This window comes from Gigantopelta aegis, chromosome 15 (assembly GCF_016097555.1).
Source record: "Gigantopelta aegis isolate Gae_Host chromosome 15, Gae_host_genome, whole genome shotgun sequence".
Taxonomy (NCBI): domain Eukaryota; kingdom Metazoa; phylum Mollusca; class Gastropoda; order Neomphalida; family Peltospiridae; genus Gigantopelta; species Gigantopelta aegis.
In genome coordinates, this window is record NC_054713.1 from 35,388,703 (window position 1) to 35,532,881 (window position 144,179).

Sequence of the window (144,179 nt, forward strand, 5' to 3'; positions counted from 1 at the left end):
CTGCCCAGACCATGACACAACCCCCACCTCCGAAACGATCTCGTTCAAGAACACCACAGTCAGTATAGCGTCATTTCTCCTACGGTAGACGCGCACCCTGCCATCACTACGTTGTAAAGAAAATCTGGATTCATCCGAAAAAAGAACGGTATTCCAGCGTCGCCGTATCCAATGAGTGTGTACACGTGCCAATTAAGACGATTTAGACGATGGCGTTGCGTTAAAACGCATCCGACGTAAGGACGTCGTGCATGTAAACCGTTCTCCCGCAGACGATTACGAACAGTTTGCCCACTGATTCGGTTATTATGAAGCCCAGTTGTGTTAGTAGCAGTAGCAGTGGCAGTTTGGATTTGATTGCGCAAATGCGTGTTCATGATATAGCCAATCTAATTAAAATTAGCTCCACTATTACATGTGGATCTAACACCAGCCAGTTGGAGCTCATGTCCACCAATCAAAACCTTACTTGCAGAATCCTGCCAGTGATTTAAAAATAATTTGAAAACATTCCGAATTATCCTGAGTGTATACGATATGTTTCATATGAATTACGAATGCCTTATTTAGACCAGTAGAACTAATTTTAATCGGATTGCTAACAACACTGCGTAGTCCCCAATGTCCAGGTAACATTTCGTCTGTAAATAATAATTTAAATATTGACCAATCACACTTCGCCTTTTATAACGTTATTTGGGAGCATACAAATTCTAAAAATATCGGGCGAGTCTATTTTAGTGGCCGCAGTACAGCGAACCATACCAATACGTACGGGGTGGGTTATCAGTCTTTAATTTTACATTAAAAATTATTTATTTATTTATTAAAAAAAAAAAAACTAAATCAGTCTTCAGTTTTACATTACAAATTATTTATTTTATAAAATAAAACATGTTTTAAGGCATTCGTAATTCACAAGAAACATGTCGTATACCCTCAGGATAATTCGGAATGTTTTCAATTATTTTAAATCACTGGCAGGATTCTGCAAGTAAGGTTTTGATTGGTGGACATGAGCTCCAACTGGCTGGTGTTAGATCCACATGTAATAGTGGAGCTAATTTTAATTAGATTGATGATATAGCGGTCTTGACCACGCGTTATAACACGCGGGCGTCCACGACGTGGCAAGTCGTTGGTGCTTCCTGTCGTTCGAAATCTTACGCGAAGATTTCGTATCGCTCGACTTGAACTCCCAACATGCCTTGCAACGTCTTCTGTCGACATGCCAGCATCAAGCATGCCAATCGCCCGTTCGCGTAAATTATTGGGTATTCTTGGCATACTAAAAATGCTACAATGTAAAAAACGTTAATTTTTTTTAACAAATTTGAAGCGTTTTCGTTCACTTGACAACAATGTCAGTAAGACAAGTAAAACAAATTGACCGAATACTAACGGGACATGTCGAACCATGCATGCATGTGCAAATTGAATTTCACGTTGTCGACGATTAACAGAGCAAAAATAATCGATAAAATTCATGAATCCTGATAATACAGCTCAAGGCTAATACTACCTATATAATTTCATTACACAATGAATTCTTTAACACAACAAATACTATATGTACAAATCGGAAGTTTCTTTTTTTTGTTCAGTATATATTACATTGTTCATTTTCGAGTTCGCTGATAACAAATAGTTGACTAGCCCAAGTACTGAAGTAGCTTACAATGACAGTAAGAGAGCTAGACGGACATTTGGACAGTTATTACACTCTTACCGTCAGAGACCAATCTGATTAAAATTAGCTCTACTGGTAATAGTGGAGATAATTTTAATTAGATTGGTCACAGACCAATGGCAATCTATACTACTCAAAAGAATTTAAGGGTCAGACGATATTTTCGACATTATTTTCTGAATGTCAATTATATTAGCTAGACCATAATGTCACGCATGGTATTGTTCCATTTTGACGAAAGTGGGTCTAAGCAACCCATAAATGAATTAAAATCCACTGTCATTGACACTGTCGACTAGTTCTAATGACGAAAACATGCTTACATTTGCACGTAAATTAGAACGAAAGCGAAAGGTCTGCTAAGTGCCCATAACTTGCTTTTTCACAAAGCGCTTCATTTGCACGCTTTGCACGTGTATTCCATGTTCCCAGTGCTGAATTTCCGTATAATTGGAGCTTGCGTTCGTGTACGGTGCACACTCCAAATTCGACAATGGTACGACTTCAACTGACTATCGAAGATCGAGGAAGGGCTATTGCTTGGCTTCAGGATGGCAATACGCAAAGAAATGTTGCTCTGAGACTTGGTGTCAGTCAGAGTGTCGTTGGCCGACTATGGCAACGGTACCAAGCAACGAATTCTGTTCGAAATCGTCCACGTTCAGGAAGACCCCGAAGCACTACAAATAGAGAGGACCGCTACATCATCAATATGGCTCTACGTCAACGCACCAATGCACGCCGATTACGTGACAATCTGCGGACTGCGACTGGAACTCGAGTGTCTGATCAAACCATACGCAATCGTCTGAGAGCCAATAATCTACGCTGCCGTCGCCAGGCTGTTCGACCACCACTCCTACCACGTCACAGAACGGCCAGACGTCACTGGTGCACGCTTCATCTGCGGTGGCAACGTGTTCAGTGGGGTCGAGTGATGTTCACTGATGAGTCCAGGTTTAGTCTCCAGTTCAACGACGGTCGGGTTCGTGTCTACAGACGTCCTGGGGAGCGCTTCGCTGACGTTAACGTTAGACAACGTCACCGGTTCGGTGGTGGCAGCGTCATGGTGTGGGGCGGCATCTCTATCCACCACAGGACCCCCCTCTATGTGGTGGATGGCAATCTGAATGGAATCCGCTACCTGAATGAGATTATCCGGCCTCCGGCCGTTGGTTCTCCCAGGCCTTCAGCAGATTGGCGGCGGGGCAGTTCTGCAGGATGACAATTTCGGACCCCACCGCACCAGGGTGGTAACGGACTTTCTCAGACACCAAGGTATCGCCAGGATGGATTGGCCAGCATATTCGCCTGACTTGGCCCCAATAGAGAACGCCTGGGACGAATTAGGCAGGAGAGTTCGGGATAACCATGCCCCTCCGGCCAACCTTCATGATCTGGGTCAACTTCTTATGGCAGAGTGGCAGGCCATTCCCCAAGAGTTCTTCAGACGTCTGATCAACAGCATGAGGCAACGATGTGTCGAGTGTATTCGCGCCAGGGGTGGATTCACACACTATTAAACGAATGTTCTAATGTGTAAAATCCATGTTTGACAACCTTCAACTTTGACAGCATGTCATGCGACTTTCTTGTATACAGTGACGTTTATTTGTGGTTTTTTGTAAATATGGAACAATAAATAAAAAATTTGGTGTAGTTTACATCATCAATCTAATACACTCTGAACTTATTTGGTTATAAATTTTTGACCCTTAAATTCTTTTGAGTAGTATATATAAATTCTGCGCATCGCTGCCTACCAAACGGTAGGCAAAATTGACATTTTTACTTTTACATCAATCATTTTCAAGCTCCCTGATAAAACAGAATCACATATTAATCGCTAATACACACACAGGAAGAAACCAGTCAGCAAATGCGTATTTAACCGGAGCATTATTAAAAGGGGGGTGGGGTGGGGGGCGGGGGTGGGGGGGGGGGGGGGGGTGTAGGCATATCGGTTTTCTTCCTGTAGTGTGTGTATTATTGGATACTGTGTGAAATATTTGTTATCGGCTAACTTGAAAATTAACAGTTAGTGGTATTTAGCGTCAAACGTAGGGTAATTGTTGTATTAGAATGGGAATCTTTGACTACCGTATGGTTGGCAGCCATTCTGTGTTTTTGCTATTGAGATATCTCTGGCTGAGAGAGCAATCATAACCGTCCAAATGTGTCTATTTTTTTGAACGGCAGAGTACTTTGGGCTAGAGTTTGTAATGGTGGGGGCTAACATTAATGTATACTCTGTCAAAAAAGAAACACATAGGCGAAATATTCATGGAATTATCTCTTTATTACAAAGTGGCATAATTTTGTTATTTATCATCATATCACAGTCAAATTTTACATGAGTATGTGACAATGTTCTTGCTATGGACTGACGGCAGTGGAGGCTTTTTCGTCACGAAACAGTGTCGCACGAGGGCGCTGAAATCAGTACCTTGTGTGGCAACCAGCAGCAGCAATCACTGCGCGACATCTCCTTGGCATAGCCTGAATGCGTCTCTGAATCCGAGCACCTGGAATCGTAGCCCATTCTTCCTGCAGTGCATGTGACAGTTGCGGAAGCGTCTGAGGCTTCGGGTCACACAGGCAGTACACGGACGTCCAGTTCGTCACATAGATGTTCAATGGGGTTGAGATCTGGCGATCTTGATGGCCATGGCAACACATTAATGTTCTCATTCTGTAGGAAATCCATTGTTACACGTGCCGTATGTGGCCTGGCATTGTCCTGCTGAAAGAGTTCTCTCTGTCGATCCAAAATGGGAAGCATGTGATGGCGAAGAATTTCATCCCAGTAGCATACGGCTGTCAGGTTGCCTTGTATGAACACAAGTTCACTTCTGCCGGTGTATGAGATGGCTCCCCACATCATAACACTCCCTCCACCGAATCTGTCAACTTGGGCGACACAGTTGTTGGCAAAACATTAATTTCAGCATCTGTAAACATGTTGTCGTCCATCACAGCGCTGTAGAAGGAAACTTGACTCGTCGCTGAACCATACTCGCTGCCAGTTTTCCAAGTTCCACCCCGGTACATTCATGCACCAGCGAACACGTAAATGTCGATGTTGACGTCACAGGATGGGGCCAACATATGGTCTCCTAGCCCGTAAACCAGCTTCTCGAAATCAGTTCTGAATGGTTTGTGCAGACACCCTTCTCAAACCAGGTATGCGTCCAGCAGTGTTCGTTGCTGTGGCAGTCCGGTGACGCAAGTGCAGAATCCGGATGTAGCGATCTTGTGCTGCAGTTGTTATGCGAGGTCTTCCACTTCTGGGCCGGTCTTCAGCTGATTGAAACTGCTGGTACCTATCCCAGAGACGTGAAATGGTGCTCTGATGGACGTTCATGTGGCGTGCGACTGCTGACTGCGTTTCACGTAACTGGAGGCGGCCTATTGAAATGTTTCGATTCGGCAGGCTTAGTCTTGGCATCTTGTAACTCATCTACGTCGAAATGGAAATAAGGCATCATTGAGGTCAGGTCATAGGGCTTTACGTGCACATTCAGAGCAAGTTGTTGTAGCGCACGCCTGTCCTGGGCACAAGAGTCGGCTCCTCTGTCCAGGACAGGAAAGGTGGGAATGGGAAGGAGAGACCGCCTGCACTGGCAAGTGCAAGGGCATCATTCCGAGCATTGCGGCTTTAAATACCCATCACTAACCCAATATCTCCGCCCCCCCCCCCCCCCCCCCCCCCCCCCCCCCCCGAGTTTCACGTGCATTCGCCAAAATTTGACCATTTCACCCCGATTTCCTGCAATTGTCGCACAACGTGCCACAACACACATTCAGTTTGTTTTAGGGTGCATTTGGGCATGCTGTCCCATTCCAAGAACATTAACAAACATGGTCATTCAGCAACATTGTACCAAAAAACCTATATTTTGTAAAATCAAACACTTTTCTTCTTTCCCTATCACCTATGCGTTTCTTTTTTGACAGAGTATAATGTAATTGGAAAGGGGGGGGGGGGGAACTAATGCTGAAATTTGTTTTGTTCAACACCACCACTAGAGCACATTGATTTATTTTTTAAAAACCCACAACCCCCCTCAAAAAAACACAAAAAAAACAAAAACAAACAAAAACACACAACCGTTCAGCAATACGTTGTCCTGTTACGTCATTGACAACACACCAAACATGGTGCAAACTGCAGTTTATGTTCAGAAGTCACGAATATTTCACCGTACTTTTAACAGATAAATAATACATGTATTGCAAACAAAAGGTTTTGATATATTTAATGATGCACAGGAATTTTTTTCCATTAGTATATATTATCCGGAGAAGACCGTCTTTTGTCAAGGAAAACCGAAGGATGTAGGAAATAAAGAAAATTATTTTCATTCATTTTATAAAAACAATTACAAAACAACAACGTCACTACAATGTATGTTGTTAATAATTTATTAACACAATTATACACCTGTAAATATACTATCCTGTATGTTGTTAATTCCCTTAATGAAAAAATTTATTAACTGGAAAGACAAAGATACAGAAAAAAATATATACGGCCAAATTTACACAGCCTGTTTATGTCTATACACCTGTAAAATACATTTACAATGAATCCTGTTTATAAAAACAGGCTTGTAAACCTACTCTTTATTAAATAAAAATATCAAATTTACACTAAAAATGATTTTTAATTCATCGGCTTACAACATGAACAATAAGAGAAAGACATCATTTTTACGACAGGCTCTTTTATTTGCGCTTCCCACAAGACAAAGATACAGAAAAAATATGGATACTGGGGTGCAATTTACAAAGCCTGTTTATGTCTTACGGACCCGTGTAATTACATACATCGATTAATGCTTGAATACCTGTTTATTAAAAACGGGCTTCGTAAATTCGGCCCATACTCTTTATTAAATGAAATGAAATGAAATTGGACGCAATTTATCCGATACTTTCACAATGGTCAATATTTTATTTGCATTTATCAGGGCCCAATTTCACAAAGCATCGTAAGCCTAGTTTTGCACGTAAATGTAAAACTACGACTAAAAATACAATTCTTATTACTAACATTGTACAACAAATATAGTTTTAAGTACACATATTTTATTTTATTTTGTCAATAAAATACTTCATCTTCCGTAATGATGTAATTTTCCATGTGAAATAGATGCCAAACATGTGCCAAAAGCATGCCCGGTATAACTGCTAGACGCAGAAGTAAACTTACGATGTTTAGTGAAATGGGTCCCAGGCCTCTAAAAATAGTTTGAATGATTGTTTCATTTACATGTTGCGGGGACGGGATGAAGCTCTGTGGTAAAGCACTCACTTGATGCGCAGTCAGTTTGGGATCGATCTCTGTCAGTGGATCCATTGGGCTATTTCTCGTTGCAGCCAGTGCACCATGACTGGTATATCAAAGGCCGTGGTATGTGCTATCCTGTCTGTGGAATGGTGCATATAAAAGATCCCTTGCTACTAATGGGAAAATGTAGCAGGTTTCCTCTCTAAGACTATATGTCAAAATGACCAAATGTTTGACATCCAATAGCCGATGATTAATAAATCAATGTGCTCTAGTGGTGTCGTTAAACAAAAACAAACTTTTATTTGCCTGTTGTTTACACAAGTCTTGTTTTGCAGGACCTATTCTTCTTTTGGGCATGAAACTCTGGTCATGAATTATGTAATCGTAATGGGTTATACAAAATCCAGTGGGTATGTTACATGAATTTTTTTTGGTATAACCCATTTATCTTTTACGCAAATTTACAATTCTTAGAGGCCTGTATCTGTATTTGGATTACCCATATATTAACCATATTAACAAGCATTCGGAGAGTACTGCTAAAGCAATACATGTCCCCTACTGTGCCCAACGTTATTTCGTAGACCACAACTTTGTGAAAAATGGGTAAATTGCCATGAAAGTCAACCGTTATTTGTAACAGTAAATGATAAAGCTCTACACAAAATTACAGCTCAATGTCTTGAGGTATTGTGGGAAAAAGTCCAACAAATAAATCTTCAGATCTCCTAAGTTCAAGGGCCATAACTCTGTAAAACAAATTAAGCCAAATCACCATGAAAGTCAAACTTGCTCTGTAACAGTACATGATAAAGCTATATACAAATATTTCAGCTCAATATCTTGAGGCATTGTGAAACAAAAGGTCCGGAAAACTATATGTGGGACAGACAGACAGACAGACAGACAGACAGATGGAGATGAAACCTATTATCCCCTTAAAAAGGTGGACTGTTTAAACTGGATACAAGGAGGATGAAATGTGTCAGTATACCAGATGAGACCGATGTAACACGCAGCTTCAGAAGCACGTCCATGAATCTTTGAAAGAGAGGGCCTTTATCGATTGCTTCTTCATAATTTGTACACTATTGTAAAATGGAATATTTTCAAAACATAAGGGGGCACGCGGCCCTTAACACCCTCTCTCTGAATCCTCACCTGGCAACTGTCACTGGACGGGACTTTAAGATCATGCCGGTTTATACAGAATCCATTGTAAATGTATAAAAGAACCAGCTGTAGCCGATAGTATCAACATGAGAACAAAAGGAACACACTGATTGGATTTCCATGAATAAATGAATAAATGAATAAATAATTAAATGAAGTGCCGAATGATTCAGGTGTGTGTGCAGGAAGTGCGTTTTGGGGTCCTGCTCAAGCAAAGTTCCAGGAAAATATATCTTGACATCACAATAAACTTCGCTCGGCTCTGTCTAGACCCCCCCCCCCCCCACACCCCTCGCTAACCTTCTGGCACACACACGCCTGGGTTTCACTGTCACATCAAAACTAAGATTCTCCACGGAATGAGAACAAGAGGTCTGAAATTTCAGGGCTAGCTCTGACCGAGCCAAAAAAAATAAAATTAAAATTTTTCTATTAAACTTCAGAAATCCACAGTTATTTTCAACAAAATATTTATCATTACATGAAATTATCCGACTAAAATGAAATAAAAATTCACCTATTGTTTCTTAAAATTTGCAATTGGTGAATGTAGCGAGTTATTTTTCATACAAAATATTAATCATTACATGAAATTATATCACAAAATAAATTAAAATTTACCAATTGTTTCTTGAAATTCGAAGTTGGTGAATTTAGTGAGTGGCAGAACTAACCATGAATTTTGTCAAATTTCTTTCAAAATGTGTCATCTTAGATGCAACAGAGAGACAGACAGCTGCTACCACTTAAGCTAGTCATACCAAGTAGCAACAGGTTTTTATATTCACTTTCCCACTTTTCAGGACGGCACATGCCAAATGATTTGATATGAAAGTTGTGTGCACTGGTTGGGATGGAAAAAAACACTGCAATAGATCCTAGTTGCCTTATGAAGAAAAGATTATAGGACACAAAACAAACATTTAATGTGATTCCTTAAACCAAAAACAAATTCGATGTACCATACCATAAAAAAAATATCCCAACAATTTTAACCAACAAAATATAACTGTTGTCAAACTGTTATTTCACCTTCAGTATTCTTTAAAAAAATATTAAAATTAATAAATAACCAATACCCAAGAAATTAAATAATTAAAACAAATTCAGTGAATCGTGAATATATCCAAAAGACTGCCACAAATTTTGTCAATATTTCCCCCTTAATTTCAGAATTGTTAAAAAAATTTAATAATAATAATAATAATAAAAAATCCACCTTATACGATTCTGAATTTAAATAATTAAAAGAACTTATTCCCCCCCCCCCCACCCCCCTAAAACTCATCGTGGAAATTGCCGACTATATCAACTACTTTACTGGACAGAAATATGTTTTTATGTTTTATGATTTCATCTCTGGAGAGTTCTCCATCTTTATCGTCGTCCATCAGAGAAACAAGATTCCGTGCCTCCATGAGGGCTTGAATTGGGTTGCGGGGATCAAGGTAAATCTGAAAACAGAAATTTAAATGAAAGTAGATTGTTTAGTTAGTAAATTATGTACATGTTATGTGACTAGTTAGCTAGCAAAAGAAAGAAATGTTTTATTTAACAATGCACTCAACACATTTTACTTACGGTTATATGGCGTCAGACATATGGTTAAGGACCACACAAATTTTGAGAGTAAACCCGCTGTCGCCACTACATGAGCTACTCTTTCCGATTAGCAGCAAGGGATCTTTTATTTGCACTTCCCACAGGCAGGATAGCACAAACCATGGCCTTTGTTGAACCAGTTATGGATCACTGGTCGGTGCTAAATTTTGCAACAGTTATATGTTAGTAGCTGATCTAAGGGTAGCCCCAGGGCACCAGCCCTCTCTAAATTTTGTAACAGTTATATGTTAGTAGCTGATCTAAAGGTGGCCCCAGGGCACCAGCCCTCTCTAAATTTTGCAACAGTTATATGTTAGTAGCTGATCTAAGGGTAGCCCCAGGGCACCAGCCCTCTCTAAATTTTGCAACAGTTATATGTTAGTAGCTGATCTAAGGGTAGCCCCAGGGCACCAGCCCTCTCTAAATTTTGTAACAGTTATATGTTAGTAGCTGATCTAAAGGTGGCCCCAGGGCACCAGCCCTCTCTAAATTTTGCAACAGTTATATGTTAGTAGCTGATCTAAGGGTAGCCCCAGGGCACCAGCCCTCTCTAAATTTTGCAACAGTTATATGTTAGTAGCTGATCTAAGGGTAGCCCCAGGGCACCAGCCCTCTCTAAGTTTTGCAACAGTTATATGTTAGTAGCTGATCTAAGGGTAGCCCCAGGGCACCAGCCCTCTCTAAGTTTTGCAACAGTTATATGTTAGTAGCTGATCTAAGGGTAGCCCCAGGGCACCAGCCCTCTCTAAATTTTGTAACAGTTATATGTCAATTTAATCTTTTCACTTCTTACGTTGGGGAATCCGAGGAATCCCTTTGGCAATGTTTGTGACCTTGGGCCACATGTCATTAGCCTCCCCCCCCCCCCCACACCCCCCAATGGATTTTTTGGATCTGCCACTGCTAACCATTAACAATTAACCACTAAGCTACTGTTCAGGATAGCGTGCTTTAACCTTAATTGGATGTAACATCATAAGCATGAAAATAAATGTAAACCCAATATTAGACACAAAACATAAAACTAAAAAGAGTGAAGGGAATCTTCAGGTAATTTTGGTGGCCATTTTGAATGCTGTGAATAAAAAAAACCTGACCTGACCTCTCAACTTTTGTGCTCCCCCCCCCCCCCCGATCAATTATGGGTTGTGCTAAAAGAAAATTCTCGTAAACTCATTTTATGTTATGATCATGTAAATTGTGTTCGAAATTTAATTTAAAAAAAAAAAAAAAAAAAGGTTATGCCAAGCTAAGACTTGTGTGAGCAAGACACAAAAGTAATGAAATAATCATTTACACAATTTTTAGAGGCCTTAGATGTCATGTTATGTGTAACGAGAATTTCACAGAATTAAATGTATTTTCCAACATAATTTGTTTCAGTGCACTCTAATGAACATAATCAGGTGCAATAATAAACCAAGTTTCATTCCTGTAGGCCTTATAGTTTGTGAGAAAACAATTTAAATGCAAAACTTAACACAAAAGTTGATGCTGTGATGGCCACTGTCATCAGAAAAGTAAAGGGGGCGGGATGTAGCACAATAGTAAAGCGCTCGGTCGATGCGCGTTCAGTCTGGGATCGATCCCCGTCGGTGGGCCCATTGGGCTATTTCTCGTTCCAGCCAGTGCACCACAACTGGTATATCAAAGGCCCTTGCTGCTAATCAAAAAGAGTAGCCCATGAAGTGGCAACAGCAGGTTTCTTCTCTCAATATCTGTGTAGTCCTTAACCACATGTCTGACGCCATATAACCGTAAATAAAATGTGTTGTCGTTAAATAAAACATTTCTTTCTTTCAGAAAAGTAATACCTGGGTTTATTTTTTTAAGTTAATCATTTGACAAAATTAATGACTCTTATCATTACTGATGATATTCTTAACCCTAACCCTAAACCTAACCCATTTTATTTCTAGGGGACAGCAGGTGCATGCAGCACACACACTGTAAATATTCAATTCTATAAAGCCATACCCAAAAAATTTTTTCTGGCAGACACACTGAACACCTACATAGATGTTGCCTTTTTCAGAGCTAGCTCTGGCACTCGCAAAATTCATCAATTTCGAATTTTAAGAACAACCGGCAAATTTATTTTATTTTGACGAAATAATGTAATAACTGACATTTTGTTTGAAAAGAACTAGGATTCTGAAATGTTTTAAGTTTAATAAATAATTTGGCAATATTTTCTGCTCACACAGACCTAACCCTGCTTTTTGCAATGTAAAGTCGAGACCATAATCATTTATGCTAGAAAACATTTACCTTTAATTCTTCGACTGTGGCGACCCCGTCTCCGTTTTTGTCGATGGCTTCAGAAAATTCCCGCTCCCGGTCTTTCTGCCACTGTTTGTCCATTTCTTGAAACTCCTGACCTTCGACCTCGCCAGGGGGTAAGGCCACAAACTCTTCTTTTGTTAAATTGTGATCTTCATTTCTATCTACAAATATTAAAGGTACACTCCTGAGTTTGCTGCAATTTTTAAAATGTTATCGACTGACAGAGACTTTTTAACGATTGTAATTACATATCAAATATATATTTTTGCATAAAATATTAGTGGCTGTATATTAAACGTGTTTCTGATCGTTCTGATATTTGTACTAGGTTAAATTGCATTTTAATTTTTAAAATATTTTTTTTCGTACTAACGAAATTATTTGAAGACAAAATCTAGTTTGGGCTTCTTACAAATATTAAAACGACCAGAAACACATTGAATATACAGACACTGATATTCTAAACAAGAAAATATATGTAATATGTAATATATTTTATGTAATATGTAATATATTTTATTAGTCGAAAACATCTTACAATGCAGCAAACTCAGGAATGTCCCTTTAAAATTCATCGTGAGGCTTCATTAGTAATTATAACCCATGGCAAATACATTAATTTTATTATAATAACAGTATTATTTATTCTGGGCATGGGACAAATCTGGAAATAGATTTTAAAATTAAGCAAGTATTCTGAGAATACTGTTAATTTTGTTTTTAAAGTAAGACATGCCCCTACTGGGTCCATCAATTTTTCATCTCTCTCAAGTTCAAGGGCCATAACTCTGAAAAAAATGGGTAAATCGCCAAGAAAGTTAAACTTTGTCTGTAACAGTATACGATAAAGCTATATACAAAATTTCATCTCAATATCTTGAAGCAGTGCAAAACAAAAAAAGGTTGGAAAACATATCAAGGGCCATAACTGTCCATAACTGTCCAAAATGAAAGTCAAACATGATCTGTATCTCAATATCTTGAGGCATTGGGGGGGGGGGAGGGGGGGGAGGAAGAGTCTGGAAAATAAATATCTCCTAAATTCAAGGGTCATAACTCTGTCACAAATGGGTATATCGTCATAAAAGTCAAACTTGATCATTAATAGTATATGATAATACTATACACAAAATTTCAGCACAATATCTTTAGGCATTATGAAAAACAAACCATCCGGACATGTGGGATAGATAAAGTAAAGTTTGTTTTATTTAACGACGCCACTAGAGCACATTGATTTTTAATCTTATCATCGGCTATTGGACGTCAAACATATGGTCATTCTGACACTGTTTTTAGAGGAAACCCGCTGTCGCCACATAGGCTACTCTTCTTTACGACAGGCAGCAAGGGATCTTTTATTTGCGCTTCCCACAGGCAGGATAGCACAAACCATGGCCTTTGTTGAACCAGTTATGGATCACTGGTCGGTGCAAGTGGTTTACACCTACCCATTGAGCCTTGCGGAGCACTCACTCAGGGTTTGGAGTCGGTATCTGGATTAAAAATCCCATGCCTCGACTGGGATCCGAACCCAGTACCTACCAGCCTGTAGACCGATGGCCTGCCACGACACCACCGAGGCCGGTTGTGGGATAGATGGGCGAAGATGAAAGAAAGAGATAAATGTTTTATTTAACGATGCACTCAACACATTTTATTTACGGTTATATGGCGTCAGACATATGGTTACGGGCTACACAGATTTTTCAGAGGAAACCTGCTGTCGCCACTACATGGGCTACTCTTTCCAATTAGCAGCAAGGGATCTTTTATTTGTGCTTCCCACAGGCAGGATAGGACAAACCATGGCCTTTGTTGAACCAGTTATGGATCACTGGTTGGTGCAAGTGATTTACACCTACCCATTGAGCCTTGCGGAGCACTCACTCAGGGTTTGGAGTCGGTACCTAGATTAAAAATCCCATGCCTCGACTGGGATCCGAACCCAGTACCTACCAGCCTGTAGACCAATGGCCTAACCACTACGCCACCGAAGCCGGTGGCCAAAATGAAGCCTATATCATAGTACATATATAGTCCCCTCCGGTTGGACCGGCACGGGATAAATAAACGGAACTAGTTTATTACACATCCAAAGAGACCATCTTACGTTTACTGTCATTATAAGATGTTTATGACTAATACTGCCTTTTTAATAACTAAACATATATACTGAACAAAAAAAGAAACTTCCGAATTGTACATATAGTATTTGTTGTGTTAAAGAATTCATGTGAAATTCAATTTACACATGCATGCATGGTTCGACATGTCCCATGTAGTATTCGGTCAATTTGTTTTACCGTACTTGTCTTACTGACATTGTTGTCAAGTGAACGAAAACGCTTCAAAATTTGTAAAATAATTAAATTTTTTTACATTGTAGCATTTTTAGTATGCCAAGAATACCCAATAATTTATGCGAACGGGCGATTGGCATGCTTGATGCTGGCATCTCGACAGAAGACGTTGCAAGGCATGCTGGGAGTTCTAGTCGAGCGATACGAAATATTCGCATAAGATTTCAAACGACAGGAAGCACCAACGACTTGCCACGTCGTGGACGTCCGCGTGTTTTTACGCGTGGTCAAGACCGCTATATCATGAACATGCATTTGCGCAATCGATTCCAAACTGCCACTGCTACTGCTGCTAACACACCTGGGCTTCATAATAACCAAATCAGTGGGCAAACTGTTCGTAATCGTCTGCGTGAGAACGGTTTACATGCACGACGTCCTTACATTGGATGCGTTTTAACGCAACGTCATCGTCTAAATCGTCTTAATTGGCACGTGTACACACTCGTTGGATACGGTGACGCTGGAATACCGTTCTTTTTTTGGATGAATTCAGATTTTCTTTACAACGTGGTGATGGCAGGGTGCACGTCTACCGTAGGAGAAATGAACGCTATGCTGACTGTTGTGTTCTTGAACGAGATCATTTCGGGGGTAGGGGTTGTGTCATGGTCTGGGCAGCCATTGCCCATGGTTATCGTTCACCACTAGTCGTCATTGATGGCAATTTAAATGCTCAACGTTACCGCGATGACATTCTCGCTCATCACGTCATTCCTCTGTTCCATAACAACGCCAACATCTCGATTTTTCAGCATGATAATGCCACCTCTCATACAGCTAGAGACACTGTAAATTTTCTTAGGACAAATAACATTGATTTAATTGATGACTGGCCCGCTAAAAGTCCTGATCGCAACCTCATCGAGCATATCTAGGATAGTCTGGACAGACGATTGAGACGTCGTCCTAACCCACCCGCTAACGTCAACGAACTTCGTCAAGCGCTCATTCAGGAATGGAATATTCCACAGGTAGAAATCAACACTTTAGTCAATTCTATGCGCCTGCGATGCACTGCAGTGGTCAATTCAAGAGGTGGTCATACCCATTATTAAGTGGTTTTTTTTTTTTTTAACCCCTACCACACTTGGTCAAAATTTCTCCCAGTTTCTGTTAACCTATGGCCACGATTTTTGCACCAAACGATGCATCATGGAACACTCTTTAAACGCATATATAACAATTATTCCCCTGGTTTGTTTTCATCAAGTTATGCTCAAGCAAAGTTAGCGGAAGCTTCTTATTTTGTTCAGTGTATATATATATATATATATATATATATATATATATATATATATATATATATATATATATATATTATACAAATTTTCTTTATTAGAATATCGGTGTTTGTATAAAATCTGGATCCATTGAAACCGAAGGATATTGTACTGTTAAAGATATTGTACCCTAACCCAGACTGTTAAGTAATATTGTACCCTAACCCAGACTGTGAAGTATATTATACACTAACCCAGACTGTTAAGTTATATTGTACCCTAACCCAGACTGTTAAGTATATTGTACCCTAACCCAGAGTGTTAAGTATACTGTACACTAACCCAGACTGTGAAGGACATTGTACCCTAACCCAGACTGTTAAGTATATTGTACCCTAACCCAGACTGTTAAGTATATTGTACACTAACCCAGACTGTTAAGTATATTGTACACTAACCCAGACTTAAGTATACTGTACACTAACCCAGACTGTTAAGTTATATTGTATACTAACCCAGACTGTTAAGGATATTGTACTCTAACCCAGACTGTTAAGGGTATTGTACCTGAACCCAGACTGTTAAGTTATATTGTACACTAACCCAGACTGTTATGGATATTGTACCTTAACCCAGACTGTTAAGGATAGTGTACCCGAAACCAGACTGTTAAGAATGGTGTACACTAACCGAGACTGGTAAGGATATTGTACACTAACCGAGACTGGTAAGGATATTGTACACTAACCCAGACTGTGAAGTATATTGTACACTAACCCAGTCTGTTAAGGATATTGTATACTAACCCAGACTGTTAAGTATATTGTACACTAACCCAGACTGTGATGGATATTGTACACTAACCCAGACTGGTAAGGATATTGTACACCAACCCAGACTGTTAAAGATATTGTACACTAACCCACACCGTTAAGGATATTGTACTGTTATGGATATGTGTACTATCCTAGACTGTTAAGGATATTGTAATGTTAAGGATATTGTGTACTAACCTAGACTATTAAGGATATTGTACTGTTACGGATATTGTGTACTAACCTAGACTGTTAAGGATATTGCACTGTTAAGGATATTGTGTACTAACCTAGACTGTTAAGGATATTGTACACTAACCTAGACTGTTAAGGATATTGTACACTAACCTAGACTGTTAAGGATATTGTACACTAACCTAGACTGTTAAGGACATTGTACTGTTACGGATATTGTGTACTAACCTAGACTGTTATGGATATTGTACTGTTAAGGATATTGTGTACTAACCTAGACTGTTAAGGATATTGTACACTAACCTAGACTGTTAAGGATATTGTAGACCATGGAATCCATTGTCTTCTTGCTGTGCTCGGGGTGTTTGAAAGTGAGGAACTCCGACTTGGACAGAGCATTATCAACAGGGTTGACATCGGCGTCCGTCCAACGGAACTTGTAATGAATCAGCTCATCCTTATCTGAAAAAAAACACCCCAAAACATATGAATAGTTCATTTCCAAAATGCAATATATGCCAATTTCCAGATTTTGGAATTAGCAGTGAAAAAGTTTGTTTCATTTAATAACACCACTAGAGCACATTGATTTATTAATCATCAGCTATTGGATGTCAAATATTTGGTAATTTTTACATAGTCTAAGAAAGGAAACGCCCTGCATTTTTCCATTATTTTTATATGCACCATCCCATAGACAGGATAGCACATACCACAGCTTTTGATATACCAGTCGTATTAACAGTGAAGGTATACTAATGTTGGTACAATTCAGTAATAAAGGCAGGGCTCGACCTTAGCAGTAGCCCGGGGTGTTTTGGCTACCGATTTCTCACTCGGACTACCAGTTGTCTAACCCCGGTAGTCCACCGGGCTACCAAAAGTTTTGGCATGTCCAGTCACTCCACAATCAACAAGACGTTTAATTCATCGGTGTCTGAAATTCCACCTTTCGTGAGCACGCTCTCTGCTGCCACGAGTCGCTGTAACTGTTAATTGCTCCCCTCATCTGTCCCACAGGTGGCGGTTGCGCAATATAATTTAGTGAAATAAAGGAGTATATTTGCCATTGGTAGGATTTTTTTAACACAGCAGACTAATACAAATAATTTGATGTAATCCAGTGGCCAGATATACAGGGTTCGTATGGGTCATGGAGTTTTCGTTGTGGTTATCTATTCGTACTCATAGTCATTTTATGACAATCAACAACACGGCCCGTTGTTTTGACGCCTACATATAATTAACGCCTTGTATGATCAAGACTATTTGCTGCTAGCTAAGTCTAAACTAAACCATAACTCTATCGCGGTTTATTTCCTTCTAGGCTACCTATGCAAATTATCAGATTATTGTTTACAAAATTAATATCTATTATTATGTTAAAGAAATGTATAAATTGACGAATGTTTTCAATGTTAAAAATATTAATCTTTCTTACAAAGTATTTTTAATTAAATCTCTCTCATCGTTTACTATTGCTTTGCGCGATATCCTCGCTCAAAATGGCATCTGCTCTTGTCACGTGATAACACAAACACACATGGCGATCCCCTGTCTGGGATTATTTGCTATTGTCATCAATAAAAAACACTATTGTTTTGGAATAATGACAAGTTTTGTTAAGATTCTTCAAAATAACACCTATTAAAAATAGTTACAGTCATTTTAAGTATTAAAATATGCAATATCGATCTTCAGAATCCTACGATTAGCAGACAGTTCTACATGTGAACACATGTTTCAATACTATTGTGTAATCCTTCATTACGAGATTAGGCCTAAACAAATTAAATGATAATAATAAAACACTATTGTGTGTTTCTGGAATCGTACCAAACAAGTTACTGTAGGTAGAATAGGTCGGGGTTTTGTTTTTTTGTGGTGGTTTCTAGATTTTTTTTTTCATACCATATTTACCCCTCCTTTGAGGCCATCCTTAAAAAATATTTGTTTTGTCCATTTCCGACCAGAAGTTTCAAATGTGGGCAGGTAGGTAGTGGTTATTATTATTATTTATTTTTTTTGCTTCATACATATAATGACACATATGAGACACTTCATTCTGTCACATATTAATGTCGTAGTTTTTAATATTTCCCCCAGATTCTGTTTAATGATTAAGAACTAAAAACTTTATTGTTCATTAAGTGCTATCATGTAGTTTTAATAAGAGTATATTTCACAGTAGGCCTAAATGCTTATGATTTATAAAAACCCACCCTAAAACAACGTTTAAATAAAAATAAATTATTTTGCTTTTCTCTCTCTTTGTTTTGTTTTTTTATATATAAGTTATGGGGCTACCAATTTTTACTAAGGACTACTAGATTTTATAACCTGGTAGCCCGGTGGGTTACCACTGAAAAAGCCTAAGGTCAAGGCCTGAAAGGTAATACAGTTTTCCTCATCTATGCCCAGATTTTCTAAGCTATCTTATAGCGCTACGATATCATAAAACAGTCATAGGCTATGGCATGCGTCATTGTGACATCATAGCTTATGACGGTTTTACATTAGTATAGAGCTAATATAGCTCTGGAAATCAGTAGCCAGGGCCCATATACATGAATATAGATATACAATTTACATGTAACTTGGTCTGAGTTTGATGTTACGAAACAAGAACGAGGATAATACATGTACATAAATCCTGACAGTTTCGTAAAATAAGTATGACATACATGCGAGTATAATAATTTCTTTAACATACATATTTTTTTTTTTTTTATGAATAACAAGGGCCATCTCAAAATGTTTTAATAGATGAATGAATTATCAACTGAATGAATGAATGAATGAACGAACATTTAACGACACCTGGGCAGGAAAAACATATTGACCACAGGATGTCAAACAAAGGTAAATATACACAAATTCCAATCTTATTAACAAAACACATATATAAAGAGTTGTTAAAATCATATCGGTTTTCAATGTGCACATACCTTTTTGACTGAGATCAATTTCATCGTAATCGACAACATGTTTCTTGGCTTGATCCAGCGTGTATCCCTTGGCGAGCAGGAAGTGTGTGTAGTAAACTTTCCACGGGACTGTACCTGTGAACATTTAATTCAGATGATTACAACATAGTGAGACTACGTCACTAATGACTCACTATTCAGGTTTTCTGCCAGAAAATAATCTGAGTGTATCTGTGAACATTAATTCAAACGATCACAGCATGGAGAGAGACCAACTTACAATTCATAAAATAATTTGTGTAGACCTATGTAAAAACAAAACAGACTATAAGTACCCCTACTATAGGAGTATACTATATGGGGTTTAAAATGTTTTGAAATTGGATACTGCAATTCAAGTGTTCTGACAAACTTTAAACAGCAGTTCTGTCACTATCATCTGTCAAAAATTTACAAAACATATATCCATTAATTTCCAAGATTATAGAATATACCATTTTACACACCGTACCCTCTGGAAGAAATCCTGCTATGGGAACAGGTGAACTGGGATGTAACTATACATATCTACTATGGTAAATAATGACAATTTGAGACTTATAAAAAGCATATTAATATTATTATCAAGTTTTAATCCCATACCAGGTCACAGAACAATTTTTATAAAACAATTTCAATGTTAATAAAAATGTTACCATCAACTGTATATATTGAATATCATTTTTAATACTGCAATGAAGGTAAAATGCTAGAACAGCTAAGTTAGGCATTTATATCTGATTGTTATTACCATACTAATCAAAATACAGTACACAGAAACTGGAGTGAGGTGCAATTGTTTTCCCTAGCTTGTTTTAGCATGGTGCGGTATCATGCCTCCATAGTCTAGCACCATCCTGCCTTAATCAGCACCATGCTATCCTGACATTAAACAAAACTTTTTCAATAATTAATTCTAAAACTGCCTTTGTAAAATACTCAGAAAAATCTGTTATTAATTAATAAACTATCCATGAGGTATATTTTGCCATTCATTTATTAAAGCAAGCACATTAATTACATTTAATTTTATTTCATTAATTTTTCGTCTTTAATTACAAAAAAAAGTGCCCTGAAAAAATCGTGAAAATGGCTCAAAAGTGTTGTCTACCATGTGGGGGGTGAGGAGGAGACTAATAAAGATGTAAAATGTATGTGCAAACCATTTGGGTCCTTGTTTAAATGTGCAAATATTTCATCATTTTCTTGAATCGATTCAGCAAAATGTTCCTCCATCTTCTGAATAATCCAGCCTTCCATCTCGGCTTCACTTAAGTGGCCATCGGAATCCGAGTCAACTCTACAAGAACAAGCATTCCGAGAGTACTGCTAAAGCAATACCTGTCCCCTACCTGACCCAACAATTTTTCTTATTTCCTAAATTCAAGGGCCAAATATCTGTGAAAAATCGGTAAATCACCATGAAATTAAACTTGATCAGTAACAGTACATGATAAAGCTATATAAAAAATTTCACCTCAATATTTTCAGGTATTGCAAAACAAAAGTCTGGAAAACATATTTTCATATCTCCTAAGTTTATGGGCCATAACTCCATCAAAGATGGGTAAATTGCCATGAAAGTTAAAATTCATCTGTAGCAGTACATGATAACGCTAATCACAAAATTTCAGGTTAATATCTCAAGGCCTTCTGGAAAAAAGGTCGGAAAACAAATTTTTATATCTCCTAAGTTCAAGGGCCATAACTCCGTCAAAAATGGGTAAATAGCCATGAAAGTCAAACTTGATCTGTAACAGTACATGTAAAGCTATACACAACATTTCAGGTTAATATCTCAAAGCATTCTGCAAAAAATATCCAGAAAACAGGTGGGACAGATGGACAGACAGACAGATGGACGGACAGACAGAGATGAAACCTATAGTCCCCTCTGATTGGACCAGTAGGGAATACAGATTGTCACACAAGAAACAAGCATTCTGAGAATACTGCAAAAGCAATACATTTCAGTACCTCTTAAGTTTAATGGCCATGATTCTGTGTAAAATGGGTAAATCGCCATAAAAGTCAAACTTGATCTGTAACAATACATAATAAAGCTATACACAAAATTTTAGTTCAATATCTTGAGGCAATGCAAAATAAATTCTGAAAACATTTCTGCCTAAATTTCCATGCAAGGGCCATAACTCCAGAGTGAAAAAAAAGAAAAGAAGGTAAACTGCCATGAAAGTCAAACTTGATCTGTAACAGTACATAATAACACTATACACAAAATTTCACCTCAGTATCTTGAAGCATTGAGAAAACAAAAGTCAGCAAAACTATAACTTGGACAGATGAACAGACAGACAGACTAACATACAGACAGAAGGACAGAGACAAAACCTATAGTCCCCTCTGGTTGGACCGGTAGGGGACTAATAAAATTTTATTTATTTATTCATTTATTTTTTGTTTAAAATTTTATTGGCCCAGAATTTGTTATGTCATGATATAACAATATTAACATTGTATTAATATTTATAGGTTACATGTGTATTAGTCTGGTTACATTACAGTACTAAACCTAAACATTATTCTTACCATGCAATGAAATGATTTACAGATTACAAGATTTGTGACTGGAATATTACGGTAATACCTCCAATGTTTCCAGTAATTTTGGTATTTGCTATAGATCAGAGAAAGCCTGGATAAAACCTTGTAGATAAACTATTTTTGTGTTTTAAATAATTGACTTACTTTTTAAATATATCTTCTCCAATGATTCAAGTAATTTTGATATTTGCTACAGCTCACAATAAGCCTTGATAAAACTCTGTAGATAAACCATTTTTTTTAATTTTAAAGGACTGACTTACTTCTTAAATATATCGATAAGTTTCTTCAAGGCAGTTTCCTCGTCGCCTTTGTCAATGGCTTCATGGTTGCCTAGAAACAGCTCCTTGTGGTATTCTTTGTTAATATGGCCATCCTGTTCCATTTTTACAGCATCTACGTGATCAACCGGTTTGAGCTGATCCAACGATAACTTTGTCCCATCTATCAGATCATTGGAGAGAAACTTTAATTTGTTGTCGTCAGTCTTTTTGTCCATTTTGGGAGATTTCTCTTTCTCTACTCCCCGATGGTCTGGATTTTCATCCTCTTCTTCGTGGTTAACAATTATCGAATCTTTTAACTTGTTTTTGGTAATTAAGTTACTTGGCTTTAAATCCGACTGTGGGTCCAGGTCTTCCTCCTCATCTTTCTCCAACTTACGCTTGTCTGCAATGGCGGGACGCCCAACCATTTCTTCAAGAGTTAACAGAAGTAATAATGTTATGAACTGCAGCTTCATGATTCTGCCAAGTTGTCAGGTGCTCTGCTCTTGGTCAAACTGTTACAGTGAGATAATTCCTTTAGGCAAGTTGTTGTTGGATATCTACCTATAATAAATCCAGTCCTGAGGTGGCTCCCTTGCTTACAATAGATGTTATGTTGTTAGGTTGATTCATAAACCCTTATGGTTAGCTGTTGAAGTCATTGGATAATCTGCCTTGCTGGGGTATTTAAGTCAGTGAATAATCTTTCTTTAGTGTGATGTTTAAATTACTAAATAATCTCCCTTGCTGCAATGTTTTTAAAAGTCACTGAATGATCGCCCTTGTGATGTTAAAATCACTGAATAATCTCCCTTGAGTGTGATGTTTAAATTACTAAATAATCTCCCTTGCTGTTATGTTTTTAAGTCACTGAATGATCTCCCTTACTGTGACTATTAAGTCACTGAATAATCTCCCTTGAGTGTGATGTTTAAATTACTAAATAATCTCCTTTGCTGCAATGTTTTTAAAAGTCAATGAATGATCTCCCTTGATGCAACGTTTAAGTTGATAAATAATCTCCCTTGCTGTGATATTTAAAATCACTTAACAATGTCCGCTGATATTTAAATTGTTACTTAATCTCTCTTGAGTTACCCTTTGGTTGGTTATTATTTTACTTAGCCACCTTTCACTGTTAACAGTTCACATGTTTTCTTGGTTCAATATTAAGAATCTAATAAAAAAAACAAAAACAAAACATTTTATTACAAAAGCAACACACTGAATTTTGACCACAACATTTATCGCCTCGTATTTGGTGCAATCTAAAGCCCTGATTCAGATCAACTAAAAATACAATGTGGGTTGGTGTTTTTTGTTGTGTTTTGTTTGCTTGTTTTGGGGGGGGGGGGGGGGGGGGTTTGGGGGGTGCTGCGAAATATGGAAGTCAGAACTATTTTGACAGGGGTGAAGGTTAGTAGCCTGGATTTTTTTTTAATATGGTGGTGCAGCATAAGAAATAAAGAGCTGTTTTTTGTTTTTTTAATTTGACTGAATTGAGAATTAAAATAACATCACTTTGCATAATTTCCTACAATAATAATAAAAATGGATGCATGGTGCTTCTCATTGGATTTGCACAAATCATGGGCGTAAACGTCTGAAATCCCAATTTTTAAAAATTAAATTTGTTCATATGATGTCAATTTCCGTGGACAGGGATAATAAACTAATATTTGTTTTCATGGGGCCTAAAACATAGTTTAAAATATTTTGGCATGAGTTGATGTTGTAAATAAAGAAATCAATGCCAACAGGTGACAAAATTTATCTATCATTTAGTTAGGGAACATTTTGTTCAGTATCGCGTTGCGATTCGCTATGCAAGTTTCAGAAATCACTACACAATTTAAAACATTAAACAGTAGTTGCTAATCAATTTTCATTGAAAACAAAATGTTCCCTGTTAGTATTTAAACTATTATTATAAGGGAAATAGTAATTTTAAGTAAAACAACATCTTGTCTGTAATCTGAACATTAAATATTTATTGTTAATGCAAATGTAAATAATAATAATAATAGAGAGAGAGAGAGAGAGAGAGAGAGAGAGAGAGAGAGAGAGAGAGAGAGAGAGAGAGAGAGAGAGAGAGAGAGAGATCGATTTCAAAATATGAAAACGCTGTATTCCATCTACTTACCAACGGTAACCCACAATTTACGACCAGTACGGTACAGAGATTATGAAAATATGTTTACTATTAATTCTAAGTGACAAAAATTAGTTCAATAAACAACAAACCAAGAGTAAAAGTTTCTAAACACGTCATTGGGGTTTTTTTTTTAACTTGTTATCTCCCCTGAATTTGTTTGTGGATTTAATCTCCTCAACAGAAAAACGAGTACCTCACCTCCTAGCCTTGACTGGGCTTGAGCCAGTTTAATTATTTTTACCTGTGTAATAATTTTAGTGTGTCGTCTTTTGATGATTTTCGTTGTTTGGAGGATGTATGGGGTTTTTTTTGTCTTAGTAATGAAGTTGTTTACATTAATAAAAAAAATTGTTAGGCCTACATTCTTGCCTCTACGTATTTAACCGAAACATTGTTAATACAAGGTAGACCTTTGTGTGTGTGTGTGTGTGTGTGTGTGTGTGTGAGAGAGAGAGAGAGAGAGAGAGAGAGAGAGAGAGAGAGAGAGAGAGAGAGAGAGAGAGAGAGAGAGAGAGAGAGAGAGAGAGAGAGAGAGAGACAGAGAGAGACAGACAGACAGACAGAGAGAGACAGAGAGAGAGGGAGAGAGAGACAGAGAGAGAGAGAGAGAGAGAGAGAGAGAGAGAGAGAGAGAGAGAGAGAGAGAGAGAGAGAGAGAGAGAGAGAGAGAGAGAGAGAGAGAGAGAGAGAGAGAGAGAGAGAGAGAGAGAGAGAGAGTGTGTGTGCGTGTGTGCGCGCGCGCGTGTGTGTGTGCGTGTGTGCGTGCGTGTGTGATGTCGGATTTCTAAGCCTATTTCTTGTTCCAACCAATGCACCACGACCTTGTCTATGGGATGGGTCATATGAAAAATACCGGCCTCATTGGTGTCGTGGTTAAGCCATCGGACATAAGGCTGGTAGGTACTGGATTCGCAGCCCGATACCGGCTCCCGCCCAGAGCGAGTTTTAACGAGTCAGTGGGTAGGTGTAAGACCACTACGACGACTTCTCTCTCATTAACCACTCATAACTAACCCACTGTCCTGAATAGACAGCCCAGATAGCTGAGGTGTGTGCCCAGGACAGCTTGCTTGAATATACGTTGAAATGACATGGGAAAATGTTTTAGGTTTCTTCTCTAAGACTATAGGTAAAAATTACAAAATGTTTGACATTCAATAGCCGATGATTAACAAATCAATGTACTCTGGCGGTGTCAAAACAAACGTTTTGTCAACGAACTGGAAAATTATCATTCAAATAATATTTAAAATTTAACGTAGGCTCATTGATGTAGCCTATTAGAACGGGAATTTTTGCCCTCTGAGCCTACTCGATGGTGGGCAAACCAATCTAATTAAAATTAGCTCCACTATTACATGTGATAGTGGAGCTAATTTTAATTAGATTGGTGGGCAAACATTCCGGGTTTTTGTTAAAAAGTTATCTCCAACAATAAAGAGCTGTTATAATCGTCCAAATGTCCATCTAACTATCGCACGGCAGAGTACTCGGGCTACCTTTAAACCCCTTCCCAACCCCTATTCTGCCGACGTTTCAAAAGCGCGAAATATTAGGTAAAGTTCCATGTCTTTTGTATTACAAAAAAAAGTTTTAAATTCTGAAAAGACAAGATATTGCCTTTAATCAAACATGTTCGAACTTTTTTGTTTTGTTTTGTGTATCACCCCTACCCAAGATTGGGGGCGGTACGTAGTCCAGTGGTAAAGCGCTCGTTTGATGCGCGGTCGGTCTAGGCTCGATCCCCGTCGGTGGGGCATTTCTCGTTCCAGCTAGTGCACCACGACTGGTATATCAAAGGCCGTGGTATGTGATATCTTGTTTGTGGGATGGTACATATAAAAGATCCCTTGCTACTAATGAAAAATTGTAGCTGGTTTCCTCTCTAAGACTATGTCAAAATTACCAAATGTTTGACATCCAACAGCCGATGAATAATAAATCAATGCGCTCTAGTGGTGTCATTAAACAAAATAAACATACTTTAACCCTGCCCCAAGGTTAGGCCAGGCACGGCCCTGTTAACTTGGAGAAGGAACACATCATGACTGGGACGAAGAACACTTAAGATAATCTTTTTCTCCATTTCCAAAATATTGCTTTGTACACAATGGGTGTCCTTTATTTTGACATCGGATGCAAGGATAATCTGAACATCAAAACCATCAACTTTGAAATTTGTATCTCTGCACAAGGCAGAGTCAAAAGGGTGTATTGACATCATGACTGCCTCTGACCTGTTAGACAACTTCAAAGACTAACCTCACTATCAAAGCTGCTTTGGATAGATAGGTATCCTGTATATACTAATAGAAGGAAAAGAAGGGAAGGAAGGAAATGTTTTATTTAATGACGTACTCAACACATTTTATCAATCTAATTAAAATTAGCTCCACTATTACATGTGGATCTAACAGCAGCCAGTTGGAGCTCATGTCCACCAATCAAAACCTTACTTGCAGAATTATGCCAGTGATTTGAAAATAATTTGAAAATATTCCGAATTATTCTGAGGGTATACGATATGTTTCATGTAAATTACGAATGCCTTATTTAGACCAGTAGAACTAATTTTAATCAGATTGCTAACAACACTGCGTAGTCTCCAATGTCCAGGTAACATTTTGTCTGTAAATAATAATTTAAATATTGACCAATCACACTTAGCCTTTTATAATGTTATTTGGGAGCATACAAATTCTAAAAATATCGGGCGTCTATTTTAGTGGCCGCAGTACAGCGAACCATACCAATACGTACGGGATGGGTTATTAGTCTTCAATTTTACATTAAAAATTATTTATTTATTTATAAAAAACCCCCCACCTAAATCAGTCTTCAGTTTTACATTACAAATTATTTATTTTATAAAATAAAACATGTTTTAAGGCATTCGTAATTCACACGAAACGTATATTCTCAGGATAATTCGGAATGTTTTCAAATTATTTTTAAATCACTGGCATAATTCTGCAAGTAAGGTTTTGATTGGTAGACATGAGCTTCAACTGGTTGGTGTTAGATTCACATGTAATAGTGGAGCTAATTTTAATTAGATTGCACATTTTATATATGGTTATATGGAGTCAGACATATGGTTAAGGACCACACAGCATGAGCGTACATAGGATTTTGAAAAGGGAGGTTCCAGACTAGATTGCAGAGATATTGGGCATACATTTCTATGTTGAGTTTTGAAAAGGGGGGTTCCAAAATAGATTGCAGAGATATTGGGCATATATTTCTATGCTGAGTAAATATAATAATGTCAGATATCAATGTCAGATATATTAAATTTAAAAAAAAGCGATTTCGGGGGGTGGGGGGGGGGGGGGGGGGGGGGTGTGTTTCGGTCGAACCCATCGACACCCCCCTATGTACACCCATGCACAGATATAGAGGAAACCCGCTGTCGCCATGTCATGGGCTACTCTTTACGATAGCAGCAAGGGATCTTTTATATGCACCATCCCACAGGCTTTGTTACACCAATTGTGGAGCACTGGCTGAACGAGAAATATCCCAATGGGACCACCAACGGAGATTGATCCTAAACCGACTGCACATCAAGCGAGTGCTTTACCACTGGGCTACATCCCACCCCTGAAAAGAAGGAACACATGGAAATGTTGACAAAATTTAATTTACTACTAGTTTAATAATCAGCCCGTAAGAACAGGGGACCTGTACCCCTCTCCCCCCTTCACTCGACAAAAATATAGGTTTTTTCATCCTATGCTTGTACCCCCACTCCCAGACATTGTTCCTATAAGCCTGATGACATTTGTATTTCATATAATGTAGCCCAGTGGTAGCCCAGTATTCGCTTGATGTGTGGTCGGTCTGGGATCGATCCCCGTCAGTGGGCCCATTAGGCCATTTCTCGCTCCTACCAGTGCATCAAGACTGGTATATCAAAGGCCATGGTATGTGTTATCCTGTCTGTGGGATAGTGCATATAATCGAAGAGTAGCCCATGAAGTGGCAACAGCAGGTTTCCTCTCTCAATATCTGTGTGGTCCTTAACCATATAAACATAAATAAAATGTGTTGAGTGGGTCATTAAAATAATATTTCCTTCCTTGTATTTCATACAAAATTGTAATATGGGATTGAACATCAGTAGTGTCAAATTAACTGCCAGTAACACAACCAACTGCTGATGGTATGGATCAAGGGTTTTGGCTGCAGAAACTATTTTTATAGTCCCTTAATTTCTTTTTATCAGTATATTAATTTTAAACACCATTTTATTAAAGCAACTGTTCTATATTTTCTTTCACATCTGTTGGAGAGAACACCAAATGAGATTTTTGTAATCATACAGCCCTTTTTTTAAAGGCAGGATCCAGTTCAAGGAAAACATTTAAAAAAATGTTTAGGACTTTGGTACATCAATTTTACAAACATTATGGATATAAATTGTGAAACACATCAATTCCTATATTATTCCAATACCAGGCTACAGATTTTCAAAGCAATCTTAGTGCTTTAATATTGAAAAACTGCCGTAAGCTATGACATCACTGCAACACTCGTTAAGATGGCTTCAAAAAATATGGGCCCACTATAACAAAGGCTATGGTGTGTACTGTCCTGTTTGAGTGATAGTTTGTATAAGAAATTCCTTGCAGCAAGGGGTGGGATATAGCCCAGTGGTAAAGTGTTCGCTTGATGTGTGGTCGGTCTAGGATCGATCCCCGTCGGTTGACCCATTGGGCTATTTCTCGTTCCAGCTGGTGTAACAAAGGCCGTGGTATGTACTATCCTGTCTGTGGGATGGTGAGTGTAAAAGATCCCTTGCTGCTAATCGGAAAGAGTAACTCATGAAGTGGCGACAGCGGGTTTCCTCTCTCAATATCTGTGTGGTCCGTAACCACGTCTGACACCATATAACCGTAAATAAAATGTGTTGAGTGCGTCGTTAAATAAAACATTTCCTTCCTTATTAAACACTAAATAGCCAGATTGTTGACATCACTTCAGTACATGCTATACTGATGCCATAGCCTACAATTGTTTTATGATTTTGTAGTGCTATTAAGATAAGCTTCAAAAATATGGGCCCTGCCCCATAGAAACTGCATCTGGAATGGAGTGGTGAAGGGGAGGGGCACAAGCCAGATTTTTTTTATCATTTATATAGAGTAAGACAAAAAACCTACCAACAACCATTTTTCATTTATAAGTACTTATTTGTCAAGTATTAAAGGTGGACAGAAAAAACAACAAACATGATGATGAAAATCTATTAATCTTTAATTCATTATTAATTCATCTATTAACAGATGCTACATAAATAATATGTGATGAATGTCTGAATGCTGGTTTCTTCATTACGTACGAGAAAATGGCTTGATAATCTACTAATAGGTCTAATACAGTTTTAGAGGGTGGAGTGATATCTGTCTCTTTCACGGTCCCATGCCCGGACATCTGGGGCTACCCATTTTAGCCTGGCTGGCTACAAGATATTTAATTTTTAAAAAAAGTACTATATATAAATATGCGTATCTAGATTTCAGACTTCCATAAAATGTTGCTAGACTACATTTTAGATACCAGGTAGGCCTTGGTTAACTGTTAAAATGTAAAAAATTTCCAACCCTGGGTTTTAAACTTCATTTACGGGTCTTAAGATACAGACCTGATATGTCTAGCCCCAAGTTTGTTGAAACAATCCTGGAAACAAAAATCTGAAACATATTTAAAAAAAAAAGGTTTTAAGAATGTGACCATTTACGTTTCAGTCGGGCAGACACCTCAAATATATGAGCTGTCCAGGACTGAGGACAATGGTTAGTTATTTGTGGCTAGTGAAATACGGAGTTTTAAAAAGCCACTAGCCACAGGGTTAGACGGTTTGTGACTTTCACTAACCCACAAAGCTAAACCACTTATGTTGTGGGTTTGTGATTTTCACTAGTCCACCAAGCTAAATCTCCAGGCCAAAGTCCTGATCAAATTTGTAGTCAAACCTGTCCTAGCGGCCACCTGTAATCAACGGTTACCTGTTTAAATCATCCAGAGGCCACCTAAATTGGATCCCATATTGCTATAATACCTGTGTCTAGTGTCACAGTAAATGTTTACTGTTCTAAATATATATATATATATATATATATATATATATATATATATATATATACACACAGTGAAACCTCTCAAAACTGGACCCTCTGTAAACCAAAATTCCCTCAAAACCGGACGTTTTTTCCGGGCCCCCTTTTAAATATCTGTACAGAAGAGAACCTCTCTAAACCGGATACCTCTTAAAACTGGACATTTTACCTGGTCCCGAGGGTGTCCGGTTTAGAGGAGATTCACTGTATAAGAACTAATTATAAACAGTGATATAGTGATAAATCACTCTCCTCATAAGCTCCAGGTGAATGATTTGTGTTCCATACGAACAATCCTGAGTGAAACTTGCATATATTGACAAAAATGTTTTGAATAGCACAGTCACTGAATCGGTATAATGATATTCAAACACTGGAGCCGGGTTGGGTTAAAGCAGCTCAGAAGTGAAGGACTGACATACGTGGGATGTTATATCTAATAAGTTTCAAAGTTGAAAGCAAGAGCCTGTTTTAAGGGTTATTGTTGTAAAGATGATTGATGATGGAACATTCAAATGGATAATCTTGTCCGATGTGTGGAAAGATGAGCTAGTCCGTGGAATTACTGGACTCAGGAAAGTCCGTGGAATTACTGGACCGAGGAAAGTCTGTGGAATTACTGGACTGAGGAAAGTCCGTGGAATTACTGGACTGAGGAAAGTCCGTGCCTGCGGCCCAGTTGCACTTTTCCATCTCGAGTCTTCTTACCGGAGCGCGAGACTGGCGAGAGAGGTAAAAACAGTTCATCGTCGCTCTTCTCATTCTCGTTCATTTCTGTACCTGAAACACGAAACAGTTCAAGCAGAACATTTTTTTTTTTTTTTTAATTTCAGGAAAAAAATTCATATTTTGAACAAAGAGAAATCACCAAATGTTACTTAATTAATTTCTGGAAGATATAATATTTAAGATGTGCAACAAACAATTTTAGGCCCAAATTGGTTTTTGGGGGTTTACAGATTTAATTATTATAAATTGTTTTTTAAATTGCTCTTGCCAAAAAAAAAATTCAAAGCAACTATTAAGCCAAGGGAAGGACATAGCCCAGTGGTAAAGCGCTTGCTTCATGTGCAGTTAGTTTGGGATCGATCCCAGTCGGCTGGCCCATTTCTCATTCCATCCAGTGCACCATATCAAAGGCTGTGGTATGTGGTATCCTGTCTATGGGATGATGCACATAAATGATCCATTGCTACTAACAGAAAAATGTAGCAGGTTTCCTCTCTCAGACTATATGTCAAAATTACCAAATGATTGACATCCAATAGCTGATGGTTAATAAATCAATGTGCTCTAGTGGTGTCATTAAACAAAAACAAAACTTTTAAGCCAATTAAAGATTTTTTAGTTATTTTGCCTTCTCAGTGCATGCCCATAATTAGACAAACACTTTATTTCATTTTATTTTTTATAAAACCAATATTGATTTCTCACCTTCATCAACATCAAAGACTGGCACCTCCTCCTCTTCGTCAGAGCTGAACGATATCTTGGGTTTAGTTTTCTTCTTCCGTGTTCTCCGCCCTGGTCCCGGGCTCTCCTCATTACACGGAAGGTTTTCCTTGTTCGCTTTTCTACGCCCTGAAACAGAAGTTCTGCATAAACAACACAGCTACATGTATGACATTGTTAAATTTACTGACACTTGCCCATTGCATTTTATTTTATATTATTATTATTATTAAATGTCTTTATGTGTGTCAAAACATGATGCAGGATAATCCTCTTACTCATTTACTTACTAAACTACCTCCCACCAACCCATCAAATCTTTGAAATATTCCAGATACCTGATCTGACCAAGATAGACACACTTGACTTTTCAGTCGATGAAATTACATATTACATAACTGATTCATTGACTTTCATTACTATGTTTGTCTATGCTAAGAACTCTACCAATGCAAAAACGGTAAAACCTTAGCAGTTTTTTTTAATAGGTCAGAAGTTTCTTATGCTTTGAAGTCTTTTTCTGTGAATGTTTATGAATGTCAGTATTACAGCACATGGCACAAACATATTGTTAAGTGCAAACGGTTTCATGGCATTCTGCAATTCCACGTAACCCTTGCGTCAACTAAACTTAAGACTGGTGAAAAATAAAGACAAAGTGCATCACAATTTGATGTTAGGTTGAGTAAAATTAATCAATGAATGTTTAATGATACTCAGCAAACAAACAGACCCTTACACCCCCCCCCACCCCCACCCCCCATCACCACCTAAAACCGTCCATCAGCTATTGGATTGCAAATACAAGGATATGAAAAATTATCAATAAAGTGTAAATAGTTATCATAAATATGGTGTGCAGAGAGTATTTTACAGCAACCATTATTAAAATTTAGATAAAAAAATGTATTCTAAATGTTAAAAAATTAATGCTGGTTGGAGCACATTGAGTACTGAACACAAAACCAAATGACAAGTCTCTACGACTCACCTGGTGTTCTGGCTGGTGTTCTGGGAGCTTTATTCCGATGGGAAGCGGCGTCCGATGCCTTGCTGGCTTTTTGAGCAATTTCATCTTCCTCAGCCCCCTTAGTGTGACACTGAGTAAGACGTTCTTCAAGTTCATCTAGAAGTGTCTAAAAATACACAATATATAGAGAATCATAAATCATTTACCATGTATCATAGTGTGAAGATAAATATATAGATAATCATAAACAATTTACCATGTATCTTAGTCTGAACATAAATATATAGATAATCGTAAACAATTTACCATGTATCATAGTCTGAACATAAATATATAGAGAATCGTAAACAATTTACCATGTATCATAGTCTGAAGATAAATATACAGAGAATCGTAAACAATTTACCATGTACCATAGTGTGAAGATAAATATATAGAGAATCGTAAACAATTTACCATGTATCATAGTGTGAAGATAAATATAGAGAATCGTAAACAATTTACCATGTATCATAGTGTGAAGATAAATATACAGAGAATCGTAAACAATTTACCATGTATCATAGTGTGAAGATAAATATACAGAGAATCAAAAATGACTTATCAGCTATCTTAGACTAAGAATAAATTTTACAAGTGGAATGTAAACATAACAGGCAACAAATATTTAAACATATATTCCTCTGTTTTAAGTGTATAATTAAATTTCCATTACAATATAATGTCATCCCATTGGTCCAGACGAAGCAAAGGGAGTTTGTTCAATTCTCGAAGAATGAAAAAAAATTTACGTCATATCTGATGACATCATTTTATTTGGGCAAGTTGTGTTATTGAACGTTATTGTTTATTGACCAAAAATAATTCCAAATTAAGTATGAACTTTTAGTGATATTATTAACAAGTATAATTCAAATTTAATTATAAGTATTGTCTGTTATTTCTTTTACGTTCATCTGGGTATGAAAAAAATGAAAAACAATCTGCAAACTTATGTGAGAACGCCGATTTACACAGTTTGCAGATAAATTTTTTTGTTTACACCCAGATGAACGTAAAAGAAATAACAGACAACCCTTAATTGCTGGAGCAATAAACATGTTTATATTTAGTAAAAAGTTATAAAAAAAATAGCATTAGAATAATTTTGTGAGGACAACTTTACTAGTGCATATGCTGCCTACAGAATGAGTTATATGTTGAATAATTCTGAAATCGGAACATTATCTTCAATCAAGTTTTATGTGTATAAAAATCCAATGAGACATCATTAACCACTTGGTCTCAGTCAGTTCCAGTAATATTGTTGTCATTAAGATTTCTTGGTCATGTTAGTTCATAATCACCAGCTGGCAATGTTTATTCTTAATTACGAAAATCAGATAATTTATAATTATCTTTTTTAAAAATGTTACCCCAATACATTTAAAAATAAAATAAAGTTCTTTCCAAATTGTTGACATAATATAATTTTACTTTCAGACATTCCTCCTTTATTGGCCGCTCTGATGTATTATCATTCAAACTCACTTTGGGACAATAAAAACTCTGGTATGTTAGCAAATAGGAAAACACATCAATGGAGTCATCTCTGAATTAGCATAGGGATAAAAACATTCTAGCCCACTTTTTCATCTGAAAAGCTACCTTTGTTTCTGGCTTGGTGAAACTACAGGACTTCTTCACAATACTGGTGAAGCAGCTGTATACCCTGTTGTCGTGCAGTTTGTCCGAGAAACAGGCAAAGTTCTCCTGAAGTTTGCGTAAACTCTTCTCATTGTATGACAACATGGACAAACAATAGGACAGATCTCTCCACTGCCTCTCGATTCTAGAAACAAAATTAGAAAAATAAAGCATTACTATTACTACTAAAAATAAAAATAAAATAAAATACCATAACTACTAATAACAATAAAAATAAAATAATAAAAAGAGTTCTTACATGCATCCATTGGTTAGAATATCACGTTATTTATGATATAACATGGCAGTAACATACACATTATCAATTTAAAGACCCATCACAGGCTGCTCCTAAGTGATGACCCAATCACCACAGCAGTACCATCCACTGAAGTAAACACAATTAATATTGATTGTTCTGAGACATATAAGTTAACCTTAAACTAATTGCTCTGTGATGTGTATATTAACTGCAAACGCTATAAATAAGTTGAGTTGGAAAAGACATTTAAATTTGTTTTTGAGGATATGTGTCCATTAGATGCAAAATGTATACGCACATTTTTTTTACTCAGTTTACAGTATCCAGAATTCCTCATTTTAAGGAGCGATTACGTAAATTACAGCCTTTTATTTGTGTTTTGTCTTGAGTCTTCTACATTAGTGTTAAAAAGTTACATTGTTTGATAAACTAAGAGTCTAATGTTGAAAGTAATTTTTAGAACTGCTCTTCAATTTCTACAGGGTTCATACACATTGGAAACAAAAAAATTCCAGACCTTTTTTCTGACTTTTTTTCAAGACAAACTTTATTTTTTCAAGACTCACGTTGCTCAAAATGGACAATCTTTTTGTCATATGCATTGCACAAGTGCGTACTTCAAATCTTCGGCAGTTGTTAGTCTCGATTTCCCAAATGTACATTAGTGCTGAGATCGGAAAACATCGTTAGATGCCGCCAGTTTCACGCAATCAAAATTTTCTACATAAGTCCTAAAGACAAATTTCCATACTTTTTCCAAACCAACTCACAAAAAAGGTATTTTTAAAAAATACTTTTTCCAGTATTTTCTGAGTGAGCCGAATTTTTTCTTCTAAATTATCTATTACCATTCAAAACTTACAGAAACCCAGTTATTGTGCAACAAAATTATTTCTTCAAATTGAAATAATATTTGCCAACTGTTTTTAAAATTTGAATTCGGCGATTATGGCGAGTGGCAGAACTAGACCTGGCCTGGTGCTTATACTATAAACCTTTTAGCGTCTAGACTCGAGACTCTAATAGAGTCTGAGACACTAATGTCATGACAACGCCATTCAAATTGTATGTGTATGATGTCATTAGAGACTGAGTCAGGACTCAAAAAGGGTTATAATCACGGACACTGCTTTGCACTCAACAAAATGAATTTTGAGCACTGCTACGTACCTAGTTGCCCGGAATCTGTGACAAAGTTTCTCCACGAGGCTTTCACACTGCTTGTCTTTCTGGATGAAGGAAAACAGGAAGCTGGAAAAAAAACCCACTCTGTGTGTCACGACTCATTATTTTAAAGCAATCTTCAACATGCACAAAATCTAGACGAGCTGAAGACAGGCCTCCCAAGCCACTTGTACATATCAAAATATAGGAATTTGCATACCAAAATATAGGAGTGTTATAGGAAAATTTGGACCGATTATCATGATTATATGCATTTTACACGGATTTCTAAAGACATTTACATTACTAATGGTATGTTCTTACCTTGTGTATGTACACAAGATACCATCTACTACCGTAACAAATATATAACAAGACTTGCCAGCAGTGGATACTTTGAAAGTTGGGGCATCTTGTATCAGTAATACATCTTCCTCACCTCATCAGGTGAGCAGGATCTTGATTGGCACTTGATACAGATCTCCCACATTCAAAGCGTCTTCTGAATTTCTAACAGGCTGGCTGCCTTTCACTACGTATATATACTTAGTAACATATTTTATTCATCGGAATTTTGGCAAAGCAATTGAGTCAAATACAGGAAATAAATCTCAATATATGAGTTTTATAGGATCCTATAAAAAAAAAAGGAAATATAGGTCTGGGAGACCTGTGACTCTTGAAATTTTGCTAGGCGAGCAATCACATGCAGTTTCAAATAAAATTGATTAAAAATGTTATTGCAAGGTGATAAATCACTTGTCTTACCTGGTGAACACTGTTCGAGGCATTGACACTGATTATTAGACAACGTAAAATATTTTTAGCTATATCAGCAACACTAAATATAATCCAAAAACACTCCGAAATGTCGTCTGGACATCGGTCAACTATTTACACATTTCAAAATCATGTGATTGAAAAAAGAAAAATGTTAAATTTTGCCAGACGAACAGTGTAATCTGCATACTATCATTATGTCAGAACAAACAATCTACTTACCCCATTATTGTTTGAAAACTCTCTTCATCGACACCAACATCCGGGTCAGACAGTCGGCTGATGATGTCGGGCATCACGTTGTACAATGCATTTCCCTGTGGAAAAATATGACAATATCACAACCACAATGCATCAGTCATTAATGTAGGATATGATTAAAAAAAGAAATGTTTAGTTGACCACACTCCAGTACACAAATAGCAAGTATAATAAAAGGAAACTTAAAAAAAACCCAATTTTTTATTTTTTTAAAATGATACTTCAGCCCATTTTAAAAGTATGGATATTTGATATTTAACTTTAACATATGGTTATTTTGACACTTGGTCGAGAGAAAATTCACTGCCACCATATATGTTCTTACATGTCTACTTTCCCAGACAGGACAGTGCAAACCGCAGCCTTTGATGTGCCAGCCATGAGGCACTAAACGGCACAGGAAAAAAACATCAACTCTAAATCGCAAGACATCTCAGTTCAGCATTCATAAAAAAGCTACATCTGACCCTCTCAAGTAAACTGTAGGCGGTCTAAAAAATCAAGACAAGAAGAAGAAAACTTCTCTCTTATATTTTCCTAGCCAGGACAGCACACCAGTACACAGATTTTTGATATATCAGTCCTTATGGATAGTGGTTAGAACAGGAAAATACCCAATGGATCTGCCAAGCTGCTTCAATCCATCTACCCAAGCACCTCAGGCGAGTGCTCTATCTACTAAGCTAAATCCTACCCAAATATTTTTAGTAAACTAGACATCATCAGTAAACAGTGGCAGCTGTGACTATTACATGTTACCCATTTGAAAATTAAAGCTTAAATGATATTAAAAACACTGAAACCCCAATACCATACCTTATTATCCACATGGTTCAACACAACCGAGTTAATAATAATCAAACAAAGCACACGTGTAATAATAAGTGTAATGATGTAATTTTTCCCGTCCTAGCTCAGACTTTGCATGTGAAATATGACGTCATTTCGTCATCTCCTTCTAGTTGTGGTTGAAACATTTTGAGACTGTCCTTGTTATTCATAAACAAAACAACAATAATAATATGGATAATAAAGAAATTATTACACTTGCGTGTGTGTTGTACTGATTTTACAAAACTCGTGTCAGGATTTATGCATTACACTCACTCTTGCTCGGCCAATACAAAAAACCCGACACTTATTTTGTAAAATCAATACAACACAAGCTCGTATAATAATCTCTATTTAATAAAGGTCTGTAATGAGTGTTACACAGTTACCTACCTTTTTGGAGAGTTCGAGGAAGAAGAGTTTGGCAAGATTTGAGATCTGGTCATCATGGTCGACAACGCAGGAAGCCAGCTCACTAATCTGACCTTTGACCTTTACCATGTCGTTAAGAATGAGGCGGGTTAGCACTTGAAGGGTATTCTTTCGCACCAGTGGTGAATCGTCACGAAGGCTACAGTGATATAGAAATTATTTCATCATTAAAAATGATTTAAAGAAAACTGAATTTTTTTTTTTTTCAGGCTTACTTAACCTGGATAATGGAGGCTAGATATCTCGCCTGATGTTAAGCAAGTCGACACACTCCATATTCATAATAATTTCGAGTTGAAAAAGTAGATTTTCTGTGAGTATTTTCACTTGACATCAATGGCAGAACATCGTGGTCATTTGAGGAATCAATAGCTGATTGTGGTAGCTAATTTGATAATAAATTTGATCGTTTTATCAATAATGAAATGTTGGGAAATGAATCGTAGTTAGTTTCAAAAAAGAAAATTTGGTCAGTAACACAGTGAATGTCATAAAAATTAGAAAACCCTACGAAAACAGCACTTACTTTTTCACATATCAACATCATTTTACGTATTTATAAAACGTTTGAGTGAAAATATGTGAATAAAAATTATAAATTTGTACCCACTGAATGTGGGATCTGCCCCGGATTGGGCCCCTGGCCTCTCAGAAGCCAAACCCTGGAGCGGACATGCTCAAAACCTGTGATATATGAGCATGTTAAAACATTATGCACACACTGAACGTGGTTTTTGTAAAACATTAATCCAGTGGGCAGAAGGTTAACCCGACCATTTACTAGGTGTATTCCCCGTCCCCTATGTATGCATGGCCTGGACATAATGGCCAATCAAATGGCAATAACATTCCAATGTGTCTAGAGTAAAGTTGTGGGGTTGGGGTGGGATGCAAACTCTTTTTCTTTTCTTTTTTTATCGCACTGCCCCCTTTCATTTTTCTCCTTTGAATTCCATCTCATTTCTTCCCGAACTGGCAAATGCTATCTTTCAACTTCTTTCGCTATCCATCTCCACATCCCAGTCCTTGTCTATCCAACTGTGACAGGTGTCTGTCTCTTGTGACTATCTGTTCCACACACCTGCCATTCCCCATCAGCTTTTAGCTGTGGGCTTAGTCTGACCACTTCGGGGAGTGTTCAGTAGTTTCTTCTAGCATTGTTAAGAGGTACTTGTAACCACCTACTATGCACCCCTACTACCGGCGGTCGTTAGTTAGTGCCGTGGGTCACACCAGTTTTATTAGCGGCAGAGGACGAGGATGTCAGGTGGGTGCAGGGAAATGGGATGCAAACTCTTGGTGAGAAACTGGATTAAAGTATGAAAAGAAATATGTTTTTGAGATCTCTATCTTACCTTTATTAATCAAAAGACAAACACAACTTCACTCTTTATTAATGTATTTCTTTCTCCTCTATGCGTATATAGGTAATAATATACATTTACCGTCCGTAAAGATGTGGAGTCCAGGGCTCGATGAGATTAGGGAATCTAAACGTGAGATCGCCAAGGGCAATAATCGCATTTGACCTAATCACTAGGTTCGGAGATTTCTCCAGCAGTGTGAACAGCAGGGGCAGGTGACTCTCGCAAAACTCCGAACTGAAAACAATTTGTTAATGAGATATTTATTAAATGAAGCATAGGTTTTTAAAAATTAAGTTAACAGTAATACTGTGAAACAGAAAGGTATGATGAATTTTCTTTCTTTTTATAACTTCAGTCTTGGATATTTTATGTGGGTTTTGGGTTTTTTTTTTAAAGAAATAATTTGTTAATGGCACCTTGTTTATTTTGCAGCCTATAAAGAAAAAATTAAATGTTTTATGTAACGATACATTCAGCATATTTTTTATTTACAATTATATGTGTGCCACTTCATGGGCTACTAACTTCTTCCGACTGAGCAAAATCCTTCCCCCTCTATGTCAACAAGACAGGTCGATATGAATACATACCTGACCAACATGAATTTAGACAGTGCTAGTGTTGCAGCAGTTCGTAGTCTGGGGTCGGGGTACTTCTGTTGGTTACTACACACAGACACAAGAACAGGTGTCAGAACGGATAAAAGGTTGTCACCTGCAGAAACAAACAAAAACTTCACTACTGTAGCTAACAATCTACATAGGTATGTAATAATAATAAAAGGAAGGGAATATTTGCTTAACGACACCTCAGCACATTTTTAAACCACAGCTACTTGGTGTCTAACATATGGTTATTAACACTTGGTTTTAATAGCGAGAGAGGAAACCCACTGCCTCAACATAGACCACTCCTACCAAAGAGCTGCAAGGGACTTTTATAAGATACTTCTATTAGGACAGCACATAACACAGCTTTTGAAAAACCCGTCATGGGGCACTGGATGGGGGGGGGGGGGGGGGGGGGGGGGGAGAGAGAGAGAGAGAGAGAGAGAAAATAATCAACTAATGGGTTCACCAAAGGCAATCAATGCTGAAACCCATTAAAACCCAGGTGAGTACTCCACCACTAAGCAACATTAACAAAAATATACTTAGAGATATGAACTCAGTTAATATCAAGCTGGTTAGTAATAATCAAAAGAACTTCTGTCGTTATTTTAACAGAGCCACTTGATATGTGAAACACCTGATGGTTTACAGAGTGTGATACACCGACTTAAAAATAAAACCTGAAAATTATCTTCAACTAGAATTCTGCCAAATTAAATGTCTTATCTATCATAAACATTTAAAGTGTACTGTGATGAACATCACTAGGTGCAACTTTAAACCAAGTTTCACTGACCTAGGAGTTATAGTCCGTTAAACTTTAACTCAAAAGTTGATGCCATCCCCGGTGTAAGATACCTATATCTCGGCTTTTTACTTCGTAAAGGCAAGAAAAAAAATAATCCTAGTTATATAAGGATCATTTCCAGCATTTTAGATCAAATTTAGTAAATTTTGTGAAAATTATATTCTGACCAAAAAAAAAAAAGAGAAAAAGAGAGGAGATATCATAAAATCAATTACATCCACTATTTTAGTAGACATACCTGTAACGATCTCCTGTTCACAGACTTTTCGGATGAACTCTGCCTCCGCGTCTTCAGCAGCCGCCCCGGCCAGACCAAGTTCTTCCTCTATCACCTCTGTACTGTCACTCACCGCAGACTCCTGAAACACAGTTACAACATCATGTGTAAATCATCAACTTATTTACATATCATTACCTCTGTACTCTCACTCACACTATTATCCTAAAACACAGTTATGTTTTAATATAACATGGTCATAACATCAGATGTCAATCATCAACTTGTATATATATCATTACCTCTGTACACTCACTCGCACTAATGTCCTAAAACAAAGTAATAACATCATGTGTAAATCATTAATTTATTTACGTATCATTACCTCTGTACTCTCACTCATATCCTAAAACACAGTTATGTAGTCAAAAAACCCACAGTCATAACATCAGATGTCAATCATCAACATATTTACATGCAGAGTATTTCCTTGAAAATGATTCAAAGGAAATTTTATTAGCCAAATGCTAAATGATGCAGCCACATTGTATAATATTTAGCAATTGGCTAAGTTCGCAATGCTTATTTAGTTATCAGTGACTCTGTACTCACATCATACATTCATTTACTTATTACCAATCACTGTTATGTCCTAAAACATCGCAGGTACATCAACTTGTTTACATATCATTTTAAATTGCTGTGAGATCAGGCAGAAAACGTAAGTTAAAAATCATGGTGGCCAACAGGGCCAGTTAAAATAAATTGTTATCGGCCCTCGTCATATTTGAGGGTGGGACGTAGCCCAGTGGTAAAGCGCTCGCTTGATGGGCAGTCGGTTTGGAATTGATCCCCGTCGGTGTATAGGTCCACCGAGGGGTTTCGATCCTTTCGACTCAAGCACCTCAGGCTAGCGTTTTTACCGACTGAGCTAGATCCTGCCATATGACTAAAAAAAAGCTGCATCAGTATTAACCTTTGTGGTTGACATAGTGACATCGCTTCTTCGTTTTGATGTGTTTAGTTTTGTGCTTGCTCTTCTTTTCATCCTGCATAGCCCTGCGTCTCTTGAGCTCTCCAAATATGTCCACGTCCAGATGAATGAGTTGTCGCACAGCCACGTGACCCGCCATAGACAACAGGCGAGTGAGAATACATGTCGACGTGGTAGAAACAGATGCGTTACCATCACCCTGGCCTTCTGAAAAATAAGTACAGAAAGTAAATAAGGCAACGTTGGTACCAGGAATTTATAGCAGAATAGGAAAAAAATGTATTTTATTATTTACGCAAAGCCCCATCCAAGTCCACCAACAGTGATCCTGTGACCTACAACACCTTTAAATATGTTGCTACTACCAGCCTTGGTGGCGCAATGGTTAAGCCATTGGAATACAGGCTGGTAGGTACAGGGCTCGCAGCCTGACACCAGCTCCAACCCAGAGCGAGTTCTTAAGGGCCACTACACCGTCTTCTCTCTCACTAACCCACTGTCCTGGACAGACAGCCCAGATAGCTGAGGTGTGTGTTCAGGACAGCCTACTTGAACCTTAATTGGATATAAGCACGAAAATAAGTTCAAATAATAAATATGTTGCTACTATGGAGTTATATATCCACCTTTCTAAAACAAAAAATACAGAAAATAGAAAAGAAAAGAAGTCAGTAACTAAGAAAGCCGGTGCCAGGCTGTTACATCGAATACGACAAAAAGGAAGAGACCACTTTTTACCACTCTAAAAGCAAACACGCAGGGCTAGCTCCGAGTATGCAGAAAATGTCACCAACACATTTATGAAATCTCAAATTTGCAGAAATCCACCATTATGTGTGTATTTTTCAGAAAACTATCAATCGTTATGTAAAATTCTTTCGCCAAATTAAAATGAAATTCAACACCACTAGAGCACAATGATGCATTAATCATCAACTATTGAATGTCAAACATTTGGTAATTTTGACATATAGTCGTAGAGGAAAACCTGCTACATTCTTACATTAGTAGCAAGATAGCACATACCATGGCCTTTGATATACCAGTTATTGTGCACTGGCTGGAGTGAGAAACAGGCCTATGAGGCCCACTAATGAGATCGGTCCCAGACCGACCATGCATAAAACGAGCGCTTTACCACTGGGCTACGTCCTGCCAGATCGAAATATCCTTCCCCATTACTATAATGAAATAAGCTATTTGCGAACCTTCTTCTGTGAACGACTTGCACATGACATCGGCCAGTTTCTTGATTATCGTGCCGCACACCGCATCAGGGTTCTCCGACAGTCGGTAGATCACATTCACGGCCTGTTCACTCAGAGGAATCCAGTAATTGTTCTCAATGTTTGCCACACCTGCAAAAAAACCACACAAAAAAACCTTCCAATGATAATGTACATCCAAACTTCATAGCAATCTTGTTTTTAGAAGGAAATACATTTCTGTATAAGACTCCCGCGTTGTGTTTAATCAGGTGTCGGAGAATTGACAAAGTTCTATCTGCTATTTTTGGCTATTGGATGTTAATTCTGGCAAACAGTCTTCAAAGAAAACCTACTACATTTTTTTCCATTAGCAAAAATGACCTTTTATATGCATTTCCCCATACAGGACAGCACATACCGAATCCTCTGATATACCAGCCATGGGGCACTCGTTGGGATTATGAAACAAACAGTGAGTCTGCCGAGGAGTTTTGATCCTATTACTCAATCGCTATGAGTACTCAACAAAATCACACTTCTGCTAGAATAAACATTAAGGAAGGAAGGAAATGTTTTATTTAACGACGCGCTCAACACATTTTATTGACAGTTATATGGCGTCGGACCACGATCGTACATACCACAGCCTTTGTTACACCAGTTGTGGAGCACTGGCTGGAAACGAGAAATAGCCCAATGGGTCCACCGACAAGAATCGATCCTAGATCGATTGCACATCAGGCGAGCGCTGTACCACTGAGCTATGTCCCGCCTGAATAAGCTTTAAGAACATAAATTAGCCAATAGGAATCAGTGAGAACATCTTTGGACAGCAGAAAGTCTGGTTAAACAGTAGGTCACGAAGGGTGCTCATTATCTTTCAAAATAGGAGGCTATACGTATTTACAGAAAAGAGAGGTTTATAACTGTATGAAAAATAGCCAGCGGTAGATCCAGCAATAGCAGTGAAATACCTCTGCCTGATCTAATGAACACACTGTCAGGTTAAATATTAAGACATTTTTATTTATTTATTTATATCACTACCCCGTTTCCTTGCTCTCCTTTGAATTCCATCACATTTCTTCCCTATCTGGCAGATTCTTCTATCTTTCAACTTCTTTTGCTGTCCACCTCCACATCCCAGTTTTTGTCTTTCCATCCACAACAGGTGCTTGTTTCCTGTGGCTATCCGCTTTAAATGTGGGCTTAGTTTGACCCCTTTCGGAGAGTGTTCAGTAGTTAATTCTGGCATTGTTAAAAGGCTCTTGTAACCACCTACTATACTCCCCATACTACCGGTGGTCGTTAGTGCCTTGGGTCATACCAGCTTTATCAGCGGTAGAAGACGAGGATGCCAGGTGGGTGCAGAAACAATTAATAGAGACTACACCCATGGAGAAAGTTAAGACAGGTAGGTAAAAGTAGAAACAATGCACTAAGTTAAGAATTTCACTTACCGGTAACGAGGAGGTGAGACAATCTGGAGAATGCCTCGTGACTTTCAGGAAGTTTGAACGGTTTCGGGCTAACTTCTCCTCTAACCTGAAACACACAACAATGCCAAAATTACAGCTGCCATGATCACGAAAAAGAATCAAAGTGGACAGGGGTGCATCCCTTTTGTCATAAAAAAGATCTTTTACATTTGAAATGTTTATCCAAAACAATGTCTTGAAATTCATTTCAATGAGTGGGAAGAACTATGTTTTTTAAATTTTAATTTGGAAGCAACTATAAAACTGAGTAGTTCTAGAAATTAGTCTCAAAATTCCTTTTTCAACAGCACGGCAGAACACAAACATGAATAAAAGTTTAAGATTTACATGTATATTACTGTTCCTGAAAATGAAGAATCCTGGATGTATCTAACATCCAAAAATAAAATAGAAAGAAAAAGCTGCTTGTGAAACGAATTACCAGAAAGCATATTGTGCATTTTTAGCAGCATTTGTGCCTGCCCGTGTCAATTTCGAGCTTTAAAAAAATAACCATGTGGAAGACTGTTTAAGGATTTTCTGTTACTTCTTTTAGGTTCATCAGGGTATGAAAAAAAAAAAATTTTTTGGAGAAGGCCTAGTAAGTTGTGTAACTCATGCCTAATCCATTTGTTCTTTAAAAAGCAATAAAATATGTTTCAATCAATAAAAAAAAGAAGAAAAAAAGAGCATGCACAAACTGTGTGAACTGGCGATCACATAATTTTTCCGGCCTCTGAGAATTGAAACTCTGCGTGACCCAATTTATCGGTTACACAGAAATATCCAAGTAAATGGTGCTCCAAATTTTGCGAGAATAAAAAATAGTTGATGCAAAATTAGATTTGCGTGAACAACATGCGAACAAAACGACATTATCACAATTTTCAGAGACTTGAGTTTAAAGTTGCGTCATCAACACGTGAATAAAACAATGGTTCACGTGAAAAGTTATACTATGTATGTACTCACCTTGATCACCGCCCCCAGCTTGTTGAGGGCGAGACACGCCTCCTGTGCCAGTAGGTAGTCAGTCTCTGCACGAGGACCCAGACCCTCGCTCACCAGAACATCTATGTTGCTGCACACTAGGTCTGATTCCGCACTAGAGGTCAAAGACAAGAGAAAATAACATTATTTAAGAAAAACTGTCTCTCTCTTCTAATTAATTTTTTTTTTACCAAATCATCATTTTATTGCATTTGGATAGGTGTAAAGTAAAATGTTTTTTTTGTGTTTTTTTGTACCCTTTTATTTTTAAAGGTTGCAATAAACATTGTATTGTATTGTATTTATTTATTGGCATGTGGAAAAATCCCAATCAGAGATTTGGTTCATCGAGGGGTTCAATCCTAGAACCCAAGCACCTCAGGAGAGTGCTCTATCGACTGAGCTAGATCCCACCCCTCTTCCATATACTAATATATATATATATATATATATCAGAGATTGCAAAAAATATTAAAAGCTCTCTCCTCTCCACTACTCTGTAAAGTAAAGGAGTCTGTTGACAAGTCAAAGTTCAAAACGTATACCCGGCAACCATAGCGATGAGAGACAGAGCTCCTCGGCTTTCCTCCGGCGGTGTGTTTGAGATCTTCAGTGTAAACATCTCCCACAACATCTGAATGACACTTGACCCGATGTCGCCACTCTTCACCAGCTCAACTATCTGATAACAAACAAGTTCACCAGCTCAACTATCTGATAACAAACAAGTTCACCAGCTCAACAATCTAATAACATACAAGTTCACCAGCTCAACAATCTGATAACATACAAGTTCACAAGCTCAACAATCTGATAACAAACAAGGTTACCAGCTCAACAATCTGATAACATACAAGTTCACCAGCTCAACAATCTGATAACATACAAGTTCACCAGCTCAACAATCTGATAACATACAAGTCCACCAGCTCAACAATCTGATAACAAACAAGTTCACCAGCTCAACAATCTGATAACATACAAGTTCACCAGCTCAACAATCTGATAACATACAAGTTCACCAGCTCAACAATCTGGTAACACACAAGTTTACAAGCTCAACAATCTGATAACATACAAGTTCACCAACTAAACAATCTGATAACATACAAGTTCACCAGCTCAACAATCTGATAACATACAAGTTCACCAGCTCAACAATCTGGTAACACACAAATTTACAAGCTCAACAATCTGATAACATACAAGTTCACCAACTAAACAATCTGATAACACACAAATTCACCAGCTCAACAATCTGGTAACACACAAGTTTAAAAGCTCAACAATCTGATAACATACAAGTTCACCAACTAAACAATCTGATAACATACAAGTTCACCAGCTCAACAATCTGGTAACACACAAGTTTACAAGCTCAACAATCTGATAACATACAAGTTCACCAACTAAACAATCTGATAACACACAAATTCACCAGCTCAACAATCTGATAACATACAAGTTCACCAACTAAACAATCTGATAACACACAAATTCACCAGCTCAACAATCTGATAACATACAAGTTCACCAACTAAACAATCTGATAACACACAAATTCACCAGCTCAACAATCTGGTAACATACATGTTTAAAAGCTCAACAATCTGATAACATACAAGTTCACCAACTAAACAATCTGATAACACAAATTCACCAGCTCAACAATCTGGTAACACACAAGTTTACAAGCTCAACAATCTGATAACATACAAGTTCACCAACTAAACAATCTGATAACACACAAATTCACCAGCTCAACAATCTGATAACATACAAGTTCACCAACTCAACAATCTGGTAACACACATGTTTAAAAGCTCAACAATCTGATAACATACAAGTTCACCAGCCTAGCAATCTGACAACATACACTGTACAGGTTAATAAACTCAACCACCTGGCAAGCTTAACAAATCTGACAAAACTTTGTTGAGATACAATTTCACAAGCTCTATTAGGGAACATGTTCACAATTTTACAACATACACGTTCACAAGCTTAACAACCTGACATCATTCAAAGTCACAAGTTAAACAATGTGATAACAATTAAACATACAGTGCTTATGGTTTGAAAATCAAAGGTGTGCAAGAAACTTCTCTCTTGAAATTATGTAGAACAATTGCTCCCAGTGTAACAAGTCACAGTAATATTTAGTAAATATATTAACGATATCGGCGTGTGACGAGGCGAGCAGTTTTTATCCCAGGTGGAAAGTTTTGCGCAAGCACACGCGAGAGAGAGCAATTGCTCGCATCAAACCTTAAGGAGTGTAACATATACACACAGGTTCATAAGATCAACCTGATATCATAATAATCCACAAGCTCAACAACAGGTTGACAGAAATTTGCAAACTCAACATGCTACAATTTCACAAACTGATCCCGAATCTAAAAGAAAGTCAACCTTAGATCACCCTCAAAAGATATTTTTAGTTAAAACACGATCAAATGAATCAAATTCACTTATCTTTTCGGCCACAATTTCTTTTCTTTTGCAACATACTTAAAAAAATAAACTGCTGATAATTTCATTGTTTAGTTTTTGTTTGTTTTTTTATTAGCATTTTTTCTGCCATTTTCACAATAAAGTATTATAGTGCCACACATACATTTATATAATTTCATTGTTAATAAATTAGTGAATAGGTACCATAAAGGTTTTAGCAATAGTTTAGATACGTTATTTCATGCAGTAATACAAATTATAAGCAGAATACATCAGGTAATACTTTCATCCATCCCGTATTGAAGAAGACTATTTTACCAGCTGTTCGAGTGACATCAGTTCACCCAGAGTAACTCCTCGTGTCAGCGCAGACAGATTCTTCACTATGGCAAGAGCTTTTGATCTGAAACAAGATTCAACATCAATTTGCCAATCAGTGAGTACGAGTCATGTTTTAAATCCACTAGGTTTAATTGTCCTAGAATTTAAATATATATAGCTTCTATATAAATATATATATATATATATATATATATATATATATATATATATATATATATATATATATATATACACATATATATAGCTGTGGTCTAACAGATGTGATGTGATATATATATATATATTATATATCACATCACATCTGTTAGACCACAACTTTTTAGAAGTGCAACTGAGATCCAGTAGAATGGCTCAAAGATAGAGATATGAGAATCAGAATTTTAATAATGGAATATGGCGGTAGCTAGTATACTACTGCAATAACCAAAGTATTACCTCTGAGATTTTCATCTTGGATAATGAAATACAGTGTCTTGTATATAACTATAGAAATTATCGATAGCACTGTAATAACTAAAATATTTTTACCTCTGGTTTTCATAGTGTATAATAAAATGCAGGGGTACTTAAAGGGGGTAACTATGGAAATTACGGATAGCACTGTAAAAACTAGCATACTTTTACCTCTGATTTCCACCCTGGGGATTAAGATAAAGCTTCTTGTAGGTGGTAACCATGGTAATTATGAATACTACTATAATAACTGGCATAACCTCTGATTTCCACCCTGGGGATTGAGATAGAGCTTCTTGTAGGCGTTCACTACGGCTTCCTTCACTGTCACCTCCCGGGACCAGATCAGTGCCAGAATTCTGCGGATTCCGATTATGGTTGCTGACACGCCAAACTCAAACCCCGTTACGAAAAACTCAATGGCCTCAAACACATCGGAGGTGTTTTTGGACGACAGGAGCTGGCACACAATGGGTACCGACTCTTGTACTTGTCTGGCAAATGTCAGCGAGTCCTGTTAAAGAAGATCAAAATCGTACATTTTAAATATCTTCAGATTACAATCATGTAGGTGCTCTTCACAATTATTTATATTTTAAAAAGCACACAAACTAAGCATTGAAGTATGGTGACAGGGGAAAAGGTCAATATCAGAATGTATTTTTTAAGCATACTCATTGATCAAAATATCTTATGGAAAATACATTTTTAAAGTATGCATTTAGGAGGGGTGAGGAACAGCTAAGCTGTAATATAGGCACTTGCCTGTTGGCCAATCCAAAATTTCATCTGCAAATAAATTTGTTTAAACTAAGCTAAAGTGTAAATAATATATAATGGTTTATTATTCTAGGCATATAGTCCAAAATAAAAGAGAGCTGTACACATCATATACCCTCACACTTGATGTAAATATTTCACAGGACATTTTTACGGTTTGACAATGTAAATAATTTCAATTATTACAGCTTTTTTTTTTTTAACGATTAACTTGCACCTAACTTCTAACTTCATGCTTAAATTATCAAGTTGATAAATCCAACATGTTTTTAGTAGCTCAAACTAAAAAGGTACCTATCTCTGGAACTATATAATAATAAAAACACCCCTTCCTTCAAATGGTGATTTTTAGACACATTAAACATTAAACCCAAACACAGCTATTCAATATAAGCAACTGATTTGTACTAAGTCATTAAAATCTGGATAAGTGATTCCCAGCTATTTAACTGTTTCCACCAACGCAAACACAGCGATATCTGACCTGGAGATACTGGACTAGGATCTGTTGTTTAGACACCTCGTTGACGACATCTCCCTGTGACTCGGTCTCCTCGGATACAGACTTTGTTAACACAGAGATTTTCCGATTGCCTACAAAATACACAGCAATCATGATTATCTCACTTCAACTGATACCTGCCAAATCTGAAATCGGAATGAATCTGAGGATTGTTCCAAAATTCATATGGGGTTGGGTGTGAGAGATTGTTTTTTTTTTTTTATATATAATTTTTATACCATACACAGAATAAATATTTATTTCAACCAAGTATGAATAGAGAAATAATTTGAAGCAGACCTATCCGGCATAAAATGTAAAAAACTTTTCTCTGTTCATGAACGTAACATGACCTGTAACCTATGGCTATTCCTATAGTTCTGTGGTCCAGTCCGAACATCCCAACAGACCAGACCATGTGATGGCTATTTTCTTCTTTCTCTTTCACTGCTAAGGTCCACGGCCCCATTTTACAAAATGATCTTAGGCCTAAAATCACTTTATGTGTTCCATAACTATTTTATGAATAAACTCACCAATAAAAATTTCCTTCAGACATAAAATGATTTCTCCCACTTGACCTGAGGATGGGATGTCATCTTTGCTTCTAGAAATAGATAATAAATACAAAATAACTTAAAATACACCAAATGGGCACACCAAGTCATTATAGGTTCAACCTGGTCTCATACTTTGAAAGAAAGAAATGTTTTATTTAATGCTGCACTCAACACATTTTATTTTCGGTTATATGGTGTCAGACATATGGTTAAGGATCACACAGATATTGAGAGAGGAAACCTGCTGTCGCCACTTCATGGGCTACTCTTTTTGATTAGCAGTAAGGGATCTTTTATATGCACCATCCCACAGACAGGGAAGTACATACCACAGCCTTTGATGTGCCAGTCATGGTTCACTGGCTGGAACGAGAAATAGCCCAATGGACCCACTAATGGGGATCGATCCCAGACTGACAGCCCATCGAGCAAGCGCTTTACCACTGGGCTACGTCCCGCCCAGACTCCAATAAAAAAAGTGCCCTGAAAATACACCAAAAATGTTGTTTACCATGCCGTGCCAAATTTTTAGGATTTTTTTTTTTTATAGGAAAAACACTAGACAGGTGCCGATGCACTGTAGAAGGTTTTTAAAAGTCTATGCATTTTTAACGAAAATAAAAATAAGTTCTAAAATCCTTTATCCTCTAAATGATGCAATATCTGAGCCAAGTACCCATTGTTGTCGACCTCCATGCTCGTGTCTGAGGACTGCGACAGTTTGTCTTGTTCACTGTCGGCTGTTTTCTGAGAAGAGCAACTTTCCGGCCAAGCTTCCTGTGCTGCCTTGAAATACTGAATCGCCTCAACATGTTTTCCTTCATTCAGGAAGTCATAGATTTTCGTTGTTACACTGAAACAAACATTTTCATTCATGAACATAATAGCGTTGACAGTTACAGTCAAGCATTCATGAAATTAATTAATTAATGTTGTACTTGTGGTTGTACTGAAACATACATTTTCATTCATGAAAAATAATGACTTTGGAAGTTACAATGAAGCATTCATGAAATTAATTCATGTTGTAGTTACACTAAAAGAAACATTTTCGCTCATGAAATTAATTAATTTGGCAGTTTTGTAGCTACACTAGACGATGACAATTCATTTATGCAAGGATTATCATTAGTCGTGAACATTTAAAAAATGTGTTTACAAATATTTTATTGATATAATTCCCCCCCCCCCAGAATTACATATTGCGCTTACCATAAACTTTTTTTTGGCACTATGCTTGCAAAACTTTGCCATCACTTTGGAAAAAAAAAATAAAAATAATATTCTTTAAAGTTTGGTGCACACCTACTGATAAAAGCCAACTTGACTGTTGCATTGACAGTAGTCTGAAAATGTGCATCTGCACACACCAGCACACGTGTCTGTCTAGTCGAGGCAAAACTGGAGATTAGACTCGACTGTCACATATGGCCCAGCACACACCTACTGATTAACTCCGAGGTAACGTTGATCAGTAAGTGGGTGCAAAGCATAAAATGTCCACGTACTATAAAGCACTGTTTAACTGATGATTCTATTGCTTTCTTTCTGTCTAATGATCACCTGTCTAGAGTCTCCTCCTCCTCCATGTGAACAGAAGTGTTAGCAAGATTGCTGGGGTCGGCGATGCACGTCAACAGGTTTTTCTCTATCGCCTGCCACTCCTCCAGGAACTTGGTCATCTGGTCTGTCGGGGAGAACAGAGATCAAAACATTATTAGGCATGGAATTAGGGGATTGTTTTTTAAAAAAGATTTTGCCAGAATCATTAAAATGAAGTAGTGTTGATAATCTTACGCTACCGACTCAATATCATACAATCTTGCTAAATTCACAACCTCATTATTAGGACTGAATGTCAGTAATGTGAAATCGAATGTCAGTAATAAGGTTAAAGGAAGGAAATGTTTTATTTAACGATGCACTCAACACATTTTATTTATAGTTATATCGCGTCGGACATATGGTTAAGGACTACACAGATATTGAGAGAGGAAACCCGCTGTTGGCACTTCATGGGCTACTCTTTTCAATTAGCAGCATGGAATCTTTTATATGCACCATCCCACAGACAGGATAGCACATACCACAGCCTTTGATATACCAGTCATGGTGCACTGGCTGGAACAAGGTAATAAGGTTAATGTCATGACAACTATGACAGAAGATTTTAGTTGCAGTCGCTCTTTACTGTTGTGCCGTTAGGGCTTTAAATCTCACTAATTTGGGCACAACGGGGAATTTTTTTGTTTTCCGAGTGCAGGAAGGTTGTTTTAGTTCAGTACTGTCATTAACAGCTGCTGTAAAGTTATCAGCATTCAGAAATGCATGTCAAGTTATTTTAATCTAATTAACCTTAACATTTCAGTGGTTTTGAGGTCAAATATTTTGAGGTCAGCTGATTTGTAGTTAATTGGGGCGTGGTTATTTTGGGATATGTATTTTAGGTACAACGTTTATGGCCTCAACTTTGATGCAATTTAAAGCCTGGCTGGCTGGTGTGATCCCTTATTTTTTTCCATTAGCATACAATGAACAACTTGGTCGAGCACAGAAGTGAATGCCTGATGGGGCCTGAGAGACGTAAATTTTGCCACTTATTCAGACACTTACCATCAATAGTCTCTGGCACTGGAGCCTCAGGCATCATATTCTGTAGCTTCTGTTTTTCAGTTTCGTAGTTCATTTGCAGTTCTTGTATTGGTAGCTGAAATATTAATTTTAAATATATAATATAAGTTTTGATGAAGGACAGCATTTTAATGTTACTACAATAATAAAAATAAAGTGCTGAAAAGTAAAAATGTACACACACACCACATACAAAACTAAGCACCTTGTCACACACAAACAAAACAGTCACAGTCTCACACACACTGAATTTTGTCTTTCAAATAATGAACTTAATAATAAATAAAAAAACCCCACCTTTTGAGCATTGGTAAATATAAGTTTTTTCACTTTAAAAAAAACAAAAACAAACTTTTTAGCAAAACATTCAATGAAACCACCTTAAAATTGAATTTAAATAAAAAATATTTTAAATATTCAATGTTTCGTCAGTGTAAAACTAACATCATCAAAAGAATATACAAACAAACTTGTGGGCATTAGAACTAGTAACTTTTTATAGAGATTATTATACGAGCTTGTGTGTCTCACTGATTTTACGAAATGAGTGTCAGGATTTTTGTATGAATCCTGACAGGAGTTTCGTAAAATCAGTACGACTCACACGCAAGTGTAATAATTTCTTTATTATCCATATTATTATTGTTGTTTTCTTTATGAATAACAAGACCAAACTCAAAATGTTTCAGCCACAACTGGAAGGAGACGACGAAATGACGTCATATTTCAAATGCACAGTCTGAGCTAGGACCGGAGAAGCAACGTCATGTTATGACGTCACTTCCCAAAATTACGTCATTACACTTGTTATTACACGTGTGCTTCGTATGATTATTATTAACTTGGTTATGCTGAACAATATGGATAATAAATTCCATTATGAAACGTTTACCTTAGCAGCGAAAGGGTTATACTTGAGGAGCGCGGTCATCAGCTGAATGGCGTACTTCCTGACCTGACTTGTTTTGTCCTGCAGTCGTCCCAGAACCAGGTTGGTCAGGTGCTCCTGTCGCGGGAGTGGCAGACACTGTAACAGGTGAACAAAGATAAGGAATATAATTTTGTTTAAGGACACCTCAGAACATATTAAACTACGACTGTTTGGAAAGGAAAGGAAAAGTTTGTTCAACAACACAAGCTACACTTTGTGTTGTATTTCCTACAGATGAGGCAAAAAAAGAATAGAAAAGAAGACCGCACCATCTCCAAAAAATAAAACCCATTGACAAAAGGGAGGGAGGAAGGAAATGTTTTATTTAACGATGTACTCTTTGATGCCATCTTTGAAAATGGCAGCCAAAAGTCTTTGAATTTGTTTGGTCTTTAAGGCTATGAACCCTGATTCATTAATTGAACACCGAAGAACTAAAGAAGGAAATGTTTTATTTACCGACGCACTCAACACATTTTATTTACGGTTATATGGCGTCAGACATTTGGTTAAGGACCACACAGATATTGAGAGAGGAAACCCGCTATCGCCACTTCATGAGCTACTCTTTTCTATTAGCAGCAAGGGATCTTTTATATGCACCATCCCACAGACAGGATAGTACATACCACAGCCTTTTTTACACCAGTTGTGGACCACTGGCTGGAAAGAGAAATAGCCCAATGCGCCCACCGACGGGGATCAATCCTAGATCAATCGCACTTAAGGCGTTGACAAAAGGAGACATAACATTTATTTTAAATAACACAAATTCTAGCAACGGCAAACAGTGACACTACATTAATTTTATACTTTATAAGTGTACCTTTTCTCCTACAATGTTAAGCCAAATTTGCAGGACTTTACTTCGCACGAATGAATTAACATCATGAATGTGGTCCTGAAAAAGTCAAAATATTAATCAACATAATATAACACAAAGTAAATATGACATTTTTATCTATTTAGGATTATTTCATGTTACTAAGAGTTAAGCTTTGTTTTGTTTAACGACACAAATAGAGTACATTGATTTATTAATCATCAGCTACTGGATGTCAAACATTTGGTAATTTTGACATACAGACTTAAAGAGAAAACCCATTACATTTTTACATTAGCACCAAGGGATCTTTTATATGCACTATCCCACAGACAGGATAGCACATACCACAGCCTGTGATACACCTGTCATGGACCTGGCTGGAATGAGAAATAGCCCAATGGGCCCACCAACAAGGATCAATCCTAGACCGACCACGCACATTTTACTAAGAATGTGCATTATCACTATTATCGTGTTACCACAAAAGGATCGAAATGTTTGTCATGACACCCCAGAACATTTATAACTATCGTTATTTGTTGTATGTATACTGAGGAAATGTGTATGGACTAACCTCTAGCCTGTTGAAGAAGCTGTCTCTGTCGTTCTTCATTTTGTCGTCCAGATTATCCTTCGACAGGACTCGAATGAGGATTTCACCCATAGCACCCAGCACCCCATTCCTCATGGAGTAAGACTGAAAGAAAATAAAAGATTCAAATGTCAGTATACATTATTTCTAAAATCAATTAAAACAATTACATTCTAGATTGTTTATACTAGCTGACATTTCTGGTCAACTGAATATTGATTAGCAACTACAGTAAAGTACTCTTATAACGAACTGCAAGGGACCAGGAACATCGGTTCGATATAGCAGTAGTTCATTGTAAACATTTACAGAAGTTGGCCGTTTTCATTCAGGAAGTCGGCCATTTTGGATTTTTCAAATTTAAACACCATAAACACAAGAATTAGTGGGGTGGGTTTTTTAAAATATTTCATTTATTATCACCAATAGAAGCAAAATATGCAAATAAATACAACATATTGAATCAAATGAGTGTTCAGTCAGACACGTTTTGAAACAAAGTTGCTTATTTTTGTTTGCTTAGTGAGCGTTGGTCTCATAGTCATGTCAGCAATTGAATAAAACAGGCATAGCTACAAATGTACATCAACTTTACTTTGGAAAAACAGTGTTATCGTGTCCGTCATGATTGCGCATCTACCGAATACTGATCAACATTTCATAATATTTGTGTTACCTACCTTCAAAACATTTAACGCTAATTACAATGACTGTATAGTGAGTTTCACGTGTCAGTCTTATTGTTGGAAACCGGCACTTAAACAAGCACACAATAGCAGTGAAGTGAGAACAGACGGTTAATTACTCACTGCACTAATCCCTTAATTAATACCAATCTTCTGCGTAATGACAAGCGGACGTTATCTGACTGGACTTATCAGTGCATCGTTTTGGATGCATTGTCACTATTGCTACCGATTAATAAGATGCAAGTGAGTTGCAGATGTCAATCTTCTTGTTGGATACCGGCAAAATGTCAAGGAAACAATGGGGACTTAAACAAGCGGACAATAGCAGTGAAGTGAGAACATAGGCCTACCGTTAATTATTCAATACATTACTCTCTTAATTGATGCCAATCGACTACGTAAATACAAGCGGACATTATCTGACTGATCTTATTAGTAGTCGTTTTTGATGCATTGCCGTTAATGCTACTGATTGATAAGATGCAAATAAGATACAATGGAGAAAACTTGAGTGTTTTCTCTTTTATAGATACATTACCTGTCCTCAAACAAGTGCACCTCCCCCCCCCACGCAAGTGGTCTGGTCCGAACATCCCAACAGCCAATGGGATGGCCTAAATTCTTCTACTGCATACTGCTCTCTAGTTCCGGTCACATGACTGTAACTTCCTTCTTTTTCCCTGAGAGCATCCCACGGAGAACAGGAAGCTGGGAGGCCCGGGCGGGATGAATCTTGAGGACAAGTAATGTATCTATAAAAGAGAAAACACTCAAGTTTTCTCCATTTCTATAGACATTACCTGTCCTCAAACAAGTGCAGCATTCAACAGATGGTGGTGGGTGCCGAGATCCGTAGATGCTTGTGATAACTCCCCAACCGGAAAGAGGCTGACTAGTGGAAGAATAAGGCCAACCTTGGTAAGCCCTCATCTTAGGGATGCCCGTCACAGACCAAAGCAGGTGATGTTAGTAACAACAACCAGAATGGTGGCATCCGTCAGCAGTGGCAGGTACGGCTCCTAGAACACATGGACCAGGAGGCGGAAGCCACATCTCATGCTGGTTCTGACAGGGTGGGAAGACGTAGCCACCAGGGATGCAGGTGTTAGGTAACCCTCACGTATTGAAGTGTTATAGTTTTTCAATAACAAGCGACAACCTAATGAGGTGCATCCGTCAGAACATTGAACAGAACAAGCCCCCCGAGTGTTTTCTGTCTAGTACACCAAAGAACTGTTAGTTCAATAACGACAACAAATAACCACATGCAGTGCAGGGTAAAGGTTATCGAGACAAAAGTTCCGGCACCAGTGCATGAACTGTGCAAAAGAACAAAAGTCTAAGCAATCCTCACCTGTCGATTCAGTGGACATCTCGGTATACAGCCCAGAATCAGACAGACATCAACGGCGACGAGGACGGCTTGTATTCAACAGAGTCTGTGCAGCAACAACCGGACCCAGATGATGGAACCCCTCAACGTCTTCTGTGGAAACATCCCTCAGATAATAGTTGGCGAAGATGGAGTCCGTAGCCCAGAAACAGCCAGTGATGATGTGCTGAATGGATGTGTTGCAGTGCAGGGACATCGTGGCAGCCAAGGCACGAAGTTCATGCGGATTGGAAGCAGACGGAGCAAGTAAACCCTCCTTCTGATAGGCGGTCAGGATAGACGACCGGATCCAAGTGGCCACCGTGTTCTTGGTAATATCTCTCAACCGACTCTGGTTACAGGATGGTGCAGGGCTCTAACAGGGCACAACACCAAGTCCTCAACGTCTGCCGGACCAACGATAGAGGAGAGGGCCTGCACAACATACGAGCGAGGCGCTTGGTCTGGTAACTGATTCTTTGCAACAAAGTTCATGAGTAACCCCAAGTTGACTGCACGCCGATCTCGGTGAAAACGTACCAAGTCTACATCAAGAGCATGAAGTTCTGAGACACGGGCAGCCGTGGCGAAACCGAGTAAAAACACCGTCTTCCGTGTCAAATCTTGCAGGGAAGAGGACTCGATCGGCTCATAAGGTGCGGTCGATAACGCTCGTAACACCAGATTCAGGTCCCATCTTGGTGGCCGAAACCGGTGTACTTGATCTTCAAGGCGAAACCCTTTGATCATCTTATGGATCTCAGGAATACCCGATAACTTCGTTCCAGTAGTGACATCACGAACAGTAGCGATGACCGAAACGTACCCAGCGATGGTAGACCCCTTCAATCGTAAAGTGGCCCGCAGATACAGCAAAAAATCAGCAAGACGAGGTATCTGGATCGTCTGAGGTTTGAGTTTTTGCCGGACACACCATCGGTGAAAGCAAAGCCATCTGACGTTGTAAGCCGCGGTAGTAGATGATCTGTGCGCTTTCAAAATGGCCGCCGTAGACTGTGAAGAAAAACCTTTCTTCCTCAAACTCTTGGAGATAAAGTCCACGCGTACAGTTGGAACAACTGCGGACATGGATGGTATAGTCTTGACGTGGGATGCAACAACAGATGATCCCAGTCTGGCAGCGGTAAAGGATGTGGATCGGCAAGACGTATTAGATCTGGATACCACATCCTGGATGGCCACATCAGAGCAATGAGCAACAGGCGACAATGGTACAGCTGAAACCTCTGCAGCACCCTTGGAAGGAGGATTGGTGGAGGAAAAGCATACGCGTCCATCTGTTCCCAGCTGATGGCCAATGCGTCGAGATCCAGAGCTTCGGGATCCGGCACCGGAGACACGTAAACCCTCAGCTGATGGTTGAATCGTGTGGCGAAAAGATCGATGTTTGGTGTCCAAAGTCTGTCGCACACCCATCGAAACGCTTCCGGATGGAGCATCCACTCCGTCGGCTGTGGAGACGACGGCCGGGACAATGTGTCGGCTAGTACATTGGAAACCCCTGGAATATGACGAGCCCGAAGTTGCAATGGAATTTCGTCGACCAGCTTGTAGAGACGATAAGTCAACTGCAGCAGACTGCTGGAGTGAGTTCCGCCCTGACGATTGATGTAAGCCGCCGCGGTAGTACTGTCTGTGGCCACCATGAGAGAGGCTTCCGTCAACATCTGTCGCCAATGAAGGATAGCGTAGTAGACTGCCAACAACTCCAACAGGTTGATGTGGAGTCCGAGTTTGCCGGGAGACCACAGCCCTGAAGTAGTCTGGTTGCTTAGATGGGCTCCCCAACCTTCCAGTGATGCGTCGACGAACAGGTGATGAGTGGCTATGAAGGCCCGCATAGAGACACCTTCTAAGACGTTCGATCGGAGCTGCCACCACTGCAGGCTGGAGCGTAGATCGTCCGGGAGTAAGATGATCAAGTCCGGATTGTTGAAACGAACAAACGGGTTGAGAAACATCTGCAAGCGCCGCAACTGGAGACGACCTCTGAGTGTCAAATCCTGGGCGGAAGTGAGGAGACCCAGGAGACTCTGCCAACCGCGGAAGGTCATTGGAGCGGTGAGGGCTATGGCAATCATGGTCTGGATCTTCTCCCAACGGTCTAAAGGAACTTGAACGAGGCCCAGGTCGGGTCGAAGCCAAGCGCCTATGAACTGTAGAGACTGCGTGGGAGCCAGTCGAGATTGCTCAATGTTGATAATCCAACCCAGCTGCTTGAGAAAGTCCATGATGAAGACAACATGTGCAGTCAGCCCTGTCTTGCTGTGACATCTCATCAGGCAATCGTCGAGGTATGGGTAAAAGGATATACCTCTGCGATGCAGGAAGCGTGACATCGGAGTCGTGATTCTGGTGAACAGCCATGGCGCTATGGATATCCCAAAGGGCAGGACTGTCCATTCGTAATGCCGACCCTGTAGCACAAACCGCAGGTAGTGATGGAAATCGGCATGCATCGGAACGTGCAGGTAGGCGTCCTTGAGATCTAGCGAGGCAAGCCAATCCCCCGGTCTGATCACGGCTATGACATCTCGCAACGTTAACATCTTGAAGGTCGGAGGAGGAGACAGGTAGTGGTCGTTGAAGACCGCCAATTTGTGAATCATTCGCAGCTCCGGAGAATCTTTCTTTGGTACGAGAAAGATGTCCGAGTAAAAGCCGGGTGTTAAGTGTGCTTCCGAAATGCTGCGAACGGCTCCCTTCTCCACCAGCTTGTTGACGGACTCCTGTAGAACCTTGACTTGCGCAACGGAATGCCGCGGTTCTCGAGGTGAAGTGGTCAATGGAGGGATGGCAGACAATTGCAGACGATACCCTGTCTTCAAGATCGACGAGACAAATGGATCTTGGCAAAGTGTCTGCCAGTTTCACCAATAACGGCGAAGTCGACTTCCGACCATGGATCTTCCGACCGGTGTGGTACACACCGGAAGTGTCCAAACCGAATCGTTGTTCTGGTTCAAAATCAGGGGCGGGCGTAGGTTGAAGCAATCTGAGCAGTCCACGATCTGTTGGCTGGCGTCAACGTCGACCAGGCTTCCCCTGGGTCCGAGCTGGCGGACCGGATGGTCGTCTGACCGGAAACCGTCGAGAAGGTTGACCTCGAAAGGAACCTTTCCAGCGCTTAGATGGTGGTTGTGGTGTGAATGTAGACTTCCGCTTCGTGGATTCCAATGTCGAAATAAGTTGCAACGCTTTGACAGTTGCTGTCGACTGTTGGTCCTTATCATTGGCCTTCACCACCTCAGAAACTTTGCCTGCAAACAGCTTCGTTGCGGACCACGGTTGAGCTAACAGCTCCTTCTTATGCTGGAAATCCAAAGTGGATTTTTTCAGATAAGCCTGGCGACGGTATTGCATCAACATCGAAGACCGATTGCTGAAACAGCGCGTAGCACCGTGCATCTTTTGCCTGGGTGGCCATCGCAGCAAGGAAAACGTCCAAGTAAGATAACACAAACAAGCAACGTCTCTGGGCAGTATCCATGGCTTGTACTTGTTTGTCTGTCAAATCCACGGTTGACGACTTCCCAAGACGGTGAACATCTTCATCCAAAGACGGAGCTCCATCTGTAAAGGGCATGTCAAACACCGGATACATACGGTGACCCCAAGACGGGAAGGCGACGAAAGACGCTGTGTCTTTAAAAGTGCGGTCTAAATCTGTCGCCACCTCGGATACGAGTGTACCGGCTGCCAAGGAACGGATCACCACATCTTCCGGAGGGACATCAGTCGCTATCATCGGTGTCGGTCCCTTCTTGGACGGCGTTGGTGGATGTGACAAGGACGGCAACATGTCATAGACGGCCGCCAAGCAATCCCTCATATTCATATGGTCAGGAGATTCAGGCTCATCAATGATGGAAACCGCTGTAGGCGCTGAATCTCCAAAGTCTCGAAGCACTCGAGCACAGGCTAATCGATCCGCCGAAGCAGAAGTCACTGGTGAACCGGACCGTGGACGGTCCCGTCGAGAACCCTCTGAAGCCTCAATAGAAGGTCTGCGCTGCTGATCCACGGAACCCGTAGGGAGCCGTGCAGGTCGTGGCGAACGGCTAGGGGCCCGGCTCCGCTGTGCCGAAGATGACTTCCCCGCTGAAGATCGGTGATCCTTGGAGGCCGTGGAACGTCTAACTGATTGAGTCGGCTTGTCAGAGGGCTGCATAGGAACCGCAGGCCTGTCATCTGAAGTCTTGCGTCCTGGAGCCGCACCCCCCGAAGAGGGGACTTGAACTGGACCTGACCCCAAACCCGCCGGTTCTGGTAAGGCCGCCATCGACGCCATGGTCTCTTTCAGCATAGTGGGTAGCATCGAACGTAATACATCTGCTACGGAGTCCGCAATTGACGGCGAAAATTCCACTTTCTTGGCTCTCGCCGACACCACCTTCAAGTAAGCCGCGAAGTCGACAGTAGACAGGCCCGAACACAGGTCGCATCTCGAAGAGAGGCTACAAGGAACACGGCAACCCGGACATAGATCATGAGGGTCGCCGCCTGCAGTGAACTTTTTACAGCGTAAACACGCTCGTACCTGTCTCTGAACATTAACATCCGACATGATAATAAGTTTTCAATCTGTGAAAGAGAAAGAAAAAGAATCCATGACACAAACACAAAGCCGGTCAACAAAGACGCCATTTTGCAACCGGCAATATAACAACATTTCATGTAATTAAACGCTTGGAAAGTCAAGCGAATACGCGAAAAGACACATACGAAAGCTAACGAAATTAAGGTGAAAAACATTTCACCCAACACGAATACAAAACCAAAGGTCTTATAAAAAAAATTGACTCCAAACAGAGCCAAGCAAAAAGACGTCCAGACCCTTTAGTGAAGAGAAAAAGAAGGAAGTTACAGTCATGTGACCGGAACTAGAGAGCAGTATGCAGTAGAAGAATTTAGGCCATCCCATTGGCTGTTGGGATGTTCGGACCAGACCACTTGCGTGGTGGGGAGGTGCACTTGTTTGAGGACAGGTAATGTCTATAGAAAAACAATTATGATCGGTTCGCTGTATATGCACTAATTTACACTGAAATTCACAATTTTGACCCAAAAATGGGTTTGTTTTAACAGTTAATTCGCTATACATTAAAATTTATTAATACTATATAGGGGGAAAAATCGGGACTTCACAATCAGTTCGTTCTAACCGGTAGTTTGTTATAAGCGTGTTCATTCTAAAAGTACTTTACTGTACTGTTTTAAACTTGCGTAGCGATCTCTGAAACATGGGTAGCAAATCTCGACCAGATACTGAAGAAAATGTTTCCTGAATTACGTCCAATTGGTAAAATATTAATCACACATGTCCAAATTAACAGCTTATCAATTTCTTATAATAATCTTAATGTATGCATGATTAAGATGGCCTATGAAAATAGTAAGGTCTAAGTATGCACAAATCACACTTCATATGCAAAGTGAACACTATTTTCATTCAGATTTCCTATGAAAATTATTAGCACAAACCAAACTGTCATATGAACATGATTAGCACTGTGTTTGCACAAGTCACAATTCATATGCAAAGTGAACACTATATACATACTACACAGTTCATATGACAAACTACACACAGTTCACACGACAAACTACACACAGTTCACATGACAAACTACACACAGTTCACACGACAAACTACACACAGCTCACATGACATACTACACACAGATCATATGACATACTACACAGTTCACACAACAAACTACACACAGCTCACATGACATACTACAGTCCACATGACAAACTACAGTCCACATGACAAACTACACACAGTCCACATGACAAACTACACACAGTTCACATGACATCCTACACACAGTTCACATGACAAACTACACACAGTTCACATGACATACTACACACAGTTCACATGACAAACTACACACAGTTCACATGACATACTACACACAGTTCACATGACATACTACACACAGTTCACATGACATACATGCCTTGACCTTAAGTTTTTTCAGTGGTAGCCCACCGGGCTACCAGTTATAAAATCTAGTAGCCCTTAGTAAAGGGTATTCCCACAAAGTTCTTTAAAAGAAAAGAGAAAAAAGAAAAATAATTTATTTTTATTTAAACGTTTTAGGGTGGGTTTTTGTAAATCATGAGCAAATGGACAAAACAAAACAACCGACTTGTTTGGTATGATTCCAGAAATACACAATAGTATTTATTATTATTATTATTATTTATTGTTTTAGGCCTAATCTCATAATGAAGGCTTACAAAATATTATTGAAATACTTCATACCGTTTTCATGAGTAGAACTCAGCTGTCTGCTAATCATACGATCTTCAGATCGATATTGCATATTTTAATACTTAAAATGGCTGCAACTATGTTCAATAGGTGTAATTTTGAAGAATCGTTACAAAACTTGCCTTTATTCCAAAACAATAGTGGTTTTTATTGATAACTTGTAAATGCCGAAAGCCAATTATCCCAGATAGGGGATCGCCATGTGTGTTTGTGTTATCACGTGACAAGGTCAGATGTCATTTTTAGCGAGGTTATCGCACAAAGCGATAGCAAACGATAAGAGAGATTTCATTAAAATTAATTTGTAAGAAAGATTAATATTTTTAACATTGAAAATATTCGTTAATTTATACATTTATTTAACATAGTGATAGATATTAATTTTGTAAACAATAATTTGACAATTTACATAGGTAGCCTAGAAGGAAATAAACCGCGATTAAATTATCTTTTAGTTTAGACTTCAGCTGTAGCAAATAGTCTTGATCATACAAAGTGTTTGTTATAAGTAGGCGTAAAAACAACGGGCCGTGTTGTTGATTGTCATAAATGACTACGAATAGTTAACCCATGACCCAAATGAAAATTCCATGACCCGTACGAACCAGGTATATCTGGCCGCTGGATTACATCAAATTATTTGTTTTGGTCCGCTATGTTAAAAAAAAATCCTACCACTGGCAAATATACTCTTTTATTTCACTAAATCATATTGCGCAACTGCCACCTGTGGGTCACACTAGGGGAGCAATTAACAGTTACAGTGACTCCTGACAGCAAAGCGCGCACATGAAAGGTGGAATTTCAGACACGTCTTGTTGATTGTTGAGTGACTGGACATGCCAAAACATTTGGTAGCCCGGCGGACTACCAGGGTTAGACAACTGGTAGTCCGCGTGAGAAATCGGTAGCCAAAACACCACGGGCTACCGCTAAGGTCGAGCCCTGCATACATACTACACACAGTTCACATGACATACTACACACAGTTCACATGACATACTACACACAGTTCACATGACATACTACACACAGTTCACATGACATACTACACACAGTTCACATGACATACTACACACAGTTCACATGACATACTACACACAGTTCACATGACATACTACACACAGATCACATGACAAACCTCTCCATCCAAGTGGCCAATAAGCACACTGATGCTTGACAACATCACTGCGGGGATTTTCTCGGCCAGCTCCACAAGAAAGGTGGAGTACGAGCGGGTTCCCGACGCGTCACGCGCTAAGTCCTCGGGATCTATCCGGCCAATTTCTCTGAAACACAATATTTCTAAATTATTTTAAAATATGTTTTGTGGGTTTTTTTTTTTATTGCTACCATAAACATGTCAGGAGATATTTTAACATGAGCTTGCTTGGTGATTAAGAAAAATAATTGTTTTTAAAAATCACACAAAACCACGTACAGTTAAATTTTGTTATTGTGTTGTTTAAAAGACGTAAAAAACCCAAGTATTCTGAGTACTGTTAAAACAATACATGTTTCCACTGCACCCAACAAAATATTAACATCTCATAAGTTCACTCTGTCAAAAAATTGGCAAATCCCCATGTAAATGAAACTTGATCTGTAATTCTATATGATAAAGCAATACAAAACCACCATAATAATTCAGCTCAATATTTTGAGGCATTACAAATATAAAAATTCTAAAAATAATATTTGGACCTGACTGACAAACAGACAGACAAATGGACAGACGGACGGACAGACAGACAGAACTACACTTGAAAATGTAATACAGATTACAGAAGATAAAAACCTCATTATTTCCGAAGCAACACTTTTGGCTCCGTATTCAATGACGACCAACTCCACTGCCTGGGTGAGAGGTGAAACTGTGTGCTCGAAGTGTTGCAGCAGCTGCATCACTTTAAGGCTAGCCCCTGTTATAAAATAAAATATATAAAAATAAATATCACATTTCATTATATTTTAGATGTCCCTCAGATATAAAATAAAATGTTGTTATGGTTTACTTATAGTCATAAGTCAGTGCCTGGGAGATTAAAGTAGTTGATATTCCATGTGATATGTGACATAAAGAATAACACGTTAATATGTAAGATATCGGGAACTCTGCGAGTAGAATTCCCCACCCGTCCCAAACAGGATAAAGCTGATATCTTTTGGCATTATCATATTATATTGTGTTTGTTTGTTTGTTTTTGTTCCTAAACATTTTTAATATGATCAGTCTTAACAAGCCTTTTGCAGTAATATATAAAACAAATCTATCCATGATGTTATTTTTGAAACATTTTAAAATTTCTTGTACCGGGTATCACCCCCAATTTTTTAAAAATTAGTTTTTAGTTTTAATTCATAAATAATTTATTTTGTTACATTTATCATAACACAAACTTTATTACCAGATACTGAATTGAAATTAACAATAAAAACAATATGCAGTTGAAAATCTAGTGAAACGTAAACACTCAGTCATAGGCCACATAACAAGTGAGAAACTGCTACTATCTATCAACACAAATCAATGAAAATCAAATGTGTTTATTTCACAGTGTGATGACAAACCTAGTGCATGGTTGTACTTCTTGATAAGTATTCCGAGAATGTGCGAGATCGAGTCACGGGTGTCCTTCTGGATGACTTTCGCGATCCCTGGATTCTCCAGCAGCTTGTAACAGCAGTTACTGATCAGACTGTAAAACAAAGGAATGTTCATTTATGTGATCTTCGTACATTTTAAACTACAACAATTTGGTGACTAACAGAAACAAGGGGTCTTTTATATTCTCTTTCTCATAGTCAGGACTCTACACTTTTAATATCATCTGGAAAAGATCAGTCCTTAAAAAGTAGATTTGCAACAGCATTTTTTATCATTATTGGGCAGTTACTTTAATATTATTTGTATTAAATTGCCAATGCAAGAAGATCTAATTTTGAGGGCTGAAAAATGGGAGTCCATTGGCATTAATGTTGAGCATGTCACATTAAAGGAAGCCAAGTAATAATACAAACAACAATCAACTAGATAATAATTTAATACATTATTGAAAAATGATTCTGACATGTAACCATGGATACCTGACAAATTCCTCCTCGGCGACAGGCGGGTCCCACAGTCTACAGAGATTGACATGCAGTAAGTTTAACACAGCTTTCAGTCCGTTGTCTCTCTCCTTGTCCCAGTCGAGTCCGCTCGTCAACACATCTTTCTTCTTTTTTGTCCGTTTCTAACAACAGCAAAACAACAACTTCACAGTGGTGCAAGATATTGAGTAGGTGCTAGAATGTATTTTTTTTTACACAAACTCAGGATTTGCTGTCAACCAAATTCTACGACTTTCTGCTTTTTAAATGTATTTTTCATTACTTTTTTTTTAATGATCATCAACATAATCCAACATTAGGCTTCACCAGGAAAGGTAAGTCATTATTTCCGCACCCTTCCCCACTCACCTGGAAAGTTTTAGGAGAGTGGCAAATAGATCGCCTTGCAATAAAATATGTAATAACTTTTACTTGTAACTTTGTGTGATTGTACCACTTCAGGAGAGTTTTTGTGCATGGTGAGAACTGATACTGAAATATTTTGACATGGATTGCCGATTTCGTCTTGTTATTTCAAACAGGAATTTTTTTTTTAATTACCAACCAATTTTCATTTTTGTTATACCTTTCTATGACACAACTCAAAATTCCATGACTTTCCAGGCCTGAAAAATACACCACTTACAAGTTCCTGGACTTTCCATGATTTTCATGATCTGTAAGAACATGGTTTTCGTATACAGTTGGTAAGCAGGCAATGACATAAGCATAGTGCCTGGTAACCCATAAACAGGTGACCATAAATTAAGTGCCTGGTAACCCATAGGTTAAGACACATTTATGCAGTTTATAATTCCAATCATGATTCCTTCACAAACACGCATTCTGTCCCGGATCAGGCTTCTGGCTATCCAGAGGCGGGACCCGGGGTGGACAAGCTCGAAACCTTAGTGGTATAGGAGCATATTAAAATATATTGCACTCGCACAAACACGCCGATACTTTGTTATTCATTCACATCACTGTTCTCATTGCACTCATACTTATGTGTGTAACTTGTATTTAAACAGAACACAACTTATCAAGACTTTGTGGTGGTCTTTTCACTAAATAAGATTTTGTGACGTGTACTGTTCTTTACTTTATCAACATATTCAGGGATTTATCCCGGATATTTTCCTAGGATCCCATGTCTGATGGGATTGGGAAAAAATTGCACAAGTAAATCATACTTGGGATATGTTTTCAGCAGTGGCGTAGTGTGGCTTGCCAGCGCCCGAGGCAAGGCAAGTATTGCGCCCCCTAACCAGTGAACCATTAGCACTCCCAGAGTCCCTTACACCAGTCCAGAACTTTGCGCCCAGGGCAACCACCCCGGTGGCCACTGGTTTTCAGTCCACTTAATAATGCAGTATACATGTGTACGACTGTCAAATTAATTTATTAGACATAATTAATGTTATACATATATATATATATCGGGAATTTTTGGTACAGAAATTGAACACGTTTAGTGCCACTTTCTTTTGGGAAGGTCCCTATCTTCGGACCCACAGAATCCCTGCATGTGGCAATCTTCTGATAACTTGAACACCTGTTCTCGACTTATTTCGATGCCTGCGTTTACAAGCCGACACTCACCTTGCCCATGTTGATCTCAAAGGCCCCGGGTTTGAGCTGCTCCGCCTCAAACTGCTCCATGAAGCTACACAGCAGGTAGCATGTCATCTTCACAGCATTCAGGTACTTGACGCGGTTACACTGGTCAAGGTTACCACCCTCCACAACCTCCGATAACCGATTGGCCAAACTGTTGCAAGCTGACACACACAATAAAAAAATAAATAAAATACAAATGCATCACAGTCCTAATTATAAGTCTAGTGCACGTTAATTTACTGATCATCGGCTATTGAATATCAACATTTTGATAATTATGACATATAGTATAAAAGAAACCCTGCACATTTTTACATTAGCAGGGGTCGAATTTTATGCTATTCCGCAAATAGTAAATTTCGAAACGGAACAGTAAAACAATTCTTCCAATATTCCATCATAAAAGTGAAAATAAAGCACGGAATACTGAAAATCGCCTGCGACTATTCCGCTTACACTTTTTCTTTGGCTACATTTTTCTGCAGAACAAATCCTCGCGCTACTAAGACCTTTCTCATGCACTTACCCGTACAAAAAAAACGTCTTTTTGATCGAGACTAATGTTTGGAGTGAGTTCGTTTGTAATTCCAGCTAGTACGAAGTAATGCATAGACTGGTATATAAACAATTGTTCGTTACGCAATGTTATACAGGGCGACTTAGCATAGTCAGGAAATCTAGCGGTACATTAATAATTGAAAGGATAGTACATTTTTAGACGGAATATATATATATATTTTTTTAATTCACTATTTCTTTGGGATAGTGATAAAAAAAAAAAAAAATTCAACCCCTGATTAAAAGCATTTTCTCATAGATAGGACAGCACATACCACAGCATTTGATACACCATTACTGGTGCACTGGTATAACCAAAGCACTTAACTTAAGTCGACATACATAGTCTTGGACAAAAAATTGGCTACATTTGTTCCATTAATAGCAAGGGATCATTTATATGCACCATACCAAGGTCTTTGATATACCAGTTGTGGTGTACTGGTTACTTCATTTAAGTGCAATACTGACTAAGCCAGATCCCCTGTCCAAGTTATTACTAATGTTTATCAAAGTTTAGGTTATCATTCACAAATTCACCCAACAAAATGAATTACTTTTGGTGAATCAACTTGATCAACAATCACAGTTATTTATTTTATTCATTACAGTCACATTTTGTTTGACCAAGGAAAATCTGAATTTTGCTCAACATTATCAAACCTTTTGCAATGCACTATGATGAACATTCATAGATGCTAAAATAAACAAAGTTTCATTGACATAGGACTTATAGTTTGTGAGAAATGAATCTAAACATGAAACTTTAATGTTAAACTTTAACTCAAAAGTCAACGCCAAAGCTGTCGTCAGAAAAGTAATACCTACCTGTATATCTTGGCTTTTTACTTTGACATAAAGGGGAGATAATAATTCACCAAATACTTTTCCTTCCAACTCACCCTTGATAAGAATGTCCCATACTTCTTCCTTAACATCACTGTCCACATCCTTATACAAGCTGAAACATATCAAACATTTTATATAAGTTTATTTACCTATTTACCTATATATATATATATGTTGAATGAGCACAAAGTTGAGACAAATTATCTATTAAATTTGAAAAACTGCAAAATCACGGTTATTTTGCAACAAGATATTCATCATGACATAAAATTATTTCGTTAAATTAAAATAAAATTGGCCATTTGTTTTTAAAATTTGCAATTGGCGAATGACTCTTAGCTGGATTAATAATAATAATAATAATGGGCTCTGCTGTAACTTTTACAAATCATTCACAGATAATTACCTAGGTCTATCTGCATTGTAAATGATATCAGGACATGAACATGATAAGAAATGGAAGCTTGTTTAACATCCTACAATTTATAAATACTTTGTTTTAAAAATAAAAATTTATTTTGTGGATGATGGGAATACAAAACAATTGCCTAGAGCTCTTCTAATCCCATATTATTAATTCTGGAACAGCCAGAATCTAGTGGAGTAGTTTTCTGAAAACGTCTCACCACAAAACACTGAACAGTGAGTCAAAATTTTCCAAGATAGCCAAACAATTCGAGTGAGCAGCTACTCGGAAATCTGGGGAGAAAAAATAGAAGAAGAAAATTAAACACTTCCAATTTTATGAAACTAACACATTACAAAGTCAAACTTGATCTATAACAGAACATGATAAAGCTATACACAAAATTTCAGCTTGATATCTCGAGGCATTGCGAAAAACAAAGTCAGAAAAACAAATATTTGTATCTCTTAAGTTCAAGAGCCATAACTCTGTCAGAAATGGATAAAAAGCCATGAAAGTCAAACTTGATATGTAACAATACATGATAAAGCTCCACACACAATTGCAGCTCAATATCTCAGGGCATTGTGAACAAAAATCTGGAAAAATAATTCTGTATCTCCTAAGTTCAAGGGCCATAACTCTGTCCAAAATGGGTAAATTGCAATAAAGTCAAATTTGATCTGTAATGGCCATACACAAAATTTCAGCTGAATTTCTCAAAGCACTGTGAAAAGACATCTGAAAACGCATGGACGGACAGACAGACAGGATGGAGATGAAATCTACAGTCCCTTCCGGTTGAACTGGTAGAGCACTAATAAAAGGACAAATTTATACGAACATTAATTTTTATTTTTTTTATTTACAGGTATATACATGTATGTAGTTAAAATATTTGTCAACTTGTGGTGATATTGTGTTTTGTTATTTGATTGTGTATGACGTGCAGTACCATAGTGCTCAATTAATGTTAAATAATGCTAATTAAATACAGTTTTGAACAACTTTTTGTAAGACGTACCTTGAACACCACTCGGAATAAGTCGAAGTGGCAGGATTTCATCCACGACATACTCATTTATGTTACTTTTGCGAAGCAAGTCATCCTTAGATACCGGAATTACAAATTCAAAACTCATCTTTAAATTCTGAAAGTCAAAAAAAAGAAGAAAGATAATTCTAAAGCTACAAGTCCATTTGTGCAAACAGGCCGGGATTTATCCAGGATTTTTCACCAGGGTCCCATGTCTGATGCGATTGGGGAAAATAACACCAGGGGTTCAAAAAATTTCAAAAAAATTACTTGCCACCAGGCAAGTGACAATCAGATATTCACTTGCCCCATATATTTTTCCACTTGCCCATACTTCTTAAGGTAACCAATTGTGTTACTCCTACTTAAATACAGTGCTTAATAGTGTAATAATCTTGAAAGAATTCTTTTATGGCTGGCATTGGTTCAAAAATGTTTAGGGATTTTGGCCCGTGTGTCATTATTATATGTATATTATTTAACATTTTGTACCCCAAAACACTTCTCTGGGGTGTTTTCACCCTGTTAATAGCTGAGAAAAGTCTCGCAAACAGCCGTAGCTGGGCTCAAAGTAAACATGAGCTCTGTTTCTTTTCAAATGTTTTTAAATAGTGCAGGCTTGGTAAACAACAGCCTCCCTGGGTGTACATCGATTGCAGCCTTGTATTTTTAACTTATTGGGCATAATTTATTTGTTAAAAACTATTAATAAAGCAGAAAAAAAACCCCATATTCATGTATGCTTAGAGGGCATCGCACCATCACGATTATGACGTAGGGCTAATGAAATATAACTTTACTGTACCCGTTCATTTTACACGAACGTAGATTTACAATTGTAAAGTACTGAAAAAAACCCCATCAAGTATGTTCTGCTACAAGGTTTATTATATCTAAACTAAAATGTCTTGCAACTTTTATAAGAATACAGTTCATAATATTTAGGCTCTGTTCAAGTGAACTCGTAAATTATAAACTTGCTTTACGCCCCCGTTCATTTGCAAAGAGCAGATTAAGGAACCACGTTAACGTCTAATTTAATTTGAACATGACAATTTTAAACTGTATCCCACCTCATTTACCATGTTTGCAAGGATTCAACATTATGACTGCACACACAAGGCATGTATACTTTATTTTTATATAAGCTGTAAAGCGTATTGTAAGTTATTTCCAAGTTTGAAAATCATCGAACCGATTACTTACAAGTATGAATTCAGTCGAACGTTCAGTGGCGGAAATTACCGATCTTAGTTGATAGTAAAAGGTGAATAACTCTAAAAGTTGTTATCGAACTTTTCAACACATTGTTTTCCATTTTGGTGTGTCACATTGGCAAGAGTTCCGATCGTTCCAGCATTTAGGGTAAGGGTTAGTTCTCCTTATAGAGCTATGTAAATGCTCGCACGATCGGAACTCTTTCCAGAGGTTTTACCGAAATTTGTAACAAAATTTAAAAACATTACATTAGTCACTTGTCATCAGGCATGTGCAGTTAACATAATTACTTGCCCGGCATGAAAATTCCACTTGGCACGGGCGTCAGGCAATGTGATTTTTGAACCCCTGAACACAAGTATATAATACATGGGATATTTTTTCAGGCTACTGAATAATGTGGTACACCACTGTTAAATTAATTAATAGACAATTAAAATATATATTGGGAATTTTAGCATAAAAATTGGGACTTTTGAATGTCATTTTCTTTTGGGAATGGGCCTACATGCATGTTCGGACCTACAGAACACTTTGATAAATCTGTGATGAAAAAATAAAAGAAGACAAAAACAAGAAGTTTGTTTTGTTTAACGACACCACTAGAGCACATTGATTTTTTATTAATTATCGGCTGTTGGATGTCAAATATATGGTAATTTTGAGAGAGGAAACCCACTTCATTTTTCAATCAGTAGCAAGGGATTTTTTATATGCACCATCCCACACACAGGAGAGCATATACCACGGCCTTTAATATACCAGTCGTGGTGCACTAGCTGGAACAAGAAATAGCCCAATGGGCCCACCGACGTGGATCGATCCCAAACCGACTGTGCAAGTGAACGCTTTACCACTGGGCTACATCCAGTGTTCGAGATTAACGGTATCCTGATATCCCGGGGATACCAGAATTTAATTTTGGATACCAGACTTCAAGAACCCAGTATCCCACCGGGATACCATATAATACTAAATTCTCAGGTGGGATACCAGATTTTGAAATGTTAGTATCCAACTGGGATACTGGCCAAAAATTTTAATCTCGAACACTGACATCCCACCCAAATCTATGATGAATGCAGTAATTATGCTGTGTGGACACAGATGCGGAAATGGATGTGCATTTTGTGTGTATCTATTTCTGCGGTTGCCAGTACAGTTTTACTTGTGTGTTTGCTTACACATTTCCGTATCTACTGCTACGTGATCCAGTTTGCAAAATGTTTTTTAAATTTTTAGTAGACATTTGGTAATCAGTAAAAATTGTGTAGCAACTACTATTTAATACTTTCGAATTGTGTACAGTTGGTCTCTCAAATTTGCATTACAAATAAAAATACTGGCCTCGGTGGCGTCATGGTTAGGCCATCGGTCTACAGGCTGGTAGGTACTGGGTTCGGATCCCAGTCGAGGCATGGGATTTTTAATCCACATACCGACTCCAAACCCCGAGTGAGTGTTCTGCAAGGCTCAATGGGTAGGTGTAAACCACTTGCACCGACCAGTGATCCATAACTGGTTCAACAAAGGCCATGGTTTGTGCTATCCTGCTTGTGGGAAGTGCAAATAAAAGATCCCTTGCTGCCTGTCGTAAAAGATTAGTCTATGTGGCGACAGTGGGTTTCCTCTAAAAAACAGTGTTAGAATGACCATATGTTTGACGTCCAATAGCCGATGATAAGATAAAAATTCAATGTGCTCTAGTGGCATTGTTAAATAAAACAAACTTTACTTTTACAAATCAAAATGTTCCCTGAAAATGTATCCGCAGCTGTACGCCAGACCGCATTATGTTATGCTACTTCAGTGTGTGGGATTTTAGCTGCATTTGCGTCCATATATGCACAAGTGAACATGCAACTTAACTGTATCATATATACGGGTCAGACATACCTTAAGCTTTGGTAAAGCACAATTGTCTATTAAACTCAAAAATTGCAGGAATCAACAGATATTTTCGTTTAAAATGTCAATTATTACCTGAAATTATTTCGCCAAATTAAAATAAAATTCGCCAACTGCTTTCAAAATTAGCAATTGGCGAATTTGGTGAGTACCAGAGATAGCCCTGACACACGACAGAGATGGACTTCTTTTTTTTAATATCAACCCCACCAATGCCCTACAACTAGTACATGATCAAAGTATGTGGTATGTATTGTCTGGTCTATGCATGGAGATACAAAAGTTAGGCTGACTCTATGCAACATGTAATGTGGTGATTTTGAAGGTTTAAATAATCAAACTGTGTCGTTAAACACTTGTTTTCTATTATACTTGGTATGTAAAATTTATATAAATATGTTTTACCAAGCCTACTGGAATTTTTTTTAGAGTTGTTGGGTCCACAGTGCAAACACAAAGCCTTTAAGGTAGGGTTTAGTACCTGCCTTATGACCGTTAAACCTGCAAGATTTTAAGTGTTTTTCTTACATTGTCAGCGGTTTTGAAACACAAATGTCTGAATGGTGTCAGTATTTAATTTAGTTTTTTTTTTTAATGCTATTATTATTGCCAGGCCATCCTTAATAAATTATCTAACCCCACCCCTTGTAGGAAGGAAGGAAATGTTTTATTTAACGACGCACTCAACACATTTTATTTTCGATTATATGGCGTCAGACATATGGTTAAGGACCACACAGATATTGAAGGAGGAAACCCGCTGTTGCCACTTCATGGGCTACTCTTTTCAATTGGCAGCAAGGTATCTTTTATATGCACCATCCCACAGACAGGATAGCACATACCACGGCCTTTGATGTACCAGTCGTGGTGCACTGGCTGGAATGAGAAATAGCCCAATGGGTCCACCGACGGGATCGATCATAGACTGGTTGCACATCAAGCGGGCACTTTACCACTGGGCTACATCCCACCCTTTCCCCACCCCTTGAGGATATGTGGTCGGTCTAGGAATCGTAGGATCGATCCCCATTGGGCTATTTCACATACCAACCAGTGCACCACGACTGGTATATCAAAGACTGTGGTATGTGCTATCCTGTCTGTGGGATGGTGCATATAAAAGATCCCTTGCTACTAATCATAGTCTAATGGAAAAATGTAGCGGGTTTCCTCTCTATGACTGTCAAAATGACCATTTGATAAACTAAATGACCTAGTTCATCAAGATTAATGTTGACTGCAAGTCGAAGTGGAGCACTTCGACTTGCAGTCAACGTTAATCTTGATGAACTACTAAATGACTATGTTTGACATCAAATAATTAATAAATTAATATGCTCTAGTGGTGTGGTTGAACAAAACAAACTAACTTTCCAACCCAACCCCCCGCCCCTCATGCGCGTAGCAAATTCAAATTGTTCGGTGTTATAAAATACAGATCCGGCTATCGGAACAATAATCGTCCGGCTTCCGTCATTTGATTTGTAGCTTTTGACAAAACAAAAAATCCAGTCTATTGATCATCAGGGGTGTTATTCAGCTTAATTAATGTTTTTCCTGTAAGTGTACAACAAATACTACCTTGCGTAAAAGTCCTGATTACATGTATTTATATGCTTTTTTTTAAATACTGAACAAAATCTACATGCTTTCTCACATTCTGTTGTTCAAAAAGTGCGCTCTTACAAAAATTAACCAATCAAAACATGATAAATTGTTAATCCACTGAATCCGTATATTTGTTTAATTGAAATAACACAAATAAACGATGTAGGTTTGAGTGTTATAGTTTAATATTCAACACTGATTAACTATTCCACTAGTTTTTAATTTTTAAATAAAATAATTTTAATTTTAGTCGAATCAAGTCGGACGATCTTTTAGCGTCGATCTACTTTTACGAAGATGATTCGCACGTCCGAAAAATAACGTGGTGTTAAAATGTTTAGTATATACGAAGAATGTTGTTCTCTTTTAATCCTTACATAATACTTTTATTATTGTTTCTGATTACATGGTGTTTGCTGAATTATCAAATTGCTTTTTTTCTCTCTGGACTAGGACTGGTTGGGCTTCTTAGCGATGCGCTTTCACCAAGCACCGGCGAAGTTTATGACCGGGAACAAGTTCCGGTGTCTGAGAAAGACGAGAGATCAAAGCGTAAATTAAAGAAAAAATTCAAAATGTTTAAAAGTTGGAATCCTTTCAGGAGAAAACCTGAAAAGTCGAAAGAGAATATAGCTTCACAGCGTCCAAAAGCCGATCGCTTTTACCAAGATGAAGATCCTTACAATTTGCCGAATCTGAAGGATAGGCCTAAAATTAAAAGTGCAACACCAGGTTTGACAAGACAGCACAGGAGTTTCGTAGTTAATAATTCACAACAACGTAACAGTGAAGTTTATAATAGTACTAATAATAGATCTGTTCTGAATGCATCAGGACCACTTTTGTCAACCCCTTTACTACCAAGAGTGAAAAGAGCAGTTGGCGCAAATGAAAGTTTTAGCCAGTTTAGGTATGCTCCCCCCCACCCCTTCCAGGGCTCACCCTGTACATTGCCCAATTATTAGCCAATTGATAATTTTTATACAAAATGGCTACCAAATATAGACTTTGACTAATAAAATATTCCTCAAATCAACCACATTTTAATGATTTTCAAGAAAATACTCTACATTTCTGAAAATTGGCTAAACCAAAACTTGTTACAGTGTGAGCCCTGCCTTCTTTTTAACTATTAATTTTAAAGAAATTGTTCTTAAACCTTAAATTTTTTAAGTGTTTAATCTTGTGAGCAAGACTTTCTTCAAATGGACCATAAACCTGTTGTCAAAAACAACAAATGTTTTATTCATAAGCAGTTGAATTGCTGACTTATTTCAGTTTTTATTGTTTTGTTTAAATTAAACATATTTCTATTTTGTATTTGGATGAATGAATGTACTTGCAAAATATGAATGAATGAAATTTGTTTTAAATATATTTATTACCAAATTGTAATGGTCATAGATCGGTCAACAGGCCATGCCTGTATTAAGACCTCTCCATTACATCATAAAGAATATACAGATGCAACAATCAAGTGATGTTAAAATTAAAGCATCTTAAGTCGAAGATAAAATTTATATGAGAAAATTAAATTATTCATTGTATTGATCAACCTTCTTGCATGTTATCTAATCTGTTAACAGTATAAATTAATGAATTGTTTGATATAAAAATACATATGTGTTTTTGATGAAGTCATTTCTTTTCTTTTGTTTTCAGCCCAGGATTTAGTCCATCTATACGTTCAGGAAACCGGTCCATTACCCGATCATCAACATTTCACTATGCTCCGAATCACCCGACAAAATCTACCCCTGGCACACTGCCAACCGTACGACTCCGGAAGACAAACCGGCGTTCATTTCTTGATACCAGCAACAGTTACAGTCAAAGCCCAAACACTGTCAAAATTGCACCTCCTGATCAGTCGGTTATATTTTCACCCAGGTATTAAATGCACATCATTTTTGCATTTGTTGAAAAACATATTTTAAAATTCTTTGTGGGTGAAAGAAGTTGTTTTAGCCAATTTTCGGTATAACTAGGATACTTATTATTTTTTTAATTATTAAAAAGTTGCTAATTATTTTTTTTTTTTATAAGCTAAATCCTAAATGTTGTAGCTTCTTTGTTTAAAATTAGAAATTGGCAACAGTCCCTATATTTACGTTTAAATTATAAATTTAGTCACTTTTATTTTTTTTTTTAATTGAGATATTCTGTAATTTCTGATGCTTGTTTGGCACATGGCAAAACAAATTTTATAATTTTGACACACTCCCCCAGGGCCCTAATAGATGGGGCCAAAATTGGAGAATTAAGCTAATTCAAAAAATATATCTTCTCTACTTCCAAACATGCTATAATTGAATAGTCTTCATATATATGTAAAAGTCATAAGATGGTTTATCAAAGTTGTGAATTTCAATAATGTTTGTGCCAGACAAGAAGTGAATATTGCCAGACCATTTCCAACAATGCAGGTTTCTTTTTTCAGGGTTGAAAATTAGCAGTCGCCCGTGGCGACCTTTATTGGCTAAGGGCGACTAAGAATTTTACAAAGGTAGTCCATTGGGCGACAATTGATTTTAGAGTTTGGCGAGTATGTTAGGCTACCTGTTTAAAAAAGAAATGCACTGAAACTGAATCGAATGACCAATGTGACAAAAACACACCGCTGGCTGGCGAAATGACAGACAGCCCCTCCCTAGGAAATCCTTTACTTGAGAGTTCATCCCTCTTGCATTGCCATATAGAGGACTGCCACTCAGACTAATTTACTAAAGCAGTCGCTGTACTACCTTTTAAGGTTTTAGTCTCTGTATATTGCATTATCGATTACTTCAGAGACAATGCACGTCAAGCTGCATAAATTGGCTGTTCTCGCATTTTTCTTTACCCCTATATTAAACATATTTAATCTGTATCATTTAATGGTAATTTGTAAAGAAACATTTTTATTTATAATGGATTTCTTTTTAAAAAAAGTTAATTTTTTTGGTCGGTATGGGTTTAAACTTTAACTTCATTCATTATGAACTTACAACTTACATGTCAATTCATCGGGGTTTTTTTTGGTTACGGAAATGGACTATATGCATTATAATATATATTTTTATTATTATACATTGTTATTATTTAACAAAGAAAATTCTAGTTTTGATTTTTGTTGTACAATTAAATTGGAGGGCTAGTTGAATTTGAGAAGGGCCAGTAAGATTTTTCTTCAACTGGCCCTGCTGGCGACCATGATTTTCATGTTAATTTTCAACCCTGTTCTTTAATGTGCATTTTATTTTTAATTCAGGGTGTTGCCTCTCATCGAACAGAAGCCAGTTAATCAAAAACCGATTGACACCCAGGCCGTTGTTTGTGCTCTCCGACAACGCAGGTTGGTATTGTTAGTCAAGATGTTTCATTTAAAGTAGTGGTTTTAGTGTGTGGGCGGTAGATTGCTTACCTGAGACGTAATGGATCATGGGATTGATTGTCTGGTAAAAAAAAAAAAAATCTCAGGGGAGTAATAGGAAGTCAGAATGATAGCTCCCCATATATGCAGGGATGAGAATTTTCTGCGGATCCGTGAATTTCCACGGATTTTAGACCCCAGAGTCGATCCTGTGAAACGTGTAAATTCATTGAGAACATTTTGTGTGTGGGGGGGTAAAATATAGCTATATGCCTTGCACTCTGTGGAAATATCAGTTAATGTTAAGGTTGTGCTGCTATCGTAATGTAGCGGCCGCCATGTTTGTTTATTTCGACGCACTCTGTGTATACGAAAATAAAACAAAACTAGCTTTGTATGTATGTGTTTAGTACTGTTTACTACGACCACTGTGATTGGCTAAAATTGAGACGTCTGAGATATTGAGACCAATCAGCGTAGCCCTTCAGTTATGTGCAAAACAACCGCCATTTTCGACTGTGTTTTCTGCAGTGGTGATAGAGTGCTTTTATATGTGATTTTTCCGTCCAAAAATGGTGAAACTGATCGCAAAGGAGGATGAAGCCACAGTCTCTGCCCTGGACCTGGCCAGGGACCTGCGGTCCCCTGGACCCCAGCTAATTTCAGCTGAAAATACAAATTGTCATTCCCTGTATATGGCGGGGTCTGTAAAATGCTGTAGGTTTTGTCCTCAGGTTTGTGAGAATGCATTTTAGAGATCATTTGCTGCTAATTGCTAGGACTAAAATCTGCTGGGATGTCTTAAACAGGCATTCCATTTCTTTATGGCAATAAACTGTCAGTTAATTAATTAAACTTGTTTCAGGAAGAGATCCATGGTTCAGACAGATGAGACTTTTGTGAACGAGTCTGACCAGCAAGCAAAGAGAAGGTTTGTAAGAATTGCATGTCACACCTCCATTTAGAACTCGTTAGGCAATCATACACCAAATACACGCCTACAGAAGCTTTCTGAGAAGGTGGGGAGGGAGCTTACATAATTTGGTAAATTTGTGTATGGCGTCATGGGGGTGGAGATGGTTAAAGAGGTCGTACGTGTATGTTCAGGTTTTTGCATATATCCTATTTTGTGTATAGACCCTTGATTAAACTTCAGTAGTCAATTGATCATATAATCATTATATTCATTTAATTCTTTGCTTATGTGGCCAGTGTATTTAAAAGTTATGTGCCCCTCCCTGGGCCCCCTCCCCTCCCATCATTCACTATTCATCTATATATCGGGTTACTAAAACGTGACTTAAAATTAACCTAGTTTTGTTTAAATGGACTTCTAAAAGTAATCACGTGAGAGGGATTGGACAGGTTTTTTTTAATATAGCTGAAAGTAATGTTTACAGATATTTAAACCACCTTTGCATAAAGAAATAATTGCTGCAAACCCACTATTCTTAAAATAGTAATTATGGGATGTAGCTCAGTGGTAGAGTGCTCACAAGAGGTGCCATGGGTCACATGATGATAAGTTTTCCTCTATGGACTAAGTTTTTCCAAATCTAACCAATGCCTACCTTGTCTGGTACATTAAAGGCTGTGGAATGTCCTGTGTTGGAGAGTGCATATAAACAAATATTGCTGCTTTATTAGTAGGAGAAGGCCATGTGGCTGCAACTGGTTTCTCCTCTATTTCTCACATCAAGTATTGAAGTAATATGTTAAGACACCAGATCCCATGCTTATAAAACTTTTAGAGCCTAGACCAGGGCGTCTAGATTATAATAGCCCCATATCTACTATTGCCATGCCCAATTTTTTTGTCAAATGTTGCAGTTAAGTCTTATTTTGTAAATATGAATATCCTGCCTCCACCCCACCCTCTAGTGTTAGTATCTTAAAGCTCTATCTCCCTCCTTAGCTGACATATCTAATTATAATTATTACTATTATTTAGTAAAATTATACTAAAACTACATTCCTTGGAATATTTTTATTATTTAAGCATATAGAACAGAAAATCCAATTACGTTTGGTGCATATATGACACCGCAGTCTGCATTGGTTTCACTACTCTGGCTTATCCAGGTCAAAAACAAAGCCAGTATTTTGAAAGTGGGACAGTTTTGACGGGCTCGTACCGATCTCGGTTTTCATTGGCTTATCACAAGTATAGAATTCCCCAACAAGAGATCACGTGAGATTTCGTAATTTTTGAACAAATTTAACCATCTTGATTGAGGGGTCGTCTCATATCTCCAAAACATATTTATATCCATAGAGGTATGGTACGCCTTTCCAGGGGTCGGTGAGTGGGGGATTTGCCATGAAATTTTGACTGGCCAGCTACGTGTAAGGGGGTGTTACTAATTATGTAACGTTCTAGGGGTAGAGGAAGAGGGTACTGTCTTCGATTTACGTAACATTTTTCAAGACTATATGTTATTTTTATACATTAGTTAGACCTAAAAAGGTGTTTTTTTTAAATGGGCGGTCAGTCTAGGATTGATCCCCATCAGCGGGTATCCAAAAAGACCATGGTATGTAATATCCTGTCTGTGGGATGATACATATAAATGATCCCTTGCTAAAAAAAAAAAATGTAGCAGGTTTCCAAGGCGCGTGTGCAGTGATTTCAGCGGAGTTGGGGTTATAGACTCTGTTGAGCGAAGTTTATATGGGGCCTTGCTCCCCCAAAAAATTACATTTCAGTTTCGAACTCCAATACCCTCCCCCTGCACATGCACCCGATTTCTCTCTAAGATTATATGTCAAAATTACCAAATGTTAGACATCCAACAGCAGATGGAAGGAAGGATAGGATATGTTTTATTTAATGACGCACTCAACACATCTTATTTACAGTTGTATGGGGTCGGATGATTATTAAATCAATATGCTTTATCTTTGATGTCATTAAACAACCTCCCCCCCCCCCCCCCCCCCCGCCAAACTTTACCCTTTCCAAACGAAATAATATTTATTTGAATTTGTCGATTTTAACACGTAAAATTAAGAAGTGAAAATTTTCATTGTCTACTTTAGTATATTTTATTTTTAAAATATATACATGATTAATGTGTTACTAGTATACAAACCAAACTTTGAAAGTTCTACTAACACTTTATAAAATATCAATTCTGAAATAGGAAGGTACGACAGGCGATAATACGTTGTTAAGATCAAACCGGTTTTAACGAAAGACTCTGGTACCGTATCCTCAACCGAACGTTCTTCGTACAGCGCAAGATTTCTCTTTTAATTTTTTGAGACGAACCCTACAATTTGAAATCAGCAAACGCTCGTGTCAACTGAAACTGACAACAGGCTGCCGTTTGTGCTTTGCCGAACTATGGCGGACCAGGCGACGAATCAAGCGTATACGTTTGACGATATCCGTTCATAGCGAACACACACGACCTTTTTAAAAGTGCATTTGAGCTTGTATTTCATATTTGTACGTGATGTTATAATATGGTAACCAGAGAATGTAACTTTAACTTAAGGTAAAGTAGGGCTAGTGAATTTTTAATCGTGGCTAGTAAATTTTAAAAATCACTGATCCAATGGCTAGTGGATTTTATAAAAAAATTGTAGAAGCCCTGTAGACTCAAATCTCTACGACTTGAGACTTTAACGTCATGGCATCGCATATAAATTGCTTTCTTGTGACATTATTAAATATTTGGGTCTAGACTAAAGTTTTATAAACAAGGACCCAGATAGCCGTAATTAAAAAAAACTTGTCCTGAATTGGCATCTAACAGAGCCTTTTTGGGGATTAAAGTTATATATTCAATACATTTTCGTGTGTAGTGTATCCTGTAATGTTCAGTCACTTTTCATTTTATTTTGTAATATTTATTTTTCCAAACATACAAAATTATTGAAAGGTAAAATCTGGTTTGCGTTACTACAGACATAACAGGGTTCAAAACTTGCCAAAAAATATGGTGGACCAAAAAATAATAATGCATGTTGGCAAATTATGGTAAGCCAACCACGAGTATGATTTTATTGTGGAATACAAATATTAATAGTGGCTCATATCTTATAGCTCTAAAGAAAATAATATTATTCAGGCGACTAATGCCATTATTTTTTAATATTAAAGCTGCCAAAAGTCGCATTTGGCAAACTGGCCACTTGCTGTTTCGAGCCCTGCTTTAGGAAGACATCAAAAACCTTGTTTGTACATATACTGATATTCTAAACAGGAAAATATCTTCAGATTATCATTTTAATTATCAAAAAGGAACTGTTTGTCGTAAACATGTTACAAAGGTAGCAAATTCAGGATAGTCCCTTTAATGTGTTCTGAGGTGTCATCATACAAAATATTCCTTTCCTTTTCTCCCCCTTCCCCACCATGTGATCAATTCTGGGAACAGTTTGTATTATAATTAACATTTCAGACGTCAGGATAGCAGCCAGTCGACAGCTTCTTCATCTTCCCTGCCACCGATGCCAGAAAATCTTCCCGATCTGTCGAACACGAGTTTGATGATGCATCTCGATCCAGTCAGTATGAAGCGCCCGTCTGCGCCGAGCCGTGACCCAATAGACAACTCTGACATGCACAGAGACAGCCCGGCGAAGAGAGCTCGCGGTGAAAGCAAGAACAACCCCATACTGAGTTCACTGAGCTCGGCCAAACGAGCGTTAGACAAGTCCGTGTTGGTGCAGGTATTGTGTGTGTTACCTTTGTAGGGTTTCTGTCAGAGGGTACGAAGGGTAAAATTGCGTACCCTAAAATCTTAGAAATTAATGGATACAGGTGGGGTTTTTTTTTTTTTTTTTTTTAAAGATGGAAGTAAGCAGGGGTGGGAATTGTCCTCGGATCAGCTGTATTCCTCTCATGGAACATTGCGTTTCCTCGCATTTTAATCGTCCTTTCCTCCAAAATGTGTCCATGTGTGGTGTTTTGTTTTTATTATATACCCTCAAATTATTTTCTGGCAGAATGCCTGCTTTGTTCTTAATTGAATTATATTTCCTGTTAAATCAGTGACTGATAAAAATAAACTTGCACACAATGAATTGGTACAAAACGTGTTTGATTCACAGCATTACTAAAATAACGCAGATGCCACTTTCCACTTAATTCTGTAAGCGACGTAAATGTTGTCCGTGTCAAAGGGTTAATAAATATTTTTCCAAACATACTTGGTAAAAAGCTCTTTCTAAAACTTTAAGGTGAGCCTACATGTTGTGTGTGTTTATTATTTCAGAGAGATTCGCTGAAGCGAAAGCCATTAAGAAGTGTTGGTGATTGTGAAGAGTCAGTCTCTGAGTTCCTGAACTCGTCCGATCTAGTCAGAGATGAACAGAAATGCGCAGAGACGAGGTAACTAGCATATGTTCATATTGATTTGCCTAGAAATTAGGCAAGGCATGGTAGACCAAAGACTTCTGGGGCATTTTCACCATTTTCTGGGCACTTGTTTTTCATTAAAAATAAAAAATGTTTTAATTACAATAAACATTAATGTAATTTATGTACTTGCTTTAATAAATGAATGGCAAAAGATATAAAAGGCATATTTTATTAATTAATAATACCTTTTTGGGTGTTTTATAAAGGCAATTTTAGAATAATTACTAAAAAAAGGCTTGTTTAATCTCAGAGCAGCATGGCGCTGATTGAGGCAAGATGGTGCTAGACTATCGAGGCATGGTGCTGCACCATGCTAAAACAAGCTAGGGAAACACTAGTTCATAACATGTAGTGGGATTACCCCTCAGGGTTCAAGGTTTGGGCTCAGTTTCACAAAACATCATACGCCTAGTTTTGCACGTAAACCTAAATTTACGACTAAACCACAATTCTTATTACTGTTATAGTACAACAAGTATAGTTAAAAGTACACGTATGTCATTTTCTGTTGTCCTTAAGATGTTCCATCATCTGTAATGATGTCATTTTCTGAGTGAAATAGATGCCAAACACACGTAAATGTATGGCCGGTATAACTGCTAGTCGCAGACGTAAACTTATGATGTTTTGTGAAATAGGACGCTGGCCCTCATTTGACTTTTTTTTTCTTTTTTCTTTTCTTTTCTATTTTATGCATAATTAAGTTAGATTCAGCTGTTCAACAGATATTTTTTTTTCTGTGATCATGGAAATAATGTATTGAAGTTTGTAATCTTTGGTTATACCCACTTAATAAGGTATTTGGAGATATATCATTCAATAAAAGACTAATTAATTACTGTACATATATAATCTATATGTGAAAGTGTATTAGTTACAAACTTCAAATAAAGATATACATATTTTCATTTTAGAGTGTGATCACTCGAATTCTTTCCTTTGCAGTCTGTTTCATTGTTGTTTTTTCTTTTATGTCATTTGTAGTCCTCTACCGGTCCAACTGGAGGGAACTATAGGTTTCGTCTCCATCCTGCCCACCGGCCTCGGTGGCGTCGTGGTTAGGCCATCAGTCTACAGACTGGTAGGTACTGGGTTCGGATCCCAGTCGAGGCATGGGATTTTTAATCCAGATACCGACTCCAAACCCTGAGTGAGTGCTCCGCAAGGCACCGACCAGTGATCCATAACTGGTTCAACAAAGGCCATGGTTTGTGCTATCCTGCCTGTGGGAAGCGCAAATAAAAGATCCCTTGCTGCTAATTGGAAAGAGTAGCCCATGTAGTGGCGACAGCGGGTTTCCTCTCAGAATCTGTGTGGTCCTTAACCATATGTCTGACGCCATATAACCGTAAATAAAATGTGTTGAGTGCGTCGGTAAATCAAACATTTCTTTCTTTCTTTCCATCCTGCCCAACTGTCTGTCTATAATAACATGTTGGAATGAATTATGTTTCAGCATGGATGTTAAAGAAGATCAGTTTACTAAGCTGCATGAGAAGACTGAGTCCGACTTATCTTCCTTGAGAAATAAGAGTCAAAATGTGAGTAAAAGACAACCTGTGTGGTCAGGCAGAACATTACCTTTCAAAGTTGGATGCTGTTTGTTTAAAGGGGCATTCTCGTTATTCGGTTAATCATGCTGACTTGTCACATGTGATCGAATCATACTGAGAACACATAAATTGTAATGACTTTAGTCTTATGCGTCCCGATTTTTGTAGAGCCGACAATTCATGTGCAACTGATCGCATAATAAGAACGCTGCTTTAGGCGATATGTATAGCTCAGTGGCAGATAATTTTCAGTGGAGGATTTAATAAAATAATGGTCTGGGATTTTTGTTATATATTTAGTGAATGACACCATCTAACATTATATTTAGAATGCTTTTCTATAATTGATTGTAGCTTTATCTTGTAGTTAAAATCAAATTTGACTTTCATGGGGTTCTGTCAGGGTTTTTTAGACAGTTATTGCCCTTGAGTCTTAGATATTTTTTATTTCTCTAGGCACATTTTGCTTTGTGTCGTATCACCATTGACATTCTAAGTTTCAAAAATATCTACACAGTTCTAACATGTTAAATAGTAGTGGCTAATCAGTTATCAAACTGATAGCAAAGTTCTGTCGATAATAAAAAAAAGTTTTGACAACAAAAATTGGTCTATGTTTCTGCACTCAAGATTAATACCCGTGTTTTTACCTTTCAGGACTCGTCTACCTCAACTCCTTCCAAACAGCCGGTGTTGGATGGAATTACGATGTCTGCTCGAAGACGACAGCGGTCACTGTATCCCACTCTCAACACTTCATTTCAGAACGTTAGTCATTAGGCTATTATTGATAAAATTTTGTTTTGTTTAAAGCCGCACACCCTAGTTCCATCCAGCGAAAATAAATTATAATTTGGTTAATCTACAAACCTGTAACACACTTGGATCACGTTTTTATCAAATGGAGTGAAAAAGCAGGTTTTATATTGATAAATACCATGGGAATCCCCATGTCCCAATTGCTTGAAATAATTTTGAAAGTTAGTATTCTGATGTCACCGGTAGATGTCGCTCGAAGCACAACAATGCCTACGTCACGACAAATTTCACAGACTTGGGGTGCGTTCGTTTCACCTCTCCTGGACATGTTCCAACTGTTCTGTCCTGGTTGTATCCCCTCTCCAGATATCGTAAGACTTAGCAAAATTATTGGTTTTAAGGGTTTGTAACGTTTTGTATTGAGACACTTACTTGTCTGAACTTTATTGTTACTGAAAATGTTCACGATCTGTGAAGAAAAATCTCACAAATGAACAACAACAAATCGGATGTTGATTGCGCGAACCGTGCACGAGAAAACCAACCGAACCAAAATAATAACGGTCACGTGATATACCAACGTCTGTGACATTGAAATGGAAATATCCACTCTAAAAATAAATTGGATCTCGCTTGCTTAACGTTTTTTTCTCGACAAAACGTCTTGTGATAAAATGCAAAAAATGCATTTCGTGGTTTTACAAACATCAGGATTACCAAAAAACACTTCAGGTGAATGGAAATGTGTATTCTAAATAATAAAATGTAAGTAAAGTGCAATTTTATTTGTGAAAAATGGCGTTTAATAGCGAAAAACAACACCGTAATGGTTAACAAATAGTCGTAACTAGGGTGTGTCCCTTTAATTTATTAATCATCGGCTGTTGGATGTCAGTCATTTGGTAATTTTGACATTTAGTCTCAGAGAAAAACCCTGCAACATTTTTTCATTAGTAGCAAGGGATCTTTTATATACACCATCCCTGACAGGATAGCATAATACGCCCTTTTAATAATGTTCTGATTAAATACATAGTTGCTGAAAGGTTTCTTCCTGTAGTGTGTGTATTAGTGATTAATATGTGAAAAAAGTGTCATTGGGTAACTCAAAAACAATTGATATAAAGGTATTTAACGTCAAACATAGGATTGTTGTTGTATTAGAGCGGGAATCTTTGACTACCGTTTGTAGGCAGAGATTGTGCAGTTTTGATATATATTATTCTCTGTCCAAATGTCCGTCTGGGTCTCTTAGTCAGAGTACTGTCAGTGAAATATTGTTGATATTTACATGTCAGTGAAATATTATTGATATTTACATATCAGTGAGATATTGTTGATATTTACATGTTGGTGTGATATTGTTATTTACATGTCGGTGAGATATTGTTGATATTTACATGTCAGTGAGATATTGTTGATATTTACACGTCAGTGATATATTGTTGATATTTACATGTCCGTGAGATATTTTTTATATTTGCATGTCAGTAAGATATTTTTTTATATTTACAGGTTATAACGGGGAGCCTGTCAGTCAGTGTGGAAGACTATGAACAGGACCGCGCTCAAGAACAGCAGCGTGTTCACGACATGCTTAACGAGGTCGAGGCTGCACACAAACGGAAACAAAACAAAGGTCAAGGTGAGATTGAACTTTAACTCTAAACTCTGAACTTTAATGTATCCCAGTGGTAAAGCAGTTGCTTGATGCATGGTCTGTTTAGGATTGATCCTTGTTGGTAGGCTCATATGCTGATACGCCCATGGTTCATATTTGTGGAAAAATAATTTTTAAAAGTAAAAAAACTTCTGCAAATTTACATTCACACAGGAAGACAACTTCTGCTAATACCTATGCTGTAAAATGAATTCTGATTGGTCAAAAATGATGCCAAACTGTTGCCACAGGTTTATTTACAAATAAGACCACATGGAAGCCGGAAAAGCGGCTCTAGGGTATACGTCAAATGACGTCAAGCTGGAAAAGCGAATTCTCGGGTTCATTGGGTTAAGACTGTCAAAGTTACAATTTGTATATGCAAATAATGAGCGATCAAAGTAAACAAGCAAGCCTTTTGCAGAATAATGCTATTCTTAATAAAATAAAATAAATTTGTCTCTAGACTAGAATTAGGAATCGGTTGGGATTTCACCATTGATTATTGAATATAATCGGTTTGCACTAACTGATCCAGTGTTCCTGCCAGAAAGACATTTTTGGGTATGGCGCTATGGAATTGAATGCAACCACAGTCAACGGGGTATGGGTGCCTCCCCCAGAATGAAAATGGGTGACGTTTAGGGTTAGGGTTAAGAAAATCATACAGTAATGATAAGAGTAATTAATTTTGTGAAAAAGTTAACTTTAATAAAATAAAATTTGGGTATGGCGCCATACCCGTTTTACCCTCTGGCAGAAACTCTGCAATCAACTTTAGATTTCATAATCTGTTAAAATAATATCAACATAAGAAAAGAAACATTTGAAGGTTGTGTTCACGTGTACCGACCATACAAATTGCCCGTAGTAACTTTTTTGTTTTTCCCGTATGTAGACATGAACCCCAATATATTCCATCAGTTCCATCATTTAAACTGGAGGAGGGGGCGGGGCATAGACTAGTGGTACAGTGCTCGCTCAATGTGCGGTTGGTCTAGGATCAATCTCAGTCGGTGTGCCCATTGGCTGTTTCTCTTTCCAGCGAGTGCACCACGACTGGTATATCAAAGGCTGTGGTATGTACTACGCTGTCTGTGGGATGGTGCATATAAAAGATGCCTTGTTGCTAATCGAAAAGAGTAGCCCATGAAGTGGCGACAGTGGATTTCCTCTCTCAATATCTGTGTGGTCTTTAACCATATGTCTGACACCATATAACCGTAAATAAAATGTGTTGAGAGTGTCGTTAAATAAAACATTTTTTTCTTTCTTTCTTTAAACTGGAGGAGGAATTACAGTTCACATTTTCCTAGAGCATCTCTATTCTAAACATAAATAAATATATATCTTTTGTTATGTTTACCATGACACATTACCATATATTGTATTGAAATTAATAAAGTAAAGAGTATTATAATATTATATAATTGAAAAGTTCAGTCAAAACTAACAGTTGAGTCAGCCTTGTTTTAATTTGTCATAATCTGCCAATACAGTTCCTTGTCTATTAAATATTAATTTGAGTGTTAGCCTGTTGCTTTTCCTTGTAAAATCAACATAATGTATATGTGTGTGTGTGTGTGTGTGTATGTATGTATATATATATATATATATATATATATATATATATATATATATATATATATATATATATACAGTATAACCTCGATTTAACGCCAACCAGTGTTCCAAAATAATTTTGGCGTTATATTGAGTTGGCGGTATAGTGAGGGTGCCTTGGGTTTACTACCAAACTTAATTTTTTTTTTAAATTGCTGACTGTCAAGAATATGACATATATGGGCTCCGGTTCAGCGTCGGACTCTTCTTCCTGGTCATCAGTCGTTTCGTCGTGAATCTGTTTAACACTTTCAAGAATCTGCTCGTCGCTGATATTAGCAAATGTCTCTGCTTCGTTGTCAATGTACCGGCCTCGGTGGCGTCGTGGCAGGCCATCGGTCTACAGGCTGGTAGGTACTGGGTTCGAATCCCAGTCGAGGCATGGGATTTTTAATCCAAATACCGACTCCAAACCCTGAGTGAGTGCTCCGCAAGGCTCAGTGGGTAGGTGTAAACCACTTGCACCGACCAGTGATCCATAACTGGTTCAACAAAGGCCATGGTTTGTGCTATCCTGCCTGTGGGAAGTGCAAATAAAAGATCCCTTGCTGCCAATCGGAAGAGTAGCCCATGTAGTGGCGACAGCGGGTTTCCTCTCAAAATCTGTGTGGTCCTGAACCATATGTCTGACGCCATATAACCGTAAATAAAATGTGTTGAGTGCGTCGTTAAATAAAACACTTCTTTCTTTTCGCTGTCAATGTTGACAAACTCATCAACATCCATTCTCAGCATGTCACCAACCAGTCTCGCAACGCTGTTGTTTCATTGGCTGGTGCTTGGTGCAAGTCGGAAATGAGGATCCCGAGGAACGACCCCTGTGTGAATCCAACAATTTTTGATTGTGGTGGCACTGTCGTCGCATTTATGCCAAAGCTAAATAGCAACTTAACATGAGGCCATGGTCGAAATATGCTTGAGCATAATAAACTTACCTAAAGTTTGTTTATTAATTAAACTTGAGTTGTTGTTGCCAGCACTTCAAAGACCCGACAGAACAATCCGCGATTGAAATAATTAATCTAATGCACCCCTCTGTCACGTGATCACTATAGCGGCTGTTCTTTCTATACCGAGTGTTGATTGGACACAAACACCGCGCCTGCCTAAACAATTCTAGCACTTACATCCGTTAATTGCTAGACAATAAACAAAAACAGATTCAGTGTGTACTGCCAGAGTACAACAGAGTTAGGATTTCCCCATTCAACAGATCGCTAGTAATTATGTCACTATAATCAACTTTGTGACCAGACCATTGGCGGCAAAATCGAGGGAATTATAATGACTAAATGGAGTTCGGTTCAAAAACGTCGTTGGCGGATGGCGGATACCAAGGGTGGCGTTATATCGAGGGAAATAAACATGAATGAAAACGGTACTTTAAAGAAAGTTGGCGGTATGCGAGGTTGGCGTTAAATTGGGTGGCAATAAATCGAGGGTACACTGTATACATATACATATACATATACATATACATATACATATACATATACATATACATATGTATATATACACATAGACATATATATATACACATATATATATATGATATATACATATATATATACATATATATATACATACATATATATATATACATATATATATATATATAATCTTGGAGTAATCAATAGTCGCGTACAGCACATTAAAAAAAAAGCACGTGCAAACCAGTGCCGTCACATTTATCAACAAATTAAAAAACAACCCTCCCTGGGCTCCGTTCCATGAAGCAATTGTAGCCCAAAAATCACCTTAAGTGCATATGGTAGCTATGGTCTTAAGGTGATCTTAGGGCTAAAATCGCTTTGTGGAACGGGGCCTTGGTCTGTTAACAGACTATGTCTAAAATGAAATACATTTTGATACGTGATTTACATCATTTGTTTTTTCATAAGTGATACCAAAACTAAATACAAGGGTGCAGAGACGGATATTGCCGAACATGTAACAAAAATTGAGTGCGCAACTTTTCATTACATTTTACTTAGTATGCCAGAAGTGGGTTCTGTTTCAAAACTTGCTTTGGCAAATGAATTCTGCAATAAATATTAATAACAAATAGTGTGTTACATGCCGCATTGGACCAACTAGTTAAATAAATAATATTTATTTTATTGCTTTTCAGTTACACATGTTGACTTTACTGTTTATCCTTAAATGAGATCGACTACTGATTACTCCAGTATACTCCAGTATCATAATCTGTTTTCAGTGTCTCCAATCTTCTGCATTGTTGTTAAAACGTACACTATTAGTCTAATTAGGAGTCTAATTTTGAGATTAATTTTTAGAACTGCTTCTCAATTTTTTAGTATAGTGAAACCTCCCAAGACCGGACCCTCTCTAAACCAGAATTTCCTCAAAACCAGACGTTTTACAGAGTCCCTTTTTGAAAACCAGGACATAACTTAACCTTTCTAAACCAGATCCCTCTTAAAACCGGACATTTGTCTTGGTCCCAAGGATGTCTGGTTTAGAGGGGTTTCACTGTATTTGCTTTCTGATTAAAATTGGAGAGCCAGATATTGCTTCCCACTCCACAAATTGAATTTTAAACCTTGAACTTATAGGAAGGAGAAGGGGTAGCAAAAAAACCCAGACGGACCGCACATCGAGCCAATACTTTACCACTGGAAAAAAACAAAAAAACACAAAGAAAACTCTTTGTAAATTTGTGAAAATGATGATAATTGTTTTACAATTTCAGTTGCTACATCCACAAGTGAAAGTCTCGGAACTGCCACAACATCAGTTTTCAGTTCCACAGCTCAAATATCACTGGGAGGCGTGTCTGCAACCAGCACATCGTTGTTGTTGACAACATCGACTTCTACAGCATCGACAAGCCAGGCTACGAGTGTTGTCCCCAGTCTTACAACAGCAGTGACGGCGTCATCATCATCCGCCACCTCATCATCGGTCACAACACAGCCACAATATTCCTTTAAGCCGGTATTTGGTTCTACCGCTGTTTCCCAAGCAACGGCAACAACAACAGCAGCAGCAGCGACGGCGTCTGGTTTAGTGTCGACACCAGCTTCGTCTACTACAACCACACAGCCATCTGGCTTCAGTATGGTGTTCCCACCACCTGGTATGGTTTAGTAAATTTGCTTGGTTTCGGGGTGGGGCGTAGCTCAGTGGTATAGCGCTCGCCTGATGCATGTTCGATATAGGATCGATTCCAGTTGGTGGCCCCATTGTGCTATTTCTTGTTCCTGCCAGTGCTCCACAACTGGTGTAACAAAGGCCGTGGGATGGTGCATGTGAAAGATCCCTTGCTGCTAATTAAAAAGAGTAGCCCATGAAGTGGTGACAGTGGGTTTCCTCTCAATATCTGTGTGTGGTCCTTAACCATATGTTCGACACCATATAACCGTAAATAAATTCCGCTTGAACCCTTTATTCCAAACCCCTTGCGTTGCTTCAAATGCCAGAGGTTTGGCCATGGTCAGAACATGTGTCGTAGTAAACTTACATGTGCTCGTTGTGGTCTTTTAGACCATGACAGCAAGACATGCAAGAACGATGTACTTTGTCTCAACTGCAAGGGCAACCATTGTGCATACTCGCGAAAGTGTCCACGGTGGAAGCTGGAAAAACGAGTTCAACAGGTTAAGGTACAAAATAAAATATCCTTCATGGATGCCAGAAGATTGGTGGAGACAGCAACACCGACAGTGGCTGACAAGTCATATGCAGCAGCAGCTGCTGCCAAAGTCGCCACTAAAAGTGTTGCGGTCAGCACAGACCTAACCTGGCACTGTGACGAAGCCAAGTACAAAAAACTATCTGACATTGAGAAGGCACAAAAACAAGTGCAGAAAGCAGCACAAAAAGAAAAAGTTACTCTTCAACACAAAGAAATTGAAACACAAGTGTCATTGGATTCTAAGAATCCCCCAAATAGGTCGAGCACTAGTCTCCCTAAGACAGGCAGTGACACAAAGAAATCTCCAAAAAAAGCTACAGAAGTACTGTCTGGTAGGCTGAAAAAGATTGAACAACGTTCGGTCCCGATCAGCAATATGTATGATACTTTGGCTGATATCGGTGATGATGATATGGAGATTTCATCTCCAGATCATTGCCGATCACAAAGACCACCAGCAAAGCCAAAGATAAAACCGATGGAAAATAAAATTATCCAATGGAACTGTCGTGGGCTTAGGCCCAATTTTGATGAATTAAGTCTTCCAATTCAAAAATATAATCCTCTTGCAGTGTGTCTTCAGGAAACCTTCCTGAAGGATACTGACAGTATTGACATCAGAGGATTTAATCTCTACCATAAATGTCAAGAAACTGAAAATAAAGCGTCTGGGGGCGTTTCCATTATTGTAAATGAAAACATTCCCCAGAGTGAAGTCATATTAAAGTCAACTTTACAAGCTGTGGCTGTAAAGGTCACGGCTCATAAAACTATTACTCTGTTCAGTTCATTTACCCCCTCGAAACAATTACAATTTTAACACTAGGGACTTTCAAGGTCTTCTTGACCAACTCCCTACTCCCTTTATTATCATGGGAGATTTTAATGCTCACCACACTTTGTGGGGATGCGATGACATAAATACTACAGGTAAACAATTAGAAGACTTAATTCTCAAAAATGACTTAATATTACTTAATGATAAAAGTCATACATACTTTCATCATGCAAGTGGTTCTTTCACATCCATTGATTTAACCCTTTGTAGTCCATCACTTTGTCTTGATTTCTCCTGGAAAGTTTGTCCAGACCCTTGTGGTAGTGACCACTTTCCAATTATTTTGGAGAATGATGGACCTCCATCACTTGAAAGGGTTCAGAGATGGAAGTTGACAGGGGCAAACTGGGATTAATTTCGGCATCTATGCAGCACTCGACTGCAACAAACTACCATGACTGGTGCCGATGATCCCATGTCTTTGTTCACCTCCATCTTGAAAGATATTGCAGAGGAAACTATTCCTAAGACTTCGGCAGTACCGAAGCGGTTCAATAAACCATGGTTCAATGAGACATGCAAAGATGCAATCAAAGAGCGAAACAGGACCCTCGAGAGGTTCAAACGCGAACCTACCGGGGATAACTTGAATAGTTATCGCATTGCTCGGGCAAAGGCTCGTAAAACTATCAGACAGAGTAAGAAATCATCTTGGAGAAATACAGAGTAAGAAATCATCTTGGAGAAATTATGTCTCCAAGTTGAGTTCTCAAACATCTGTGAAATCTGTCTGGAATAGGATACGTAAAATCAAGGGAAAAGAATCCAATAATACAGTTCGCCATTTGTCTGTCAATGACACGGATGTGACGTCTCATTGTGACATTGCCAATGCATTGGCAGACAATTTCTCTCATAACTCTTCTTCTTCTTTCAGTACAGATGCTTTTACATCTGTCAGAAATAAAGCTGAAAAGCAATCTATTAACTTTTCATCTGAAAATGCTGAAGTATACAACAGGCACTTCTCTTTGGAGGAGTTGCAGGACGCTCTACGTAGAGCCCATGATACTTCAGTAGGACCAGATGAAATACATTATCAACTCTTAAAACACTTACCTGAATCATCCTTAATGGTTCTATTAAATATCTTTAACAAAATCTGGATTTCGGGTGACTTTCCTTCTGATTGGAGAAAAGCCATTGTCATTCCTATTCCTAAGCCTGGTAAGGACCCAACAAATCCTACCAGTTATCGCCCTATTGCTTTGACAAGTTGCACTTGTAAAACCATGGAAAGAATGATCAACCATAGACTTGTCTGGTGCCTGGAGTCCCACAAATTGCTTACTAACATGCAGTGTGGGTTCAGGACTAGACGTAGCACAGTTGATCATCTTGTTAGATTTGAAACGTTTTGTAGGGATGCTTTTATCCATAACCAGCATTTGGTATCGGTCTTTTTTTACCTTGAGAAAGCTTATGATACCACGTGGAAGTATGGGATTTTGAAAGACCTCCATGGCATGGGCCTAAGAGGCCGTATGCCTGACTTTATCTCAAATTTCTTACAGAATAGGTCTTTCAAGGTACAAGTGGGATCTACGTTATCCGATTCTCACTCCCAAGAGATGGGTGTGCCTCAAGGTAGCATCCTGTCAGTAACTTTATTTTCCGTGAAAATTAACAGCATCACCCAGTGTTTAAAACCTGGCGTTGATAGCTCTTTATATGTCGACGATTTTCAGATTTGCTACAGATCGTACAGTATGAGTATCATTGAACGTCAGTTGCAGCTTTGTTTGAATAAACTTCAGCAATGGGCAACTGACAATGGATTTCGATTCTCAAAGTCAAAAACCGTCTGTATGCATATCTGCCAGAAAAGAGATCACCATTTAGATCCTCAGCTGTTTCTGGACAAAAATCCGGTTCCAGTTGTGGAGGAGACCAAATTTCTGGGGATTATTTTTGACAGGAGGCTATCTTTTGTTCCTCATTTACAGTATGTGAAAAAGAAGGGCTTAAAGGCCCTCAATATCTTAAAAGTTATTGGCAAGACTGAATGGGGAGCAGATCGAAAGGTTATGCTCCGACTTTATAGATCTTTAGTTCGGTCTAAACTTGATTATGGGTGCATTGTGTATGGGTCAGCATGTAAGTCTTACTTGCAAATGCTAGATCCTATACACAACCAGGGACTTAGGTGTTGTCTTGGTGCTTTCAAAACATCTCCTGTGGAGAGCTTGTACGTCGATGCACACGAACCTAGTTTGGGTGCTAGACGTGCAAAGCTTTCTCTGCAGTATGCTACAAAGATTAAATCAATGCCAAAACATCCTGCACACAATGCGGTGTTTGATAATAAATATATGAAGTTGTTTGATGCGAAACCGAATGCGATTCGAACATTTGGTCTTCGCATTAAGCAGTTTTTATCAGTTTCCAACATTGATTTAGCAGACATTTTGGAAACTCCTTCATATTTTATTTTGCCACCTTGCTGTATCAAACCACCAAAAATTGTATTTGATCTTGTGCATCTAAAGAAAGAGCGCACAGATGCAGTTATTTATAAACAACATTTCATGGAAATCCAAGAGAGGTATTGTGATTACATTCCTGTTTACACAGACGGATCACGGGATGGGAATTCTGTGGCTTGTGCTACAGTTTTTCCATTAGCCGCAATAATTTCCATGAGATTGCCCGATTCAGCATCAATCTTTACTGCTGAAATTTGGGCAATCATTAAAGCCCTGGAACAGATTAAGGATTCATGTGCATCCAAGTATATTATTTTTACAGACTCACTTTCGTGTCTTCAATCTCTACAGTATATGAAATTGGAGCATCCCTTAGTTGGGATGGTGATGCGAAAGTGTGTCTTTTTATCAATTGCCAATAAAGATGTTATATTTTGTTGGGTACCCAGCCATGTTGGCATTATGGGTAACGAAAAGGCAGATGTTGCTGCCAAGTCTGCTTTAAACTTGCCCCGTGTCCATGTTGGTGTTCCCTACAGTGATTTTAAATTTCATATTAACCAATATATCTTTTCGACTTGGCAAGATGATTGGGACGGTGCGGTTGCGAATAAGCTTCATTCTGTCAAGGCAGTCCTGGGAGAGTGGCAGTCATCTTTCAGGCGATGCAGGAAGGATGAAGTAGTCTTATGCCGTGCCCGCATCGGCATACATATCTGACGCATTCGTTTATTTTAAAGAAGGACCCTCCCCCTCAGTGTGAACATTGTCAGTGTACACTGACTGTGCGGCACATTTTGGTGGAGTGTGATCATCTCAAGCCGACAAGAAATGATATATTTGGCAACAGAAATGTTTTGGAATTGTTTAAATTCCATCCAATGTTAATTGTAAAGTTTTTAAAACACTTTGACTTCTATACAAAATTTTAAGATTTACTTAACTTGCTTTTATATATTGTATTATACTTTCCCCCCCCACACACACACACAGCTCCTTACACTGTGGTTTTACATGAGTATATATAAATATGTTCATATACTTACCATTTGTGACACCCAATAGCCGATATGTATTTTTGTGCTGGGGTGTCGTTAAACAAACATTCATTCATTCATTCATTCCGTAAATAAAATGTGTTGAGTGCATCATTAAATCAAAACATTTCCTTCCTTTTTGCTGGGTTTCTAGCTTATGGTAGCCCCACTCCCATGGCTAATGATGTTCAATGTTGGGCTAGTAAATAACTACTGTCGCAATGCCTGACGGCTAGTGAAAAAAAAAAAGAGTTGTCAAATGCTGCATTTAAGACTATTTTGTAAATATGAATGTCTGCCCCCAAATCCCCCCCCCCCCCCCCCCCCCCCCCGGAATTATGTTTTTTTAAACCTCTATCTCAGTGTTTAGGTGACATATCCGATTATTACTATTAGTGAAATTTTATTTACATAAAGTAGGGCTAGTGAATTTTTAACTGTGGCTAGTACATTTTTTAATCGTGGCTAGTACATTTTTAAAATCGCTGATCCCATGGCTAGTGAATTTTAATTAAAATTCTAGAAGGCCTGCATTTTAATTTGTGTTTGCTAGTGCTTGAAGCATGCTCTTTTGGGCACCCAACTCATTTGTCTTAGACCATGATGCGCAGTGTCTTGAAAAGTCCTTGATAATTGAAGGAGGCTCTGGAAAGTCCTGAATATGACATGGGGCCTTAAAGAGTATTTGATTTTCATACATATGCTTTGAAAAGTATTTGATTTTATATAAAACATAATAATAAGTGTTTATGACAATGCATTAAATCACAACTGGAATGAATTTTGGGAGTACTGATGTGACTGAAAGCAACTTTACACATATCAATTATTCTAACAAAAGGAAAAGAGTATTTAGCAAAGAAATTAAAGACATTAGTTACTGGTAATAAAACCAGTTCTCGTTAAGCATTCATAAATTGTTCGTTTCACTGTAATGTGTCCTTTAAAACTGAGAAATACAGGGCTTTAGGTTCTACAACCAATCAATCAACAGAGAAAGCCCCGCCTCCCTATCAAAGTACCTCATCAAATGTATTGGTCGCCAGTGTTAATGTATTCTATATATGTTTTAGGTTCTACAACCAATCAATCAACAGAGAAAGCCCCGCCTCCCTATCAACGTACCTCATCAAATGCAGTAGTCACCAGTGTTAATGTATTCTATATATGCTTTAGGTTCTACAACCAATCAATCAACAGAGAAAGCCCTGCCTCCCTATCAAAGTAACTCATCAAATGCGTCAGTCACCAGTGTTAATTTATTCTGTATTTCTTTCAGGTTCTGCAGCCAGTCAATCAACAGAGAAAGCTCCGCCTCCATATCAGAGCAATACATCCAATGTTTCAGCCACTAATACGTTGGCTGCTTCGCAGGGTCTGTCAGCACCTGCTGCATCAAACTCTACACCGGCTGGTCTGTCTACAACACTTGTGTCCTCAACATCTGCACAAGGCAGTTTGTCTGCAACATCTACACTGGGAGGACTGTTTTCAGCATCCGTACAGAGCAGCATACCCTCAACATCTGTTCAGAATGCTTTACCTGCAACATCCACACTTGGAGGACTGTTTTCAGCATCTGTACAGAGCAGCATGCCCTCAGCATCTGCTCAGAATGGATTATCTACAACATCTGCACATAGTGGTTTACTCTCATCATCTGTCCAGACTGGTCTGTCTCCACTGTCTGTATTAAGTGCTTTATCGTCAACGACGGGGATTTCTGACCAGATGGGAGTGTCCTCGCAAGCCCAGCCCACAAGCAATCCTTTCAAAGTGCCAAATACACATACGTCTACGTCCTCAGCTCTTGGCACCAGCGGTGGATTCTCGTTTGCCGCACCTGCCGACAAGGCCGTAACGAACGCTGCACAGACATTGTTTGCTGCGTCGACACCGGTCACATCGTCGCAGGCTACCTCTAGCTTGGGTGCCTCATTATTTGCAGCCTCAGCAGCAGCAGCGGTGGCATCTTCGAAAGCTGTGTCCAGTTCGGGGTCATTGTTATTTGGTGCTACTTCTCAGAGTAATACTGGTAAGATCTTTCGCTTTGCAGTCCCAAATTTTAAACAATCAGCTGATCTCGCCAACTAAGTCAAAGCTGTCCCAATGCCTTGCTGCATTAGAAAAATGTAGCGGGTTTCCTCTGATGACTACATGTCAGAATTACCAAATGTTTGACTTCCATAGCCGATGATTAATTAATCAATGTGCTCTAGTGGTGTCATTAAACAAAACAAACTTCTTCTTCACAAAATAACTTTTAATTCAATGATGTCCCAAGTAAACAGAATCAGCCAAATTTACCAAGTCCCACTTTTAAAATGAGGTCTTTAAACATGACTTTAAAATATGTTCATTTCACCAACTTAAATGGCTTACGTCTAAGAGTTCTAGATGCTGGTTTAAATACATTCATTTGTTACCTACCAGTCTCAACCAGTACCCCATGACTGGTATAACAAAGACCATGGTATGTGCTGTCCTCTGATAAACTACAATAAAAGACCCTTGCTACTAATGGGAAAATGTTGTGGGTTTCCTCTCAAAGACTATGTCAGAATTAGCAAATGTTTGACATCCAATAGCCGATGATTACTCAGTAATTGATGATGGTGATCTAATGATGTTGTTAAACAAAACAAACATTAAACATGTGGGGGCGAGACGTGGCCCAGTGGTAAAGTGTTCGCTTGATGCACGGTCAGTCGGGGATTGGTGCCATCGGTGAGCCCATTGGGCTATTTCTCACTTCAGGCAGTGCACCACGACTGGTACATCAAAGGCTGTGATGTGTGCTAACCTCTCTATGGGATAGGGAGCGAGACGTGGTAAAGTGTTCGCTTGATGCACGGTCAGTCGGGGATTGATGCCATCGGTGAGCCCATTGGGCTATTTCTCACTCCAGGCAGTGCACCACGACTGGTACATCGAAGGCTGTGATGTGTGCTATCCTCTATGGGATAGGGAGCGAGACGTAGCCCAGTGGTAAAGTGTTCGCTTGATGCACGGTCAGTCGGGGATTGATGCCATCGGTGAGCCCATTGGGCTATTTCTCGCTCCAGGCAGTGCACCATGACTGGTACATCGAAGGCTGTGATGTGTGCTATCCTCTATGGGATAGGGAGCGAGAGGGTAAAGTGTTCGCTTGATGCACGGTCAGTCGGGGATTGATGTAGCCCATTGTAAAGTGTTCGCTTGATGCACGGTCATCGGGGCTGTGATGTGTGCTATCCTCTATGGGATAGGGAGCGAGACGTAGGTGGTAAAGTGTTCGCTTGCCCGGCCAGTTCGGGGACTGGTGCCATCAAAGGCTGTGATGTGTGCTATCCTTCTCTAGCCCAGTGGTAAAGTGTTCGCCACGGTTCAGTGCGGGGATTGTCGGGGATTGATGCCATCGGTGAGCCCATTGGGATGCAGTGCTATCCTCTCTATGGGATAGGGATCGAACGTAGCCCAGTGGTAAAGTGTTCGCTTGAATCACGGTTAGTCGGGGATTGATGCCATCGGTGAGCCCATTGGGCTATTTCTCACTCCAGGCAGTGCACCACGACTGGTACATCAAAGGCTGTGATGTGTGCTATCCTCTCTATGGGATAGGGAGCGAGACGTGGTAAAGTGTTCGCTTGATGCATGGTCAGTCGGGGATTGATGCCATCGGTGAGCCCATTGGGCTATTTCTCACTCCAGGCAGTGCACCACGACTGGTACATCGAAGGCTGTGATGTGTGCTATCCTCTCTATGGGATAGGGAGCGAGACGTAGCCCAGTGGTAAAGTGTTCGCTTGAATCACGGTTAGTCGGGGATTGATGCCATCGGTGAGCCCATTGGGCTATTTCTCACTCCAGGCAGTGCACCACGACTGGTACATCAAAGGCTGTGATGTGTGCTATCCTCTCTATGGGATAGGGAGCGAGACGTAGCCCAGTGGTAAAGTGTTCGCTTGATGCACGGTCAGTCGGGGATTGATGCCATCGGTGAGCCCATTGGGCTATTTCTCACTCCAGGCAGTGCACCACGACTGGTACATCAAAGGCTGTGATGTGTGCTATCCTCTCTATGGGATAGGGAGCGAGACGTAGCCCAGTGGTAAAGTGTTCGCTTGAATCACGGTTAGTCGGGGATTGATGCCATCGGTGAGCCCATTGGGCTATTTCTCACTCCAGGCAGTGCACCACGACTGGTACATCAAAGGCTGTGATGTGTGCTAACCTCTCTATGGGATAGGGAGCGAGACGTAGCCCAGTGGTAAAGTGTTCGCTTGAATCACGGTTAGTCGGGGATTGATGCCATCGGTGAGCCCATTGGGCTATTTCTCACTCCAGGCAGTGCACCACGACTGGTACATCAAAGGCTGTGATGTGTGCTAACCTCTCTATGGGATAGGGAGCGAGACGTAGCCCAGTGGTAAAGTGTTCGCTTGATGCACGGTCAGTCGGGGATTGATGCCATCGGTGAGCCCATTGGGCTATTTCTCACTCCAGGCAGTGCACCACGACTGGTACATCGAAGGCTGTGATGTGTGCTATCCTCTCTATGGGATAGGGAGCGAGACGTAGCCCAGTGGTAAAGTGTTCGCTTGATGCATGGTCAGTCGGGGATTGATGCCATCGGTGAGCCCATTGGGCTATTTCTCACTCCAGGCAGTGCACCACGACTGGTACATCAAAGGCTGTGATGTGTGCTAACCTCTCTATGGGATAGGGAGCGAGACGTAGCCCAGTGGTAAAAGCGCTTGCTTGATGCGCGGTCTGTTTAGGACCGGCCCCCGTCAGTGGGCCCATTGGGCTATTTCTCTCGCCCCAGCCAGTTCACCACGACTGGTACATCAAATGCTGTGGTATGTGCTATCCTGTCTATGGGATGGTGCATATAAAAGATCCGTTGCTGCTAATCAAAAAGAGTAGCCCATAAGGTGGCGACAGCAGGTTTGCTCCCTCAATATCTGTATTAACCATATGTTCAACGCCATATAACTGTCAATAAAATGTGTTGAGTGGATCGTTAAATAAAACATTTCCTTTCTTCCTCTATGAGATGGTGCATATAAAAGATCCCTTGGTACTAATGAAAAAATGTAGCGGGTTTCCTCTCTAAGACCATATGTCAAATTACTAAATGTTTACATCCAATAGCCGATGATTAATATATCAATATGCTCTACTGGTGTTAAACAAAACAAACCTTTCTTTTTTTTAACTTCTCATGTGAGACTGAAAAAGGAACATGGCACCCAGTTTAAAATCTATTTACACTATATCTTTCACTGTTTGGCTAAAGTTAAACATAAAATTGCAACATAATACATCTTTTGTGTATATATATTTTTCACAGGAAACCCCGGACAGAGTTTCGCATTTGGAAGCGGCGGTGGTGATTCTAACCCCAAGCCTGTTGGGTTTAACTTCGGACAGCCTGCCAGCACTGCAGGCCCGGTGTTCGGATCGAGCGGTGGACAGCCAGACGTAGTGAAGTCGGGCAAAGACGCTCTGAAGGTGAACCTGTTTGGAGCAAGCCCCGCCCCCACATCCTCCAAACCCTCCCCGTTTTCATTCGGACAGCCACCAAGTCAGACGTCAGCGGTGCCGAATCAGCAGGTCTCCTCCGCTCCAGGTCAGATGTTGTCATCGGGTTTTAATTTTGGCACAGCTCCCAGCAGCTCGAGTGCAAACCCGAATGCGCAGAATAAGCCGTCTGCTGGATTTCTCATGTCGGCGGGGCAACCTTCTTCCCAACCAAGTCAGAGTGCTATGTTTAATTTTGGTGCCGAGAACGCGACTTCGGGGAATACGTTTGGTGCGTTCGGCTCAAGTGTGGGAACTGTTGCTGCTACTACAGTTAGTACAGGTCCAGTGTCTGGCGGACCGGCACTGTTTTCATTTGGAGGTCCAAGTGCCAGCCAACCAAAACAGAATTTTGGATTCAGTGCCGCAACAACAGCCAGTAATACATTCGCTTTCAATGCAGCGTCTTCGCAGCCTCAGAAATCTCAAGGAAACACGATGCCGTCTTCGATGTTTGGAATGCCGAACCAAAGTGGTGGTTTTGGGTCCACCCAGCCGAAAAGTTCGGGTCCGGTTTTTGGTAGCACCACAGCGGCGCCGTCATTTGGAAGCTCGACAGCAGCAGTGTTTGGTAATACCGGAGACAAGAAGCCGGGTGGAATGGCGGGATCTTCATCTGGTTTCAACTTCGGTGTCAGTCAGCCAACATTTGGTGGAGGTTCTCAAACGTCTGCCCCAATGTTTGAGGCAGGGCAAGCAGCCCCAGCTTTTGGTGCATCACAGGCGACAAAGATGGGATTTGGGGCATCACAGGCTCCAGCTCAAGGATTTGGGGCATCACAGGCTCCAGCTCAAGGATTTGGGGCATCACAGACACCAGCTCAAGGATTTGGGGCATCACAGACTCCAGCACAAGGATTTGGGGCATCACAGACACCAGCTCAAGGATTTGGGTCCACACCGGCCCAGGTACCGAATTTCGGGTCATCGGTTGCAGCTTTTGGTACTCCTGCATTGGGTTCGGCGACATTCCAGTTTGGACAGAGTGGTGGTCAGCCAAGTACGGAAAACAAGGGTTTCAATTTCAGTGCAAGTTCGCCTCCTGTTTTCAACTTTGGTGAGTTTTAGTGGGAACTTAACAGAATTAATGACACCCCAGCACAAAGAAAAACCTCAACTTTTTATATTTTTTATATCTGGTAGTGGCAATCCAAGCCTATGCAAATTGCGAGAAGGATCGTTTCGTTCGCTCGCTGCTCACGCAAATCTAATTTGGGTAACCTATTTTGTGTTCAAGTAAAATTTGGGGCACAGTTTACATGGACAAAACGGGTTACGCAGAAACAAAATGGGTTACCTAGATTTATTTCTGCGTAACCGATAAATGGGTCATGCAGAGTTTTAATTCTCAGAGGCCTGGCAATCGCACCAACTCCCTTAAACTCCCCACGACTTGCCCCAGCCTTCATTTCTTCTTTCCTTATTTAGCTTTTCAAAATAACTAAAACACTTAAACAGTTGGCCTTGTCACACCTTTATGTTTTTGTCTCATTCACATTTGTTGTAAACTGGGACGGGGCGTAGTCCAGTGGTAAAGCGTTCGCTTGATGTGCGGCCGGTCTGGGATCGATCTCCATCAGTGGGCCCATTGGGCTGTTTCTTGCTCCAGCCAGTGCACCATGACTGGTATATCAAAGGCCGTGGTATGAGTTATCCTGTCTGTGGGATGGTGCATATAAAAGATCCCTTGCTGCTAATCAAAAAGAGTAGCCCATGAAGTGGCGACAGCGGGTTTTCTCTCAATATCTGTGTGGTCTTTAACCATATGTCCGACGCCATATAACCATAAATAAAATGTGTTGAGTTCATCATTAAATAAAACATTTCCTTCATTCATTCACATTTGTTGTAAACTGGGGTGGGGCTTGGTCCAGTGGTACAGCGCTCACTCGATGCGTGGTGGGTCTGGGATCGATTCCCATCAGTGGGCCCATTGGGCAATTTCTTGCTCCAGCCAGTGCACCATGACTGGTAAATCAAAGGCTGTGGTATGTGTTATCCTGTCTGTGGGATGGTGCATATAAAAGATCCCTTGCTGCTAATCGAAATGAGTAGCCCATGAAGTGGCGACAGTGGGTTTCTCTGTTAATATCTGTGTGGTCTGTAACCAAGTCGCTTAAACTCCCCACGACTCGCCCCAGCCTTACTTTCTTCTTTCCCTATTTAGCTTTAAAAAATAACTAAAACCCTCAAACGGTCAGCTTAGTCACACCTTTATGTTTTTGTCTCATTCACATTTGGGGCGGGGCGTAGTCCAGTGGTAAAGCGTTCGCTTGATGCTTGGTCGGCGTAGTTGTCACAAGTTGGTCCATCTGGTCCTGTAGCTTTAAAATGTGCTGGGGTGTGATTAAACGGACATTCCTTTCGTTTTGTTTATAATGATTTATAATTCTTATCCATGGTATATAATTCTTTGACGTATCAGTAGAATTTGTTTCTTTTGTTTGTATGGTATTCCTAAATATTTGTATCATTTTGTGACGGAAATTTAATACAGATAATAACAGAATAGAACAGAACAGATCTTTATTTCGCTTAAGACCACCAACTGGTAGCATCAGAGAATTGTGTATATAGATATATATATATATATATATATATATATATAACACAAATACATATATACTATATGACAATGCAGGCATCGAAATAAGCATTGTGTCTGGTAACCCATTTACAGGTTACCACAAAATATAGTCTGGTAACCTATAGGTTTCCACAACTATATGAAAGTTAGAATTGAATTCCTGTTACTACTACGCGGTCGTTCTGAAATTGTAACAGTGCGCGCGAACATCGGTACGAGAAACGAAATCCGGAAGTAAATTTATCTAGTGGGCGCTGCTTAAACGCGGATTGCCAAAATTGCTTTGCAATTGCACAAGTGCGCACGAACATCGGTGCAATTTTGTACGAGAAAACAAAACACGGACATAAATTCATCTAGTGGACGCTGCTTAAACGCGGAGTGACTTGCGCGCGAACATCGATGCAATTCCTGACGAGATAATGAAACGCAGAAGTTCTGAATGCATTGCCTGGTTTACGTTCGGAAAAAAAATTACCATTCGTTGAAATTTTTCTAACATGTGGTAACCTCCCGGTAACCTGAACGACCGTTCTCGACTTATTTTGATGCCTGCAATGGGAACACATGGTATTTAAGACCATATTTAATTCACTATTAGAGAAGATATACCTGTATACAATACAGAGATGTAATGTGGGATTGAATGTCAGTACTGTGGGATTGAACATTAATAACAGTTAACTTCATGTTATAACGGATGAAGATACATGTACATACACCAAGATTGCAAGAGTCGTATCTCTATAGTATATATATGAACATAAATTAAAAAATCAATAACAGAAAATCAAGCAAAATGGAATAGGTTTTCAGGATAAAAAGTTACTATTTATAATATTAACAAATTCACATTTTTTAGAGTATTGACATGTTTGCAGTTGAATAGTTCTTTCATTTTAATCACATTAGGTTTCACAAAATAATATTTGTTTAACCGTTTCATTTGCACTTCTTTGAGTTTATTACATATTTAGATAATGAAACTCATCTCCGATATGTCGTCTATATTACATAATGTACATGTCCTTTGTAAATACCAGATCAATTGTTTTGTGGCAGCACTGGCGATTGTTGTTTTAAATTTCGAGTGCTGGTTTTCTTTCATATGTCACTAGAATCTTGTGTTGTAATGTACAAATAATAATTCCCTGTCGGTATGTTTGTTTGGGGTTTTGTTTTTGTTTGTTATGTACAGTACACAACCCCTGCAGTTAAGAAAATGTCCATGGCAAAAAAACATGCCTTGAAAAAAGCCACAGCAAAAATGCTGTGGAGAATTGAAAAACTCCACGGCATTGCCGATTGCCATTAGCAATTGCAGGGGTTGAGTACATCTAACCTTAAATATAAATGATATTTTGACTGCAGGTTCGACCAACCCTATTCCACAAATTGCAAACAACATGTTCACCAACAATACAAGCAGTGGAATTCCCCAGAAACCAAGAGCTGCTGGCAACCGATCACGAAGACGAGTACTCCGAAAATAACAGCTCGATTTGACAGAAATAATTCAAAACTGAAGATCTGAAGGAAACAGGAGAGAAGTATTGTCGAGTTGCTGTGTTATTTGTGACCTATAGATTGCCAAAGAAAGAAATAATTTAAAAGGGGGAAAAAAGGATCTATTTTGGCAGTCAGAAATAGTGTAAAACCGAAGATTGTTCAAGGATAGGAAAGAAGAAGTAATAAGTTAATTTTTTATTTCTAGCTACAGATTGCCAAAGAAAGAAGTAAAAGGAATTATTTTGCAGTCACAAATAATTTAAAACTGAAAGTTGTTCAAGGCCAGGAAAGAAGAAGTAAGAAGTTACTGTGTCATTTTTAACTATACGGTACATTGTAAATTGCTATAGAAAGAAGAGAAACAGGAATTATTTGGCAGTTGAAAGCTATTTATAACGAAAGGTAGTTAATTACAGAAAAAATGAAATGTTACCATGTTGTTGGTAACTAAAGATTGCCAAAGAAAGAAAGAAAAAGAGGAATTATTAGATTCTCAGTAATTATGAGCTGTAAATTGCAGAGGAAATGGACGAAGAAATGGGATTTCTTTGTCACTTAGAAATTCTTCTAACTGTACATAGCAGAAAAACAAGAAAGGAATAAATTTACAGTTATATTCAGCTGTCCGACACTATTTCTGTTTGCTTTGTAACTCCACAACAAATACAGTCACGTGTAGATATATGTATATGTGTACATTTGAAACAAAATAAAATGACAAGATACATGTACCGTGTTATTTTTAGCAAAAAAATTGCCAAAGAAAAAAGAAAAAAAGAATGAATTATCGGTCATTCAGAAATCATTTTGTGCTGTAAATTGCAGATTGATGAACAAATGTTGGGCGCTTTTTTTCACCATTAGAAATTGTTTGTAGCTGTAACAGAAAACAAAGAAGAAGAAAAAGAAGCTATTTACAGACGGTTTTATTCAGTGGTCCGACACAATTTATGTTTGCTTTCTAACTCCACAAGAAATGTAGCCACATGTTGTAGATAATGTGTATATTTGAAAGAATTAATACAAAGTTACTGTGTTATTTTTAACTAAAAATGGTCAAAAAAGGATTTGACATTCACAAATGGTTTCTTGCTGTAAAAATTGTTTTATTTAGAGTCAAAGACAATTTCTGATTGCATTGTGCTTGAACAATAATATACAGCTACATGTTCAGATGTGTCTTTTGTCTGTGTCATGTGTCCGTGTGTGTGTCGTGTGTATGTGTCGTGTGTGTGTGTGTCGTGTGTGTGTGTGTGTGTGTAGACTGGTGAGCGAAGGATCATTTGGGGAGATCGAGACATGCTTTCCCAAAAAATACATTGAAAAAAGACAATTTACTTGAGTGGGTGTTGTATGTGTTTTGACCCATGTGCCTGATATAGATCTGTTTATATTTGTACCTCACAGTGTGTTATATCTTGATATATCTTTCTCAGTCAGATCTTTCTTGTTCCACCTTAGATACAACTTGGAGTGTTACAGAAAAATCACTGTTGACTGTTGTGATTCACCCAAATAGACCGGGGCTCATTTCCTCATAATATTGTGGGCATTCCATCAATGCAATGTGTTGTATGTTCTCATTTGAAATACTGCCGAAATTACAAATGTTTTAGTGTGACACAAACCCTCAAGATGTAATCACCTTTATAAGAGCACGTCTCAAATAGCAATCTCCTTTATGAGAGTGATATCTAGAACATTAAATATGGTTTATACTTTTTCTCAGACTGGCTGTATAGAATTATTTTGTTTTTTGATTCTCTCCTAAAAAATAATGCAGCTTCCAGAACTGGGGTTTCATTTTGAAAAATGTCTGTTTGCTGAAAACTGCCAATGTAACAATATTTTTTAAAGACATTTTATGTTACAGATCTCACTGTGATAAGAATTGAGGAGAGTGATAAGAATTGAGGAGAGTGATTAGAATTGAGGAGAGTGATTAATTCCTCCCCATACTTAGATTATAGGGACCCATTAAGATATCAAATTGAACATTTATATTTAATCATTTTGTAGTACTATTGTTTTGTAATTCACATGGTAAGAGGAACTAAAAATTACTCTCCTTACCAATGTTGTGGACACATCTGGCGGGAAATCTGCACAATGTGCCTAATACTAGGCTTAGACTTACGATGGGTGCACTCAGATTCACATCTAATTGGTCGTAAGAGTTGCATATGACGAGAATCGAGTTGTAAGGCAGTGTTCAACAAATGTTTGAGAAAGTTGCTAACTCTCACAGATGCTTTGGCTAGTGTCTCATTTATTATAGTAATACAATTTATCATAGTAATACAGTTGATAATTTTGAGGCTTCATTTAAGGATATTTTGCTTTGACTGAAATATTTTGTGTACTGGCACATGTATATTTGAAGCCTTCGATCCTTGCGATCATACGTCTCGGTACTATTTTAATGACATAATTATTTGATGTGATTTGGAGGCTTTGAATATTTGTGACCACAGTGGGTAATAAAACATTTACTGTTTGTTCATGGGCAGGAATTCAAAATACTGTTTTCTTGTTGGAGGGGCAGGGTCAGTTACCAATTTTTTAAATTATTTTTTAAATTGGGCCACAATATAGGGTCTTCTCCACCTAGACAAAAAGGGGAACTTTTTTGATAGTTTTCTAAGATGCGTACCAGGATGTTAAAGGTTACATTGTGTTGTCAGTTTTATTAATTTATTTTATTTTGCATAGATTTTCACTTCACTCATTAAGGTCTGATCTTACTACTTATTCACATTAAAATCACTGTCAGTAGATCTTAGCACAGCCAATGTCAGCCTGGGTCCTATTGACTCTTTTATCCCACCAATCAAAACACTGTAGCTAAGCTATATTCATCATCGTCCACACCTGTCTTGGACAGAACTCTATTATTGCGAAGTCGGACGTTGTGCCCATGACAGGCGTGCATTAACAGTTTTCTGATAGAATTTCCTATACCATCCTTAACGACTTGACTAGTTAATATTCTTTTAAAGGTGTTTTTTTACAAAATTAGGCAAGTGTATCTAGTATACTAACAAGTACCTTTAAGATGACAGTAAGGTCATATTTTAATCACACATGCATTAAAGATTTTATCCAATTTTATTTATACTATAACATGAATATTTTTGCAATGTATTAAAAAGTTGAATGCATTTAGAAAGGGGCCGTTCAACAGTTATATAATGCAAAATCGGACATTTTTATACTTGTCTCGCCCACACAACGTTTTATAACGTTAAACCCACTCCTCACACTAAAATTACGTAAAGTTTGCTAGCATCCATCCTTTTCTGTCATTGTGACGTAATGTGATGAGTATTATTTGATTCATTTTGATTTTCTTTATTTATAAATACTACATAGAAAATAATTTGTTCAAAGAAAATTGCCATCATTGTCTGCATTGTACTTCATGAATAAAAATGAGAAATGATCCGTAACCCTGACAAACACTCTGTCCCTACCCCCCCCCCCCCAGTTTTGCATGATGCCTCTCCACCCCCCCCCCCCCCCCCCCCCCCCCCCACCCCCCTTCCGCCTATATCGTTAAGTAACTGTTGAATGGCCCCAATGAGTAAGCGTGGTACGGAAGAGCCAGGCATAAAAAAGATCATTGTATATACATGTATATAGTTGTTAATGCGATCGCTATTGTACCTGGAAGAAGTCTTCAATAAAATATTGTGCTGTATGTTGTGTTATCTTGTTGAATTATTTTATTGTGTATACGTAGACCAAAAGCCGTGGTAGCCTATCTTGAAAAGCTTACGCAGAAATTTGACTCGACAGACTGAGGGATCACAAATTGGTTTGCAACACCTGTTGGGCGACTGCAGGTTGCTACCAAAAGCATGTTACTGCGTGTGCTGTTGTCAGTTCCCAGAGAGATTGTGAGAGGGAGAAGGAGAGGGGGGGGGGGGGGGGGAGAAGAGAGCGCGAGCAGCCTGTCACAACAAAGGTTACGTCTATTGAGTTCCCAAGACTATTACGTGTCTATACCTTGACAAATAACAGTGGTGCCCCATTCCCAGGATATATATTTTGCAACCCCCGGGGGGGGGGGGGGGGGGGGGGGGGGGGGATGACCTGGGGAAAATAAATGTGCACATCACCGCGGGGCCCCCTGAAGCGCGGAGCCCACAACCCACAGCACGTGCTGCATGTGTTACTAGGATAAACCGGATCTGCAGTCCGCGACAAATCTACAGAATAAGTAAAGTTATAGGGTTTAATGTGCACATTCAGAGCAGCTGTTTTAGCGCACGCCTGTCATGGGCACAGGTGCCGGCCTCGGCCGTTCTCCGTCCAGGACAGGAAAGGGTTGGGGGTGGGGAGAGACCGCCCGTACTGGCAGGTGCAAGGGAGTACCAGCAGCTCGATAGAGTTGGGTAACATGCGGGGGGGGGGGGGGGGGGGGGGGGATTTGGAATGTCCCGTAGAGTTAATGCCAAAGGGTGCGCAATTTGAATGAAGGAAATTTGGCGCATTTTTGATCGGTCCGCCGAATTGGAAAAAGTGAGCTATATATGTTTTGGAACTTAGTAGTTTGCCGAGAGTAGCTCGTTACTAGGACCTAGTTTGTGTTGACTCTATAGCAATTTGCGTATGGGCTATTTCTCTTTCCAGCCAGTGCACCACGACTGGTATATCAAAGGCCGCGGTATGTGCTATCCTGTGCGGGATGGTGAATATAAAAGTTCCCTTGCTGCTAATCGAAAAGAGTAGCCCATGAAGTGGCGACAGCGAGTTTCCTCTCAATATCTGTGTGGTCCTTAACCATATGTCCGACGTCATATAACCGTAATTAAAATGTGTTGAGTGCGTCGTTAAATAAAACATTACCATTCCATTCCAATTTGCGTGTGTGTCCGGGAGGTAAAGTCGGTCTGCATCCGTTGTTATCCTTCTGCCCATCTTTTTTTTCTTGCCTTTCCTGTATCCTCTTCTGTCTTTCTCATCCGATGTAATCCTGCCTCAACGCCAAGTGTGCACAAGAACAGTTGTTGTTTTTGTTGTTGTTTTTTTGATTGGTTAAGAAGGTTTGGGGGGGGGGGGGGGGGGGGTTTGTTGTCCAAACCTCCTCTGGGTGATTTGCAATTATGCCATACATATTCTTTTGTCCGGCTCCTATGAGTACGTGCTGGGCCATTATTTGTTTATCTGTGTTCGGGTCCATTGTTATTATTAGTCAAGGCACCCTAAGTTAATAGTGATGTAATTAATATGAGTGCTGTATTCTTGTTGAGCATAATTATTTGTTTAGGTTGTTATTGTCCTATCTCCCTAATCGTACTGACCAACATACCCACAATATACTGAATAAACAGCCAGGAGTCTTTTATACAACCCACCGGCCTAGGTGGTGTCGTGGTTAAGCCATAAGACACAGTGCTGGTAGGTACTAGGGGTGACTATTGCGGTCAGTTTGCTATTGCAATAGTATTGTGATCGTATCACAATAATGATAGTACTGTATTGCAATAGTATATTGAATTCTTAAATCACTTAACACTAATATGAATAGATATTTCGCAGAACTATTTACCTCAGTCTTCCAATATGTATGTATGTATTGATGTATGAATATCTATATATTGTATGTATGTCGAGGGTGACTGTTACATACATGCACTGGCGCAGGGGATAAATAAATCCTTTCTGGCCTCACAAATTGTCCCGTGCCATTGTTGGAACTCGAACCTATAGCACCCGAATCGCCCGCAAATTGCAGACTTGCCACGATACCTTCTGAGCTATTGAAAGAAATGTTTTATTTAACGACGCGCACAACACATTTTATTTACGGTTATATAGCGTCAGACATATGGTTAAGGACCACACAGATTTTGAGAGGAAACCCGCTGTCGCCACTACATGGGCTACTCTTTCCGATTAGCAGCAAGGTATCTTTTATTTGCGCTTCCCACAGGCAGGATAGCACAAACCATGGCCTTTGTTGAACCAGTTATTGATCACTGGTCGGTGCAAGTGGTTTACACCTACCCATTGAGCCTTGCAGAGCACTCACTCGGTGTTTGGTGTCAGTATCTGGATTAAAAACCCCATGCCTCGACTGGGATCCGAACCCAGTACCTACCAGCCTGTAGACCGATGGCCTAACCACTACGCCACCGAGGCCGGTTCTGAGCTATTGAGACATGCATAGAAAAGGATGTTCTTTTACTCAGCCATATGCATGAGGCCTACAAGTTACGCTGTCCATCTCGCTTACATGCATGAAACAGTGGGCAGACCTGGCATGTATGTACGTATTTAGGGGTCGGGACGTAGCCCAGTAATAAAACACTCGATTCATGCGCGATCGGTTTGGGATCGATCCCCGTTGGTGAGCCACGACTGGTATATCAAAGGCCGTGGTATATGCTATCCTGTCTGTGGGATGGTGGTACATATGGGGGATCCCTTGCTGCGTTGGGAAAATATGACGGGTTTCCTCTGGTGACTGTGCGTCGGGGTTGCCAAATGGTTGACATCCAATAACCGATGATTAATTATCAATATGCTCCAGTGGTGTTAAAAAAAGAAGAAGAAGAAAAGGTAGGTAGGTATGTGTTTGTCTGTGAGTATGTGTGCATATGTTTGTGTTTGTATGTGTGTCTGTGTTTGTACTTGGTTATTTGTAATAATATCACTAGGTAGTGAAATTATGCGTTGGTTGTAGACCATATTTCACTATGCATACTATCGAAACTATTGCAATAGTTATCGATAGCTGAATTAACTATCGATGCATTGCTATCGAGGCACTGACTATCGCAACATATCGATAGTTCGATGTATTGTTACACCACTACTAGGTACTGGGTTCGCAGCCCGGTACCTGTTCCCACCCAGAGCGAGTTTTAACGATTGTGGATAGGAGGTGTAAGATCACTACACCGACTTGTCTCAATAACAGGGGCGGCGGGACGTAGCTCGCCTGATGTACGATCGATCTGGGATCGATTCCCATTGGTGGGCCCGTTTGGGCTATTTTTCGTTCCAACCAGTGCTCCACAACTGGTGTAACAAAGGCCGTGGTATATATTATACTGTCTGTGGGATGGTGCATATAGAAACATCCCTTGCTGCTAATCAAAAATTGTAGCCCATGAAGTGGGCGACAGTGGGTTTCCTTTCTCAATATCTGTGTGGTCCTTAACCATATGTTCGACGTCATATAACCATAAATAAAATGTGTGGAGTGCGTCGTTCAATAAAACATTTTCTTCCTTCTCTCACTAACAACTAATTTCTAACCGACAGTCCTGGAGAGACAGCCAAGATGGCTGAGGTGTGTGCCCATGACAACGTGTTTGAATTAGATATAAACATTACAATAAGTTGAATGAATATACAACCCATAGACAAGATAATTTATATCACAGCTATTGATTTGCCGCCCCCCCCCCCCCCCCCCCCCCCATCCCATTACACTGAGAGTAATTGATCATGACTAAAGGCAAACGCCCTACAACAGCTACATCCCGCACGAATGTTTTTTTACCAACACAATCGATCGCTTTGGAAACCGATTTTTAACCTGAAAGTGGCAAATTTCTGTTTATTGGCACGGGCGTCGATCGCTTTCCAAGAGTCCTCTGTCGTATTATCTCTTAAAGGGACATTCCCGAGTTTGTTTCAATTTTTAAGATGTTATCGACTAACAGAAACTTTTTGACGACTGTAATTACATATCAAATATATTTTTCTGCAGAAAATATTAGTGGCTGTATATTAAACGTGTTTCTGATCGTTCTAATATTTATACTAGGTTAAATTTCATTTTATTTTCTAAAAAAGATTTTTTCGTACGTACGAAATCCAGTTTGGGCTTCATACAAATATTAAAACAATCAGAAACACATTCTAAACAAGAAAATATATCTAATATGTAAGTTTAATCGTAGAAATATTTTATTATTCGAAAACATCTTACAATGCAGCAAACTCGGGAATGTCCCTTTAACTATAATTTATTATAATTAATGTTATTTACAGAATATAGAAGACACTGCTAATTGTAAGGGTGGGGAATGAACAGCTACTCCAGGGACTCGGTATGAAGGGGGCGGGGATCTGAATAAAGGTTTAACGCATGTGATCAAGTTGATATTCATTCTTTTGTGAGTGGGTTCCGCGAAAGATATGAGGGCTGGACGTAGTCCAGGGGTAAAGCACTCGTCTGATGCGCTGTCGATTTAAGATCGATCTCCATCGGTGTGCCAATTGGGCTATTTCTCGCCACTGCTGGTGTAACAAAGAAAGAAAGAAGTGTTTTATTTAACGACGCACTCAACACATTTTATTTACGGTTATATGGCGTCAGACATATGGTTAAGGACTACACAGATTTTGAGAGAGGGATCTTTTATTTGCACTTCCCACAGGCAGGATAGCACAAACCATGGCCTTTGTTGAACCAGTTATGGATCACTGGTCGGTTCAAGTGGTTTACACCTACCCAATGAGCCTTGCGGAGCACTCACTCAGGGTTTGGAGTCGGTATCTGGATTAAAAATCCCATGCCTCGACTGGGATCCGAACCCAGTACCTACCAGCCTGTAGACCGATGACCTAACCACGACGCCACCGAGGCCGGTTACTGGTGTAACAATGGCCGCGGACTTTTATCATGCAGTCTGTGGGATGTTGCATATAAAACATTCCTGTTACCGTTCGAAACCATATAACAGCAATTAAAATGTGTTGAGTGCGTCCTTAAAATGTACAGTTGTTCATAACGAACATTACTAGAGTTTTTAAGAATGAACTGAACAGATTATTTTTTTAAATTTTGATTTGCCTGCATTCATTTGAATATATGGTGAGTTTTTTTTTTTACTTATAGCCATTAAAGGCGCAGACCCTAGTTTCAACTCGTAAAAATGGACGCTAAGTTTAGTTAATCTACAAACCTGCAACACATTTGGATAAAGTTACAACAGAGTGAAATAAGAGACTGTGACATTAAAAACGGAAAATATCCTTAAAATATAGACTAGAACTCGAATCAACAACCGCTACTATTCAGACGCACGTGCATTTTGGGTTTTTAAAATATGAAAAATGTATTATAAACACCAGGACGACCGGAAACACTTCGGTTGTACGGAAATGGATCATCTAAACAATAGAATGTAAGTAATGTTATAAACGGTTCTAATAGTGACATTCCTGAGTTTGCTGCAATTTTTAAGATGTTATCGACTAATAGACTTTTTAACGATAGTAATTATATATCAAATATATTTTTCTGCATAAAATATTAGTGACCGTATATTAAACGTGTTTCTGATCGTTCTAATATTTATACTAGGTTAAATTTCATTTTATTTCCTAAAATATATTTTTTTCGTACGTACCAAATTATTTCAAGACAAAATCTAGTTTGGGCTTCTTACAACTATTAAGACGACCAGAAACACATTGAATATACAGTCACTGATATTCTAAACAAGAACATATATGTAAGTTAAATCGTAGAACTATTTTATTAGTCGAAAAAATCTTACAATGCAGCAAACACAGGAATGTCCCTTTAAAAAGTAGGATATTTCCCTTTAAAGGCATATTGTCACAGACTACTGACCTATTTAATGGTCTAACAAAGTATTACCTGAACAAAAAATTATTTGATTTGTCCCTAAATGTACTTTATTCAACCATCTTCATAACCACCATACTGCATTTATTCATGACATTTTGTAAAAATAATTGAATTATGGCAATGGTCATTGTTCAGTTAAGGTGATGCGATAGCTAGATTTGGTTTTCAACAATTAATGTAATTTTTATTTATTATCCATTTTTAGAGAAATAAGGTCCTTAAATCCGTATTCAGGTGGCTTAGCAACAATTTTTAGGCGTAATGTTACTTGGTGGACAAAAGCGCCAAATTTTGTGTGGAGATTCACATGGACCTATAGATTGATTTTAGCCTAGGAGCCATCTTGAATTTTTCAGATTTTCCAAAATGGCGGCCATAAACCAAAATGGCCGCATGTGAAACTGAAATGTCATATATTTCTGACTATATATCACATTTAGACAAATAAAGAATCAAATCATAGGTTTTTGAGGTCAATGAAACCGATTCCAGGCGCGAAATCCCGTATAGGTAATTCATTTTCAAGATGGCATCCTAAACTTTAGACTGTGAACCTCCGCTACCAATTTACATTGGCATCAACATACATGTACTGACTAGAAGCAAGAAAATCATTCAACAGTTACACCAAATGTGTATTAGTGTCTCCTACGACAGAGTGATGCAGACCGAAGACTGGCTCGCTACAGCTGTATGCCAGAGGTTTGAAGATGATGGTGCAGTAGTTCCGACTATTCTTCGGAAAGGTCTCTTTACTGTAGGAGCTCTTGATAATCTAGACCATGATCCGAGTTCAACTACGTCAAAGATATCTTTCCACGGTACAGGAATAAGTCTTTTCCAGTTCCCTAATGAGAGTGAATCTGGTGTGAGGAGGCAACCTGTTACAATACCACCATCTGGATCACAGGCGCATTTCCTTCCAGACAGTTATGCTTCTGTTCCTGCTGTTTCGCTGAAGACCATCAATGTTGCTGTTTCACAGAATAATGTTCAGACCATCAAATCTGTTTTACCACAAGCCATACGTGACGAATATGACTGAATAAAACATGGTCTTCAACTTGTCAGTGATACTGAACTAGGTAGAGAGAATTTCCTAACATGGTCTGCCTATCATGCCTCTAAGCAAGAAACAATGGTAGAGCCGCCAGTTGTGTGTGCATTGCTTCCTCTGTTTTATGAAAAGGCAGCCACACCTGCAATGATTAAACATGGCATGGATGTTCAAAGGCAGGCAACAGAGTATCTTAATCCAGGACAAATCCCTGTGTCTACATTTGATCAACCCCTGTTTGCACTTGCCAAGTGCATACAGTGGAAATGGCCAGACACATATGGTGGGAAGGTGCATGTAGTTATGATGGGTGGACTACACATTGAGATCGCTCTATGGAACACTTTGGGAGATCTGTTACAAGGTTCTGGGTGGACTGTAGCTCTTACTGAGGCTGAGGTGGCTTCATCTGGAATTGCTGATTCATTTCTGAAAGCAGCACACCTGACCAGAACTAGACATGCTCACCAAGTTACCCTATTATCTCTTCAGGAGCTTATGGATGAGGCATTCAACAAGAGTTCCAGTGATTTGAAAGATAACAGTTTTAATAACTGGCATGAGAGAATGTGTAAAAACTGTCCCACATTCAAATTCTGGGATTTGATTGCACAATATGAGATCCTCATTCTCATATTTGTTAGAGCTCACCGAGAGAGAAACTTCACACTGTACATCAGTGTTCTAGAGGAGCTCATGCATGTGTTTTTCGCGTTAGATCACGTGAACTATGCTAGGTGGCTGTCTGTCCATATCAGAGACATGGAATCTCTACCAAAATCAATCAGAGAAGAGTTTGAGTCTCATCATCTCTGGGTAATCTCAAAGTCAACGCACAGATTCTCTGCTATCCCCATAGATCAAGCACATGAACAGGAAAATAAAGTTGTGAAAGGTTCTGGTGGTGTTGTAGGGCTAACTGAAAATCCAACTGCCTTCAGACGTTGGATGACCTCTGCGAACTGTGGACACAGACGTTGTTGTTGTCCTGACTGGTATGTTTCATGACCTTTCAGAATTTAACTCGGATTTAAACCTCTGGGTAGCCTACGGAATGGGGAAAAATTATACACATTACAATATCAATACTATTTGTGCACGCATTGGTGAACCTAAATCAAGATCCTTGCCTGTGTTTCATGCCTTCACAGGATGTGATACCACGTCAGCATTTCGGGGGAAGGGAAAGAAATCATTCTGGCAAGCATGGCATGCATATGATACTATCACAAATACTTTTCTGCATCTTGCCACACATCCCTTTCAACATCTTGATTTGGACTCTGAAATATTCCAGAAGATTGAGCGACTAGTTGTCATAGTTTATGACAAAACAAGTAATATGACTGATGTAAACAGTGCACGCATGGATCTTTTCTCCCAGAAAACTCAAGCTGTAGACAAAATTCCACCTACTCAGAATGCACTTTTGCAGCATACAAACAGGCAGTGTACCAGGCTGGCATCTGGGCTAACAGCATGTCAGCTCAACAAAAGCTTCCAAGTCCCGATGGATATGGGTGGAAAAAAAGTAGGCAAGTTTTGGGAACCTGTCTGGATAACAATTCCTGAAGCTTCTCGTGCATGCAGAGAATTTGACAAATGTGATTGTAAACGAAACTGTACAGTGTGCAAGTGTAGCAAAGCTAATCTCCCTTGCACAGCTCTTTGCCACTGTAAATGTACCAAATCATAGGATGACATTAGATTAGCCTTCTAAGATTAACCTTAAGATGTCCATGTGATGTTATCCAATGCAACCATATGTGCTGATATTAGCAACTAACTTTGGCTATAGGTTATTTTCTTAAAGGTAATTGTTTCAAGATCAAGCTCTGTCACAGCAGAATTTCTGTTCTGTAACACTGACTGCCAGAGATCGGTGATTGTTCTGTTTCATTGGCGGCCATATTGAATTTTTGATGCCATCTTGAAAGTGAATAAAATATGCAAGATATTTTGCTCGGAATCAGATTCATTGACCTGAACAAACACTGATTTGAAACCTCATTTGTCCATCTATGACATTTATAGCCAAGAATATAACATATTTCAGTTTAGGTGGTAGCCATTTTGGATTTTGGCCGCCATCTTGGAAATTCCATAACGGTCAAGATGGCTCCTAGGCTGTAATGAGTTCATAGGTCCAAATGGAGCACCATACCAAATTTGGTGCTTTTGTCCGCCATGTAACATTAAAGTCGCTAAGCCACCTGACTACCGTGACAGTATGCCTTTAAGACTGTACTGGGCTCATGCCGACCGCCAGTATTTGAGGTGTCTTTCTAGAATTTATTTAGTGGTTATAACCAAGGGACGGATTGTAGCTCAGTGGTAAAGCGCTCGCCTGGTGCCCGGTCAGTCTGGGATTAACCCCCCTCGGTGGACCCATTAGGCTATTTTTGCTACCAGCCAGTGCACTACGACTGGTATGTCAAATGCCGTGGTATGTGCTATCCTGTCTGTGGGATAGTGTACATAAAAGATCCTTTGCTGCTAATGGAAAAGGGGCGGAACGTAGCCCAGTGGTAAAGCGCTCGCCTGATGCACGGTCGGTCTAAGATTGATCCCTGTCGATAAGAATATTTCTCGTTCCAGCCAGTGCACCAAAACGTTTGTTCTGTTTAACGACGCCACTAGAGGACATTGATTTATTAATCATCAGCTATTGTATGTCAAACATTTGACCTTTTTTTTTACATATAGTCTTAGAGAGGAAACCTGATACATTTTTTTTTTTTTGCATTAGTAGCAAGGGATCTTTTATATACACCATCACGCAGACAGGATAGCACATACCACATTTGCATTCATTAGAAGTCGTGAATATCATATTTCTCAGTTCACAAGGTGTGAAGAGCGTTCGTTTGGCGATATAACCCACGGGTGAACACAACTTGTGAACTGGGTAGGATTTTCTATGTGGATGTACATGTAAGAGATTCAGTGGCGTAGCGTGGTGTGGAGCTGGGGACAAGGGATTCCATTATCAATTTACGGGCCCTTTTGTTTACATTTTTCCTGAACACCAACATGTTGAGGCTACGTTCATGAGATCCATTGCTGCTGTATGAGTAAGAGTAGCCAGTGTTGTTCTGATCTCTCTCTCTCTCTCTCTCTCTCTCTCTCTCTCTCTCTCTCTCTCTCTCTCTCTCTCTCTGTGTGTGTGTGTGTCTCTCTCTCTCTCTCTTACTTTCTGTGTATCTTTTTGACTTTGTCTCTCTCTCTCTTACTTTCTCTTTGTGTTTACTCTTTCTCTCTCTCTCTCTCTCTCTCTCTCTCTCTCTCTCTCTCTCTCTCTCTCTCTCTCTCACTTTCTCTCTGTGTATCTCTCTTTGACGTTCTCTCTCTCTCTCACTTTCTCTCTGTGTATCTCTCTTTGACGTTCTCTCTCTCTCTTACTTTCTCGGCATCTCTCTTTGACTCTCTCTCTCTCTCTCTCTTACTTTCTCTCTGTGTATCTCTTTGACTTTGTCTCTCTCTCTCTCTTGTTTTCTCTTTGTGTTGACTCTCTCTCTCTCTCTCTCTCTCTCTCACACACACACACACACACACACACTCACACACTTCCTCGCTCTCTCTGTCTCTCACTCTATGTGTGTGCATGTCTTTGTCTGTCTTTGTCTTTCTTCCTCATTTCCTATCAAAATAACTAGTCCTAACACGTGGTGTTCTCTCAACTGAGTGTTTAAAGGCTCCTATAGACTGGATGCGGCGCGTGCGTGCGGTGCGTTTAATTTTTTTAAAAATAAAATCGAAATACATTATTTTCAGTGAAGCGTCTAAAATGTTTGTGGACGATGCATCGAAATAATCAACCGGCCTCGGTGGTATCGTGGTTAAGCCATCGGATATAACATAAAGTTGGTAGGTACTGGGTTCGCCTTCTGGTACCGACTCCCACCCAGAGCGAGTTTTAACGACTCAGTGGGTAGGTGCAAGGCCACTACACCTTCTCTCTCACTAACCACTGTCCTGGATAGACAGCCTCAGATAGCGGAGGCGTGTGCCCATGATAGCGTGCTTGAACCCTAACTGGATATAAGCACGAAAATAAGTCGAAATAAATGAATGAAATAATCGAATGTGGTTTATATCCCCAAAACACATGCGCCGCATACAATCTATATGAGCTTTAAGAAGATTTGATTTTAATTAGATTCCATCACCGCAGCACTTAATTTAAATATACACTTTTCTTTTTCCATTCTATTATTACCCCACTTGTTCATATTCCGTTGAACAAAAAAAAAAAAAAAAGAGGTATACTGCTGGACGTTGAAGGCTAAAATAAATAATTTATTAACTATACAGTAACAGTTGCTAATACGGATCTGGTGTAACACTAGAAAAATGCTGTATGGACATCGGAATCGTTCGTCTGAGGGGAGAGGTTGTTCATCAAGGCGCTCTTGTTCTTTTGACCAATCACAGAAGAGGGTTCCTGGGTTTCCGAGGGATTCGATTTGTCGTTTGAAACCGAGGAGAAGTCTGAATCAAAGGACATGTCAGACATCTCGATGTCTTCCTCGGGCCAGGCGGAAAACCCGTTATAACTCACTTCCTTCCTTTCCGGAAGTTGGGAGCGCATGCGATCGTGCGACGATTTAGGGTCGGGTTGGAAAGGGTCATGATTGTGTTTGCTGTCGAGTTCGTGGCCGTTAGTGTCGGCACTGCTGTTTTCTACAAACGGGTTTCCACCACCCGTTCCGAAAGTACTCATACGGATGTTAGCATACGGATCTGCGTCCTGTTTATTTGTAATGAAATCATTGCTCTGGTCGTAGCTGTTGGTTACTATGGACACGGCATCCCCGCTGTCACCACGACTATCAGTTACTATGGATGCACCATGTCCGCTATGACCACAGTTATCAGTTGCTATGGAAACGCTTTCTGCGGTGCGAAAGCTGGTGCTTTCTTCAATATTACCTCGACTGTTCACTGAACTCTTTGCGGGGTTCTCCGTGTCCGTTAACAGACACCGATCCCCCGACTCCTCTGGGTACGACGAGTCGTAGAACATTCCAAAACGAGCCGCCTGGTCGTTGTAATACTGATAGCCGTCTCCCGCCCCGGAGTGTACTTGTCCCATCTCTTTCTCGTCCACAGATTCTGCAGATCCGTTCATTGGCAGAGTCTCTGTTGACTCCCGGACGGACGGACGTTCAGACGGCTGGTCGAAGTCGGCTCTGGACGAGGGCCTGCTGGACACGACTGCCTGAGTTTTGAAAATGGCGCTGAGCTCCTCGTCATCGCCAAACGGGCTCCTGTTATCGCCGACCGTCTCCTCCGGCTCCTCTTTGATGGATTCGAAACACAGACCCAGACTCGTGGAGTGTCCGTACGCGTAGTTGTACGCCAAGGCTGCCTCGAACCCTCGGTCCGTCTCTTCGTCGAACTGCGGTGGACTAGAAACACTGGACACACACTGCTCGGAACCGCCAGCCATCATCTCGAACACACTGCTTCCATTGGAGTCCTTTAAAGTGTCGGTGTCGGATTCTCCGATCAGAGGTTCGACCATTGCACTGAACGAACTGTCAAAGTCCTCGTCCATCCACGGAGGTCGCCGACCCTCGGTGTACGGTTCTATAGTCACAGAGCGATCGCTCGACTCGCTTCGCGGTTCCATGTTATTGTCCATGGTTTCGAAACTGCTGGTACTGCCGAACTCAGTCTTAATGTTATTCTCGTTGGTGCCACTGTCAACAAGTCCTCCTACAAATATGTCTTGTTCAGAAGCTACGTTAGCCTGACGGTTTAACGAATGGCTGTACACACCGTTGTGAAAAACATCGTCGTCTGCCTCGCAGCGTAAGGATTTCCCTTGTAGATCTCCCTCAACAACCTTTTCGTCGTCAGGTCCACTCTTTAGAGATTCGCTCAGAAGGACGCTGTGGAAGGCCTGCTCAATATCTTTAGACATGCTCGTGTCGGCCACGGCATTCGCGTCGTCAAGGAGATACTCGAAATCTTTGTCATCGTACTGGTTACAGACTCCCTCGCTCTCCTGGTGCTGAAGTTTCGGGGCCAGATCCACCAGGTGATCCGGGTGGTAGTCCGAGGACATGTAGTACAGAGAGAGGTCGCTCACTTTGTGGGAGTGCTTCTTTGGCGAATTCATTACCTTTTCAGGACTCGGTGGTAGATCTTCCGTATCGAAAGCCTCGTTCACGAAAATTGCTGGCAAATGTTTCCTCCTCATCTGTTCCTTCCATTCCAAACGAGCAGATGACGACCGCCTAAGATCTTGACCGCGAGAGGGTGTTCCGAGCGTAGACGAGGACTTGCTGGGGGTCGTCGAAGCAGACGTGGACCCGCGCGCGCCAGTTTTGCTATTATTAGAACTGCCGTCTGTGATGTAATGAACCTGACCAGAGCGCGTGTTGGTAATGACCGTCATTCCGTCGTCCAGGTCGGTGGTGAAGATTTCTGTAGCGCGGCCATTTTCCTTCACATTGTCGTAATGGTTGGGCGTGTGTGTCGTCGATCCGTGTCCGTTCATCCGGTGAGGTGTCCCATTGGTGACCGCCCGGCCTCGATTACCCACGTTGACTGTCTGTCGGCCATTAGCACGTGCGGTGATTTTCACCAGCGTCCCATCCTCGTCTCTCACTCTGCGGGTGTAGGACTGTAGAGTGCAGGCAGTGGCGTCTGGGAAAAAGCAGAACAATAAACCAATTTTAATAGTAATAATAATAATATACTATTACTAATACTATTACTAATACTAATATTAATACTATTACTATTACTAATACTAATATTAATACTTTTACTATTACCAATACTATTACTAATACTATTACAAATACTATTACTAATATTAATACTATTGCTAATATTATTACTAATATTAATACTAATACTATTACTAATACTAATATACTAATGCTAATGCTAATACTAATACTATAACTAATACTAATAATGATGATGATATTGGTGATTATGATGATCATTATGATGATGACGATAATGATGATGATATATAATTAATATTAGTAATGAAGATGGTGATGTAGTTATGGCAATGACAATGATAACAATTATAATAATTAAAAATAATAAATAAGGGAGATGATAATAGATAAGTATACTGACAATACTACTAACATAATCACATTTAACAATAAGTAAAACGTAGCTCAATAATATATTAAGAGGGGGAGTTTCACCTCTGTGAGAATAAGTCCCACACAATTAATGGACGATTTGATTATACTGACGAATAATAATACTAAATAATAATAATAATAATAATAATAATAATAATTACAACAATAATAGTCAAACCTGCTTAATCAGTCACATTTTTATAAAACAACCACCTGTCTTAATAGGCCACCGTATCACATTGTTACTAATATCCAGAGACATCTAATGAACAGGCACCAGTTTCAAGATTACCTGATTTTATAACACACTGAGTAGCAATTTAGAAAGTGCTGATCTATAGAATATATTGGATTAAGCAATGCGTTAGTTCAAAGAGTATTGGTTAACACAGGGTGCTAATTTAGACAAGTGTGCTGGTTCAAAGTGTGATGGGTTAGACAGTGCACGTGATGTGTAAAAACAAAACGCTCGCTTGATGCGTGGTCGGTCTAGGATCGATCCCCGTTGTGTGTGTGTGTGTGTGTGTGTGTGTGTGTGTGTGTCATTTGGGTTATTTTGAGTTCTAGCCAGTGCACCACGACTGGTATGTCACATGCCGTGGTATGTGTTATCCTGTCTGTGGGATAGTGCATATAAAAGATCCCTTGCTACTATTGGCGGGTTTCCTCTCTACGACTATATATCAGAATGACCAAATGTTCGACATCCAATGACCGATGATTGATCGATCAATGTGCTCTAGTGGTGTTGTTAAACAAAACAAACTTTAGCAATAAAACATTTCGGCCGAATTTGAAAAGTCTGTCTTACGCTTACAGGTTGCACACCGCCATTTAATTTCTATATTAGAAAATGGGACAATAACTACCTGCCCAATATCAATATAGGTTATAAAAATTACACCATACTACTTGCACACACATGTTTAGGACACAAAACTCTCTTGCGAAGTCAGAGGTTTTTTTGGCCCCCGCTATTAAAAAATCCTGGATCCGCGCTTGGTAACTATGAGCCCGAGTACTCTGACTGTAAGAATGCTAAACGGACATTCAGAGTACTCAGGCTGGGTAACTATATGTATGTATTTTTAATATAATGGTTAAACTCGTGCGTTTAGACAAAACGTCAGAATTTGTAAATTCCTCCCTTTGAAGGATCTACCCAAGTCGTTCAAACAGCATCAGTTTAATTTCCTATGGAAGAGGGGGTCCCCGCTAGACCCTCTCAAAATTGCCTGGATCTGCCCCTTGTTACGAAGCCAGTCTTTAAATGTGCATTTACTAAATTCCCCCAGTGTGTAATCTATAAATAGTGATCGTGTTTTTCCTGTCCGGAATGCAATTGTTTTGTAAACCTGCATATTTGACTTTTAAAGTGCCATTGTTTGTTTTCTATTGGAGAAAATATTTGAAGTAAACAGAGCCATCTATTTTTGCTAATATAAATATATCTGTAAGGGAAATGTGTTTTGTTTAACGACATCACTAGAGCACATTGATTTATTAATCATTGGGTATCCTATTGGATGTGAAACATTTGGTAATTTTGACCAAGTCTAAAAGAGGAAACCATATACACTTTTCCATTAGTAGCAGGAAATGTTTTATATACACCATCCCACAGACAGGATAGCACATACCACGGTTTTTGATATACCAGTCGTGGTGCACTGACTGGAACGAGAATATCTGTAAAGATAATATTTATCTTAATATACTAATACTGTTCAGGCATTTCAACAGTAACCAAAGTAAATAACCAAAGAAAATTAGTGAATAAATCTACATTAGTAAAAATTATCTATTTTTATCAAGTTAATTTACAAAGGTTTTGACGCCAATCGCTAGCATTCATAACAGCGAGCTTTGTTAGTGGTTACAAAATACAGTGAAACCTGATATAGCGACCACCTGTATTGAGCAGCCATCTGTGTTAAGAGGCCACAATTTTATTCTCCCAAATCATCTCAACATAATATTAGAAAATTACGTATTTTAAGCGGCCACCTGTCTTAAAAGGCCACTTTTTGATACTTCCCTTGGTGGTCGCTTATCACAGGTATGACTGTATGCAAGCAGACAAGCACGCGTTTTCTGTTGTGCGAGTGAAGTCAGGACGATTAAGATGGGCAGATTATACGCCGAAATTGACCGAAAATAGTTGACTCTAAACGTATTCGGAACAACTCGGCAAGTTTCGTATTCTCAGGACTGTAGCATAGCTCTGTTAAAGGGACATTCCTGAGTTTGCTGCAATTTTTAAGATGTTATCGACTAACAGAGACTTTTTAACGATTGTAATTACATATCAAATACATTTTTCTGCGTAAAATATTAGTGGCTGTATATTAAACGTGTTTCTGATCGTTGTAATATTTGTACTACGTTAAATTTCATTTTATTTTCTAAAATATAATTTTTTCGTACGTACGAAATTATTTGAAGACAAAATCCAGTTTGGGCTTCTTACAAATATTAAGACGACCAGAAGCACATTGAATATATAGACATTGATATTGTAAACAAGAAAATATATTTAATATATAAGTTTAGTCGTAGAACTATTTTATTAGTTGGAAACATCTTACAATGCAGCAAACTCAGGAATGTCCTTTTAACGTTAACCCAGTCATATCGACGTAAACTAATAAAAGCCATCTGTGCACTCCTAGTGCTAAACTTAAGTTGATATGGTTGTTAATTTTAATATTCGGAACAACTCGGCAAGTTTCGTATTCTCAGGACTGTAGCATAGCTCTGTTAACGTTAACCCAGTCATAACGACTTAAACTAATAAAAGACAGCTGTGCACTCCTAGTATGGTCGTTAAAGCCGCAGACCCTAGTTTCGGCCCGTGAAAATGGACATTAAGTTTAGTTAATCTACAAACCTGTAACATATTTGGATACGGTTATAACAGAAAGAAGCTAAAGTCTGTGGTGTTTAAACAGGGAAATACCGTCTAAAAATAACTAGAGCTTGTCTCGATAACCATTACTTCTAAGACGAACGTGCGTTTTTAGAATAATGAAAAATGCATTTAGGGGTATTACAAAAACATGGATGACCAGAACCACTTCCAGTATACGAAAAATGAATATTCTAAATAATAAAATGTAAGTACTTCTAATTTAAATGATCAAAAATGGCTTTAACAGTAAAAAAAAAACACAATACAAAAAAAACACACACAAAAAAACCCCAACAAAACAAAAACAAAAACGTCGTAGTGTATAAACACTAGGGTCTGCAACTTTAATTTTAACTTTCGGAACACCTCTGCAAATTTCGTATTCTCCTGTATCATAGCATGAAGCGGAGCATGCACTGTTTCATAATTACCGGCCTCGGTAGCGTCGTGGTTAGGCCATCGGTTTACAGGCTGGTAGGTACTGGGTTCGGATCCCAGTCGAAGCATGGGATTTTTAATCCAGATACCGACTCCAAACCCTGAGTGAGTGCTCCACAAGGCTCAATGAGTAGGTGTAAACCACTTGCACCGACCAGTGATCCATAACTGGTTCAACAAAGGCCATGGTTTGTGCTATCCTGCCTGTGGGAAGCGCAAATAAAAGATCCCTTGCTGCTAATCGGAAAGAGTAGCCCATGTAGTGGCGACAGCGGGTTTCTTCTCAAAATCTGTGTGGTCCTGACGCCATATAACCGTAAATAAAATGTGTTGAGTGCGTCGTTAAATAAAACATTTCGTTCTTTTGTTTCATAATTAAATCCACGTTAGGCCTACATATAGAAGTAGTACTATATCAAACAGTCTCTCGACTGAGTTTAAGTTCGGAATGACATTAAATTCGGCAGTTCAAGGGCGGACCCAGGAACTATTTATGGGTGGAGACTAAGGTCAAAAGAGCAGATGGACTAACTCCCTGAAAAATGTACTTCAATAAAAATTGTAATCAAATATTAAAAAAGGGGGTACGTTATTATTTTGTTATAGGGGACAGCTCCCCTCAGTCCCTTGAATCCGCCCTTGAAGTTATAATTCTAAATGTTAACTAGATGTTAACTAGAAGTCGTTACTTGTTATTCAAACCAGGTTATGATTCGTAACAATTCCAATAATGGTTCTCAGAACTTCACATAAATACCTCTTAATCAGGGCCGTAGCTAGGATTTTTTGTTGGGGGGGGGGGGGGGGGGGGGGAACTAAGTAGTTAATAGTCTAAAACTGCTTAAAAGGTTAAGAAGATAATTTTCTTTAATTTTCTATAATTGTTTTCGGATTTTTTTTCGGGAGGGGGAACCGCTACGGCCCTACTAATCTCGGTCAATTTCGGTGTGTATATTGCATGTTAGATACAGACATATGTCACGCGTGGTTCTGCGTTCCAGCACAGCAGTTGCATACATATATAATTGCACATAATGAATATTGCGTAGAAGAAACCACGTGTTGAAGCGTGAGATCAGTGAATGTACACACACAGGGTAATTAACCACTTACGTATAGACTGATCGAGTCTGGCGGGTGGCAGCGTGGGCCACAGAGTTTGACGAAATGACCTGATTTTCGCTGATAGCAAGAAAGAAAAATATTTGTAAAAATATATAATTACACAGACCCCTAGGAACGACAAAGTAGTGGGGGGGGGGGGGGGGGGGGGGGGCACATGCGTTTAGAGGGAGGAGCACGGCGAAAGCAAGTAGACATTGGGTGGGGGAGAGGAGGGACTGACTGAGATCGAGGACGCAAAGCAAGGTTTCTAGTGGGTTCGGGAGTACGCTATTCCGTATAATTTTGAAAACTATATGTCCTGAAATGCAATGTTTTTCTTTCTCTTTCAACAAAAAAAGAGAAAGAAACACGAAACTGTTGTATACATTATAAATATTGACAAAGAAAGGTCTTTCCCTAAGCGGAAAAACTTATTAAAATTGTTAAACAAAATCCGAAATATATTTATTGATAATTTAAAACAATTCTTAATTTTTTTTTTAACCCAGATACATATTGCATGCGAGTAGATGAACCCACCATCGAATTTAACGGCTACCAACTCATTACGTACACCAACATTCAACAACAATAAACAGGGGTAGGGAAATTAAAAAAGAGGGGGTGCGTAATTTTTAAAGATTTGAAAGAGGCGGGTTGGAATTGCTTAGAAAGCTAAATAGTGCAAGGTAAAATGGACCCTACATTTTTGGCCAAATACATCAAAAGTAAACCTATTCTACTATTTCGGTCGTTGTAAACGCCCATCACCCACTATTCTCTGCCATTTTACGGTCCTAATAACATTGGTTTCGCTCAGATCAAGGTCTAATAATGAAAACAAAGCGGATGGGAAAGTAAAATCCAATTTCTGTCAGATTGACCTTGAGCTTGAGGTCCAGGCCGACCAGACACCCTTTGGATGTGTCTGTCCTATCAAACTATCACAAATGATTCCCAAATTTGGCTACCTTCTTCCTCGGCCGCCGTGTCACGCACGATATAAACCTTCCACGTGTAGACGAGGGCATGTCTGTATCTCTTGGAAACCAGCCAAAGCGCGTGCGGCAACGTCAGCGTCTCCAGTAGCAACAGCCAGAGGACTGCCGCTTCAGACGACTTCCGGTTTGGCGTCTGGACAAGCTGCATAAATTGTATAATCTGTAAAGAGACAAATAAGAACATGTATGTAACAAGAGTGGAATAAAAAATGGTATACAGTGTTTATGATATTGTAAATGCCGACAGAATCTTCCAAAGAACACAGCCGTTGAATATGAACAGGGACTAGGTTTGCTTCACGCATGCAAATAACTTCGATTCTTTTTCAAGTCGTCACATTTGCTCCTGTATTTTCTATTCGAACATGGCTTGGGCGATTTTAAAAGTTAAAGTTTATTTTGTTTAACGACACCACTAGAGCACACTGATTATCAAACATCGGCTATAGGATGTCAACCATTTGGTAATTGTGTACACAAGGAAACCAGTAGCAGCACATTTGGTAATTCGGACATACATAGTCTTAGAAGAAATCCGCAACATTTTTATATGCACTTTCCCACAGACAGGGGCGGGACGTAGCCCAGTGGTAAAGCGTTCGCTTGTTGCGCGGTCGGTGTAGGATCGATCCCCGTCGGTGGACCCATTGGGCTATTTCTCGTTCCAGCCAGTGCTCCACAACTGGTATAACAAAGGCCGTGGTATATGCTATCCTGTCTGTGGAATGGTGCATATAAAAAAATCCCTTGCTGCTAATCGAAAAGAGTAGCCCATGAAGTGGCGACAGCGGGTTTCCTCTCTCAATATCTGTGTGGTCCTTTACCATATGTCCAACGCCATATAACCGTAAATAAAATGTGTTGAGTGCGTCGTTAAATAAAACATTTCCTTCCTTCCTTTCCCACAGACAGAACAACACATAGGCCTACCACGGTTTTTGATATACCAGTCGTGGTGCACTAGGTTTGGACGGTAAATTTTTAAAAATCAGATAATGGTTCCACTGAGGCGATTCGATCCTACTATGCAAACACCTCAGGCGAGTGTTCTACCGACTGAGCTAAATCCTGCACCATGTTGGATATAGGTACCAAATTACTGAGTTCAAAAATTATGGTCTGGACCATGTCCTATCGATGGCTTATCGACTGCCTTTCGATTCATCCTTTTTATTACAATATCCCATAATCCTAAGCAATGTCAGAAGTTCCGGTAGCTATGTCTGTTGTTCTGAGCAGTAGATATCAGTATAGGAGATTAATCCAGATAATGCACTTCACAAAGAAAGTAAAGATTTATATCAATATCTATATTTATCAACATATTCAGTGACTAATTATTAGTATATTGTGGAGTCTGCATCGGAAGTCGTCTTAGGCGCACTGCATTGTGGGCCATTGTAAACTGTATAGAATAGGTCTGGAGAGAACGAAGTAAAAGGGACACGCTCATCTTAACTCATTCACACATCACCATGGAAACCCCCAGAAGCTTTTAGCGGAATTATATATTGTTACTTATCAATATATATATAATTATATCAGTGTTGTGTCCAGGAGGTCGAGCGCTCGCGAACAAATTAACTGTGACATTCATTTAATGTTAGACGCAAATCCCAATCTAGCGAGCGATTACGAGCGGTCGCCCTCCTGAACTTGTCTCAGGTTTTGATTAGTATTCGAATAGCTTGACTTATGTATAAAATGCATAACATAATCTATAGTAGGAATGAAAACAAGAGCAGTCATCCCACACTGGGACTTCTGAGTGCATGACATTACAACTAATGATCAGTGCCGGATTTATAAGAGGGCAATTGCCCCTGCCCCCCAGACTAAGGAAAAAAAAGAAGAAAGAAGTGTTTTATTTAACGACGCACTCAACACATTTTAATTTACGGTTATATGGCGTCAGACATATGGTTAAGGACCACACAGATTTGGAGAGGAAACCCGCTGTCGCCACTACATGGGCTACTCTTCCGATTAGCAGCAAGGGATCTTTTATTTGCGATTCCCACAGGCAGGATAGCACAAACCATGGCCTTTGTTGAACCAGTTATGGATCACTGGTCGGTGCAAGTGGTTTACACCTACCCATTGAGCCTTGCGGAGCACTCACTCAGGGTTTGGAGTCGGTATCTGGATTAAAAATCCCATGCCTCGACTGGGATCCGAACCCAGTACCTACCAGCCTGTAGACCGATGGCCTGCCACGACGCCACCGAGGCTCCCAGACTAAGGACTTCCTTTATCAAAAAAAAAAAAAGTAACAATTATAAAATTAGTTCTTTTTTTTTTAATTTGTCATGTAATTTAATTTCTATGTTGAGGGCCCCCCGAACCTGAAGTGCCCCGGGCTCCTGCCCCTACCCCCCCCCCCCCGGTCTAAATCCGGCCCTGCTAATGATGATGACATTACAACTTGTCAAGTGCCCTTTTCTACGTTTCACCCCCTTCAAAGATAACTCCTGTATCCGCCCAAACAAAAAATACCAGCTATATTTGTGTAGAGGCAGTCGGGTGTGTGCATAAATAAAACTAAAGATTAATCTTGAAAAAAGAAGGCGGCAAGATAATTGTGGATGCGAGGTGGGCCAGGGACATTCTTCCATTACCCGTCTGAATCGTAAATGCATTTAGGACTATTCTGGGACATATGCTAGTATTTTAAATCTGTTTTTATATTATCATAATTATTTTTGTCATTTTAAATGCCCGGTCCCATCGTCCACTCCCATCCAAGATTCTACACTCTAAACATTGGCCAAATGTAACCACGGGAGCATGTGCCTGCACCTTAGCAAAGTTTTCCTCCGTTCATATTACTTTTAGTGCCAACCATCCCATTCATGTGTCACCCCCACACCCTCTTCACAGAATCCCATATTAGCTTGGGGTAGCAGTCTACCATATAGCATCTCACAGGGTCAGAGTTCGAAGTGCATCTAACTTTTAATAACACAGTTAATACTATCACTCCTACCATTGGTGATAAATGTGATAGTGTTTCTTGTCATAAAATGCTGCTTCATTCAGGCAAGTAAATTCCTGTAATTTAACTTGAACCATTGCCAATGTACTTGAAACATGTGCGAGATTCTACGAAAATAGGATGATATTTTTTTTTATGTGGAACTAGGATACGATAGTCAGTCAGAGATGCCTCCTGTTCTTTCGGAAACATCGAGCCTAACCCCCATAGTTTTCTTCTTTACTGTGCAAGCGAGGGGTGGTAGTATTTATATCCATTGTGTATATATTGACTGAAACGCTGTGCTTTAGCCACATATATGTTACTATTGTCGACTATAGCACTTGATTTGATGGTATAGAAACTCGATGTCCCTTCTCAATGAATAAATTAATTAATGTTTAACGACACCCCAGCACAAAAAATACATCGGCTATTGGGGTGTCAAACTATGGTAAATGCAAACACAATGTGATGATCAACATCAATATAAAAATTCAACAGTTAAGTCCCTTCTCATGAAATCAGAATGACAAAATTCTATAACAGAGTTCAAGAGATAATTGGGAACTGACACCACGATTATTGCATTTGTGTACAAGACAGAGTTCAAGAGATGTTTACACACAGCTGTACAAGCCTTGACCCATATTTTCGAAATTATCGTGGTCCTATGATAATATGGTGTGTTTCATACTGACGTCATAGCTTACGACGGTTTTACGATATCGTAGCGCTAAGACAGCTTGGAAAATGTGTAGTCTGCACTTTATTATAATGACAGTCAAAAACAGTAACCGCATCACCTGTTTGTGAAAGGTGAACATATCCTGCCTCCCCCTCACCCCACCCCCCACCCGACAGGTTTAAAGTGTAACATTCGATGAGTGGTGAGTAAAGACAACGGCAACGGTGATGACATGAACGCACAGAATGCAGGGCGGGTCAACAACGATAACACGTTGTTTTGTGATTACAATCTACATTGTAGTTGTGTGATAAAAGTAACAACCAATTGATCGGAATTTCAAACATTTCGTCAACGTCAACATTAGGCCCGTGGCCAATTACCTTCTGAAGTCTCGGATGAACGAAACTCTTAGGGGCATTGTAAAGTTAACTTTATTTTTTCGTTTAACGACACCATTAGAGGACATTGATTAAAGGGACAGACCCTAGTTTTAACCCGTGAAAATTAACGCTAAGTTTATTTAATCTACAAACCTGTAACACATTTGGATAAAGTTACAATTGAGTGAAACATGAGTCTGTGACTTTAAAATGGTGAAATACCTTCTAAAAATAGACCAAAACTCGAATCCACAAATGTTATTTCTCAGAAGCACGTGCGTTTTTAAAAATATGTGAAATGTATTTTGTGATATTAAAAACACTAGGATGATCAGAAACACTTCGAATGTACGGAAATGGATAATCTAAACAATAAAATCTAAGTAAAGTATGATTTAAGTTATCAAAAACGGTTATAATGATCAAAAATATGCGTTAGTGTTTAAAAACTAGGGTATGTCCCTTTAATTAATCTTCGGTACTGCATGTATGTAAAATATTCAATCATTCTGACATATTATAATCTTAGTTTAAAAACTTAAAGTTTATTTTGCTTAACGACATTAGTAGAGAAATTGATTAATTAATCATCGGCAGCTGGATGCATGGCAAACATTATTTATTTAACGACACAACTAGAGCACATTGGTTAATTAATCTTTGACTATTGGATGGATGTCAGACATTTGATAATTCTGACATATAGTCTTAGTTAACAAAATGTTACAATTTGATTTGTTTATAGACACAAATAGAACACATTGGTTAATTAGATGTATTGGATATATGTCAAATATCCGATCATTTTGAAATACAGTCTTAGTTCAACAAAAGTTAGTTTGTTTTGTTTAACTACACCACTATGGCACACTGACGTATTAATCATCGTCGATCCCCGTCGGTGGGCCCATTGGGCTATTTCTCGTTCAAGCCAGTGCACCACGACTGGTATATCAAAGGCCGTGGTATGTACTACCCTGTGTGTGGGATGGTGCATATAAAAGATCCCTTGCTGCTAACCGAAAAGAGTAGCCCATGAAGTGGCGACAGCGGGTTTCCTCTCTTAATATCTGTGTGGTCTTTAACCATATGTCTGACGCCATATAACCGTAAATAAAATGTGTTGAGTGCGTAGTTACGGTAAATAAAACAGTTTTTTCTTTCTTTTTATTGTTATGGCAACGTCATACAAATTGCGTGCGTGTGACGTCATTTGATATTGATTCTTATACGTTTTATAAGCACGGACCCTGCGCTCTCCAAAGAGAGTCAGCTACTTTTTCCATTTCATTAATTCATTTCATATCAACTTAGTTTCGTGCATATAACCAATTAAGGTTCAATCACGCTGTCCTGGGCACGCACCTCAGTTTTCTGGGATGTCCAGGACAGTGGGTTATTGGTTAGTTGTTAGTGGTTAGTGAGAGAGAAGAGGGTGTAGTGGTCTTACACTTACCCATTGAGTCGTTAAAACGGGCTCTGGGTGGGAACCGGTACCGGGCTGCGAACCCACTACTTACTAGCTTTATGTCCTATGGCTTAACCACTACGCCACCGAGGCCGGTCCTGCGATCAGTTAATCGATTCATTAATCATTGGCTATTGGATGTCAAACATTTGGTAATTTTTACATATGGTCTTAGAGAGGAAACCCGCTACATGTTTTCCATTACTAACAAGGGATCTTTTATATGCGACCAACCCACAGACAGGATAGCACATACCACGACCTTTGATATACCAATCGTGGTGCACTGGCTAGAACGAAATATAGCCCAATGGGTCCACTGACGGGGATTGATCCCAGATCGACCGCGCATCATGCGAGCGCTTTTACCACCCGCCCCTATCCTACGATCAGGAAGGAAGGAAATGTTTTATTTAACGACGCACTCAACACATTTTATTTACGGTTATATGGCGTCAAACATATGGCTAAGGACCACACAAATATTGAGAGAGGAAAGCCGCTGTCACCACTTCATAGGCTACTCTTTCCGATTAGCAGCAAGGGATCTTTTATATGCACCATCCCACAGACAGGATAGTACATACCACGGCCTTTGTTACACCAGTTGTGGAGCACTGGCTGGAACGAAAAATAGCCCAATGGGTCCACTGACGGGGATCGATCCCATACCGACCCTACGATCAGAGCACCTCAGGCAAATGCTCTAACGGCCGAGCTAGATCTAGTCAACTGAAATAATTTTATAATTTTAAATATTTAATGTAAATGCTGTTGGTAATTAATTAATTAATTAATTAATTAATGATCATTAATTCGTTATTTATTAGTACTTAATTAATTAGGAACTATTCGCCTAATTTAATTAAATAATTTAACAGACCTGACAATTAATTCTTGATTGGACGTATAATTAATTACAGGTGATCTGCATGAACACAACAACCAACATAAAAAAACATAAAACCACTAATAAACCGACGTGGTAGTGTAGGGGTTAATATAAGCCATCGCTAGGTACTGGGTTCCCATCCTGGTACCGGCTATCACCCAGAGCGAGCTATAACGGTCCAGAGAGCAGGTGAAAGGCCATTCACTACACCAACCGCTCTCTTTTTTAACCACTAACACCCTGTCCTGGACAGACAGCCCAGATAGCAGAGGCGTACGTCCAGGATAGCGTGATTAAACCTTAATTGGGTATAAGCATGAACAGAAATGAATGAAAGAAAGAAAGAAATGTTTTATTTAACGACGCACTCAACACATTTTATTTACGGTTATATGACGTCAGACATATGGTTAAGGACCACACAGATTTTGAGAGGAAACCCGCTGTCGCCACTTCATGGGCTACTCTTTCCGATTAGCAGCAAGGGATCTTTTATTTGAACTTCCCACAGGCAGGATAGCACAAACCATGGCCTTTGTTGAACCAGTTATGGATCACTGGTCGGTGCATGTGGGTTACACCTACCCATTGAGCCTTGCGGAGCACTCACTCAGGGTTTGGAGTCGGTATCTGGATTAAAAATCCCATGCCTCGACTGGGATCCGAACCCAGTACTACCAGCCTGTATCCGATGGCCTAACCACGACGCCACCGAGGCCGGTAGAAATGAATGAATGAATGAATAGGTGGTGTTCCTTGTCTTGTCTTGAGGTTGTCTCAACGACAGGCGTGCTTGAACAATTATTTTGATGGAAGCTTGCCAAGAAATTACCCATACCTAAACTCGGTTTAGTAGTGATTAAGCAATCGGTCTTAAGATTGGTGGGTACTGGGTTCGCATCCCATTACCGACTCCTGCTTAGAGCGAGTTTTAACGGCTTAAGTGTTAAGGTACTTTACCAACTTCTCTCTCGGCAGACAGCCCAGAATGCTGAGGTGTGTGTCCAGGACAGCGTACCGCTACTTTGACCTTGATACACGCATGAGAATCAAGTCAAGTAGGACATTACATACTGCAGCGGAGCTCGAAATTAAGGGCGTCGCCAACGCCAATTGCCGTAGCTGCAATAGGCATTGCCGTAGGTCAGGATCGTCACAGATGAGTGTGTTTTGCCACTGGATAAAAAATACTGCCGTCGGTTGAAGGAATTTTTCTTTTTTTTTGTTTGTTTATTTATTGCTTTAAAATTGCCAAAGGCAGGCTCATAGTTGCCGTAGGTGAGCATTTTATCGACGGCAAAAACCTTAAAAATTGCCGTAGACAAAAAGATTTCTTAAGTTCGACTCTGCCACACCATTTGATGGACAAGTCGTGGAGAACCGCTTTGAATGGGGAAAAACCCTCATTTATCGAGCCCCCCCCCCCCCCCCCCCCCCCCCCCCCCCAGCTCCGGCGAGTTTACTATCATTGAGCTGCGACCAGCCCCAACACATTGGAAATAACTACTGTAGCACAAAGCTAGACAATTCTATAAAATGAATATGAAGAATAAAATGTGTGCATCAGAGCAGGACGCGTCGATATTAGGTGGACATCGATAACAGACAGGGAGACAATCATCATGGTGAACACAGAACACCTGCTAGGCTCTTGAGGTAAATACCCTAGGCAGTTATAAAATATAAATAATTAACTATTTACAATGTAACATATTGCTGAATCACCGGTCATTACGTGTCACATAGATATATAGTTATGGTGAGAGACCTACAGAGAGAGAGAGAGAGAGAGAGAGAGAGAGAGAGAGAGAGAGAGAGAGAGAGAGAGAGAGAGAGAGAGAGAGAGAGAGAGAGAGAGAGAGGTGGGGGTGGGGGTAGGAAGGTACATACATACATACCCACCACACACACACACACATACCCACACACACACACACACACACACACACGCACACACACACAGTTGTATTTCAAGACATCTAGTCTTCAAAACTTTACGGGGGAGCATACCCCCGAAAAACCTAAAAACTTTGCTTTGTGTTCCCGATTTCAGTCCCCCCCCCCCCCCCCGCAATTGTCTACTTGCTTCTGCCGTGCGTGTGCGCGCGCGTGTGTGTGTGTGTGTGTTTGTGTGTGTGTGTGTGTGTGTGTGTTTGTTTGTATGTGTGTGTGTTTGTGTGTGTGCATGTGTACGTGTGTACGTGTACATGCACGTATACGTGTGTTGTGTATATGTATATGTATGTGTACGTGCATAAGTGTACGAGACAGGGGAGCCAAACCTAAAATTCGGGCAAAAAATTATATAGATATTCGGGAAAAATTTGCTAACCTGCGACCTTTTTACCATGTATTTCCATCATTCTACCCTCAAAATTCGTTGTAATTCACGAAAAAATGCGTAGTTAATCGTTTGCAACCCTATATAGCTGGGGCCTAATTCACAAAGGTCATAAGAGAATTAGGCTAATATGATTAAGTGATGTTTTTCAGATTCGGGCATTTTCGTTTAATTCCGGTAAAACCCATCCTGCCCCCACCCCCCTACAAAAATGGAAGCCCATACACCGATGTGTACGTGTTTGAGTACGTGTATGTAATTAATACATCTAGCTCGACGGCGCCATCTTTTAAAATTTGATTTATTATTCTGTTTTATGTGGGTGGTTCCCCTGACACAAGTGTGGAAAGAAATCTCATATTATGCCATTGCTTGAGGATCTTTAGTCAATCGGAGATCACTGAAGCTGCATCGAACACAGCGCAGTTGCTATTGGCAACACGCAAACAATCTAATCACAGCGTCACGGATGATTTGTAAACTTTCTGAAACAACAAATTAAAAACGCCGTCGGTGTAAGAGTTAAATCGGTCGAACACGAATTCGGAAATTTGATCCATTACTCTTTTAAAATAAAAACTGAAACGATAATAAATTATTGATATAAAAAAGAGAGAGAGAGAGACAGACGTTAAAAATGGCTTGAGGTCTTTTTGTTTCCTTTACAGTTCAGCTGTTCTGAATTCTTGATGAATTCAAGTTTACGCATGCCAATGATAATAGCTTTTTTTTAATATTACGAGCGCATTGCCATACGTTTCTTGAAGTGAAATAATTGTATACGTATAGCTAAACAAATGCGGTATTAATCTTGAGATAAAAGTAAAGTTTGTTTTATTTAACGACGCCACTAGAGCACATTGATTTTTTATCTTATCATCGGCTATTGGACGTCAAACATATGGTCATTCTGACACTGTTTTTTTTAGAGGAAACCCGCTGTCGCCACATAGGCTGCTCTGTTACGACAGGCAGCAAGGGATCTTTTATTTCCACTTCCCACAGGCAGGATAGCACAAACCATGGCCTTTGTTGTGACACTTTTTTTTTTAGAGGAAACCCGCTGTCGCCACATAGGCTGCTCTTTTACGATAGGCAGCAAGGGATCTTTTATTTGCGCTTCCCACAGGCAGGATATCACAAACCATGGCCTTTGTTGAACTAGTTATAGATCACTGGTCGGTGCAAGTGGTTTACACCTACCCACTGAGCCTTGCAGAGCACTCACTCAGGGTTTGGAGTCGGTATCTGGATTAAAAATCCCATACCTCGACAGGGATCCGAACCCAGTACCTACCAGCCTGTAGACCGATGGCCTAACCAAGATGCCATTGAGGCCGGTTTTACCACTAGGAGCACTCACTCAGGATTTGGAGTCGGTATCTGGATTAAAAAATGCCATGCCTCAACTGGGATCCGAACCCAGTGCCTACCAGCCTGTAGACCGATGGTCTAACCAAAACGCCACCGAGGCCGGTCATCTTAAGATAAGCAGAAGGCATCTTATTCAAAGATTGTAAACGGGACCGAATCCGGGATCTGGGTGGGGGATGGTGGAGGGTTGGTAGATGTGTATACCCTACACGACATCAAGGTCGCGCGTGATTTGTTTACAGCCTACGTAACATATGGTATATGGTATTCACTGCACCGTTTATTTTGAAACATATGGATTTTAAATACATTTATAAATACATTTATAGTCATACGCTTGGTTTACTAAACTGAAATACTGTTCTACTTAATATTAAGCATGTGCGGTACTGACGACTTACATCAGTAATAAAGCCTGGGAAAGGTATTAGTTTTATTCACAATTTGTATACTTCACGGTATTCAACGAGACCTCGCTTTAGGCCATATTTGTTAAGAGCCGCAATAATCCAGTAGGTCTGTGACCTTCAGCACCGCGAGATGTTTAAAACTTTTCTCTTTCCCTCCTTTCTTCTCTCTACATCCGTCTCTCTCTCTCTCTCTCTCTCTCTCTCTCTCTCTCTCTCTCTCTCTCTCTCTCTCTCTCTCGCTACACCCTCTACACACACACACACACTCTCTCTCTCTCTCTCTCTCTCTCTCTCTCTCTCTCTCTCTCTCTCTCTCTCTCTCTCTCTCTCTCTCTCTCTCTCTCTCTCTCTCTCTCTCATAGCTATATCTTTAGTTATAATAGACACTAAGTAACCGTAGTTTCAAACGTTAAATAAACATTTCCCCTTCCTTTCCAAATTAATTAAACGCCATTACTGCATACATACACATCAAATGGGCATCAGGCCTAAAGGAATGCGGTATACAATATTTTCAACTATTACAGTTGTTTTTGTTACCGATAACCCTTTTCTTACCGAATTTATTAAAGGTCGTTACTGTATACATCAAATTAAGGCAATGACGTGTATGTGTGCGTGTGTGTGTGTGTGTGTGTGAAACATAAATGGGTCGTACTGTGGGAACTAGAGGTCAGTATCTTTAATACTGCTGCACGTCAATAAGTGTACACGTAATAGCCATCGTTCCCATGCAACCACCCCTGTAATTTTGTAGCTTGATTAATTATATGGGGCGTTCTTAACGTGCCACTTCGTAGTTATGAGTTATGGTGTGAGAATCACTTTAAATCGAACCAATATTAGTTACACACTAAAAGACAGACAGCATCAGAAGCATGCAAAAAGGAAAGGCATGTTTGTTTAAAACTACGGCTAAAATTAATGTTATTTTGACACTTTATCAAGGAAGACAGAGACATACATATATGCAGAGAGAGAGAGAGAGAGAGAGAGAGAGAGAGAGAGAGAGAGAGAGAGAGAGAGAGAGAGAGAGAGAGAGAGAGAGAGAGAGAGAGAGAGAGAGAGAGATAGAGAGTAAACACACAAAGAGAAAGTAAGAGAGAGAGACAAAGTCAAAGAAATACACAGAGAGAAAGTAAGAGAGAGAGACACACAGAGACACAGAGACAGAGACAGAGAGACAGAGAGGTGAACTGATTACCTACCAGCCATCAGGAAAGGAAAGGAATGTATTTCGTTACTGATACCTCAGAACACTACATAACTCAGTCGGTAGAGCGTTCACCCGTGATGCTTGCATCGTAGGATCGAACAACCGCAATGGACCCTTTCTCTGACTGGGTATTGCCCACCATTCCATCCACTGCCCCACGACTGGTATACCACATGTCGTGGATGAGCTATCCTGTCTGCGGGAAACTGCATTTAAAAGATCCCTTGTTGCTAATGGAAAAAGGTGACGTGTTTCCTATACGTGTCAAAACTACC

General features: G+C 39.1%; 4 protein-coding genes across 8 annotated transcripts in view; 1 reads left to right on the forward strand and 3 right to left on the reverse strand.

The window, feature by feature from the left end:
* Window positions 1-9,425: 9,425 nt before the first annotated feature.
* Window positions 9,426-24,730, reverse strand: LOC121390124 (45 kDa calcium-binding protein-like). 4 transcript variants are annotated; one of them, XM_041521861.1, is made up of 7 exons: window positions 24,584-24,730; window positions 22,438-22,945; window positions 20,773-20,909; window positions 19,592-19,705; window positions 16,947-17,105; window positions 12,033-12,208; window positions 9,426-9,613 (listed from the first exon to the last, which is right to left on the reverse strand). In XM_041521861.1, the coding sequence occupies exons 2-7, from the start codon at window positions 22,914-22,916 to the stop codon at window positions 9,437-9,439; spliced, it is 1,242 nt and encodes a 413-aa protein (XP_041377795.1). In that variant the 5' UTR covers window positions 22,917-22,945; window positions 24,584-24,730; the 3' UTR covers window positions 9,426-9,436. The 4 variants fall into 4 exon arrangements, with proteins under 4 accessions (XP_041377795.1, XP_041377793.1, XP_041377792.1 ...); XM_041521859.1 differs by having other exon boundaries at window positions 22,438-23,004; XM_041521858.1 differs by having other exon boundaries at window positions 22,438-23,617.
* A 6,059-nt stretch (window positions 24,731-30,789) lies between these two features.
* On the reverse strand, window positions 30,790-76,786 carry LOC121390118 (condensin complex subunit 1-like). The gene is made up of 34 exons (XM_041521852.1): window positions 76,732-76,786; window positions 72,221-72,347; window positions 71,417-71,489; window positions 70,844-70,902; window positions 69,366-69,544; window positions 67,758-67,906; window positions 67,242-67,369; window positions 66,469-66,592; window positions 65,812-65,959; window positions 56,285-56,407; window positions 55,711-55,785; window positions 54,846-54,980; window positions 53,936-54,029; window positions 52,886-53,009; window positions 51,999-52,175; window positions 51,299-51,369; window positions 50,745-50,854; window positions 49,741-49,994; window positions 49,004-49,088; window positions 46,774-46,910; window positions 46,211-46,343; window positions 45,221-45,305; window positions 43,761-43,910; window positions 42,548-42,759; window positions 41,580-41,700; window positions 40,513-40,636; window positions 40,001-40,156; window positions 38,517-38,694; window positions 37,254-37,348; window positions 36,258-36,338; window positions 34,787-34,970; window positions 33,161-33,305; window positions 32,152-32,298; window positions 30,790-31,497 (listed from the first exon to the last, which is right to left on the reverse strand). Exons 1-34 carry the CDS (start codon window positions 76,756-76,758, stop codon window positions 31,361-31,363), a joined length of 4,347 nt encoding a protein of 1,448 aa, XP_041377786.1. The 5' UTR covers window positions 76,759-76,786; the 3' UTR covers window positions 30,790-31,360.
* Window positions 76,787-77,273: 487 nt separating this feature from the next.
* Window positions 77,274-112,607, forward strand: LOC121389981 (nuclear pore complex protein DDB_G0274915-like). The gene is made up of 13 exons (XM_041521671.1): window positions 77,274-77,879; window positions 78,632-78,859; window positions 80,220-80,303; window positions 81,187-81,252; window positions 84,731-85,001; window positions 85,547-85,662; window positions 87,149-87,233; window positions 87,903-88,013; window positions 89,520-89,649; window positions 94,001-94,387; window positions 100,526-101,281; window positions 104,582-105,868; window positions 108,770-112,607. The coding sequence occupies exons 1-13, from the start codon at window positions 77,323-77,325 to the stop codon at window positions 108,889-108,891; spliced, it is 4,200 nt and encodes a 1,399-aa protein (XP_041377605.1). The 5' UTR covers window positions 77,274-77,322; the 3' UTR covers window positions 108,892-112,607.
* Window positions 112,608-123,864: 11,257 nt separating this feature from the next.
* The window catches only part of LOC121390039, a 71,934-nt gene continuing 51,619 nt past the window's right edge, over window positions 123,865-144,179 (reverse strand). Inside the window, exons 2-4 of one of the 2 annotated variants that reach the window (XM_041521746.1) lie at window positions 132,129-132,318; window positions 131,167-131,235; window positions 123,865-126,240 (exon numbers count right to left, since the gene is read on the reverse strand). In XM_041521746.1, the coding sequence (XP_041377680.1) occupies window positions 123,929-126,240; window positions 131,167-131,235; window positions 132,129-132,318 (2,571 nt within the window). In that variant the 3' untranslated portion in view covers window positions 123,865-123,928. The remainder of the gene's footprint in view (window positions 126,241-131,166; window positions 131,236-132,128; window positions 132,319-144,179) is intronic. The other variant, XM_041521747.1, reaches the window with a different exon arrangement.

Bases quoted from the DNA above. Each gene is read 5' to 3' on its own strand.
- LOC121390124 (XM_041521861.1), bottom strand. From the start codon at position 22,916: ATGAAGCTGCAGTTCATAACATTATTACTTCTGTTAACTCTTGAAGAA. The intron at 19,706-20,772 runs GTTTGCACATAC...AAATGTTCACAG, and splicing joins TTTAAACAAGGACCCAAATG to GTACAGTCCCGTGGAAAGTT. The intron at 12,209-16,946 runs GTTAGTGTACAA...TAATATTTGTAG, and splicing joins CAATATCCTTAACAGTCTAG to ATAGAAATGAAGATCACAAT.
- LOC121390118 (XM_041521852.1), bottom strand. From the start codon at position 76,758: ATGAGGGGCGGGGGGTTGGGTTGGAAA. The intron at 54,981-55,710 runs GTACACTTATAA...CACCTGTTACAG, and splicing joins TTAACATTGTAGGAGAAAAG to TGTCTGCCACTCCCGCGACA. The intron at 43,911-45,220 runs GTAAGTGAAATT...GTTTTTTTGCAG, and splicing joins GTCTCACCTCCTCGTTACCG to GTGTGGCAAACATTGAGAAC.
- LOC121389981 (XM_041521671.1), top strand. From the start codon at position 77,323: ATGTTGTTCTCTTTTAATCCTTACATAATACTTTTATTATTGTTTCTG. The intron at 80,304-81,186 runs GTTGGTATTGTT...AACTTGTTTCAG, and splicing joins TGTGCTCTCCGACAACGCAG to GAAGAGATCCATGGTTCAGA. The intron at 105,869-108,769 runs GTGAGTTTTAGT...TTTTGACTGCAG, and splicing joins GCCTCCTGTTTTCAACTTTG to GTTCGACCAACCCTATTCCA.